Below are 144,179 nucleotides of genomic sequence, written 5' to 3' on the forward strand. Positions count from 1 at the left end.
TCATCGCCCTCTGCCTGGGACGACTCCTGGTGGCCCCCTGCCCTGGGCACCACTCCCAAACCAACGGACCACGCACGCAACCTGGGCTTCATCCTGGACTCCTCCCTCTCGATGACCAGACAAGTCAACACCGTCTCATCATCGTGCTTCAACACCCTGCACATGCTCCGAAAGATCTTCCGGTGGATCCCCACCGAAACCAGGAGGACGGTCACCCAGGCTCTCGTCACCAGCCGTCTGGACTACGGAAACACCCTCTACGCCGGAACCACAGCCAAACTTCAGGAAAGACTCCAACGCATCCAGAACGCCTCCGCACGTCTCATCCTGGACATCCCCCGTCACAGCCAAATCTCCGGCCACCTGAGAGACCTGCACTGGCTCCCCGTCAGCAAGAGGATCACGTTCAGACTCCTCACCCACGCACACAAGGCCCTCCACGAACTGGGCCCCAAGTACCTCAACAACCGCCTGAACTTCTACACTCCCACCCGCCAGCTACGATCAACCAGCCTCGCCCTCGCCGACGTTCCACGCATCCGCAGAGCCACCACCGGAGGAAGATACTTCTCCTACCTGGCAGCCAAGACATGGAACTCCCTCCCCATCCACCTCCGGCTAACCCAGGACCATCTCTCCTTCAGGAAGCAACTCAAGACCTGGCTTTTCGAGCAGTAACGTTCCCCTCTCCCCCAGCGCCTTGAGACCCCTCCGGGTGAGTAGCACGCTATACAAATGTTATGATTGATTGATTGATTGGTGAGCAACCTGCGAGGTGACAACAGGCGAGGTGTTAAACCCGCGCCATACTGTAGCGCCTCCTTATAGAAGGGAATCGACCCCTTCGAGGCTCGGTGTTTAGAAAGTTCCACTGGTACCTGAGGCGGCGGCGGGGCTGTGATATGTGCAGACGGTTTGAGCGCTTGTCTGGGGGAAAGGTTTAAGCTGTAGCCCTATATTTTGCATACTGTGCTGCCTCCTCCCTTCACCGCCCCTGTAAACAGTAGATGAGAGGATCAGGGCAAATGTACAGGCACGCTTAGAAAAATAACCCACGCACCCGTTTGAACCAGGCACGGAGGCATCTGAAAACCGGCACTGGCAAAGGCAATAGGTCTAGTACTGGCCGCCACCTTTGTGTTTGCTAATGCGTGTTTTGTATTGGCATGGTTTTTTTGCAAGACGCTTAACATTGTTGGGGTACCTGCCAGGCACTCGTCAAACAAATTGGCGAAAAGTAAAAATATTTTTGGTCTCTAAAAATCCACATTAGCAACGGAGAGGAAGTAACCTAACATCTAGAGACAGTCAATGCCCCGCGCTGTGTCTGATGGAAGAGACATGTGAATGAGACAGTAATAGACCAATGGATGAAGCGGGCTCGATGAAACCCCCGAGAAGTGAGTATATACTTCGGACCTAAAATAATGCGACCGTGCGCGGTAGTAGTGGCCAGTGGCCCTACAAAAATATATAATAAAGGCGGTATTTGTCAGTACTAGGGAGGCAGAGGTGGTATTCATTTTTAATATAAAATAAATGTATTGACGGCGCTCTGTCGGGATTCGTTCTGAGCGGCGTCGGGAGACGAAAACACGCGTATTTTTGTTCTTAAAGAACTAAGCCTTTTTCGTCTCTGCTTTCCCCTTTTGTCATATTTTTCATCTTTCTCTTCCACCTACTTTCCCTCTATTGTGATCTTCTCTCCTTGTTCGGAGCCCAAAGTCTGATGAGGAAAAATAAGTCCCGGTGCCCAAAAATAATAAGTGCGGCCGGTGGCCCCCACCAGAACCCACCGGCTCAATTTAAGCACTGGGTCTGAAACAGATCTTTCAGGATATAACCCCATTGACAAACATGGCAAAGTTTCTTTTGAATGTAATACCCCTGCCACGGGTTCGTGGGGGGTCCACTTCCCTGGCGAGCACGGCGCACATGCCCGAGCCTTCAGTCTCGCTGAGAGGTGATGCCAAGATTTAACTTCATCAACAGGCAGGTTCGTCAGCAGTTAATTCTGCTCACACATCTGGCACCGGTTCGCTGGGATTCAACCTTAGTAACAAGCCTGCCACAAGTTCGTCAGTTTTCAACTCCACTAACAAGCCTGGAACGGACTTGTAAAGGATGTAACCCTCCCCGCACACACGCACGCGCACAGTTGACTAAGGTATAACGTGCACATTCGGGGCCCGCTGATGGGGTGACTAGGTAACTCCAATAGTGCCAATATCGGCAACAGTTATCACAAAGCACATAAGTACATAAGTACATAAATAAAACACACGACACTGTAATGTAAGTGGAGAAATATTGCTGCAGGTTTATTAGCATAACCAATATGCAAACAAGGTGGGTTATCTTACGGGCGATCCCAGGGCAGGCCAGCCCTATGCCGCCTGCCCGTCTGATAAGCCTAGAGTCACCATGGCAACGCCAACTGGTGTATACCAAATATTGGGAGGGTCCACCCCTCCCATCCGTGGACCGCCAATCCACTTGCTTCACACGCCCCCCCGTGATGGGTGGGCGGAGCATACATGGCAGCCCCCGGTTGCTCAGACCCACAACCGCCTTTCGGTTAACGGGGCGCCGTCGTTCTTCCAGGGGACACGCTAAAACATCCCTGGGTATCCTGGCTTAGCACCCCGCGGTGCTGCTGCATGATGTACCCCTTGGTATGTGCAGACCCTGGATCGCCCTGTAACTCCTCCTGCAACACAAAGTAAAATTGTTGGAAAAACCTGCCCCCCCCCCTTTGTCCCTCCGGACGCCGGGTAAGCGGAGGGGCGGGCAAGGCGAACGAGCGGACAAGAGGACGAGGAGGGGGCGGAGACAGTATATGTACCCCTGTCTCCACCCCGCCGGAAACAGCTATCTGTTGGGGTCTCCCCCGGACTATCCCAGGGACTCGACCTCCCACCCCTGTGCCTTCCTGTGGCACTAAGGCGGCCGCCCTCCAAGGGGCGGGCCGCTGCGCAACCGCCCCCGGGCAGCCTTACAGAGGGAAGACTCGCTGGAAACTGTTTGCTACTAACTGCTCACCTATGTCCTTCACTCAATAATATGCGGAGTGCCGAGGCCTCCCAACCACCAGTGGTACCTGAAGCTGTTGTGGGAGTGGAAATGAAATGGCGTAAACAAAAGACGAAGGTATAAAAATGTTATCTGCAAAACTGCACATTTTTTTTATATACCATCTAAAAGAATACGTCTTTCGGTTCCCTTTGAGGCGGTAATTCCTGCCTGGAGAATACCCTTAAACTTGAGATACACAGTGTGGGAACTGACTGTAATTCCTCCTGCCCCAGGTAATGCGATCATTTCATCAAGGTGTCGTTTTAATATCTGTTATGATCAATTCCAGGGTGGTGATTGGGTGGAAGTTGAAGCCAGCTCTGCAGCCCGCATTGTTGTGATACATGTTCTTCCTGTCTGGTTACCTGTCTACAATGCTTGTCTGCCTGCAGGCAATGCCTACTCACAGACCATGCCTGCCAGGCGTGCCTGCCTTCAACACTCGTCTTCCACAACATCTGCCTGCAGGTAAAAGCCACCAACAGACATACTGACGACTCCAGCCTACAAAGCTGACCAGCGATTGCTTCCTTCCTTCTATGTGTAGAAGCAGGGATTGTGCCCATTCAATGTCTGGCATGGTAGCTGCCTGCCACGTCTGCAGCAAATGTGTGCCACACGCCTCTCATTTCTGGCAACCCAACTGTGTTCTATAGAGCTCCGCTTGCTGTGCCAGCCTGCCTGCCTTCGTGGAATATCTGCCGGTTATGCCTGAGGCACTGGCTGCCTGCGTCGCGTGCATACACGGTTTGTATGCCTGTAAATGCCTGCCTGTCCCGTGTGTATGCCTTTAACCCAACCTGAAAAGGTATGAAGGATAATACACTTGAAATGTAGCTGTAACATCACACATGTGCCAATGAAAAGAAAGGTATCTGCTAACATTAAGGGGGCTTGTGTTAATGTGCGCAATAGTTCACTGTAAAGAGTTTCATAAGATAGTCGTAACTGGAAGGAAATATGTGGGGGCAGAGGGTAGGATATAAAAAGCGCAATACATTAGCTTGATACAATGATCTGATCTAGTGATAGCGAAGGAGCCCGATGGATGACGTGGTCACAGAAACATGTAACAGTAAGAAATGAACAGAGGCAGAGAGAGGGAAACACGGGCAGCATATTGTCAGAGACTCTGAGGTACAGACATGGATGCGCATTTAGACAGATAAATGGTGCACGTGAACAGAATGCGTGCGCGTGTATGTGTGTGAACAGACGGACGGATGGTCTGACAGATTCACAAATACAGCGATAGGAGGCAACAGAGTGAGCCAATAGAAAGAAAAGGGGGCACAATCAGAATAGGTTTGTCAGTTACATTTTGTTAACAAGCGGGCGCGCCTCGCGCTGAAAGGAGGCAGCAGGGGGAGGGGAGAGAGGAGGGGGCCTGCACCAGTTTCCCTTACGGGAGCGAGCGAGTTAATTACAAACATATGGTTTGAAATCTAGCTCCCGCAAGGGAATCGCCAGACGTGCATGCGTTGCCATTGGAAGCATTGCATCGCGTGCACGTTTTTGCTCGCAAAGCTGTGCCGATGGCTAAAGGTCTTTTTCCTATGCAGCGCATGCGAGCTGCGTAAGCGAGACCTAAAAAGCACTGCCCATCTGAAGCACTGCACTTTATTTTCCCAAAGTCATTAGTATTTTAAAAAAAGCCACTGTTGCAAACTTGAACAGCATTTGTGATATTTTTAAAATGAATTTTATATAGTGCAAACTTGCCATGAGAATGCTGTCTATGAGAACCCTATTTCGTTCCTAGTTTTTTTTAGGCATCGGATGATTAAGTAGTTTACCCGGAATCAAAGGATGTTGAGATAAGGCTGGGGGTCAAGCCCGGTTTCCTAGTTCTAAAGTGGGCAACTCTGGTGGTTAAGCCACATCTCTTCTCTTGAGACCCAAAAGAAAGTTGTCATGAGGGCGTATTGACCTCCTACATCTGTGGTCGACATGTTTCAGCCGTATCAAATTCCCTTTAGGTCAGTCGGTTTTCTTCAAAACAAGTGGTTGTTATTATCCCTATATATCACGGTGGTTTATTGCTCCTTCAATTTTCATACAGTGATAAGCAGGGTATCGGGCCACGGGCCAGGGTATCGGGCCACATGTTAGGTGAAGATATGGGGCCATATGTAGATAGCTAAATACCGGTCGGTAACGGCCGAAAATCAGTAATTTTCCCGTTACCGACCGGTATTTAGCCCTTTCTAATGTAGGAGGCAGGTTTTAAGAAATCAGTAAAATACCGATTTGGTAAATTACCGAATCCTTAAATCCTATGTAGGGAGCACTCAAGTGAGTGCATTTTTGGTTTAAGGGTTCGTTATTTACCACCAACTACAAGTTGATGGTAAATACCGAATACCTATTCAAAAGCAATTTTGTGCTTTTTTAAAAGTGCCATGTGGCAGACATACATGCCCTTAGGGCATGTATGTGCGCCACATGTGCACACATGCACGATTCAGGGGTGCAACAGGGTGTCAATGTGACACCCTGCCACCCTTGAATATGCTCCCCCTATTACCGATTCGGTATTTACCGAATCGGTAATAGTGAATGGCTTTCCATTCATTCCTATGGGCCTCCAGGCCCATAGGAATGAATGGGAAGGTATGACTAATTACCGATTCGGTAAATACCGAATCGGTAATAACGAATATTACCGAATCGGTAAAATTTACAGATTTTTTTACCTACATTCTATTTACCGATTCTTAAATACCGAATCGGTATAATTCGGTATTTAGGAATCGGTAAATAGAAATTACCTACATATGGCCCATGGTGAGGACGCGGATGCAGGCCTTTGATTAAAGCATGGCTAAAAGGACGATCCTTCCTGATAATCCTATGTAGCCTTAACAAAACATAGGCCATTAAAGACAATAACAAAGGAAAAAGTCCTAAAACATGCTCTGTTTTAGGGGCGTGCATGTTTTTCTTGCCTTATCACTGTATGAAAATTGAAGGCGCAATCGGCTACCTTGAGATATAGGGATAATAACAACCACTGATCGTGAAGAAAGCAGACTGACCTACAGGGCATTTGATACGGCTGAAACATGTCGACCACAGATGTCGAGAGTCAATATACCCTTATAACATCGCTCTGTTTTTATCCTTGCCAAATGACCAACACATTAAAGAATTTTAATAAGATCCGGCAGGCAATTTTAGACTTCAATCCCTGAACATCTATAGTAAGTGCTCTGCTTACAAATGCGTTGAGCCCGCCCATTCACACTAGGAGTTTGGGACGTGGGTCCGATGATGAAGGAAGCCACAGATGGTACCTGTGGGTGAGGATCCAACCAAATATCCTACAAGAGGTACAGATCCCACCGGTGTACCTGGGTGTAGATCTTATGTGCAGTAGCGCTGTACACTGGGCCATGCAACAATCTGGCGGACATTAACTCAATTCGCAGACCAAGGGGAACCCTCCTTAATGGTGTATGTGAGTATATTTTCAGGAAGCAGAGGGTTCCAACTCGGTTTTATGTTTCTTACTCCTCCAAGTATTGACATGTCCAGTGTGGGGTGCCAGCTTCCAAGAGGTTAGTAGCCTATCAGGGTTTTCAGCTCGTCCTCTTCATCCATTGGTCCATTGTTGTGTCATTGACATAGGTTTTCCACCCACTGCCGCATAACGCATGCAGGCGGGTCGGCCCACTTCAGCCGCTGTCTAACTTCACCATGAGCAATGGCATTCAACTCTGTCGCAAAGAGCTCGTCCACACAGAGTCATCAAAATAGAGCTCTTCACCGCCAGGGACTGCTTTGGCAAAGCGTACTTCGTGAGGAAAATAAATGTTTATGCTTTCGGCCAATGTTAATTATTTGATTTAGCAGGAGTGCACCATCTCCTCAAAAAGAAAGGTTTACAAAACAAAATAAACATGGACAAAACCAAATGGCTGGCTGCCTGTTCAGGGCCTGTTGGCTTTGCCAGTTCTTGTTTATACTTTGGGGTTATTGCAGGGCAATTCTATATAGAGTTGCCACACGTTTTGGACACTTTTTTCATCATTTTAAGTCAGACCTCAAGACAGTTTTTGCTTGTGCCTACCACAGCATAAAATGTGGGTTCGCAGGCCAGACCTTGTAATGCTCCATGTCTCTTGCGCTTACAGCGATGGCACTGCACCTGATGACATGCACACATCAACCTAAACACAAGTGCACTAAAGGGCCATTACTCCTGGGCCAGCACTTTTTCCTTTCCTTTCTTTAGCATGTTTTATTTTTAGTCATCCGTCTATGTTTAAACGATATCTTCATGTTACAGTAATTCAAAGTCAGTGGCACATTTTGTTTGTTACAATATGGATCATATATTCCTGTGATGTACATTTAAATTAAAATGGGTTTCTATGCTTGTTCTAAATATACCTGCCTGCTAGGAATCGCCCATATTATTATATTTAAATAATTATTTTCTAATGCAGCATTTTACTAGCAAGCATGTGGCTGCCTTATTTGGGAGGTATTCCGTCTATCTTTTTTGTAGCATATAGTGGCAAAAAAATAAATACAAATAATGACCCTCACAGCATCTTTCCAAGATCAGACCTACTGGTTTTAGCATTGTTTATTTATGTTTGGAGTGACAAGAGGACAAGATAATATTTTTCCGGCATCATTCTTACTTTTAAAAATGCCTTGCTAATTAACTTTATGGTACAGAGCACACTGCAAAATGCATGCAGGTGCTTCCAGTAAGGGCAGTGCTTAATTTGTAAAATATTAAGTGCCAGGGCTCTGACCAGAAGGCCACTGCAGCTTGCACCACCCCTCGCCCATGCCACCGCTGCCAAAACAACTACTAACCATCTCTCGCGCATGTAAATGCGACAGTTCAGATCATTCCAGGTCCCCAAAGCTAAAGAAATGGCTGGGGAGGCAGGGATTAATAATTTTGTTTATGTACATTGTTTCCCTAAACAACTGTTATACTGCTCATCTCTAAATAACATGAGCAGCGCCACCTTGTGGCAGATTGCCTTAAGTGTGGTGTTGACAATTAGGTGCCGGTGCCGAGCACCGGAAACCAATTAAGTGCCGGTGCTCAGCACCGGAAAGCTCCGGCTCAAATTAAGCACTGAGTAAGGGGAAACTGTTTTGCTCAGGTTCACCCAATTTGCTCAAGTGGGGGAAACAGGGTTTGACCTACAAGGGGATGAAATCTTTACCTTAGCCACAGAGCCTCATTTCGAAACTCGTTCATAAAAACAGCCAATGCGTTTCGTTCCCCTAATGGCGTTTCTGGAAGGAGGCACAGCCGCTTAGCACGGTGGTTGAATTTTCACTCTTTGGAGATCAACTTCTCTGCATGGACTACTTTGTCTGAGCCATTTCCTGAAAGCGTATTTGCATCCTGATATAAAAGGTGGCGACATAAAAATCTCATTTGGAAAACGAGTTCTTCAGAAGGACTATTCCGTTCCATTTGTTGATGTTCTGAACATATTTCGGTATAAAAGGTGTCAATTATTGCCAAAATATTTGGGAGCACCTCTCAATCACAAGAATAATTCTATTTTACCACCATATTGCGAATTCGCATTATGCCGCAGAAGCCCCGATGAAGTTCCAAAAGGCTCTAGCTTTGGGGAAGGAAACACGTTGGCTGTTTTTATGAACTCTTTTGACATAAAAGAAGAGATTAATGCAGCAACAACAGAGGACATGTTTTGTGTTCGGTGCACCTCCTTTTGTTTAATGTACTTTGGGAATCTGTAGCCAGTGGCGCCAAAAGGTGACAGGTGCCGGAGTATTGTGCACGATCGCCCTTATACGGCAGCAGCGATACAGTGATGGTGCTGTCCACTCAGTCTGCCACCTTGCTTTGTTTTAGTTTTGCCTGATTTTGAAACTGTCCAAATGATAAATAAAGTGACCTCTGTGTTTCTGGCTGAGCAGAAGAATGATAGGGTGCCCTAAGAAACACAGATATATTTATATACACTTGCTTCACTTTTAAATAATTAAAAGAAAAAAAAGAAATTATAAAAACAAATACATTAACTTAAAGTATAGCACACTTGAAAGTCTGAGTTTATTAAAAACAACTTAAATCTAGATATATTGCATTCATTATACATATACTTATGGATCTTTATATTTATTACTTTATTCCCGATTCAGCATCTTCAATACACCACCCTATGTCTCACTCTATACCTCTCTCAATATATCCTCTACCTCCACTCTCTGACTCCTCCTGAACCTCATTCTACTACTCTCTCTAATGCACGACCCTATTTCCCACCCTATACCTCTCTCGGCTGCTCCGTGCATCATCTCAAACCTCTTTTGCTATTCAGATCTCTCAAACAAGCCTTTCTAAACCCTCCCCTCATGTATCCCTCCTAGACTCATCCGATACCTCATCTTTCTCCCTAATCCACTTCTAGATACTCTTCCCCACTCCATCTTTCCTTTACTCATCCCAAATCTCCCCCTTCAGTCTTCTATCCCTCCACTATCCTTTTCAATCCAACTAACAGACTCAAATTAATTACATATTTCCCTATATTAATTCACCACTAATCCATTTTTGGGTTCCAGAGTAGCGTGCTATTCACCAAAAAGCGTTTTGACGCCTCGTCAGGAATAGTAAGCGCTATATAAATGCAATTACAAATTAAGCCTTCGCAGTGTGAGTCTGCCATGTGGCCTTTTTGGGTTTGGTTTTAATTTTGTGTATAAGAATCAAGCTGGACTTGTATTATGTTTTGACACTGCACCTTTTTCTTGGATTTTTGCAAAAAGGAGAGAAAGAGAGATGAAAACTAAATGATAGTTTTACAAAATCAGCCTTTTCTTTATTGACACCCCCAATTGTTTGCCTTTTGCTGAACTCTAATTTATTGCTGTTTTTTAGTCTTTGCACACTGGGGCACTGCTGTCCAGTGCTCAGTGTATGTGCTCCGACAACTAAAACATGGTTAAACTGACTTATAACTAAGTGGCACATTTAACTTGCCTACAAGGCCCTATTATATGGCGTAGAAAGTGAACCCAGGTCCTGGATGTTAAAATGCCATTAGTGGACTCCAGCAACCTTTGTAAAGCTTCAGGCCTACCCTTTGCAGCCTGACTGCTACAGTGTGAAGTGCTAGGACAACCCTTTTGACAGATAAAAACCTCCCTTCTAAATGTTAGTAAGTCACCTCTATGTAAGCTGTGTAGCCCACAAGGTAGTATGCATTCCTATGTAGAAAACCAGAGTATACATTAAAATAGTAATACTATATCTCGGGAAAGGCGGCAGCTAGAAAAATAATGTAACCACTATTTTAATAGTTAACAAAAATACAATTCAATGGTGAAGTCCCTGATGTTTAATAAATATTAAGAAAAAGTAACTTTTAGGAAGTTATCCTTTATCTGCCTGAACTGTCAGAAGGCAAATTAGCATAAGCCTTTGCCTGTGCTCAGCCTTTAATAGGTATGAACACAGTGCAAAATTCATCCCAGGAGCAAACAATAGACTGAGCTGAGTTGGCACAGATGCCTCCTCTAAACTCCACAGAATATTCAGAGTGGGGTCTGTGGGCATCCTGTGACACTACATTGTCAACTCCTGCTTGACAGGTCTGTTGAGCCACATGTAACCCTCAGACACAAATGAAAGGGAGAGAACAGGATGCCAAAACAATTTTTGTGTATCCACTGCCTCTCCGGGCGGGCACCTAACCTCATAGATGCGAGTAAAGTACTCTTAATATCTTATTGAAATCTGCACACTTTTAACTAATAGCACCGGGCGACCTTTGACAACTAGGCAATGAATACATTTTCATGTACCCCCGAAGCCCCCCTGCCCCCTTGGCAGACTTCATTGCCTCCCAGTGTTTGGGGGATAACCAAGACGCAGGAGAGTGAGTCACATAGTGTAGAAAATGAAAGAGAAGCCGGGATTTGGATTCACGTGCTCCGATCCCGATTGCGCTGGTTAGTCTGTCAGCACTATTTTTATTAATGAGTTTTGCATTAGTAAAGCACCACGGTGTGCATGTGTGGCGACACTTCACCCATGAGGTACGTGCCAAGCAAGTGTTGATACAATCCACACTTCGCGTCTTTTTCAATATATTTATTACTAAGTGCAGGACCTTTCCAAGGGATTTTGCACATTACATACATTCACTCCAAAAATAAAATGTATAGGTAAAAAACCATTTACAATGTCAATAGCTCTAACTCACAAATGCGAGACCTATTTGCATTGCAAATGCTTGTCAAACTTGTTAACACTGTCTTGTCATAGATTACACCTCATTAGTACCAGTTTAACACCCAAATATTGAAATAAGCAACAGAAAGGTGACCAGTCACCCTTTGCAAAGGGCCTTCCTTACGCAGAAACATGTTGCTTAGTTTTGAGTAACTTTTGAATCATTTGAGCTAAAACCTCCAGAATATGCGGCAGAGGATGGATTATGTGGCAAATGCAGTAAATCTATAATAATGCGAAAATTGCAGCAGCTGGTCAATTCCAGTGGCCTTGGTCTCAAGTAACATTTTCAATACATTGACTAGACACTTATACAAGACATTCTGTCTGTAACCCTGGGCGTAGTGTGCGTAGTGGGGCTACGCGGAGGTACACGGAGTTACAAACAAACTCCGTTCCACTTTGCTACGCACACCCGTCTCCACCCCCCTATTAACAAGTAATTAAACATTAATGAAAAGTAAATTTAATACCACTTACCTGTACCGCGGCACCCCCGAGTTGCTCTCCTCCTCTTCCTCGCCGTATCGGTAATCCTTGAAGAAACTGCGCATTTCTTGCGCGCATTTCTCGCAAGATATGCGCATGTGCACAAGAATTGCACAGTTTTTTCAAGGATTGCCGATAAGGCACCACATGTTCTGGCCCTGAGGACTCACATGGGCCCATTTACGGCTCTTGCATTGCCGGCATCCTGTTGGGGTTGGGTGCGGCTTCCCCCTTTTCTCATGGGCTGTTCTTTTGGCCTGCGGCCATGCCGACCTTCGGCGCCTGCTCTCGTCTGCTCTCTCATGTTGTGGTGCATCAGCCCTGGTTTCTGCCTGGATGGGAGCCGGCGTGCTGCTACCAGTTGATGGGGGCTCATGTTACTTCTGGGTTGTGCTCCTGTGTTGCTGGGTGTTCCGCCGGCGGTGATTTGCGTGTTCTGGGGGCTGCCTGGCTTCCCACGGCCCTCTGCCCCAGCGCTTGCTCGCTTGTCCATTCTGTTGTGGCCTGCTGGTTGCTGTTTCTGCCTCTTCCTCTGCAGGTTCCGTGGTTCGAATTCCTGGCCACTGCGCACTTGCTCTCGTCTGGTCTCCGTGGTTGTGGAGCGTCGGGCCTGGGTGGTGCCTGGCTGGGGGTCTGCTTTGGGGTACCTGGTGCTGTGGTTGTCTGGGTGCTTCCATGGTTGTCGGGCTGTCTTGGCTCCTGCCTGGCCTCCCTGTGTGCCCCTGGTCTTGTCTGCTTTCGCTGATGGGCTGTGTTCCTGACTGGTTTTTTCCTGGTTGGGAGTTCGCTTGCGGCCCTGGCTGGTGGGTCTTACCCTTTGCTTCTGGTTGCTGCCACCCTCTGCGCCTGGTCCCCTGGGATGGTTGGGGTTTGATTCCGGGGCCTCCTTCTTGCGGCTTCTTTGCTGGCTCCTGTTCCTGCGTACGGGCCCTCTGTGCTTGGGTGGTTGCGTTTGGTCCGTTTGCAGCCTCGGTCCGTAGTCCTTGGTGTCTCCGATCCCGGGCTCCTGGCCGTCCTTCGGGTCCTCTGCCGGCTGCACCGTTGGCTCCCCTACCTTCGCTGTCCTCTTTTGGGCCCTGGTTTCCCCTGGGTCGCTGCCCTTTTGTTGGGGGGGTTCTGCCTGGGGGGGTTCCTTCGGGCCTTCCTCCGTGGTATGTGTATCCCCTGGCCTTCTGGCTTCCCGCTTGCTCGGCGCTTGTTGTTGGTTGGCGTCTGGGCTGTGGGTCGGTTCCTGTGGGTCTGCTGTTGGCCTGTACCTTTGGTGCTTGCTTAAATGGAGCTTTCTTCCTTCCGTCTGCTGGCCTGCGGCCTTGGCTTCTGTTGCGCCTGCTGCCCGCCCTGTGGTTTGGACTGATGGGCCGTGGCTCGCTCTGAGCGATCTCTCCTGGGGTTTTTTGGCTTCTTCTTGTGGCCTCTTTTCTCTGTCCTCTGGGCCTCTGGTCATCCTGCCCTGCTGGCTTCTGCTGTCCCTGGTTGGCCCTGCTGGTTCCTGGTTTGGGGTGCGCCTGGGTTTGCTGGTTGCTCTTCCCTGTTCTGGTCGGCCATGGATGCTTGTCCCTGTTGCCTTGCGGTTCTTGGGCTTCCTTTGGCTGCCTGCGCTCTTCAGCCCCTTGGTTCCAACCCTTCTGTGGGTTCGGGCTGGGTGCGTGCGTGTCTGGGTGCCTGCCTGCCTGCGGTTTTCTCTGTCGGGCGCTTCTTGCTTCGTCCGGGTGCTTTTGTTTGCCCGTGCTCGGGGTGTCTGCCTTCCGCTGGGTTCTCCCCCTTGTTTTGCATGGAGGGGCTGTTGGGGCCTTCCTCTGTCCCGGTGGGCCTTGGCCTTGTTGGGCTGTTGGCTCCGGTGGAGTGCTGGTGGTGGCCCTGGTGGGTTCTGCCCGGTGTTGGGTTTGCAAATTCTCGCCTGCTGCCGGGGTTGCTGGGGTTTGGTTTCTGCTTGTGGTTTCCTTCCCCCCTCTTGTGTTTTCCTTGCTGGCTTGTTGAGGTTTGGGCTTGCCTTCTCGCCTGTCACTCCGTTTCCCTCCTCTGGTGGCTGGGGTTCATTGGTCTTCCTGGACCTCTGCCTTGGGTGGCCTCTTGTTCTTCGGGTGCCCGACTCTTGTGCCCTGCCCTGTTTGCTGTGCCCTTTCCCTGCTTGGGGGTGTTGGGTGGCGGCTTCCCCTTTTGTGTGGGCCGCTTTCCTGCTTCCCGCCCCTCTTGCTACCCTTTGGGTTGCGGTTGGCTTTGCCTCAGGTCTGGGGCTCTGGTCTTTTTCCTTTTGGGGGCCTGTCGTTGGTCCTGTGCTCCCGCGTGGGCTGTTTACGGCATGTGGTGTCTGTGACCCTTGCTCTTTTGTTTACTCTGGGGTGTTCCTTCTCCCCTTGTTTGGGTCTGCTCCCGCTCCCCTGTTGGGTGGTGCGCCTTTGGCTTCTTCGGGCTCCTCTCCTTTGCTTTTGGTGCCTGGGTTGTTCCGGTGTGCTCTGGGGGCCTGGACTTTGCCTCTGTTGGTTTTGCCCTTGCGGTCCCTGTGTTTGGTCTCCTGTTCGCTTGTGCGTTTGGGTTGCTCGTGCGCCTCTTGGCTTGGTTGTGTTGGGCTTTGTGCTGTGGGGCCCTGGTTTGCTTGGGGTCCTCTTTCGGTCCCTGCTTGGGTCCTTTCCTGGCTGCTCGTTCTCGTGTGCCTGGTCACGGTCCTGGTATGGTCTTCTGTCGTTTCCGGTGCCGCTCCCTTCGGCTGGCTGTGGCGCTGGGTCCGTTGAGTGGGCTCTGTGCTCCCTTCCTCTGCTTCTCCGCTCTCTGGGTGGCCTGGCTATGGTTGCCTGCTGTGCCTTTCCCTGTGCCCCTTTATAGTTGGGGCTTCTTTTAGTCTCTCCTTCCGGGTCCTGGTGGTGCTGTGTTGTGTGCCTCCTGGCTGGCTTGCCTGCCGGTTCTCCGGCTGGCTTCTTGGGGTGGGGCTGTTGGCCTCCTTGTTGGTCTTTCCTGTTTTGTCCTTCTGCCTTTTGGGGTTCACCTTCAGTGGTTCTTGGTGTCCTCCTTTCTCCTCCTGGCGGTTGTTCGGCTCTTGGTTGGTGTGGTTTCCTCCTTTCCGGTTCTGGGGTTTTGGTTTCCCCGGTTCCGTGTGGGGCCTCTTTGAGCCCTGGTTTTTGCCGGGTCTGTTTTGGGTTGCGCTTCTTTGCACTCCCTGGCTTCTGTTGGGCGGGTTGCTGGACGTCTTGTCGCGTTGTGTCCTGCTTTGGGGGTGTGCCTCGGGCCTGGCCGTTTCTTGTTCCCCGGGTTCTTCTCCCGGTGGGGCGGCCTTTTGGTTGCTGCAGCTCTTCGGTGTCTCGGCTGGGATTGGCCGTTGGTCGGTCTTGGCCTTTGGCCTGGTATTTCTGTGGGCTTCTGGCCTCCGGTTTCCCTGTTGCTGCTGTTGTCTGTGGGGGGGGGGGGGCCTTGCTTGGGTTCCCGGACCCTTCTCTTTCTGGCTGTTCCTCTGGGTGTGTGCCTGTTTGCTTATCCGGTTCTGCCCTCTTTGCGGCTCTGCTGGTGGCTTCCCCCGGTGCATTGGGGTGGTCCAGTGGTTGGTCGTGTTTTGCTTCTGCTTTCTTTCTTCCTGGGCCTTCGGCCCTGCTGCCCTGTGCGGTCTGTTCTTCTCCGCTCTTGGCCGTTGGGCTGGGTTGGCCTGTTTGGTCCCTGGGTGGGTGGCTGCCTGGTGGTGCCTGGGTCCGGGGGCTTCCTCCATGGGGGTTTCTCCCTCCCACCGCCCAGGGAACCCCAACTTGGTGAACACACAATACATTTGACACACCGCTGAGCACACATCCCTCACACTTCAGATGCACTATATAGTTGAGCATCACTAAGCTCAAAAGTGTTCCAACCATAATAGTCAACAATCGTAGTCTACAAAAATAACAATTCACACTCCTCCAGCACAGTTTCAATATTCTATTTAGCCGGCTTATCTTCTTTAAATTGTGTAACACATTGGAGTATTGGGCAAACTTTCTCAAATAGCTGGACAGAATTAAAGATGAAAAAAAAATGAGCAAACATATAAACTCCAGGCAGAATTTGACAGCCAAGTGTTGCAATATCGCGCACTCCCGTTTAATCTCTGAGTATGTTGAATTTTAACAAGTAGTGGCGTGCTGCTAGAGGAGCGACCCCTAAACCAAGGTCGAAGAAATAACAAGAGTTGCACTATCCCATCCAGGGTGGTGTCCCTCTATGCGCACAGCGTTGTGGGGTAACAAAGTTACCAATTTTCGTTCTGGTTAAACCAAAGTTCATTTATTGACAGCCGACATAGGAGGCAGATTTCACAATTCTAACCCCCTACCAAGAATGATAGTGCCAGACTCATCACTCTATTACTGAACATAGACGTGGAGTTCACGGGCAGTAGCACTGCTAGAGAGCGTGAAAAAGAGAAGAAAATGATCATGAGAAAGGAGAGAATGTCCTATTACTTACCGGTAATCTTCATTACTCCTGGTCCCGTCGTCCTCGTCCCATTCCTCACTAATTGGAGATGATCATCTCCACAACAGAAAAAAAGAAAAGGAGCGTGCTGGGATACCCTACCCACGCCCTCCCGCCGGGAGTACGTAAGCGGTACTAGCCCAGCACGCAGCCTGAAAACACCAAGCCAACAACCTGAAGGCCGGCCGGCCGCCAGGGAGGGAGGGAGGGGCGTAAGGAATGGGTCGAGGACTACGGGACCCGGAGTAATGAAGATTACCGGTAAGTAATAGGACCTTACCCCCAGGTCCCTCCTGCCCTCGTCCCATTCCTCACTAATTGGAGAATACCAAAGCAGAGAACCCGGTCTTTCGGAACTCCACCAACGCCAAGGGCACCAGACCGAAAAACGGCACCCCACAGGAGCAAAAGGAGCCCACAAGAAGGAGAGGAACGCAGGAAGGGGCACCCAACCAAGCACGCCCCCATCGAAGCGGGCACACAGAGCCAAGCCCCCAATGGAGCAACCAGAGGGGCCAAAACCAACGGAGAAAAGGAGCCAAAAAGGGCAAACGACCAGGGAGAAATTAATTGCTGTGGCATAGCCCGCTCCCTTCTCTATGCTCAAGTTACCCTTATCTTCTCCCCTTGCTCGACTTAGCCACGCTCGGCCACCCAGCCGGTTTGGGGATGCCTGCCTGGCTGAGTCCACGTACCCCTTTGGGATGACTCCCGTCACAATTGTGTGTTCACCAAGTTGGGGTTCCCTGGGCGGTGGGAGGGTGATGACTCAACCATGTTGGGGGGTTGGAATGTGTGGGGGGGCAGGAGGCTTTTTGCGGAAATGTATGCCACAATCGCACTATTGTTTAATGATATGTTTTATAAATGCATACCTTTCCATGTACGAATGTTTATGGTAATTTGCACATGACAGCCTTGCACCGACCTAATGACTGAGCTAACACTCATGACGTTGAATATCAGAGGTATGAACAACTTTCGAAAAGCCCGTCTCATACATGCTTATCTTACCAGACATAAAAACAATATTTGCTTTCTCCAGGAGACCCACCTAACAGTCCAAAATGCTGCTAGGCTCAAGTCGAGACACTGGGGTGACACCGATCCTTCCTTTTATTCCAACTACCCCAGGGGCGCTGCAAATTTGATCAGGAAGGGTCTACCATGGGGTCCTGTTCACACCATTACATATACTGAAGGTCGCTATGTGATATTACTGGCCCTCTATATGCCCAACCTGTGATCCTTGCAGTTGTCTATGGCCCAAACACAGACAGTCCTTAATTCCAAACCCATGTTTGGAAGCTCATCAGCCCCCATTACTATGAGGTGGAGACTTCAACATTGCCCCACACAACATTCTTCACCAATTTGGCCCACCCACACTCCACCCACAAGCTGCGGCCGGTCTGCGCTCCATAATACAGGACAACTGCCTGACTGACGGCTGAAGACGCCACCACCCTGAGAGGCGCAAAGGTACTTACATTTCCACCACTCACAATTCCTGGTCTCGCATTTATCTGTGGCTCCTCACCCGCGATGTGCTGGGCTGGTTCACTTTCACTTCACACCTTGCGCGAATATTATCAGATCACTCACCCATGCTCCTGACTATCCAAATCCCGGACGCGCCAAAACGAATAATTGCATGGTGCCTTCCCCACACGCGCTTCGCAATACAGCGTTCAGAGAGGAGCTCCGTGGGCCTATAGTTGAATTTTTTTAATTATTGTCAGCTCTGTGGATTCCCCTTCTACCCACTGGGAAACATTTAAAGTCGTGATCAGAGGTTCGTGTATAGCGAGGCAATCGGGGGTCCTCAGATCCCTTAGGGGTACTCTGGAGAAGCTAGAGGCGGAACTCAAACAACTTGATTTAAATTATAGCAGCAACCCCCTCCTCTATTAGCTGACATACGCCTAAAAATGACTGAATACCAGTCGGAAGCCGAACGCGAGGTTACACGCCGTGGCCGCGAAACGCAAGTGCGCAGGTATGGTGAGGGAGACCGCCCAGGAAGGACCCTCGCACATTTGCCCCATGCTTCCTCCTATATCACAGAACTACATGACGACAGCGGGGGCAGAATCCTCAACCCTCAAGGCATACTTGACAAAATCTCTTCCTTTTATTCTAATTTATACACCGCCGGTGCCGAGACTCCTCCTGATGCCCTCACACAATATTTCAACACTATTGAGCTGTTATGGCTCTGTAACGTGCATCGGGAATACCTGGACGAACCCTTCACTACCAAGGAGGATGCACGGGTGATCGCTGGCCTCCCCGGCGACAAGGTGCCTGGTGCATACGGACTGACGGCAGCCTTTTATAAAGAATACGGGTCTATCCTCATCCCACACCGCAATGTATAACGAATACGTTGAGGTGGGACACTTCCCTGACTACTCTCCGCGAGGCATTAATCACCCTCTTGCTTCTGCCTGATAAACCTCCTGAATCTTGCGACTTGTACCGCCCACTCTCATTAATCAATACGGATAATAAGATTCAGGCACAACTGCTCGCCAACGGCCTTCTCCCCCTCATGTCTCTTATTGCTTCCCAGATCAATAACGGTTTTATCCCTGGTCGTGTCACTATGCACAATCTGCGGACCATTTTTTCTATTATACACCTGATTAATCACAGCGTGCCATTAGTTGCCGCCTTGTTAGATGCCACTAAGTCATTCAACTCTTTAGAATGGCCTTTGCTCTGTGCCATGCTTGACCAAATGGGGCTTAGTTTGTCTTTCATTAGAAAAATGCAGCTGTTATACACGTTGCCAGCGGCACAAATCCGTATAAATGGTCAACTCACTGAACCTATATGCATCACCGGGGCACCAGACAAGGTTGTCCTCTGTCTCCTATGCTTTTCGCCATTGCCATGGAACCATGCGCGGCGCGGCTGCGGCAACATCACACGCAGAGGGGTATTGGGTTCTCAACCCGCGGTCTGGTAACATCTATGTATGCGGAGGATGCGGCACTTTTTATGTGTGAACTTCCAGAAAACTTAGCCCCCATGACCAGAGAGGTTATGGGTACAGATCAATTGGGCAAAGTCAATCCTGTTTCCCTTAACGGGCGCAACCCACCCCTTCCCCATGGAATACACGATACAGTGGGCAGCTGGCACGACCAGATATCTGGGCATCGGGCTCACGAGGAATAAAGAGGGCTGTGTTGTGCTAGCTACAGTAAAGCAATAAACTGGCTTGAGTCCAAAATTTCTACCTGGAAAACCCTCCCACTCTCCCTTGCGGGCAGAATTGCAATCGCCAAAATGGTTATCCTACCCAAATTCCTGAACCTGTTTTTAGACATTCCGATGCCGCTCACATCTCACTTTTTTCAGCGACTGCGTTCTAATATGATCGCGCTTTTCTGGGCGGGCCACCAAACACGTAGAGCCTACAATACACTAATATTACCCTTCTCCCGCATACTCGGCTCAGGGCAGCTTTCTCTACTTCTGCGCGCAAACTGGTTACCAGGCTATACACATTGACTCTCGCAGCCTCCCCAGTTGACACTGAATGGGCGCGTCTCGCCTGGACATCCGATCTGGGAGACGGACCCACGCCTGCACAGTGGCGATATTGCTGCAATCCGTCTCAAAAACTCTCTCCCGACTATCGCTTATGCCTTATAGATTCCAAATATCTACACAGACTGTACTGCACGCCTACAGCTCTCTACAGAATGGGACTGACTGCAGACGGTCACTACGCAAGCTTCTCTGCTCCAAATGCATCATTTATACACCTAGCCTGGATGGGTCCCAGAATCGCATCTTTCTTGTGTGATCTATGCCGCATCACAAGCGACATCGCCACAGACACGCTGGCATTAGATCCCATGATGTGTCTCTTGGGGTATGTCCAGGGGATTCCCGATTCTAGCCGACGACTAGTCGCGATGCTGCTGATACTGGCCCGACGCAGGGTCGCGATCCACTGGGGCCGGAAGCCAGCACCATCTTCTAAAGCCTGGCTGGTGGACGCAGCACCCTGTCAGACTCACTTAAGTGAATCCTGGAACCTAATGCCCCCCGCGAGCAGGCCACATGACATATTGACTCCCCTTGTAATATATCTACAGCGGCTGACGAAGATAGCCGAACCCCGGACACCCCTAAAACACACTCATTTGCGACCAATCCCGCTAATGTGGATAACGAAGATACGAGCCTTTATGCCGGTGTGAAACAGTGAATTCTGATCGATCAATCAGCGCTCAGTATTTGTACATATTGACACGCGTGACATCGCTAACATGCGATGCTTTCTCATCCATGACTATGATGCTTTGTAATTATTGAGAACCCAAATGCATGACCTGTATTGCTTATTCACCCTAATAAAGCAAAAATTAACAACAACAAAAACAAGCATTTGCAATGCAATAGGTCTCGCATTTGCAAAATTTTAAGCTATTGGTATTGTAAATGTCAATGCCTTTTATTTAGATGTTTTCAAAACCAGCACATACATAAAAGGTTCGTCATTTACAATGCCTGTAGCTCAAAGTCTCGCAAATGCGAGACCTATTGCATTGCAAATGCTTGTTTTAAGAGTCAGTGGACAAAACACAGCAACGCATGAAGAAGGATAATTGAACTTCCAAGGCCGTTGGAGCCCTACAGTACAAGGGACCATTCAGAGAAGGAATGGCTCAAAGAAAAAGAGCACCCAGAAGGGGAGACTTGCAGCCACACATCACACACGCAGTCTTCAGGCAGCACTGGAGCGAGATAACGACACCGCCACAATGACAGTGCTGCGTACATAACAAACCGCTCCTTTGTGGATGAGGAAGAACCTCCAAAGGAAGAATGCATACATGTAAGTGACTTACACAGGACACCCTTGTACACAGGTTACCAGTTGGCTGCAGATCACCTCCAACAAATGAATACTAAATATTATAAAATATAGGTATTGCATAGAGTTAACAGAGACACCTCTGACTATACCACTGAAAAAGATGTGAGTAAAAGGAGTACAACATTGCCTACGACAAAAAGTAAAGGTAAGAAAACGAGCCATATAAGTTGTACCATGGAGAGAGAGACAAAGGGGTCTACTTGAATTACTTTCTGGTATCAAAAGCGGACAAGATGTTTAGACCAATACTGGATCTAAGAACACTGAACAAGTCGAAAAAAAATGGCATCAATTCAAGATATGCCTCCAAAAAGTAATCTCTCGTGCAGAGGAGAGGGACTACATGGCAACCATAGAGCTGATGGTTGCTGAGGTGATTGGAGAGGCATTGGTTTGTTCATCACTTGTGATAGTGAGTTGAGTTTTGACGGTGACAGGGTCAGTTTGAGTGTTGAATTTGCTGTATATGGAGTAGATTTTCTTACAGAAGAGCACTGAGAGCTTGGTGTAGAGGTCTTGTGAGGTGATGATGGTGCTGGAGGTGACAGGAGGTGAGTTGAAATTTACTTGCTGCTGTTAGTGCTGGTGTTGATGCGATCTGCTAACGCTGTGCGATTGGTGTTCCCGATCTGTTGGTGGTAGTGTCTTAAGGCTGATTTGAAGATATCTTTATCTCTGGTATCTTGAATTTTTCTCCATTTGCACTCCAGTTGCTTGCAGTGGTGTTTTGTTAGATTGAGTTCCTCTGTGTACCAGCTGGCCTGAGGTCAGGCTCTTGCCATTGGGTTGCTCTAGGGAGGAGCCAAAGTGTTGGTGCATGCTGTGATCCAGCTGTTGAGGTTTTTGATGGCTTTCAGCAATTCACTTGTGTGCTCAGGCCAAAGTTTGGAAAGAGTGGAAGCCCACTCCTCTTCTGAGCTGCTTTTCAGTTGTCGAGGGCAGCTCCATGGTGGAAGGTCAGATGGTGTGGGATGAGTATTCTGAAACTGATGAGGGCGTGGTCTGTCCAGGTCATGGTTGCTGGCTTGTCGACTGTGATTCTGCTGATGGATGAGTAAATCGGGTTCAGTAGATGTCTGGTGGTGTGCTGAGTTAGGCCAAGGTTTCTGAGGTTTTCTAGAAGGGCCGTAGAGTTTGGGTTGGTGCCAGCTTCTAGGTAAAGTTTTATTTTTATTTGTATTTTTAAAATAATTTATATACAGACTGAATTGCATTGTTTTGAGTCAATAGCCACAGTGTTACATACCCATGCATAATAGTCTAGTAAGGATCATGGAGAGAAAGAATATGGTACAATGCAGGATGATTACAATTTAGAGCGTCCCATGTAATGCCAACCATTTACCCCCATATCTTTTTGTATTCCCTGGGGCAACCCTGTGAGAGCGAGAAACTCTTAATTCCTGTTTGACACACCAGTCCATTGCTTGTTTCGTGGAAACCAAAGGCGGGGGAGATGCCACCCTCCAGACATTAGTGTCTTGCGAGGCAAGTACGGTAGCAATCCCCACCAGCGTTTTGTCTCCAATTGTCACTAATCCATTCTGTGGCTCCTAAGAGTGCCACTCCAAGGGAAATGACTTTTGGCCTCCGTGTCACTTTAAATAGTATGTTAAAGATGTTCTGCTAGTACTGGCCTTTCTAGCAGCATTCCCTTAGCAGGTGGTAAAAGTGAACCCGTGGTTCTGGACAACACCAGCACATCGGTGTTGTCATTTAGCCTGTATGCATTGGCTTCAGCAGTGTTACGTAAGTCGTATGAACTTACTTGTTCAGCCAAAGTTCCTGAAGGGACCTGTATCCGTGGTTCTAAAGCGCTGCACGCGCTAACACTTCCTGGTGTGCACAAAGCCTGCTGACGTGTATCTAAATACCTCCGTGAGAGTCTAGATGTAAAGGAGACGAGTCTAAACAAACCACGTGTTCCCAAAGGCTCCATGGAATAATTAAACACAGCGCAGCGAGATGCTCCATTGTGATGTTTAAAAACATAATGACGTGTCTGGATGGGCTGACAGGGAGATTCAGGAATGTGTGACCTCTCAATAAAGTTATATCGTATTTAAAACTATACCAAAGAAGTATCTGAGTTTAACACACACAAATGGTTGAAACCAAAATATGTAATGAGCGTATCTGAGCACTCAGAAAAGATATAAATAATAGCCACAATCTCGTGTGTATGCTGTTAATAGGTAAAAATTAACGGAACGGAAAACAGTAGTTCCGATGTCATGGTGTCATAATCAGTTTGCCTGCATTAGTGAAACCGCTACCTTGCAAGAATGTGAGTGAGATTACTAACATTCATGTGAGCAAAATCTTATATAACATACCCTGGTATTGAATAAGGTTATACATGCATTTACACATAAACAACCTCACCGGGTGCATTATGTCTGTCATTGTATATAATGTCATGATGATAACAAGCTTTCGCCACACGGCCGCGGCCGCGAAAGTGAAAGTGATCGCGATTGCGATCGCGTGCAACGGGTGGCGCGCGTGCACGTTCACGTGCACTGTAGCTTTAGGCCACGGCAGCACTTTGAAAAAGCCTGTTTACAAAATGTCTCGGCCAGATCAGCGCAAGCGCTGAATCAGGCGAGACCTAAAAAGTACATCAGAAGTCAGCCAAAAAGTGTGTGTTGGGGGGTCGGGGTGAGGTGGTGAGTAACCATGCAAAAAGGGGCACCTTTCTACAGCATTCAATTTGCACAAAATGGGTTTGTTTCTTAGGCAAGGATAGGTCTTCAGATATTAATCCTTCAAGTGTTCCGTTTCTTGGACACGAACACTTTCAATGAACACAATCAGGCTGGAACTGATACAACTCCGATCAATGTTCATGTTCGAATGGTTGAGATAAACAATGCTCTGTTTCCCTCCTCAGTTTCCTCAGCACTGCTAGCCACATGCTGGTCTGCGGTCGCCTTTAGTGTCTTCGGAAGCCCGGCAGCATTCCCTATGAGGTCACTGGCTGTTCAAGGGGATCACACAAGGCTACAGGCTGGAGTTTGCAGTGATCCTTCACACTTCTGGTGAACTCTGTCCATCGAGCTGCTCCTTGGGACAACCTACAAGAGATTCACACCAAGAAGATGTTCCTCCAAACACCTGAGTCATGACAAGGACAGGGATTCTGTTCTTGTGTCTTTTTTGTAGAAAAGAAGACCGAGGGATTCAGGGTGATCATCGATCTGTCGTCAACCTATGAGTGTCCATAATCCACTCCAAGGTGGACGCGCTGCGATGCATCATACCCCTAGGACTTCTGGGAGAATACATGATTTCATTGGATGTGGAAGGCTTTATTTCCATGCATCTGTCCACCATGACCACTATCAGTAACTTAGATTTATTGTAGGGAATACAAATTTTCAACACCAAGTTCTGGCATTTGGTCTCAAGTCTCCACCAAAATGCCGGCATCCCTTGTGACTCTTCTCCGCAACAAGGTCATATCAGCTTATTCATACTATGGTGACTGGATAATACACTTGCAGGCACGTGCATCAACCATTTTTGATGGTAATTTGCAAAAATGTTGGAAAATGCACTAAAGTGCATTATTCAAAGTTGTAGGTTACACATACACATGCCCTTGGTGCATGTGTGTGCGCAACATTTGTGCACAGTTCAATTTCAGGGGTGCAACAGGGTGTCCTTTTGACACCCTTGCACCCTTGAAATTGCATGCACAATCAGTAGTGCAAGCTTCCTCATATGCAGAACAGGCACATCTGGGCATCAGCAGTGCAAGCTTCCATCAGTGACGGAACGGGTACATCAGGTCATCAGCAGTGCAAGCTTCCTTCACTCACAGAACAGGTACATCAGGGCATCTTTAATGCTAGCTTCCCTCACGGACAGAGCAGGTACATAAGGGCATCAGCAGTGCAAGGGTCCTTCACTCACAGAACAGGTATATCAGGGCATCAGCAGTGTAAGCTTACCTCACACACAGAACAGGTACACCAGGGCATCATCAGTGCAAGCTTCCTTAACTCACAGACCAGTACCTCAGGGCATCAGAAGTGCAAGCGTCCCTCACCCACAGAACAGTTACATTAGGGCATCAGCAGTGCAAACTTCCCTCTCACAGAACAGGTACAACTGGGCATCAATAATGCAGGATTCCCTCACTCATACAATACATACATCAGGGTGTCAGCGGTGCAAGCTTCTCCCATACACAGAACAGGTACATCAGGGCACCAGCAGTGCAAGCTTTCATGACTCACAGAGCAGGTATATCAGAGCATCAGCAGTGCAAGCTTCACTAATCAAAGAACAGGTAAATCACGACATCAGCAATCTAATATTGCCCCTCACAGAGCAGGTACATTAGGGCATCTACAGTGCAGGTTTCTCTCACTTACAGAATAGGTACATCAGGATATTAGCAGTGCAAGGTTCCCTCACACGCAAAACAGGTACATCAGGGCATCAGCCGTGCAAGCTTCCCTCACTCACAGAACAGGTACGTCCGGTCATCAGCAGAGCAAACTTCCCTCACTCACAGAACAGGTACATATCACCATCATCAGGGAAAGCTGTACTCACTCAAAGACCAGGTACATCAGGGCCCCAGCAGTGCAAGCTTCCCTCTCACAGAACAAGCACATAAGGGCATCAGCAATGCAAGCTTCCCTCAAACACAGCATAGGGACATAAGGGCTTCAGCAGTGCAAGCTTCCCTCAAAAAAAGGACAGGGCCTTCAGGGCATCAGCAATGCGAGCTTCCCTCACTCATAGAAGCGGTACATGAGGGCATCAGCAGTGCATGCTTCCCTCTCACAGAACAGGTCCATCATGGTAGCAGCAGTACAAGCTTCTCTCTTTCGGAACAGGTGCAGCAGGGCATCAGAAGTGCACACTTCCCTTACTCACAAAATAGGTACATCAGAGCGTCAGCAGTCTGAGTTTGCTTCTCATAGAGCAAGTACATCAGGGCATCAGAAGTGCACACTTCCTTCATACACAGAACAGGTAAATCAGAGCATCAACAATGCAAGCTTCCCTCACTCATAGAATTGGTACATCAAGGTACCAGCAGTGCAAGCTTCACTCATGCGCAGAATAGGTACATCAGGGCATCAACAGTGCAAGCTGTCCTCACTCACAGAGCAGGTACATCAGGGCTTAAGCAGTGCAGGCTTCCATCACAGACAGAACAGGTACATCAGGGCATCAGCAGTTCAGGCTTTTATGACTCAAAGAGCAGGTACATCAGGGCTTCAGCATTGCAGGCTTCTCTCACACATAGAACAGGTACATCAGGGCATCAGCAGTGCAAGCATCACTCACTCACAGAACATGTACATCAAGACATCAGCAGTCTAAACTTGTCCCTCACACAGCAGTTACATCAGGGCATCAGCAGTGCAAGCCTCTCTCACTCACAGAACAGGTACATCTGGGGATCAGCATCTTAGCTTGTCTTTCAAAAACAGGTAACTTAGGGCATTAACAGTGCAGGCTTCCCTCCCTCATGGAAGAGGTTCATTGGGTTATCAGCAGTGCAGAGTTCCATCACAAGCAGAACAGGTACATCAGGGCATCAGCAGTGCAAGCTTCCCTCACTCACAGAAGAGGTGCATCCAGTCATCAGCAGACCAAGTTTTTCTCACTTATGGAACAGGTACATAATATCATCATCAATGCAAGCTTTCCTCACTCAAAGACCAGGTACATCAGGGCACCAGCAGAGTAAGCTTCCCTCTCAGAGGACAGATAAATCACAGTTGCACCAGTAGAAGCTTCCTTCTCTTAGTACAGGTACATCAGGACGTCAGCAGTGCAAGCTTCCCTCAAACACAGAACAGGGACATCAGGGCATCAGCAGAGCAAGCTTCCCCTCAAACACAGGACAGGGAATTCATGGCATCAGCAGTGCAAACTTCCCTCACTTACAGAACAGGTACATCAGGGGATCAGCAGTGCAAGCTTCCCTCTCACAGAACAAGTCTATCATGGTAGCAGCAGTACATGCTTTCCTCTTTCGGAACAGGTACAGCAGGGCATCAGAAGTGCATGCTTCTCTTACTAACAAAATAGGTACATCAGGGTGTCAGCAGTCTGAATTTGCTTATTATAGAGCAGGTATATCAGGGCATCAGCAGTGCAGGGTTCCCTCATACACAGAACAGGTACATCAGGGCATCAAACACTGCAAGCTCTCCTCATACGCAGAACAGGTGCATTGGGGCATCAGCAGTGCAAGCTTCCCTCACTAAGAATAGGTACAGCAGGGCATCAGCATTGCAGGCTTCCTTCATGTACAGAACAGGTACCCCAAGGCATCAGTAGTGCAAGCTTTCCTCTCTCAGAATAGTTAAATCAGGGCATCAGCAGTACAAGCTTCCCTCATTCACATAACAGGTGGATCAGAGCATCATCAGTGCAAGCGTACCTCATAGAGTAGGTACATCACGACATTAGCAGCGCAATCTTTCCTCACACATAGAACAGGTACATCAGCAGTGCAAGCTTCCCTCACTCACAAAACAGGTGCATCAGGGCATCAGTAGTGCAAGCTTCCCTTTCGGAGAACAGGTACATCATGGTAGATGCTGTATAAGCTTCCCTCGCACAGAGCAGGTACACCAGGACATCAGCAGTGCAGGCTTCCCGCACAAAAAAAATGTATACATCAGGGCATCAGCAGTCTAAGCTTACCTCTCAAAGAACAGGTACCTCACGGCATGAATAGTACAGCTTCCCTCACTCATAGTGTAGGTACATCAGGGTATCAGCAGTGCAAGCTTTCTTCCTGACAGAATAGGGAGGTCAAGTCATCAGCAATGCAAGCTTCCCTCAGTCACAGAACAGGTACATCAGGCATCAGCAGTCTAAGCTTGCCTCTCACAGAACATGTATATCACGTGAGCAGCAGTGAAAGCTTCCCTGTCACAGAACAGGCACATCAGTACATCAGCTATGCAAGCTTCCCTCACTCAATGAACAGGCATATCATGGCATAAACAGTGCAAGCTTCCCTCTCACAGAAGAGTTATATCATGGTAACAGCAGTTCAAGCTTCCCTCTCTCAGAACAATTACATCAGGGAATCAAGGCATCAGCAGTTCAAGCTTCCCTCACTGAGAGAACAGGTACACCAGGTCATCAGCAGTGCAAGCTTCCGTCACTCACTGAACAGGTAGATCAGGGCATCATCAGTGCTAGCTTCTCCCACTCACAGAGCAAGTACATCAGGACATCAGCAAGGCAAGCTTCCCTCACTCACTGAACAGGTACACCAGGGCATAAACAGTGCAGGCTTCCCTCTAACAGAACAGGTATATCATCGTAGCAGTAGTAAAAGCTTCCCTCTCTCAGAACAGTTACATCAGGGCATCAAGCCATCAGCATTGCAAGCTCCCCTCACTCACAGAATAGATACATCAGGCTGTCAGCAGTCTGACCTTGCCTCTCACAGAGCACGCACATTAGGACATCAGCAGTGCAGGCTTCACTCACTCACAAAGTAGGTACATCTGGTGATCATCATCTAAGCTTGTTTCTCATAGAACAGATACATCATGTCATCATCAGCGGAAGCTTACCTCACTTACAGAACAGGTACATCAGGGCATCAGCATTGCAAGCTTCCCTCTCACAGAACAAGTAAATCAAGTTAGCAGCAGTAGAAGCTTCCCTCTCTCAGTACAGGTATAGCATGTCATCAGCAGTGCAAGCTTTCCTCACTCACAGAATAGTTACATCAGGGCATCAGCAGCGCAAGCTTTCCTCAAACAAAGAACAGGGGCATCAAGGTATCAGCAGTGCAAGCTTTCCTCACTCACAGAACAGATACATGCCTCTTACAGAGGAGGTACATTTGGGCATCAACAGGGCAGGCTTCCCTTACTCAGAGAATAGGTACATCAGGGTATCCGCACTGCAACCTTTCTTCATATGCAGAGCAGGTACATCAGGGCATCAACAGTGCGAGCTTCCCTCACTCACAGAATAGGTACATCAGGGCATTAGCAGTCTAAGCTTGCCTCTTACGGAGCAGGTAAATCACAATTGGCAGCAGTAGAAGCTTTCCTCTCTCAGAACAGGTACATAAGGGCGTCAACAGTGCAAGCGTCCCTCAAACACAGAACAGGTACATCAGGGCATCTACTGTACAAGCTTCTCTCTCACAGACAAGTTGCATCATGGTAGCAGTAGTACAAGTTTCCTCTCTCAGAACAGGTACAGCAGGGCATCAGCAGTGCAAGCTTCCTCCACTCACAGAATAGGTACTTCGGGGTGTCAGCAGTGCAAGCTTCCCTAACTCAATGAACAGGTACAGCAGGCAGGAGCAGTGCACGCTTCCTTCTCACAGAACAGGTATATCATGAGAACAGCAGTGCAAGCATCCCTCTAACAGAACAGGTATATCATGGTAACAGCGAACAGGTATATCATGGTAGCAGCAGTGCAAACTTCCCTCACTCACAGAATAGGTACATCAGTGCATCAGCAGTGCAAACTTCCCTCACTCACAGAATAGGTATAGCGGGGCGGGAGCAGTGCAAGCTTTCCTCACTCACAGAATAGGTACAGCAGGGCGGGAGCAGTGCAAGCTTCCTTGTCACAGAGCAGGTATATCATAAAAACAGCAGGTCAAGCATCCCTCTAACAGAACAGGCATATCATGGTAGAAGCGAACAGGCATATCATGGTAGCAGCATTGCAAGCTTCCCTCACTCACAGATTGGGTAGATCAGTGCATTAGCAGTGCAAGCTTCCCTCACTCACAGAATAGGTAGATCAGGGCATCAGCAGGCAAACTTCCCTCACTCACAGAATAGGTACATGAGTACATCAGCAGTGCAAGCTTCCCTCACTAACAGAATAGGTAGATCATGGCATTAGCAGTGCAAGCTTCCCTCACTCACAGAATAGGTAGATCATGGCATCAGCAGTGCAAACTTCCCTCACTCACAGAATAGGTAGATCAGGGCATCAGCAGTGTAAGCATCCTTTACATACAGAACAGACAATAAGAGGCAGCAATATATTCTTCCCTTACACACAAAACTACTATTTTACCGGCCTGACCAGCAATGTTATGGTAAGGCCAGTAAAAACATTGATAAACGAGCAAAAGTTGGTCTTTTTCAGCCTTTCAAACAAAAATTAAAATACAAATACAGGAAGAAATCACTTTAGAAAGTATTTTAGAAATGTTTATGAGATTCCTAAAAGATTTAAAAAAACGAACTTGCAGAATTGGCCTGTAAAAAATAACACAGAGGATTTTACAGAAACCCATCTACAAGCTCCAGTTCTGCACTTACAGATCCTCGAAATAAAACCACATGACGCGTAAATGGTGTCACCCCAGAGTTAATCACTAGCAGCAGAAGAGTCAGTTCTCTGCTCTGTGACTGTAACATGAACCCGGAAGTCCCAGCGCAGCCAGAGAGGGGCAGACGCACAGACACACCCACTTCACACAGAGAGAAATGAAACTTAACTTTACTTCCTGCATTTCTGCATCATGGCGGCAGCAGCTCAGCTCGGGAAGCTCCAGGAAGAGGCCACTTGTTCCATCTGTTTGGAGTATTTTACTGATCCGGTGACTATCGATTGTGGACACAACTTCTGCCGCTCCTGCATCACTCAGAGCTGGGAGGGAAGAGATGGAAACTTCCCCTGTCCACAGTGCAGGGAAATATCTTCTGGGAAAAGCCTCCGACCCAACAGGCAACTGAAGAACATGGTGGAAATTGCAAAACAGCTTCATCTGCCCCCAGTGAAGCCCCCGGAGGAGAATCTGTGTGAGAAGCATAACCAGGCACTGCTGCTGTTCTGTGCAGAGGATCAGAGGATGATATGTTTGGTGTGCCGGGAGTCCAAGGACCATAAAACTCACTCAGCAAGTCCTGTAGAGGAGGCTGCAGAGGAGTACAAGGTACGTCTGTGGATATTCATGGATTGCATAGACTCAGTGTGAGCCCCATTGAGGAACCTGCTAAGGAGCACAAGGTGTGTGTGTGTGTGGGTGTTCTGGAACGACAAGTGAAGGTCACAGGGTATGTCTGGAAATTCAGGGATCACAAAGTCCCTCTGTGAGCCCCATCAGGGAGGCAGCCTGAGAGCAGAGCTATGTGTGCAAGTGTTCAGAGGTGACATGTCATTCAGTGTACCCCATACAGGAAGCTGCAGAAGAGCACAAGGTATGTGTGTGGGTGTTCAGGATTCACAAGTGTATACACTACTGGAGTCTAATAGAAGATGCAGTGTCATTGGGTGTGGAGGGATCAAAGGCACCCTGCGGGTCCCACATAAATGGTTGTCCAAGAGCACAAGGTATGTGAGTGGATGTTCAGAGTTCACTAACGAAGACACACAATAAATGTGTAAATGTAAATGTGTAAGTCTTGTAAAGCACACTGCTGCCCTGAGGCGTCCTGACGCTGTAGACCGCTGGGGAACCCATCCTGGCTATCCCTGTGAGATGGTCCCTCCTGGGTATCTCCAAGGTGAAACCAGGCATCCCCAGCGAATGTGAGGGGCCGTTGTGGAGATGAGGCAAGCTAATGCCCAGAGTTGCCGAGTGTGATCCCTGGTTAGAGTAGGCACCAAGGCGAGAATTATCGAGTCCGCTGGCCCTGGTCCACGACCCTGCCGCGTCGGGAATTGAACCCTGGTCCTGGGCCGTCCTCTGCTTCCGGGTCTGCTGCCTCTAACCAGTGAGCCACACCACTCCACAATGATTCCAACAAAGGAATACACGGCATTTAAATCAGATTTTAGGGCTCACAGGTTAGTTGCGCCTCCTAGACATCTGTGATCATTCAGGGATCACCGTTCACTATGTGGGTCTCCACGGGTCCCTGGAGGAGGGACATCTGCAGTCATTCAGGGATCACAGTTCACTCTGTGGGCCTCCATGGGTCCCTGGAGAAGGGACATCTGTGATCATTCAGGGATCACAGTTCACTCTGTGGGCCTCCATGGGTCCCTGGAGAAGGGAAATCTGTGATCATTCAGGGATCACAGTTCACTCTGTGGGTCTCTGCAGGTCCCTGGAGAAGGGACCTTTGTGATCATTCAGGGATCACAGTTCACTCTGTGGGCCTCCATGGGTCCCTGGAGAAGGGACATCTGTGATCATTCAGGGAGCACAGTTCACTCTGTGGGTCTCCGCGGGTCCCTGGAGAAGGGACATCTGTGGTCATTCAGGGATCACCATTCACCCTGTGGGTCTCCATGGGTCCCTGGAGAAGGGACATCTGTGATCATTCAGGGATCACAGTTCACTCTGTGGGTCTCCATGGGTCCCTGGAGAAGGGATAGCTGTGATCATTCAGGGATCACCGTTCACTCTGCGAGTCTCCGCAGGTCACTAGAGAAGGCTACCCATACCCATTAGGTAAGTTTGTTAGTTGTAAGTGCGTTTCAGTGTGTGACCCATGTAAGAAACTGCAGAAGATCGCACTGGGCGTCTGTCAGAGCCCCGAGGTTTTCACCTCGCACCACATAAGCAGCTGCAGATAATCAGAAGTCATATGCATGTGGGTGTTTTGTGATACCAAGCAGGGCTTTAAGTGGGCCGGGTCTGAGCACCAGCAGTTATTTTTAGGGGGCCTCGAAACTGATCTCTATCGGGCTGTATTTTCGGGCCTCACAAAGGTAGTCTGTTTTCTTTTTTTTTAATTGGACTGCAGTGAGAGCAAGCACATCGCTCATTACTGAGAAGTGGAGACATCATGCCAGGTGAGCCACGTTATAGGGGAAGGGAAATCCTTTAAAGAGAGCCATTTTCTCTCAGGATTTCCCTTCTCTTTTTGCAGTGTGTGAGAAGTTGGCCTGATATATGCTGTCCACTAGTTCTAGTGGGCACCTTGTACCAGTCCAAACAACCCTTATTGATGATAAGTTAAAGACAACCTTTATTGAAAGCTATCCTAGTGGTAGCTATGGAGAGCAGCCTTCAGGCTAAGTCTTGAAGGATTGTAAAGCAGCTTGTTTTACCAGTCTATAATCTCTGAAATGACCAAATGAAAAGAGATCCACACCAGGTGTATATATAAAATATATGTATTTATTCTAAAACACACCCCCCTAGTCTCTTTATGAGTTACAAGGCAAATATCAACAGTGAATAAGCACAATATACAGTTAGCCCTAGGGGCGACCGAACCATATACTAAAATAGTGGTATAAGAACCACGACTGAACTAGACGCAGGCCTAGAGCCTCTAGAATTGCTGCGACCCCAAGGAACCACCCAAGGTAGTGACACAGGGGACCCACGGGGCCGTGTGCAGTGTGAGAACACAGCCGCGACCTCCCGTTAGCTTCTATGGAGAAAGTCGCGGTTAGATTTTTAAAGATAAAGGACACTTAGGAGAGGACTTGGAGCTAACCCTTTTAGACTTAAGGGGTTCTAGGGCCCACACCCACAGAAGCATCGGAGTACTCGTGTTACCTCCCCCAGGGAAGCCGGGTGCATAGGTGTCAAATGGTGTCGGGTCGCGTCGTCGTTTTCAATGGCTAACTGCTGCAAAGTGCTGCTGCCGGGACGAGGAGAAGTGTCCGAAGCGATCCAAGCCTGGATCGAAGATGTAGAAGACCTGAAAGCAGAGGGGACAGAGTCTGGGTCACTTGCCGGTGACCAGGAGCATGGAAGTCGAATGAACACCGATGTCGGGGGTTTCTGTTGAAGAAGGCGAAGTTTGACTCTTCAGCCACGAGGACCAGGAGGTGTCGACGATGACCAGGAGCTGGATTCGAGCTGCCCACGAAGGTTGTCGAGTGCTGCGGTGTCGGTATCCGGATTGGACCCAATAAGCCTTGGCAACAGCAACCCACGCAGAAATAGAAGAAATGCTTCAGTGCGGACCAGTAAGGTCCGAGGGACACCCCCAGCAAGGAGGAGTGAGGGCACATCTGGAGCAACCAGGAAAGCCCAAGGAAAGCCAGAGTTACTTTCTCAGGGACCCACAAGTCGACAGACAATTGATCTCAAGGATGCGTCGAGAAGAATCAATGGTGGGTCACTCGGAGTGGTTAGGCCGACAATCTTCGGTGAGGTTACTGCTCAGTTTATGGGCTACGAGTAACCCAATGCACAGCCTCAAGGAGCATCGAGAAGCTGATGCACTAGCAAATGTGATCAATGTCCAGGGATTCAGGTTCCACGGTACCCACGAGGTCTACGGGTCTCAGCCTTGCTGGGGACTCGGGTCAGCCTCTGGGAAGTCTGGAAATCCACCTCTGGCATTGCAAAGTCTTCGGCGTCTGGTGGGAACTGGGGAGATGCAGACCGGACAGATGCTTCTTTGGTGCCTGCCAATCAGGGGAGTAACTCCTTTACTCCAAGGGAGATTCTTCAGTCATCTGGCGTTGAACAGATCGTCGAAGGTCCAGGATTCAGTTGCAGAGTTTCGTCCAGGAATATCTAAAGTTCTGGTTACAGGGGTTCCTTCTTTATACCCAAGGAAGGGGTTGGACTTACTCTGGGGACCCACCTATGGGGGTGTTTGGAAAGAGGGGTGGCTACACCCATTTCCTTTGTCCAGTTTCGCACCAGAGCAGGGGCTGGTAGCCCCTGCAACCGGTTTGAACTGGGCTATGCACAGGGACACCAAATGTGCCCCGTGTGCAGGACTTCAAAGCACTCTTGGGGTGCTCCCACCCAGCCCCAATACACATCAGCCTGTCTGGGAGGTGGTTACACCTCCCTTTGACAGGAAATCTATTGTCCAGGCCTCCCCTGCTGGAGTTTCGGTCAGCAGTAGGAGGCCAGACTTGTGTCTGTGGCTGCAGCATCCATTTTGTGATGCTAAGGCTGTATTAAGTTTCTACTGGGTATACCAGTACTGCCATGTCTCTCGCTCTAGAAGGGTGGGATCATACTCCCACACCAGTTTCTGGTGTGGAGGTATGATTCCAAGATGTTTGACACCAAATACGACATGTGTCCGTGCAGCCAGTCCAAAGTTAGCATTTACCGTTTGGTTATAATGTACTTAAGAGTATATGGTCAGGCTGCACCACTGACAACCCCGGAGGATAGATTCCGAAGGCTGCAGGGGTGCTCTGATCATGCATGGGCACCCTCTCACATATAACCAAGCACCCTGCCTTCAGGATTGATAAGGCCTGCCATAGGGGTGACTGATAGGTTTCTATGTGCAGTGATAGGTGAGATATAGTGAACCTACATCTCTGTAAGGGGTGCATGCACCACCTTACCCAGGCTGCAGTAGCAGTCCTAGGGTGTCATTTTGGATGGCTTTCCAGGGGTGGCACAATACATGCTTCAGCCCCTGGTAGGCCTCTGGGGTACCTATGCCCTTGGTACATAGTATACCATATACTAGGGACTCATAAGGGTACCCCAGAATCCAATCTGGAGTGTATCTAAAGTATATGAAATAATTTTAGAGAGGAAGCAGCTAGGCTGGGGTCCTGGATTACAGGGCCCCCGCCAGACTAAAGTCGAAAAACAGTGAAACATCAGCAAAAAGTCGGGGTAACCATAGGAAGCAGATCCTACTCTCCTACACAGTGCAGGAGCAACATCATCGTGGGATGATTAGGAGAGAGAAGAGCGTGCAACGCCCATTGCCCCGCGCTGAGACAGCTTCCACACGCACCCAGTACTTCACAGGTCTTTAAAAGACCATTTGCTTGTAAATGAGGCTCTGTTGTTTTTCACCCCTTTTTACAGCCCCTGCATCCCCACTCTGCCTATTGCTGGAAGAATTAGCCTCCCCCGAAATTTGGCTCTAGTTGCGCCTCTGCAGAACACCCCAGGCAGCCAACTCCAGCGCGACCCTGCTCTGACCTTTCACAGTGCCTTGTTTTAGTGCTACGAAAACACACACTTTGCCTGGCTCACTTTGGGGCAGATTTACAAGCCCCTTGCAACACATTTACGCCGCCGTTGCGTCACTTCTGTGACGCAGCACCCATGTAAATCATGCGCCATGTTGCGCCGTATTTACAACGTGACGCATCTAGGGAGATGCGTCACGTTATAAACCCCTGCGCCACATGAAACCTGCGTCAGGTTTCATGTGGGCGTTCCAGCGCAGAGTGGGCGTTCCCTCACAGGTACGCCTCGTAAAAGTGACGCAGTGAAATCTACAAGAATTCACTGAGTCACTTTTACGGCCATGCTGCTTTAAAACCCTGCGCCTGCTTGAAGCAGGCGTAAGGATTGATGCAGCATGTTAGGCAGTGATGCGCCGCATTAACAATGTGGCGCGCCGTGGCGGCGCACGTGTGGTTATGCGGGTCGCAAGTGTTCTGGCGCATCCCTGCCGATTTGCAGAGATGCGCCAGACCTTGTAAATTTGCCCCTTTGTTCTCACACCCCCTCTTTCATATGAAGATAGTAGCGTCACCTTGTAAATATGACCCTTATGGCAGCAGTCCGCTGCAGTAAAGGGAGGGGCTATGGGTGTTGCTGTGTGCGTTTCACCACAAATCCCAGTGCTTTTCTAGGCTGCCCCTTATTTACAAGGGTGGTGTAAATATGGGGCAGCACCAAAAATAAGACCAGGAAAACCTGGTCTTAAACAGGTGCAACGAGGAGAAATGATTAATTTCTCTCTGTTTTTGCTGTTTCTATGTGTGCGCAATTCGCCATAAGCGATTGCTCATGTGCAGAAAGGGGTCCCTTCCGGCACATAAACAATCATTCAAAAAATGACGTTTTCCAACTTCTATATGTGCTGCATTCTTAAGCACACATAGAGATTACAAATCGCCATTAGTGCTTGTTTATGCGCAAATGAACAATCATTCCCTGCAACGCAGGCACCCTTGCGGCGCTAGGCAGCTAAATTTAGTGCCATCACTAGGGAAAATGCAGGAGTGCGCCGCATTCTTGCAAATACGGCACATCCCTGTGTTTTGAAACTGTTGGAGCGTGGCGTTAGACCTAGCTCTGAACATTTCTTGTAAATATGCCCCATGATGTGGCAAGGGTTATATTAGGAGCTCATGTGGTTATGGTACACAGAAGAAGCGGTCCAGTAATGCAGGGTGTCGCACATGGTTATGGAACATGGCAGAAGAGGTGCAGTAACGCAGGATGTGGCACAAACAGTCTCATGGTCATTGTACACAGCAGAACAGGTGCAGACAAAGAGGTGCAGTAATGCAGGGTGTGGCACACGCTGTCACATGGTCATGGTACACAGCAGAACAGGTGCAGACGAAGAGGTGCAGTAATGCAGGGTGTGGTACACGCTATCACATGGTCATGGTACACAGCAGAACAGGCGCAGACGAAGAGGTGCATTAATGCAGGGTGTGGCACACGCTGTCACATGGTCATGGTACACAGCAGAACAGGTGCAGACGAAGAGGTGCAGTAATGCAGGGTGTGGCACACGCTGTCACATGGTCATGGTACACAGCAGAACAGGTGCAGACGAAGAGGTGCAGTAATGCAGGGTGTGGCACGCGCTGTCACATGGTAATGGTACACAGCAGAACAGGTGCAGACGAAGAGGTGCAGTAATGCAGGGTGTGGCACGCGCTGTCACATGGTCATGGTACACAGCAGAACAGGTGCAGACGAAGAGGTGCAGTAATGCAGGGTGTGGCACACGCTGTCACGCGCCGGGGCCTGCGCGGCCGGTGCCAGATCTGGGACCTGGTTGCGGGTGCCCAGGAGATCCTGGAAGCCACGCGGGGCTCGTGGAGGCCCTCGTGTGTGTTGTGTAGCAGCGCCTTGGGCAGTCGTGGCCCCTGGCAGCTGGGGCATAGCCATCGGCCCCCACACAGAAGACTCACCCACATCGGACGGCTCAGGCGCGAGAGGTAGTGCGGCATCCTCAAGGTCGACCCTGTGCAGCTCGAAGGGGTCCGGCAGGCGCCTTGAGCCACGGGTGTGCCCCGCAGGACCGGGTGCCACCCCAGGGATTCCCTTCGACCCAGGAGCACCGGGGCAGACACTGACTGTGCCCGGGTCGATCCTGTTGACCAACCTTCGTGGCTGGATGGGCCTGAGGGCCCAGAGAGGAGACCTGCTTGTGGCCAGGGCTGCGCCCACGGGGGTACTCCGGCCCGCCTGCGCCTCCCATCCTACTAGGGGCACTCGTGGGGCCCAAAAGTACCAAGACACAGCAGTGGAGGCAGGCACTGGGCCCCGCTGGCTGGGGTCCGCGACGGCCGGAAGTCGACGCTGCAGCTGATCGACGACCTTGGGACCCGTGCTGAGGGTGTCACGGCTCGGCTGGGGATACAGCAGAGGTGGCTCTTCACATAAAGGGCCTGTGAGGAGACATGCCACTATTCCCCCGCCCCAGAGTAGATACTGAAGCCGCCCCATCGAGGGCTGGTGGAGTGGACCACCCACACTTGAAGGTTGTGGGTCCAGCTCCAGCCGTTTTGCAACATCCTGGAGGGACTGCAGCCTGGGGCCCCGTGGGACTGAGCTGGTGCGAGAAGACCTGTGGGCTAGGGTTCCGGTGAGTCTGATCCCGGTAGGCGGTCTACTTGGCTGGCTGACCCTGGGCTGCGGAGGCAGCTGAGCTAGGCTTAGTGCGGCTTGTGGCCCAGGGCGGCCAGATTCCGTGAGGCATGGCCCGCTGTAGTATACCCGAGTGTCCCCAACGGGGCACCTAGGTGGCAGGTTGCCTATCGGAGATACGTGCCAGAATCTTTAGCGGAAGGAAATACAATCAGAAGCGGGGTAGACACTGCGCTATGGCTCCCCCTCACCACCTCCCTTTTCCATCATGGCCAAGGATAAACCAGTGGTCCCCACCTCCAAGCAAAGCACCCTGGACCAGTTTGCCTCAGCCCCTGGTGGCACGAGCAACACAGACACCGGGAGCTCTGTCACCAACAATACCACTTTGCTGGCCGCGAGCACTCAGGTCCGCGTTACCCTAGAAACAAAGATTAGTGCTGTGGGTTTGGAGGTCTCCTTTTTGTGTCAAGATCTTAGAAAGGCTGTGGATCGCATCACGTAGGTGGAGACCTTTAGTCGTACAAGCGTTCGCGGCCTACTGTGCCTCCTTATACGAGCAGAAGGAACACATATCGAGCGTGACGATAGGGGTTTTTCTAACAGGCATATCTCCCAAAAAGCTCCCAGACCACCTGCGCGACCAGCTAGATGCCCCCATAACCACAGAGGAACTCGATGCGGCTTTATCCAACATGCACGCCGGCCGCGCGCCTGGCCCCAACGGCTTCCTTAGTGACTTTCTACGACCACACAAGGCGCAGCTCGGCCACAGCTGTTGGGTGCACTCCATGAGGCTCTGGAGCAGCACATCTTACTTCCTGATTGGCGCCGTACTGAGATAGTGGAGTTCCTTAAACCAGGCCACCCCTAAAAGAACCATCTTCTTACCGCCCCATCTTCCTCCTAAATTTTGAACCCAAACTGTTGGGTAAGGTCCTTGCTGACCGCCTCCGCACATATGTCCAAGAACTGATCCACCCAGACCAGGCTTACTTCATGCTGCACCGGTCTGCCCAGCACAATATTAGACGGGTTCACAATGCCCTTGCGAAGCCCCGGAGCTGGGCTGCCCTGCGGGCCATTCTTTTGGCTGACATAGATAAGGCGTTCGAGTCCCTAAGTTGGACTTATTTATTTCAGCTCCTCTGATCTCTCAACTTTGGTCCCCGCTTTTTGTCCCACATATAATAATTACTCACAGAGCTCCCGGCCTCTGTGTGGGTAGCAGGTTTCTGGTCAGCACCCTTCCCAATTCGTCGGGGTACGAGGCAGGGTTGCCCCCTGTATCCATTGCTATTTGCGCTCGCCACAGAGCCCTTAGCTACATGGGTGCGGCGGGACACATTAATTCGTGGGTATGAATGGTCACATGACCGGTCTGACAGAATTGCGCTATATGCAGACGACGTATTATTCTTTTTAAGCGATCCTGGATTTTCCCGCCCCCGGATTCTCCAGATACTTTGGGTGTTTGGGGAGACCTCCGGCCTTGGAGCTAATCCAGCAAAGCCAGTGTTATTTCTAGTATGCGGAGCCCATGGGCGCGGCTCCTGGGTTTCGCAGTTATCCCACGCAACCGAGAGCTTCAAATATCTGTGGGTCTTCATCTTGCCTTGTCCCACGATATCTTGGGCACATAATATCAATCCACGCATGTGATTCGCCCAGGTTAATGCACTCCTTAATAATTGCCTATGGGGAGGGGGTGACGCCTGTGTTGCACTACGAACCTGCATGCAGTCGACGTACTGTGGCTGTCGCCGAGCTTCCAGGCTTCCGAGCATGGGACCTCATTGGAATCGCTACCCTGAGCGACATTCTGCTGGGACCCACCCTCAAATCTTTTCAGCTACTGCAAATAGAATACCACTTGCACCGGACACAGTTTTACAAATATCTGCAGCTGAGACACGCCCTGACTCCCCTAATCTGCTCGCTGGGAGGTCTACCAGTATTTCACCCCACTAGAGAGATGTTTACCAATGGGGGATCTTGGCACGCATAAGATCCGGCAAATCTACCAGACACTGACTACCGATACCCAAACCACACTACACAAACCCCGGGATGCGTGGGAAGCAGACATTCCTGACCTTACAGACGATGACTGGACTGAGGCTCTAGCTAGTCCCGAGGTGCCACTATAGCCACACGATACCGCCTAATTCCATTTAAATACCTCCACCGAGCATACTACACCCGCTCCCGCCTCTGGAGGATAGGCGTTATCCAGTCCCCCACATGTGTGAGATGCAGAGAATCAGCGGGGACGTTTCAACACACGGTCTGGAGCTGTGGGGCACTGCAACCATTTTGGCATTAAATATCTTCTTGTCTGGGTCTGGTCCTGTCCTGGTGTCTTCCATTCGATCCCAAGCTTTTCTTACTTCACAGCACCGAGGGGATAGGGGAAAATCACTATAAACAACATCTTCTATTTTTGGGCCTCACATTTGCCAAGAGGGGCAGTGCCCAAACGTGTAAGGGTACCTCCCCGCCATCAATGGGTGGGTGGAGAAAGGCCATGGACAGATGCATGGAGGCTGAAATCGTGGTGTACCAGGCGCATGGTTGTCCACAAAAACATAGGAAAATATGGTCTTGCTGGGCAACAGACCGCGGCATAGACCTGCCTCCCCTGCTACCATTAGACCCTCCCTAAACCAGGCAATCAAATCACACTTGACCATATTTAGGTAAGATGAGTCGCTCTGTCATCTAAACATGTACACCTGGACATTTTACTTATAGTGAAAGATGCAGTAACCTGTGCCAAGTTTAGTTATTGGGCCTGTATGTTCACAGGCAATGTTGTTGTTTGAATATAATTGGCACCATCTCATATAAGCTGTATCCGAAATATATGCTTCGAGCACCGCCCGCTATGTACCGTCAAAGTCAATAAAATGTGTTAATAATAAAAAAAGACTGCACTCCATATATCTACACTTATTTCTTGCACTCTCATCTCTGCAGGTAAAACTCCAAGAGTGGCTGCGTCTTCTGAAGAAAGAGGAAAAAAATATTCAGGATTCTACATTCAAGGAAGAGGAACAATTCAAAACCATGAGGGTGAGTGGCCGCAGTGAGTGCTGTGTCTCTGTTGTCTGTATGTGTCCATGCCCATGTCTTTTTGTGACCTCTTAGAGTTCAAGAACACAGAAGCTGATGAGTCACCCTACAAACTGGGTCATGGTCCCCACCAAATAAATATACTGACGAGAGTCACTGCACTTGGATATTGCGGCTGAAACCGGCCACGGGCTCATCCTAAAAAAATCATAAAATCAAGAATTACTCTTCTGATCCTAAGGTAGTACTTACATACTCACACGGTGTGTGTTAGAGTATGTGTGCAAAGTTGTGGCATTATCTGGCTGCGAGCACGTAGCAGTGTGTGTGTGTGTGCGTGTGTGTGCGCGTGCATAAGTGTGTGCATGCATGTTCACACTTGGGTGTATATGTCTAAGTATTTGTTCAAATATGGATGGCCCTGGAGTTATCTGTGGGAGTGCATGCATGTGTGAGCATCTCCATATCCGTCTGTGTTTTGAGCTTGAATTAGTGCATATATAGGTTTTAAGATACAGAGTATGCAAATACATGTGCGTGTCTATGTACATGCGTGGTTGAGGGTTGTGTATGCTTTAGTCTGTATTTATTGGCTGTGGGTTTGTACTTACGTATGTGGATGCCTCTCTATGGGTTTGTGTATCGCAAGGTCTGATATATGCATGAGTGGTGAGTTACACAACCGTGAGATTTTATATGCATCTGTGTGTGAGTATATGTATGTATGGATGTGTGAGTCTGTGCATGCATGGCCTGAAGGTATCCATATGTGAGTCTTTACAAGGTTTGTGTGTGAGTGTGCACATTAATGTGTGCATCTGCATGAGTGTGTACCTCTGGGTGTGTGTATGCATGGATCTGGAGTTATACATCCGTGGGACTGTATATGCATCTGTGTGTGAGTATATATATGCATGGGTGTGTACCTCAGGGTGTGTGTATGCATGGATCTGGAGTTATACATCTGTGGGACTACATATACATCTGTGTGTGAGTATATATATGCATGGGTGTGTACCTCAGGGTGTGTGTATGCATGGATCTGGAGTTATACATCTGTGGGACTGTATATGCATCTGTGTGTGAGTATATATATGCATGGATGTGTGCCTCTGTGAGTCTGCATGCATTGGCCAAAGATATCCACCTTTGAGTTTCAAATTAATGTGTGCATCTATATGAGTGTGTACCTCTGTGGGTTGTGTATGCGTGGATCGGTAGTGATCTATACATCCAACAGACAAAGCAAGCCTGGAGTAAGCCCCTTCCTAAACAAAGGTTTTATCAATGTAATCATGCTATGGTATTGTATATACAACGTCAAATCAGAGAACATCCAACAGAGTTCGCCGAAGTAATGGAAGCTCTAACATTGTGTACATGAGTTTTCACCCACGAATAGTTCATCTAAACCAAATGCCTTCTAATCTTAGCACGTTTCGGGACATTTAGATTCCCTTCTTCAGGACATAAGCATTTCTAATTCTAGGAATGAAATGGGCAGAGCTCAGCTTCAGCCTCTGACCTTGGACATTCTCTGTTCTGCTAAATCCCCATTGCAAGATTTTCCTGCAACAGTCTTATTAATCGGCCTTAGTTTGACGCGTCAGTTTTTATGCCTTCATTAGACCTTTCTTACAGGGATAGGCCGCAGCTGACGGGAATGTCCCAGGATAACTGGTGCACCTAGCCCTGCCTCAGGATGGGAGAAGGGGCGGGCCTGTAACGTGGAAGCCCCTTCAGCAGTGGTGCACATTTATCACCACTCTGACACTGCCATTAGTCGTGATATTTAAGTATTCAACAGGGGGTGTCTGTAGAGATGCATTTAACAAGGGCGTCACTGCCATAAACCTTTCATGGTATCTGATAAACTCTCCCACAGTTTTTATGAAGTGTTTCTCCTAAGGTGCATCGGGTCCTACTTTATTGTACTCATTTTGCAGACAGAGGAACCAGATCCACCCTCTAAAGCTTTGAAACTGCTTTAGTTGAGTTTTATGGCGTGACACAGAGGCTAACATCATGCAAATCTCCTTTATTGCCAGCTCACGGCAGCAACAATTGAAGAATATAAAACTTCAATAACATTTTAATAGACTATAAAGTCCCGCCGCATGCAGTGTTCTCCCTTTCGTTGTTGCTTCTGCTCACACGGTAAGTACAGCCTTTATAATACTAATACTGAGGGCTGATTTCGATGTCGCCGGTCCCGACCGCCTCATTAGGATGCGACGGAAGACTGTTCTGTCGCATGCCTATATTCCACTATGGAAGCATGCATTCCAGCTGTAAACCGGCCGTAATGCATGCTCCCATAGTAAAATTGGAGGTACGGTTCATCCCTGCACCCAGTGGCAGGCACCTCAATGTGCCAGCCACAAGGTGCAGGGATCATCAGGGGGGCACCATAGGCACCCCTAGGACTCCAACTCGAGGCTGTGCACCAAAGGGGGCCCTGCTGGGGGCCCCAAACATGTTTTTGACATGGTTTCCATGTCGGGCAGACCGGCCCTTGAGATTACAGGCCGACTGCTGAATGGCAGACGGGCTCTCTGAGCCCGTCGGAAGCAAGCCGGAATGACCGTCCAGTTAACTTTCCGACTGCCTACATCTTATTTAATCTTATTTAGGAAAGTAAACCGAATGGGTTCGCACATGAACACGTGACTTGACACACCCCCAAGCCTACCAATCAAGGCGCGACAATTTGGTTGTGCGCGCGATTGGCCCGTATTTGTTTAGTCCTGTGACGACACCCAGGGTTAGCTGTCAGTTTCCGCGGCGCGGCCCTCGAGGTATGTTGCAGCCCAAGTACTCAGTGGTCCTTTTCCCCAATGCTAATTTACAAGTGAGTCTTGCCACTTTCTCAGTGTATTTGGGATTCCCTACACCTCTGTACGCCCTGCCATAATTTGCAGACGTACCATGAATGCGCTGATACTTAATTTTGTTTCACAAGTTTCCCGCGCAATATATTTAGGGTTAGCAACCTTATATGCGCTTTGTTTTTACAACGGGATTGGAGTGTGGGAGACCATTAACGCCATCTCCCCCCTTTCTTTCCAGCTTCTAACACCATTGGATGAGTGTTTATGCTGATACATTCAGCCCTCCCTTGCCTCATTTTTCGAGCATTGGAATACTACACCTTGGGTGAGTATTTTTGGTTACTTAGGTTTTACTGACACCCGTCTTTTTAGTATGGTTTTAGTATTCCTCGTCTCTTTTCCTTCCTCCTAGGAGCACTGACTGGCCCCTTCCCAATTTTTCCAGCGTGACAATTGCCGCTGCTGCTGGTAAATAATCTTTTACAATTGTTCTCTCTTAACTGTAATGGTCCTCCATAGACACACCTCACGGCTCTTTATTTTTGACCTTCTGCCCCCAGGTGTAAGCCCTTCCCCCGGTCCTGATGAAGACCCCAACCCCAAGCAAACCAATTTGCTGGCTCTAACAGGGGTCGAAACGTCGACTTTTTCATTTCTTCAATCAACACAGGAGATTGTCAGTGAATGCACAACTGCTGTCTTAGTCTGTGTTATTTAATTTAAGTTTTGTGGCCATTTAACTGGCAGGTCAGGTTCTTCAATTGAATTGTGGATGTTCGTAAATCTTTCACAACCTCCCTCCCTCACTACGCCCTGCACTAATCCCAAAAATCCTGCACTTATCACGTACCTTACACCAAGATACTTTTGAATATGTTGATATTGTGATGTTTTTTGGCGCTGTGTTGAATTACTGATCCTTTGTTGGACTTAGAAACTGGATATTAAATAATGTGCATACATGCAAGTAACAGGTGCTGTCGTAAAATTTGTTTGCATTGCTAACAGATGTATGGCTTTTTTACATTTCTAAATGTGTTTCCACTGTGACAGTTTTTTGTGTACCTATATTCCACTATAGGAGCATGCATTCCAGCTGTAAACCGGCCGTAATGCATGCTCCCATAGTAAAATTGGAGATGCGGTTCATCCCTGCACCCAATGGCAGGCACCTCAATGTGCCAGCCACAAGGTGCAGGGATCATCAGGGGGGCACCATAGGCACCCCTTGGACTCCAACTGGAGGCTGTGCACCAAAGGGGGCCCTGCTGGGGGCCCCAAAGATGTTTTTGACATGGTTTCCATGTCGGGCAGACCGGCCCTTGAGATTACAGGCCCGCTGCTGAATGGCAGACGGGCTCTCAGAGCCCGTCGGAAGCAAGCCGGAATGACCGTCCAGTTTACTTTCCGACTGCCTATATCTTATATTTCATCTTAATTAGGAAAGTAAACCGAATGGCCCATTACGATGCGGCCCTTTGGTCGGAGCCTTTACAGGGCATATCATAATCGGTGCCTTATTGAGTTATTTTACCTTGAAATATACCACCCTCCTCTATAGAAAATAAGAATAATATCCATCTCCTACTCTGGCACTAACACGCTCAACCAGGCTATTGTGTAACTTCCCATGTCTCCCAATGTCTTTTCCTAACCCTAGGAAGGAGGGTGGTTGTTTTTTTATATTTAACTTCCCCTCTCTTACAGCGTCGGGTCGGAGGTCCTACTACCTCCGTACCCGACAACTTTTCGACGTTTCCCTCGGCTCCTTAAGGCCAAGAAATATGCCCTTGCTGTGGACTGGTCTTTTCTTTAAAAGTCCGACTCCATGCCACTTGTTGCTGCAGGCCAGCTTTCTTTGAAAAGTGTGAGCCCGCATCCCGCTGCCATAATAGCGGGAGCTTCTTGAAAGAAAAAAAAAAAAGGGGTTGCGAAGGACACCTCCCACTGAGGCCGTCGCACTGCGCACGCGGTGACTCACCCATCAGCAGCAGTCCAGTGGAGTCATCTCACGGACGAGGCCACGGAAGAGAGTCCGTCTACTTAACAAAGATGCCGGCAGCCCTCCTTTCCCCTCAGCGACTTCTGGCCCATGTAAATAAAGGCAGCGGTGCGATGCACAATCATCGCACAGTTTAATAAATAACAACAGAAAAAAAGAGATAGTCTGGGGCACAACAATAAAGAAAGAACCACACAATTAGAGGAAAGACCCTTAAGAGATGGTCAGCCACACTCTGTACACGCCTGTGCCATTTTAGGAGATTGGGACCCCTGAGCAAAGACACTACAGGGGCCATTTCAACTGATTGGGCCAACTGCTTGAATTCTGGCAGTCGCAGTCCAATGAACTGCCAGAGCAGCTGTTTCCTTACACTGAGCCCAGTAATCTTAAATAATATTTACCTTCTGCCATGTCCCTTGAACCTTCGGAGAATACTATGGAGCATAGACTGGAAGAACTTCTGAATAAGGCGCTGGATAAGGTAATGGGACACTGGATGACACAATTAATAAAAAAGTTTAGGTTCTCTCCAAGAGGGGTTGGCCAGTTGCTGTCCCAGGGCACCCTGAAGGGGGAGATGGGGCGATTAAGGTCCAGAGGAAAGGGGCTGCAGGGGAAATCCTGCCAAAGGGTGTAAAAAAGCCCAAACCCTCAAAACAAATGACTTCACACTTTGGCGGTGACAAGGATGGTGCCTCGCGCACTGCAGATGGGCAAGAAAAAGGCCCAGAAGTACCTGTTCCCATCCATTGCGATGAAACATTGGAGGATGAAATTAACCTATCCTGTTCCTTCATTTTTGATATGGATATTGAGGAGATAGAGGTGAGGAATATGGGTACAGCTGACGAGTCATCAAAGGCCTCCTGGTCAAAAATGGGCATTGTTGACCCATTCGGAGAGAGTATGTTTGACCCGCTCAAACAACCCTTGTCTCCAGAGTTGGCTCCATCGCGGCATTTTGCCGAGTACCTCTCCTTTTGGCTTAGGAAGGAAATACCAAAGAGGTCAGGTCCCGTCTTAGATCCGAATGCCCACGCCCCACCCTCACGTATAAAGTTGGGTCTACCTCAGAGTTAGACGCAAAGGTGGTGGCTCTAAGCGTCAAGGGAGGAAAAGGCCCTAGGAAAGGTATCGATAAAGGCCTCAAGTCCTGCCAAGACTGTCTACTTGATATTACTGACCCACTCACAAAGACGTTTGAGATGGCTGAAGTGGCTCATCTTAAAGACACCCTCATTGACCCCAAGGAATTGCGCTAATGGGCACAAAGAGCCATCTGCCTCCTGGGGAACGCAAATACTGCACTCTCAAATGAGAGAAGAAAAAGCATATTGCAAAAAATGGATCTCAAATTGGTCAAACTGGCCACTAGCGGAGGGGTAGCTGCCTCCCAGGATCTACTTTTTGGGGGACAATTTTATTAGGGACGTAGCTAAGTACATCGGAGCATTTAGCTCAAATCAGAAGTCCTAGAAAGCCATCAAGAACGTTTTCCAGGAAAGGGTTTTTGGCAGGGCCGAGAGAACAGGGGGTCGGTTCCTTAGTCGTGGCCAAAGCTCTTCAAGACCCTACCTGGGACATGGCGCAAGATTTACGCACCCACACTTTGCTCCACATTCGTCATTTATACCCCCAGAAACAAATACTTCACGGGAGAGGCTTCAGAAGTGAACTATGAAAGACCTTTCGGATACCCCATAAAGGTGGGAGGCAGACCAGCCCAATTTTGTGGAAACTTGAATTTGGTGAATCAGGACCCTTTGGTCCTAGATTCACTGAAGGGATACATGATCGAATTTACAGATACACCATTACAAAGGAAAATTCCCCCAAAACTGATATTCTCACAAGAAAATTCTATTTTAGTAACACAAGAAATAGAGGATTTATTGACCAAAGAGGTTACGGAGTCAGGTTTTATCCGCAATATCTTTCTAGTGGAGAAGAAGGACAAAGGGATGAGACCAGTGATAAATCTAAAAGAGTTGAACGAATGGGTGGTCTACCACAATTTCAAAATGGGAGGGATGCACCTCCTCAGAGATGTGCTAAGGAAAGGGGATTGGCTAACTCGGTTAATCTAAAGGATACATACCTGACCATACCAATTTGGACTCCACACCAAAGGTTTTTCCAATTCACCTGAATGGGTGGACTATGGCAATTGTGCAGTCTCCCTTTCGGACTTTCTTCATTCCCTTGGTGTTTCACCAAGGCTCTTCGTCCCATAGCGGGATGGCTAAGGGCGAGAGGGGTGAGACTAATAGTTAACTTAGACAATATCCTGATAATGGCACAGTCCACATAAGTGGTCTCACGCCACATAGAACTTACAATGAGCCTACTAGAACACCTGGGTTTTGTCATAAACAGGAAAAAATCTTGCATTGTACCAAACCAGGAAATGCAGTTCTTGGGTTTTGTCATGAACATAATAAGGGCAGAATTGAAATTGCCAGGGAAAAAGTTAAGGAAACTTCACAAGAATTGAGGAATCTCTTAGGGAGGAAGAAACTCCCCTTGTGGGCTCTAGCAAGGATCCTAGGCCTTCTGTCCTCAACAAGATGAGCAATCTACTGTGTGCTCCAAAGACTCAAAGCCAAAGCATCAAGAACATGTCAATCTTATTCTCAAATGCTGTCTCTGTACCTGGATTGAAAGAAGGAACTACGTTGGTGGCTGAGGAATGAAGAAGCTTGGAATGGCAGAGCCATTTTTGGGGAACACCCGGAGATAGTGATAGAATCAGAGGTGAGTTTAGAGGGATGGGGTGCAAGATGTGGCGACTCATCAGCAGGGGGACGCTGGACCGATCAGGAGAGGGAGTTACTCATCAACTGCTTGGAATTACTGGCAGGCTCATTTACAATTCGCTGCTTCACCAAAGACTTAATGAAGTGTTCAGTAATGTTGTGCATGGACAACGTATCTGCGGTCAGATACGTCAACAAAATGGGGGGCCCTCGCTCCAAGGGTCTTGCAGATTTAGCCAAGGTCTTCTGGGGTTACTGTCTGAGCAGGGGCAGGCATGTCAGTAGCAGCGGAGCATATCCCAGGATAGAGAAACAGTGTTGCGGATTGGTTCTCCCAGAATTTCAGAGACTCTATCAATAGGAAGTTGAACATGGAAATTTTCCTCAGTTGCCAGTCGATATGGGGACCCTTCGGGTGGACCTCTTTGCGGACAGATTGAACACTCAACTGTCGACGTTTTTCTGCTGTATACCAGACCCTCGGGGTGGATGCCTTCCTTCCGAATTGGCAGGGCCTAACACCTTATGCTTTCCCTCCTTTTGTCATGTTATCAAGACCTACTACTACTACCTAAGCTATTGTTGCACGTTCGCAGGAGCAAGGAGGTCTCAGTAGTGATAACACCGCTCTGGAGGTCACAGGCATGGTTCTCAATTCTACTAGAAATGAGCATAGGCTTACCAATCTTAATTCAAACTTTCAGGGAAGTAATTAGAGGCCCAGACAGACGGAGAGTCACATCCTCTTCTAGAGCAGGGACATCTGACGCTGATGCCCTGGAGGATTTCAGGAGACAATGGCAGATCCAGGCCTTTTGGCAGAAGCTTGTAGACTCATATCGGAGTCATGGGTGCCTGGCACAAGGAAAGCATATAGACTCACTTGGGAGAAATGGATTTGTTCCTTTGAAGGAACTAAAATCCTGTTTCAACTGATTTAGTACATGTAGTTAATTACTTATCTGATTTATTCACATCATGACTCTCTTATAGAACAGTTAATGTCTGCACATCAGCTTTTTCAGCATGTCACTGCCTTGTAGACGGAGTCTCTGTGGGACAAAACTTACTGACTACAAAATTCCTGCGAAATATGTGGGTACTAAACCCACTTTCTGTATAATATGCTGCATTATGGGACATTAGAGATGTCCTACAGGTCTTAATAAATTGAGGAGAGAATTTTGGGTTATCCCCAAAACTTATCTCTTATAAACTCACTGTCTTGCTATGCCTGGTATCTTTTAGATGAACTTCAGATTTAAAAGCCTTAGACATCACCAGCAGGGCCTACCAATCAGAAGGGTTGGCTTTTATTTAAAAGACGAAGAGAGACCATGTCAACTTCTGTTTTCTACCCCTTCTTTACAGAGAATGAAAGGCTTTGTGTAGTGAAATGCTTGATGCAATATGAGAGAAGGACTGTGAGTATGAGAGGAAGTACAGAACAATTGCCAATATCCTATAAATCGCCTCATAGAGCAGTTTCCTCCCCAACCATAGCAAGATCGGTGTATTAAGTAATGAAAGAAGCAGGTGTAGACATTACTATGCTTGGTGTACACTCCCTTAGGGGTGCATCAGCCTCTAAACCTCTCTTCCCGGGAGATATCCTCGGTGCTGCGGATTGGTCCAATGAAAGTATGTGTAAAAGTTGCTACTTTAGACCTGTTACAAGCGCTATTGACAATGTATTAAATGCACATTAAACTTGCGTAATGATAGCCTCTGTGTCATGTTAACCACAACAAGAGCTGCTCCTAGTGTAGTGACCACTATGAATTTATGGTTGAATTGTGAGTGTAGGCATCTCACAAAATGTGACGGACTGGTCTCACACACCACCAGGTGTCATGCTTCATCATTGACCAGTCCTTGCCCTCTAAAACCTTGGTTTGATAGAGGGCGGGCATACACCTGACGACAGGGATGCACTTCTAAACTAAGTGGGGGCCCGTGAGAACATGAGTGAGGGTAAAAATCATTCTAGTTATCAAATTATGAATTTTAATATGGCTGGTAACTATATGATATTAAAATCAGTGCACGGTATATGGGGAAGTGATTGTCCCCTAACCGTAGTGTAAGCGGTCGACATGTTTCTGCCAAAATCGCCCAAGTGTGTCCAGGGCATTCATCAGGACCTTAGTACAGAAATCGGGCTCCGTTCTTACCAACTTATGATAGGAAGATACCACTATGTGGGTTGGACCTGTGTCACTCTCCACTAAAGGAAATGGCTTCTAAATTCAAGCCCTAAACAACAAAACTACTTGCCCCATGGGAGGAGGGCAGAGGAAAACCCCTGTAGTCAAACCCAGGTATCATCCGTTGTTGATTAACGGCCCATTTGCGGCCATGGGATCTCATCGTTGAGCTCGTTCTCCCAGGATCGCAGGCGATAGACCCATCTTTACTCCCTGATGTGTAGGGCTTTTATCAGGTCAGATTTGCGTTTCTTCATGACCTCCAGGACAACCCACTTGAGGTCTGTGTCTCTGTGATTTGTCTCAACAAAGTGACGTGTCAGCTTGGTATTGGTCTTTTTGCACCTAATGGTGCGCCGGTGTTCATCGATGCGGACCTTTATTTTCCTGGTTGTCATGCCTACATACTTAAGGCCACACGGGTACGTTAAGAGGTACACGCCATTCTCCGTGTTGCAGTTACTGAAATCGCGTAATTGCCAGGGATTGTTGGTGCCTATGTCTACCTCCTTTGTATTGGTTGTGAGGTTGCAAGACGTGCATCCCCCACAGGAGTAGTGGCCCACTGGTCGTGGTTGGTTCCATAGTGTCTGTTGTTCTTCTCCCTCCGGGGCCGTCGCCTTGGCCTGTACCAATTCGTCGCGTAAGCTTTTGTTTCGTTTGAAGGCAAACAGAGGTGCTTCCCGTTGTTTCCCTACGCTGTTTAGGACGTGCCAGTTCTTTCTGATGATCTTCTGGACTGTGTTGGAGACAGGGGTGTATGTGGTAACACATACCAGTCTTTTTGTGTCCTCTTTTGTGACATCCTCTAGTAATGACTCCCCATTGTTGTTTCTTGCTCTTTTTCTTGCTTTTCTCACCATCCTCTTTGGATAATGGCGTTCCATGAACTTTTCCTCCAGTCGTTCTGCTTGTGCCTGAAACGTTTCAGTATTCGTCCAATTCCTTCGAACTCGAAGAAACTGACCCACCGGGAGATTTTGCCTCAAGGCCTTCAGGTGGTAGCTCTCATAGAGGAGTAAACGGTTTGTATCAGTGACTTTGTTATGTACCTTAGGTGTGATACCGTCACTGGTGAGGGAGATATCCAGATCTAGAAATACTGCGTGATCCTTGCTAATGGCGTGTGTGAACCTGAGGTGCTCGTCCTTGGTGTTTACCCATTTGCAAAACCTTGTTGCCTCTTCCTCTGTCCCGTTCCACACAATGAGCACGTTGTCTATGTAGCGCTTCCATACTTTCAGACGTTTGAAGAATGGGTTGGTCTGGTTGAGGATGTGGTCGTCCTCAAATTGTTGGACATAGAGGCATGCCATGCTGGGGGCAAAATTGCTGCCCATGGATGTTCCTGCAATTTGATGATAGATCACATCTTCAAATTCAAAAAAGTTCTCCGTGAGGGCTAGTTTGGCACATTCCATCATAAATTGTTGGGGAGTGATGAATTCCCAGTCCATGTTCAGGATGATGTGTTCCACGACCTCCAGTGTCCGTCTTTGTGGTATGCTCGTGTATAGTGCCTCTATGTCCATTGTTATGAACAAATACCTAGTTGTGTCCACATCCAGGTCTCGTAGCAGGCAGAGGACGTCCTTTGTATCCCTGAGGTATGAGTTTGATTTCTGTACAATTGATCTAAGGAACGAGTCGCAAAACTGCGAAAGAGGTTCCTGGGCTGATGCAATGCCCGACACAATGGGTCTTCCAGGGGGAGGCATCAGATTTTTGTGGATTTATGTGTGTGTGTAGAACCTGGGCATCCTGGGATTTTCCCTCACTAGGAATTCCGCCTCCTGTTCAGTGATCCGTTTGTTATTTGTGGCCTCTTCCGCCATGTTCTTGATTTTGTTCCTGGACCTGTATGATCGTTCCGATGTATAGCATAGCTGACCGTATCTGAGAGCAGTCTTTTGCATTCCTCTTGGTACATGTCCTGGTCCATAAGGACAACGGCTCCCCCTGTGTCTGGAGGCTTGATGACAAGATCAGGGTTATTTTTCAAGCCCTGGAGTGCTGTTCGTTCCTTCTTGGTGAGATTCTGGAACCCTTTGGTGGTTTGAAAGTTGATTCCCTCAACCTCCTTAAGTACAGCTTTCTCAAAGGCTTGTATATGACGGGGAATGCAAAAGATTAATGTCAGATACGGTCAGCTATGCTATACATCGGAACGATCACTTATGAACAAAATCAAGAACATGGTGGAAGAGGCCATTATCAGGTCAAGTCCCCTCCCCCGCCATCTTGTTATGGCGTACCTGCCGTCTCTATCCGTGTCCAGGAGAGTCAAAATATATGCTGAATTAGGGTCATGTAATCACCCCCCTGGCGTGCGTGGTGAAGCCGGAAGCGTGTATGTTGCCTCTCAGACCTCTACTCCGTAGAAGGGGGCTGCTCGTTGGGAGATGCGTCTCCTGTAGTAAGGCTACGTCAATGGCATGATTGTGCAGATAGTGTAAGACCTTGCGTAATTTCCTATAATCAATCGGACCCCTGACATTCCACGTAAGTGCCCTAAGTGTTGCTCCTGGCTGGGGAGTAGTATTGTCATTGCTATGTGACCCCATCATACTCCTGTGGTCTCAAATCACCTTTCAATCCGTGCTTTCTGTCGTGCTCGTCTGCAGTTTGGATGTGCACGCGAATAGGCTCTCTCTCTCGAGAAGAACGTACACTTGCTTCGAAATCCCCCCCTCGCCCCCCTCCCACAGCAGACCTCCCCCAGCATGGCCGCTATCATTCCCCATTACCCCCCACAACCCTCCTCTCTCCCGTCCCAACCTTCAATAACAAAGAACAGTCCCAGGTGTGTTGCACGCGTGGGCAGGGGTTGCTCATCTAATATAGCGTGCTATCCGGCCCCCACGGAGCCTCTCTCCAGATACCGTCATCAACAGCTCTTGCAAAAACCCATCATACCTTGTTCCCCCCTCCCGCTCCCCAGCAATAGCGCAAAATTCAAGTCCTATGCACCTTATATTTACTCTGCGATGTAAATTGTCCGCCGGGCAGTCCATTCCCAACTTAGAGTTCTGTGGCCCATGGTATCACCACCCTGCCACACAGTTAGCATCCACAGTATTGCATTACAATCTGCGTTTCCCCTAGTAGCCAGCATTCTTGCGCAAAGTTGTTTAAACAGCCCGAGGCACCTAGCTTGTTTAGAACCCCTCTCCCCGCTCTGATATTCTCCCATCACATCCGCCATCACCCCAGGGCATTTGTCGTACTTATCGCTCTCAGTCCCGAGACTTATTTCAGTCCTGTTCATGCAGCTGTCCACCGGCCGCCTCGTCGAGCAGTAGCCGCTCCGGGCTTGGACATTTATCTCTCGACCAGTCCTTCAGCGCCTTCTGCAGTGCCTTCGAATCAGTGAATATGTGAGATCGGCCTTGTCTGTTAACACGCAACTTGGCTGGATACAGCATAGCATCATCCACTCCCAGTTCTCGTAGCTGCTTTTTCATCGGGATGAACTGTCGGCACGCCTCCTGTACTCTTGCCGTGAAGTCCGGAAACAGCGATATCACGGACCCCTCATATCCCAAGGGCTGCTTTTCCCTGGCCAACTTCAATGCGACGTCCCGGTCTCGGTAGTTGAGTAACTTTGCTATGATTAGGCGAGGCGGCGCCCCGGGGAAGGTCGGGGCCCCAGAGAGCGGTGCGCTCTCTCATCCAGATCATATTGGAGAATGCATCCTCCCCCAGCAGGGCTTTCAGAAGGTTTTCAATGAATTGTTCCATATTGCCCATGGGTGTGGCCTCCGGAAGTCCCGTAATTCGCAAGCGAGCTTCTAAATCCTCGGTCTTATCCTGTAAGACCCTCCGCACCCTGCCCAGTTTCTTGTGCTCAGTTTCAAGCGTGGTATGCGCTTCCTCCACCTCAGTCAGTCTGCGCTGCGACATGTCCAGCCGCTCGGCATGTTTGTCTAATCTTTCCACCATCCAGTCCATGCGGTAAGATAATGCATCCATTTTCGTGCCGAGAGATGAAATGCCGCTCTGCAAACTTTTTTCCATGGCAACTAGCATGCCTCGGATATCCGGACTTTGTTCCTCTATGGGCTGGCCATGCTCTCTGGAGGCCGTTTCAGCATAAACGTCGCTGGATTTGGACCGCTTCTGCTAAAATGACAGCTTTGGCTGCGCTCTATCCACTCGACCCATCTTTGTCCCTCGCAGTTAATACAACCTGCTGGAGGATTGTTCCACGCTAACTGGTGCGCCAGCTTCCTATTACCACTGTACCCGGTGCAACCCCTGCAGTGAGTGTTCTTCGTGCGCGGTACTCAGGCTTCAGAGCCGCCGCCTGCCTCTATGCCCAGGGCCTCAGTGCACCGCTGAGTATTCGGAGTATCAAGCGCCGAGGTCCGCCACAGTCTTCCTACTCCAATGTCATATGCAGCCGCACTATGACCTCATCAGGCTTGCCTGGGAACCACTCGTCCACTGCAACTCGGGCCTGGCTGCGCGATCTCCGTGGGGGTCTGGGAGATGAACCCCTCCGATGGTCTGCCGTCGCGACTCAGCACCCAACTGCCCGCAATAAATCGCGTCACCTTCCCTGGCGCCTCCAAAATTTGTACTGCAGCCACCGGTCTCTCGTGTTCCACCTGGCTCCAAATGAGTAGGGCAGCCTCCTCAAAGAGCCCCCCTGGGGCCTTTACTTGGTTTTGCTCCCTGTGGGTCTCAGCAGTAGTGTCCTAGCTCCACTCAACCCTGTCACAAAATGGTGGCGCTGCAGCATGTAGTATGCCGTATAACTTCGCAGTGGGCTCAACCACAGGGTGTGTCTGCTTCCCCAGCAAGCGTGGGGAAGGTCTGCTGTCCCGCCGTATTTCCTTACTTTATGCCTGCATCTTTCGTCACGGGTCTCAGTGCTGCCGTCTGTATTACGCGGCAGCCACGCAGCGATATTGAATTCGCTGTGTCCTCCTCACACGCACAGGGATCGAGGTGCGTCTCAGAGGCAGCCCCAGGCCTCACACAGGGGTCGCCTCGCGCCGAGCGCTCACCTCTCAGGTCCGCCTCTCCGGTATCTCCGCCGCTCCCGATCGCGGCTGATCTCCACTCGCGTCACCCGTCTGTGGCTCGTAGGGGAGGTCCGGATGCTCTCTGCGTTTCGCACTCAGGCAAGCTCGGGGATTGAGGCCCAGCTCAGCACACCACTGCCGTCGCTCTATCTTCGGCGCAGTTGGTCACTCAGCTGCCAGGAGTGTCATTTACCGCTCCCGCGTTGTTCCAGAGCTCAGGGGGAACTAATATTTATTTGCTACACGTGCCAACTGCAGGATAATTTGAGGATTTTAGGACGGTATTCACGGAGCTCTCGGCTCAAGCGGCCATCTTGGTCGCGAGCAAGCTCTGCCCCCAATTCAACCATAAATTCATAGTGGTCTCTACACTAGGAGCAGCTATTGTTGTGGTTAACATTTGTTGTTGGAGGCTGCTAGCTCCTAGAACCCTGCGCCTCTAGTTCTCCTCACCATGCATCACGTGGGGCTCTCTTGTGTTTATGGGCCTCTGTGTCATGCCATAAAATTTAGATTTTTCACAGCCTGGTGGGCAGAAAATCTGGATTTTATTAGAGACACGGAGGCTAAGATTATTCCTCCACATTGGAACCCTCCCTAATGGAGAAAAGTCCTTAATTTTGTATTGTTGTTTTTTTTCAGAGTAGCCAGTTTTCACTGATGAAGTTTTTCATTAGGAAGTTATGGATCTTAGAAACTATCTAACTTTATAGCCTATTAGAATGTTATTGAAGTTCTATATTCTTCGATTGTTGCTGCTGTGAGCTGGCAATTGAGGAGATTTGCATAATCTTAGACCTCGGGTCTTTAATAAAATACAGATTTTCGGCCCACCAGGCTGTGAAAAATCTAAATTCTCTTTCAAATGTCATTTTTTGGATGTCACTCAGACAAACCCTTTGTGCAAGGTGATGACAATCACAATAGGCCGCCCCTCCAGCCTCCTCCTGGACCCCCCACTCTCAGGACGGCCTATAGGAAGCTTTATAAGATCTAACCAGCATTTCTTTGCTTCTGACAGAACAAGCTAAGAACTGAGAAGAAGAAACTTGAATCTGAGATTAAAAAACTGCAGCAACTCCTGAAAGAAAATGAGCAAACACTGCACGGGAGACTGGAGGAGATGGAGAAGAAAATTACCATGGTAGAAAATGCAAATATCACCAAACTGTCCAATCAAATCACCTCTCTCAACGCCCTGATAACAGAGATAGAAAAGAAGTGTGAGGTGCCCGCATGGGAACTCCTAAAGGTGAGATACTGTTTGGCAAATACAACAAAAGAAGGAAGTGAAATATTCATATTTTGTGTGCATTAATAAATGTATGAGTGGAACACACATGATCTCCTGGCAGGGTCAATGCACAGTGACCCCACGCACTCTGACAGCCGCACACAATATACAGTCATGGATTATTTACAGTGTCCTACTTGAGGCTGAGAGCCAGATTCAATATACAAGCAGTGTAATGTACAGTGACCTCTTACATTATCATATACAAGTTAATACAACGCACCGAGTAATTCTAATGACAGTAATTAACAGGGATATGAAGGAGCAAAATGTGAAAAAAGCTGGATAAAAATGTAAAGCATAATGTGAGAAAACATCTTAGAAATTTGGAAAGAAACCGAATTCTCCTTTTCTAAGACGTTTGAAAACATTTCTGTTTTAAATTGATTTCTTTTCTCCTGATGCAAGTGGTCACCTACTTTCACGTGCACTGACCTCTTGTTAGGGTGACCAGCTATGTAACTAGGCATTTGGATTGGGTGATGGCGTGTTGCCCCAGATAAAGGTAGAGATTTCCACAGGAAACTCTTTAGTTTGTAGAATAATGACAATTTTATATTACGAGTAACCCTTGATCATATTACAGAGTGTGCAAAATTAATCTCTGCAAATTGCTGCCCGGCAGCATAGAAATTTAATTTAAAACTAGATTTTCTTGACACCATATACAGCAACCAAATTCCTCTCTAATATGGCTTAGGGTGGGGCTAGAGGTGTAAACCTCCTTATCGTGGTCGTACCCTGTCACTTTAACAGTGATGCTCGGCTCAAGTATGTTGATTAGTTTACAGCCAAGAAATTTCCAGAGAAGTAGCTCCATGTAAAGCACATTGGATGAGGGCAACAGCAGACGGCTCCTCTATTCTATAGGCAGTCAACAGCTCCTCTATTCTATAGGCAGCCTACAGCTCCTCTATTCGATAGGCAGCCGACAGCTCCTCTGTTCTATTGGCAGCCACAGCTCCTCTATTCTATAGGCAGTCGACAGCTCCTCTATTCTATAGCCAGCCACAGCTCCTCTATTCTATAGGCAGCCGACAGCTCTTCTATTCTATTGACAGCCACAGCTCCTCTATTCTATAGGCAGCCTACAGCTCCTCTATTCTATAGGCAGCCTACAGCTCCTCTATTCTATAGGCAGTCGACAGCTCCTCTATTCTATAGGCAGCCGACAGCTCCTCTATTATATAGGCAGTCAACAGCTCCTCTATTCTATAGGAAGCCTACAGATCCTCTATTCTATTGGCAGTCACAGCTCCTCTATTCTATAGGCAGCCTACAGCTCCTCTGTTCTATAGGCAGCCGACAGCTCCTCTATTCTATAGGCAGCCTACAGCTCCTCTATTCTATAGCCAGCCGACAGCTCCTCTATTCTATAGGCAGTCAACAGCTCCTCTATTCTATAGGCAGCCGACAGCTCCTCTATTCAATAGGCAGCTGACAGCTCCTCTATTCTATTGGCAGCCACAGCTCCTCTATTCTATAGGCAGCCGACAGCTCCTCTATTATGTAGGCAGCTGACAGCTCCTCTATTCTATTGGCAGCCACAGCTCCTCTATTCTATAGGCAGCCTACAGCTCCTCTATTCTATAGGCAGTCGACAGCTCCTCTATTCTATAGGCAGTCGACAGCTCCTCTATTCTATAGGCAGCCTACGGCTCCTCTATTCTATGGCCAGCCGACAGGTCCTCTATTCTATAGGCAGCTGACAGCTCCTCTATTCTATAGGCAGCCTACAGCTCCTCTATTCCAAAGCCAGCCACAGCTCCTCTATTCTATAGGCAGCCACAGCTCCTCTATTCTATAGGCAGCCGACAGCTCCTCTATTCTATAGGCAGCCGACAGCTCCTCTATTCTATAGGCAGCCGACAGTTTCTCTATTCTATAGGCAGCCACAGCTCTCCTTGCAGGGGTCCTTTCCAGGTTCCCCTCACCTGTAAGGAAGCGGCAATCAAGGATCCTGGCTCTGAAACTGATATATTTATCTCCATCAGCGCGTTGTGGGTCTTGACACTGGTGAAAGAGACTCCTGGCACAGTTACCTGGGTTTATCACTAATATTTGTCCTAGTTTTTTTAGATGTAGATGAAAATTCGAGAGCTCCATCTCTGGAGCTGGTTTCAGGCAGTTCTAACATTTTATTTTTCAGCACAGACTGGTCAGGCTAAAGTCTTTGTCACTGTATTGGCAGGAAGAGAGAGCGGAGCTGGGTGTGCCGTGACAGAGGAATCTGAAACACAGGCTCAGAAGAGAGGCCTTCCCTCCCGGCTGCTGCACAGAACTGCATTAACTCTTCTGGGGATGAAGGATGCAGGAAGTGGGCACTGAATGTCCTTCAGAGCATCGTTTGTCTCCCTCATTCCTTTCCTTTCACAGATGTCTGGTCCACTTCAAAGACCTGCAGAAGGTTTCCACAATCTACCTCCCTATCTGGCAGGTCCCTCCATCCTCCATCATATGTACTATTCACACATAGGGGAATCCAAAATGGACTCCTGTCCCCATACATTAAATCACAATAGACACATTCTGTCCTCACCCAACTCCCATATGTAGCACAAATGTAACATCCACTCTCTCCGTTGATGTCTAGGCGCTATAGATTACAGCCTGTAGCTAAACTGTAACAAAGATTATAGTGTGTGAGACCCCATTAGGACGACACACATCACTGCAGAGGTCCAAATACCTGTATTCAGAGCGTGGCATACAGAGTGTTCATGAGAAGGAACCAGTCTCCATTGGCCGCTCTAGCTGTGCTCTCAGTGTGTGTGATATCACCTGTAGGTCTTGTAAAATGGTTCCTCGACGGGTGGAAATCATTCATGATTTATAATATTATTTGAAGTTCTCCATGTGCTGGGTCATGTGACACAGATTAGAATATACCAGACAATGCAGTGTCATGTGACCCCATTCAAAATATCATAGAGTATGTCATGTGGCCTCATTCAGTAAATCCTACACTGCACTGCTTCATGTGATAACATTCAGAATTTCACAGATTGTGTCATGTGACTTGTTTTGGACCAGCAGACTGTGTCATGTAAACTCATTCATATCACCCACTGCTATGTCATGTGACCAGGGAAGTTGATTCTAGGAGTGGGCAGCAAACTCTGCTTCTTTGGCACAGTTTTGCCACATTCTGTGCTCTGCTTGGAGCACGGAGTTTGGCAAAAACTCTGCCTGCCACGAGCTGAGCAGAGTTTGGCGCCCACCCTACCAACACTGCTCAGACATCAATCTGCTCCCAAATATGCGAGTGGGAAAACTAGCTGCTTACATGGGCATTGTGGGCTTTGTGCTTCTCTGAAACGCCCGAAAGCTGTAAGATACCTGCACACATCCGTGTCCACACTTTCCAGTTAGAGTCCGAAAACTATGCCCTTCAACGGCCTTTAACGTCCTTCAACGTCCCCTTTCATTCTGGCGACAAAGCTGAATTCACAATATAAAACATCTGCTTCCACCAGTAACACTGAAGACGGTGCGGAAGTACGGCAGGATTTGCTGTTGTTACAGAGTTACAGAGTTGTTACAGAGAGCCATAGCTGTTGGCCCGAGACAGGTTCACCTTCTCCTAATAAATAGGTAAGTGGTCCCCGCTTCCTCCTGATGCAATGCACCTATAGGCCGCTACTTGCTCACATTGGATACGTCGTATTTGTTGTTATTATCTGCTGGTAAATAATATGCGCAGTTTACACAGCATGTCGTAAGTTGGACAATAACATCAGAGCATTGGAATTCTCTATACGAGGGTGACACAGGCAGCAGACGTGTGCGGAATAGGTGCACGACTGTCCCTCTTGCAAATCCTGCTCGTTCTACAGTGGTTACTTTTTACTGCATGAAACCATTGGTGCTACCAGTAATCCGTGTACACCAGGGGTCTCCAACCTTTTCTGTAGAGAGAGCTACTTCTGATGAGTAAAATCATTGGGAGCTACTACAGGCCGAGCAACTGGTGATTGTTCCCGGAGTCCCCCCTAGTACCCACTAATAAAGTACCGCAAACCGGAGCCAGGAACCTATTTTACATTTCTCTCATTATTTTATTACAATTTATAATGCTTTCAATGAGAGTCTTTAGGCGCTGCCCATAGACCGTAGTCGATAGGAGATTAAGTCATTTGCCCAGAATCGGAGGATGTCGAGCCTACGCCGAGACGCAAACCTGGATCCCCAGGTTCGACGTCAGCAGCTCTGGCCTTTACGCCATACCCTCTCAGTCATTTAAATTCACTGAAAATAAATGTAAAATAATGTTCCTGGCTCCGGTTTGTGGCCAGGAATGGCTCTGAATATACTTGTATGTATTTAAAAATAAAAGATCCCTGTGAAACGCTGATTTAATTTACATGATCAGGCCTCGAAAATTTGTAAAAATGCAAGTCTAGTTTCTTGAATACTCTACTGAGAATCTAGAGTGCAGCTAATAATTCAACAACACACACACGCCGCAGCTGGCGCGTGGGGGTTTCCGAGATGGGATCTTGCGAGAGGGGTGGGAAACGAACCCCCGAAACAACACTGTATGCTCACGTTTCCAGTTATCTCTGGACACGGAGTTGTGAACATGCACCACCGCTTCCCACCAGTCAGCCCGCACTGCTAAAAGAGCAAGTATTTAAGTGACCTTTACTGAGATAACAGTATAATTTTTCTTTTAGTTTTATATAGAGCAAACTCAACCCGAAGGTATCAGAGCTCTTTACATGAGCACAAGGTGCGTTACAGACGGACACATTCATTTTGTTAGGCACGGAGAGATTAACTAGCTTGCCCAGATTCACAGTATGTTGAGCATCCCTGTTGAGACACAAACCTGGTTCCCCAGCTTCGAGGTTGACCACTCTAGCTGTTAGGCCACATCCCGTCCCCTAATGATATCACATTCCGGAATTGTGAACCTGCCACTATTGTTTAAGGTGTGGGATCTGGAGCGGATTCCAGGGTCGTGCAAGTGCCATCTCATATAAAAGCTATTAGCTAACGGGGGCTGTTGTTGGTTATTCATTTTGGACGGCACCCAGAAGGTCATGCTGCAGGGTGCTGAAAAGAAACCCCCACATCATGTCACTTGACTCTGAAGAGAACGGCACACTGCACTGACGGAAACTCACCAGCACAAACATGCAGACAAAAGGGCTTTTTTAAGTGTATTAATGTTTACTTTATACTTTTAGTTACCTGAATTTAACGATGAGCAACACGCGGTGGGGCAGCATGCATGTCAAGCTATACCATTTCCAGAGAATGGCTTGGTGGAGCGGGGGCTCAGCCAGCTTCTGAAGCAGCTGATGCACTTCTGTTTCTAGAGAAAGCTTCACATCCACAGGCGCCGCACTAGCAAAGCAGCTGATGCACTTCTGTTTCTAGAGAAAGCTTCACATCCGCAGGCGCCGCACTAGCAAAGCAGCTGATGCACTTCTGTTTCTAGAGAAAGCTTCACATCCGCAGGCGCCGCACTAGCAAAGCAGCTGATGCACTTCTGTTTCTAGAGAAAGCTTCACATCCGCAGGCGCCGCACTAGCAAAGCAGCTGGTGCACTTCTGTTTCTAGAGAAAGCTTCACATCCACAGGCGCCGCACTAGCAAAGCAGCTGATGCACTTCTGTTTCCAGAGAAAGCTTCACACCCACAGGCGCCGCACTAGCAAAGCAGCTGATGCACTTCTGTTTCCAGAGAAAGCTTCACACCCACAGGCGCCGCACTAGCAAAGCAGCTGATGCACTTCTGTTTCCAGAGAAAGCTTCACACCCACAGGCGCCGCACTAGCAAAGCAGCTGATGCACTTCTGTTTCTAGAGAAAGCTTCACATCCGCAGGCGCCGCACTAGCAAAGCAGCTGATGCACTTCTGTTTCTAGAGAAAGCTTCACATCCGCAGGCGCCGCACTAGCAAAGCAGCTGGTGCACTTCTGTTTCTAGAGAAAGCTTCACATCCACAGGCGCCGCACTAGCAATGCAGCGGATGCAATTCTGTTTCTAGAGAAAGCTTCACATCCACAGGCGCCGCCCTAGCAAAGCAGCTGATGCACTTCTGTTTCTAGAGAAAGCTTCACATCCACTGGCGCCGCACTAGCAAAGCAGCTGATGCACTTCTGTTTCTAGAGAAAGCTTCACATCCACAGGCACCGCACTAGCAAAGCAGCTGATGCACTTCTGTTTCTAGAGAAAGCTTCACAGGCACCGCACTAGCAAAACAGCTGATGCACTTCTGTTTCCAGAGAAAGCTTCACATCCGCAGGCGCCGCACTAGCAAAGCAGCCGATGCACTTCAGTTTCTAGAGAAAGCTTCACATCTACAGGTGCCGCACTAGCAAAGCAGCTGATGCATTTCTGTTTCTAGAGAAAGCTTCACATTCACAGGCGCCGCACTAGCAAAGCAACTGATGCACTTCTGTTTCTAGAGAAAGCTTCACATCCACAGGCGCCGCACTAGCAAAGCAGCTGATACACTTCTGTTTCTAGAGAAAGCTCCACATCCACAGGCGCCGCACTAGCAAAGCAGCTGATGCACTTCTGTTTCTAGAGAAAGCTTCACATCCACAGGCACCGCACTAGCAAAGCAGCTGATGCACTTCTGTTTCTAGAGAAAGCTTCACAGGCACCGCACTAGCAAAACAGCTGATGCACTTCTGTTTCTAGAGAAAGCTTCACATCCACAGGCACCGCACTAGCAAAGCAACAGATGCACTTCTGTTTCTAGAGAAAGCTTCACATCCACAGGCACCGCACTAGCAAAGCAACAGATGCACTTCTGTTTCTAGAGAAAGCTTCTCATCCACAGGCACCGCACTAGCAAAGCAGCTGGTGCACTTCTGTTTCCAGAGAAAGCTTCACATCCACAGGCGCCGCACTAGCAGAGCGGATGATGCACTTCTGTTTCTAGAGAAAGCTTCACATCCACAGGCACCGCACTAGCAAAGCAGCTGGTGCACTTCTGTTTCCAGAGAAAGCTTCACATCCACAGGCGCCACACTAGCAAAGCAGCTGATGCACTTCTGTTTCCAGATAAAGCTTCACATCCACAGGCGCCGCACTAGCAAAGCAGCTGATGCACTTCTGTTTCCAGAGAAAGCTTCACATCCACAGGCACCGCACTAGCAAAGCAGCTGATGCACTTCTGTTTCTAGAGAAAGCTTCACATTCACAGGCGCTGCACTAGCAAAGCAGCTGATGCACTTCTGTTTCTAGAGAAAGCTTCTCATCCACAGGCGCCGCACTAACAAAGCGGCTGATGCACTTCTGTTTCTAGAGAAAGCTTCTCATCCACAGGTGCCGCACTAACAAAGCAGCTGATGCACTTCAGTTTCCAGAGAAGGCTTCACATCCACAGGCGCCGCACTAGCAAAGCAGCTGATGCACTTTTGTTTCTAGAGAAAGCTTCACATCCACAGGCGCCGCACTAGCAAATCAGCTGTTGCACTTCTGTTTCTAGAGAAAGCTTCTCATCCACAGGCGCTGCACTATCAAAGCGGCTGATGCACTTCTGTTTCTAGAGAAAGCTTCACATCCACAGGCGCCGCACTAACAAAGCAGCTGATGCACTTCTGTTTCTAGAGAAAGCTTCACATCCACAGGCGCCGCACTAGCAAAGCAGCTGTTGCACTTCTGTTTCTAGAGAAAGCTTCACATCCACAGGCGCCGCACTAGCAAAGCAGCTGATGCACTTCTGTTTCTAGAGAAAGCTTCACACCCACAGGCGCCGCACTAGCAAAGCAGCTGATGCACTTCTGTTTCTAGAGAAAGCTTCACATCCACAGGCGCCACACTAGCAAAGCAGCTGATGTACATCTGTTTCTAGAGAAAGCTTCACATCCACAGGCGTCGCACTAGCAAAGCAACTGATGCACTTCTGTTTCTAGAGAAAGCTTCACATCCACAGGCGCCGCACTAGCAAAGCAGCTGATGCACTTCTGTTTCTAGAGAAAGCTTCACATCCACAGGCGTCGCACTAGCAAAGCAACTGATGCACTTCTGTTTCTAGAGAAAGCTTCTCATCCACAGGCGCTGCACTAGCAAAGCAGCTGATGCACTTCTGTTTCTAGAGAAAGCTTCTCATCCACAGGCGCTGCACTAGCAAAGCAGCTGATGCACTTCTGTTTCCAGAGAAAGCTTCACATCCACTGGCGCTGCACTAGCAAAGCAGCTGATGCGCTTCTGTTTCCAGAGAAAGCTTCACATCCACAGGCGCCGCACTAGCAAAGCAGCTCATGCACTTCTGTTTCTAGAGAAAGCTTCACATCCACTGGCGCCGGACTAGCAAAGCAGCTGATGCACTTCTGTTTCTAGAGAAAGCTTCTTATCCACAGGCGCCGCACTAGCAAAGCAGCTGATGCACTTCTGGTTCCAGAGAAAGCTTCACATTCACAGGCGCCGCACTATCAAAGCAGCTGTTGCACTTCTGTTTCTAGAGAAAGCTTCTCATCCACAGGCGCCGCACTAGCAAAGCAGCTGATGCACTTCTGTTTCTAGAGAAAGCTTCACATCCACAGGCGCCGCACTAGAAAAGCAGCTGATGCACTTCTGTTTCAAGAGAAAGCTTCACATCCACAGGTGCCGCACTAGCAAAGCAGCTGATGCACTTCTGTTTCTAGAGAAAGCTTCACATCCACAGGCACCGCACTAGCAAAGCAGCTGATGCACTTCTGTTTCTAGAGAAAGCTTCACAGGCACCGCACTAGCAAAACAGCTGATGCACTTCTGTTTCTAGAGAAAGCTTCACATCCACAGGCACCGCACTAGCAAAGCAACAGATGCACTTCTGTTTCTAGAGAAAGCTTCACATCCACAGGCACCGCACTAGCAAAGCAACAGATGCACTTCTGTTTCTAGAGAAAGCTTCTCATCCACAGGCACCGCACTAGCAAAGCAGCTGGTGCACTTCTGTTTCCAGTGTGGTAAATAAAATATCACGCTCTCATAATTTCATAATATCAATAAGATCATGCATAAAGCAAGAGGCTGAGTCTGTGGTATCAGGTTCTAAAAGGGCTTTATTCCAATAACTCGAGTCAAAGGGAGAATATTTCCATCACCAAAAAAGGATCTGGAAGGGACTGAAAAGTATTCTCAATATTCTCAAAACATTATTCACAGAGTACAGTATATATACATTTCTCAATTGTACGTAAGCAAAAGAGCAAGAGAGAATGAGATAAGAGCATGTGGGCGTGTAAGTAGGCGTGAAGGTGGGCGTCCATGTGGGCGTCCACTTGATGATAATGGGTAATTTGTCATGTGTGGGTGGATACCTGGAGAATCCTGCAATGTCAGCAGAAATATTTGGCAGAGATGCGTGCGCAGTCGCATGACGTGTGATAGACGTGCAACTAGAGGGAGAAAGGGACTTGACATTTAGCTCTACATGTGGAGACAAAAGTCTGGGGTTATGTCAACCTAATCCCAAATCATATCTAATATCCTATGTTTAAAGAACTGTGTTATCCAAAAAGAAAGGTCTCTCGAACAAAATCTATTCTATACTGACTGTGAGTGCGTGTACAAGCGTCTAAGTGTCTACACTAAATGCGAGGGGGTAGGAATATTCCATGGTAACAGGGCTATGAATTACTTGCATGAGGACAGAGAAGCCGGGCCTTTTGCTCGGTAGCTGGAAGAATGTTTACTTAAACTACTAGACAGGAATGCATTGGGCAGGGAGCGGAGCAGATAATTTCCGAAGGTGAAATACAGTTCTTGGCAGGCAGCAAGCTGATGTCGGGCATCGTGAGCCGCGCAGAGGATGAGACAAAGTTCATGGTCACAGATGCAGGCTCGGACTGGAGCTTCAGAGACAGAAAGCAAGAAAAGCTTGATGACAGAATCAGGGCCTACTTGCCTGGACTGTAAAATGGCATAAGTGAACCATATAAAGGCGGTGGCCTTTCGTACTTAGGAATGGAATATCCGGCCCATTCATGGCGGATCAACAGAGGACATGTTAACGGTGGACGCACATGTATTTGCGTCTTCATAACTGGAACTGGAGGGAACATACATGTACTTGTAACATGCACATAGAACCGTTGGGGTCCAAGATAGGGGACATAACTGACCAGAAAAATCCATATTTCCACATTCCCTCCTTGTCCCCTACTTGCCCGTCAAGAGATATCAATCTTCATTAATCCATTGATCTGTTCATATAGCATCATTTGTTCTTCTTTCTTCTTCCGGGATCTTGAATGAAAATCTTGATGTGGAATGCACGATGTGGCACACAGACCACAGATCGCTGGTCCACATTGTAGACATAAGCAGCAACTGAATAGTATGAGAAGGCCAATACCTAGGAAGGATAGGACCCTCCATCCAAAGGTAGATAATACACTCCAAAACCAACCGGACCAAGTCCAGGTGCCTGGATTCTGGTGTATCTGGCTTACAATCTTATGAAGGCGAGTTATGGCTTTATATACAGATGGCGAATTTTCTGGTATGAAAAATGCAATAGCTTGATCCGATGACCCTACAAGCTCCGCCCCTATCGGCCAGGATAACGTCAAGGACAAGACTATTTTGAAGCACAACAATCCGCATAGCAGACTGCTCTTCTGTTAAATTGCCTAAGGCGGAAATAGTTTCGTTCACTACTGCTTCAAGGGTTCTGGTTAATCTACGTATCAGCTTACTATTGGTAACTGTACCTATATAGGGAAAGAGACCTTTATTGAAATCTGTGTATTTTTCCCATGCTGTTTCAGTGTAATCGACAATTGGGAGATCTCTCTGCTGTCTATTGTGTACTAAATGAGTATTTCTATGATAATCAGGAGGAGCTAGGAAAACAGGTGGTAGGAGGAATGCTATGTAACAGGTACCATCCCAATCTAGAGGTAGGCGTATATATGCGGTCTGGCCACATATAAAGTAGGAATGACGAGAAGCTCTAAATGTAGACTTGCCTTGATCACTGAATTTTATTACAGTGGTGCATTTACTATGGCCCATGTGTATGGAGCCATTCTTTCTTATACATAATTCCCCTTTTACTGGGAATACGGACATGGCGGGCAAGATTGGTGTAGCTTCAGATTCAACGTTCAGGATCATGAGGTTAAGTGTAAAATTACCTAATCCATATACTTCATTTCTTAGATCAGTTCCTGTTCTTTTGGGAAGTCCCTCCTTGTTAGGGTAGCAGACTTTAAGCAAAAACTAAGTTCAGGTTTCCCCATACCCAGTTGTCTTGATAAACTGCGGAATTCGAATCTAGGGAATTAATCAAACTAAACCATGCTCCACAGGAGCCATTGTGTGTGAACGGATAGAGAAAGAGGGGCAAAACTCCCTTATAGTTCTGATAGGGGGGGAGTCGGCCACAGACCCAGCAGTCTGTAGCATTGCTAGTCTGATGTGAATGGTGCAGCATCTGAATAAAGGTATTGTTGCGTAAGGCAAGTCGATATGATAGCTCATAGGATGGCAGATCACTAAATGTGTGCTTTATGGTATCATTAGTGGAGGAGTATAAGAGTGAGGCAATAGGAGGAAAAATAGCATGTAGTATTAAGCTGATACATATTATCGTGATGCACATCTTGCTTTTTCTTATCAATATTATTGTCCAAGATCTTATGCAAGCCAGAATACATGTTCAACCGCTTCACCACCTAGTGGACTTAATTGATCAAACGGGTTCTGACTTCTTAGATCACAGTTTAGCTTTGTGGAGACTTCTGGGGAGTCTCCTCTAGAAAATGGTGTTCAAAATCCAAAATCCAAGTTTAAAGTCTTTTTCCTTTGTAAAAGAGTGGTGAAGGTGCACTTTGACTTTAACGGCCGTCCCCGTGGTCCAGAGCACTGACTTTGGCGCCTTCCATCCAGGAGCGATGGAGTATTCTTTGACCTGGGTGTTGTCAGGGAAGGCGGCAGCAACCTGCGAACAACAAGAGAGTAGTGCAGACATCAAGGAAGCCAGGTAATCTGTCAGCATGTTATTATCTTTTAGGCATTGGAGTGCCCCACATATTTGGTGGTCTACCAAAGACCACTTCATAGGGAGATAAGCCTGTTCTAGAATGAGCTACCATTCGCATGAAAAAGAGGGCAACCGGCAGGGCTACCATCCAATCTACACCTTTGTCTGCGCAAATTTTTAATGTCTGTTTATGTCTTTCTACAAGGCCTGCTGCTTCAGGATGTTGCACACAATGGAATTTCCAGGTATACCCTAACAGAAGGGACACCTGCTTCATTAGTACCAGGACATATTTGTAACCTCTACATCTGTTCATTTGGATATAATCCATTTGGAGCACTTCAAAAGGGTGGTCAGGTGGATGGAATCCACCTTGTTCCATCGGAATGCCTTTACCTGGATTGAATTGGCAACAGATCATACATGTTCTGACCTTTTGTTTCGCTGCTGCACGCAGGTGCTTGTTGAACCATATATTCTGTAAGCTATCTATCATTGCTTTCTCTCCTAAGTGTGCAGGACTATGTGCGGTATTTATAATCACTTGTACCATCGAATCAGGAAGAAACCATGTGGATTTGCCCTTATTCATCCAACCCTGATCAGTCAGTACCCCTCCTTGTTCCGACCATTTCTTTAATTCGTCTATAGTAGCATGTGTCTGTATGTCTTGTACATCCTTGGAAGGATCCCTAACTGTCATGGCTTTGGACACTTATTGAACCTGTAACTTTGTCATGTCTAGTGGGGTCTGAGCTGTCCGTTTAGCTGTTCGGTCTGCCAGATCATTGCCTTGGGAAATGGTATCTGTGGCTCTAGTATGTGCTTTACATTTTAGGATAGCTATGGCTGTTGGTAAATGTATTGCTTCCAGTAGGGCTTGAATATGGGGCCATGCTGTATCTTGACCCCATGAGAGGTCAAGAAACCTCTTTCTCGCCAGAGAATCGGTGTAAATGTTTACTCTCAGGTGCTTAGCTCTTATGCACGCTTGTGTCAGGGCGATGAGCTCTGCTGCTTGTGCTGACAATATGTCTATTCTTTTAGTCTCTATTATTACAGTATCAGTAGTCACTGCATATGCTGCCACTAATTCTCCCGCCCCTGTCCTCATGCATGAGCCGTCAACTTATAGTGTTAGGTCGGGGTCTGGGAGTGCAACGTCTGTCAAGTCTTGTCTTGGTTTAGTCACGGTATGTATTACTTCAACACAGTCGTGTGGTGAAACGCTTTCTGTACTGGAGGGCAAAAGGGTAGCAGGATTCAGTATGTTGCATCGTCTGATCTCTATGTGTGGTTGAAATAACGTTGGCTCATAGCCTGTCAGTCTAGCTACAGTCAGGTGTTGTGTTTGTGTCCGGTTCAAGAGAACCTCTACTGCGTGTGGTACTTGTACTGTCAGAGGGTGGCCCAGCACTATCAAGTCACTTTGTCTTATGGCTAAGGCCGTTGCTGCAACTGATTTTTGGCACGCAGGCAAAGCCTGTGCTACTGGGTCTAATGTACTAGAAAAATAAGCACAGGGCTCGTGTTTTCCTGCATGATCTTGTGTTAGGACAGATAGTGCTGTTCCATCCCGCTCTGTCACAAAAACATAAACGATTTGTTGTAATCAGGGTTTGCTAAAACTGGTGCTTGACATAAAGCTCTCTTTAATTCTTCAAATGCCACAGTGTGTTCTTGAGGACTTTAGTCTTTTTGTGTCTTGGGCTGGGAAAAAACCAGAAATCAATTGAATACGTTCCGGTGCCCACAACTAATTCCCCTGAAAGATCACAATAAAACATGAGAAAAAGGGGAAAGCACCATACCTATTTCCTCGGCTTAATTTCTAAGGGGGCTAATTTCTAAGGGGCTTAATTTCTTAAGGGGCTAGCGGGAAGCGAACCTCCTCAGGGGCCAGCAGAAAGCCAATATTCTCCTCCTTCCCCCCCTTTTTGACAGGAGGAAATCTGAAACAGATTTCACTGCTGTCAAACACTATCAAACCCTGTGTCTTGTCAACACTATTAATCCCTGTGTGTAGCTACTGGGCGTAAGCAAAATTATAGGAGATACACAGCGTATTTGAAACGGCGAGAAATCCTTCAAATTAATGTACAAACCTCATTGTGTTAGCTCATAAGCTAGCCAAATGACATCTCATATGCAAATGTCCCTATTACATGAACCTACACCAACCTGAAGTCAATATTAATGCTAGTAGGCCCTAATAGGAATGCTAAATTACCTAAATATTCGGAAAACCAAGTTTAAGAACAGTTGTTAATGTTGATAATTAATAATTTATCTGCTAAAGAAATCAGTCATTTTGCAATAATTTCCACCTATACAATAAATAGCCTAATTTAAAAACAAGTCAACTTTTGGGGCCACCACTTACAAGAATGAGCTTACTAAAGCAAACTTTAAAAAGGAAATCCTGTCAGATATTTTCTCATTACCCTAAATACCGAGCCTTATTTGTCACTCTGTGGTGGCAGTCCTTATTTAAAACAGGCCTTTCAAGAGTTAAGATGCGAGTGCACAGATCATAATTGTTCCTTAATGTCCAATCTGGAAACATATGACCGAGGCTGCCTGTCTATAAGAGAAAGGCAGTCATGTGAAAAATATTTTAGTCTTGCATAATTTTTCCTTTTATTTCATTCATCTCCAACACCAATTAGACATACACTGATAACGTGTTGTCTGCTATTTTGACAGCATGATAAAGGTAATATCACGTCTGTGAAATTTAGTAATTGTGAACAAGTTCCAGCCAAGCGCTGTGCAAAGATCGCCGTCGTCACGACTATCTCTGTACTTGCACAGGAGAACTTGGTATTAAACGCTAAACAGACTGGTCAATACAACACAAAAACAAAACATATATAAAATACATATGCCAAGCCATCAGTATACCAAGCACAGAAAGCATAGACAATTGCACTAACATATATAAATGAGCAGCGATGCGCAATTACAGTACCTACAGCTCAGAGGCGAACATTCTGGCCTGCTTAATTTGTCAGGCTTATAATCAATAATTCATTTACCTGCCCTATACACCCCCATCTGAAATCACCGTGTCAAGTCTGACACACAGAATCAGCAATAATAATCAAAAACGAAGAACACACGAACCTGTTTGTTTTCTTTTATAAAAACAGAATCAGCAATAATAATCAAAAACGAAGAACACACGAACCTGTTTGTTTTCTTTTATAAAAATGAGCTATGCATCTTCGTCAACACAATGTACCCTAATGTCCCAGACGAAGACGCACCTCTCATCTCTCCTCACAGACTTTTAACCACTGGATCATTTATCCAATGCAACTGGTGGCAGCTTGTGGCCACAATTCAAAAATGTCTGAATTTGAAAATCGTTTTTATATAGGCACATAGCCCTTAAAATTCCAAGCAAGAGCAACATTTTACTTTCTGGCCAGAAGCAATATAACAATTGCTAAAAAATAAAACAAATCTTCTCCATAGACATTTCCTCGGGGCACTGGTTTAGCACAGAATAGACCAAGGGAATCTTTCTCGACTTACATTTCTCAGCTGCCCTGTCTTATCAGAGAAGCTAAAAATAGCCCCTCAGCGCGGCCTGAGCCTGGGCTGCCAGCCAACTTTTTTTTTGTTGTTCCGGCTGCAGGCATTACACAGATGCGATGTCAGAGAAGCTTTCTAAGCAGTGCCTCTGTTCTGCTCCTCTCACCGGCCCCCACCTACGCTGGCTACAAGGTCAGAATCTGTCTCCGATTTCTGTATCACATACTGCTCTACACAGCCCCCACCTTCTCCTCACTCTGAAGCTGTCAAAGACAAAAAGACTACTCAATTCCATAAAAACTGCAATAATTCGCCCAATTGAAAAATTATTTTTACATACAATTTGCACTCAGGGGGTCATAATCTCACCGACTTGACCCAGCACATTGGCTCACTGGACCACCAAGAACACAAACCTGTATTCTTGAACAATTTGCAAATTCGAAATACCCACAATTCTTTTTTTTTTTTTTTTTTTTTTTTCAAGCTAACCTTTTCAACAATTACTTTTTCGTTAGCACTTTGTACATTAGGGGTGTCATCAAATCACAGGTGTTGCTCCTTCTCTAGCTACACCCCTCTCAATTTCCTATTGACAACGTAGTCAAATGTTGGACCATGTAAACACCAGCCATGCGCTGTTCATTTGGTGGGTGGCTCAAGAACCTTCGGGCTACTATATCATTATTATATGTATCGCGGTACTTGCGGTGGCACTCTAACTGGTCTTTCTACTGGGGCCACTCTTGCTAGGTCCTCTGAAAGGACGGGATAAATACCAGCAACGTCAGTATTTCTTTCTCTGTCAGCCTGCGCTCATTTTACCTACTCCAATTACTCCTGTAACATCTGTTCCTTGGCTTTTCCAGACTCCAGTCTACTCCTCTCTGCTTCGTGAAACACTTACTCTGACCTACTATGTGACTCCTTGCGCCAAAACTCAATGGCATCCTTCCAAGCTGGTCTACATTTTCTCTTTCATAAGAGTGTTTCGTTGTCCATCTACTTGTTCTGCTTTTACTCGTATACCTTCCTCAACTAACACGTTTTCTCGGGCTTTATTTGAATTCTCCTTACTCTTCTCTTCCTGTCTACGTGCTTTTTCCGTACGTCTATACGATTCTTTTCGCCATAATTCAATGGCGTCTTTCTGTTAATTGTCTAGCTTTCCTTTTCCAAAATTCTTCCTCTACTTTCACGATGCAATCTGCATCCCAGGTCCCAGCTGCGGGCCACCTCTGACTTTCTGGTAATTCCTTAGTGTAGTCTACCCCTAGATCAAGAAATAATATGGCGTCTAGGCCATGTTTATGATACATGAAGTACCCTGGAGTGTCCCTAGGAGGAATGGGAACAGCTTCTTCGAGTACCCCTTTTCTAGTTGTGATCTGTCTTAGTTTCGAAAAGAGCGGCATATTGAGAACTGATCTGATACTTGGTTTTGAACAAACTTAATACAATAAAACACAATAATGAACAGTCATTCATACCACAATATGCAGGACGTATTAACACATTTAACATTTAACGTTTTTAAATGAGCAACAATGATAATGACGATCTAAGAAAACTTAATCACAAGACATAATCCTCGACATTAACGGAATTATTCTGAATTTATATACTTGATATACTAGATATACTGCTAAACAGTACAGATACACTGCTGAAACAGTGCAGACCGGATTTGTGTACCCAAACCCGTCTGGATCGGCACAACTTATGTGCACGCCAGAACGCCTCCCCAGTAATGGTACTCACCGGGTAGCTCGGAACGGAAGGCCTCGGAACGGAACTGAACTGAACTGGACTGGACTCGACTCGAAAACTTCGGAAACTTCGGAATCTGGTGGGCCTCTGTATACCTCGGACACAGCTCTCTCGCAGGTGGGCTCTGGGTAGGACAATCTGCGTTCCTCACCGCCTCGTATGGATGCCTGGTCGCAGTCTGTCCCCTTCGTTGGCCTGAGGGAGTTGGCGGGAAGACCCGCGACGTGCGCGCTTGAAGTCCATCACGGCTGTGGAAGGGGGCAAAACTGGACCTTCATCTCCGGCGTGTGGGGAAAGAGATTAAACTGTTCGGGCGCCATTCTGTGGTAAATAAAATATCACGCTCTCATAATTTCATAATATCAATAAGATCATGCATAAAGCAAGAGGCTGAGTCTGTGGTATCAGGTTCTAAAAGGGCTTTATTCCAATAACTCGAGTCAAAGGGAGAATATTTCCATCACCAAAAAAGGATCTGGAAGGGACTGAAAAGTATTCTCAATATTCTCAAAACATTATTCACAGAGTACAGTAGATATACATTTCTCAATTGTACGTAAGCAAAAGAGCAAGAGAGAATGAGATAAGAGCATGTGGGCGTGTAAGTAGGCGTGAAGGTGGGCGTCCATGTGGGCGTCCACTTGATGATAATGGGTAATTTGTCATGTGTGGGTGGATACCTGGAGAATCCTGCAATGTCAGCAGAAATATTTGGCAGAGATGCGTGCGCAGTCGCATGACGTGTGATAGACGTGCAACTAGAGGGAGAAAGGGACTTGACATTTAGCTCTACATGTGGAGACAAAAGTCTGGGGTTATGTCAACCTAATCCCAAATCATATCTAATATCCTATGTTTAAAGAACTGTGTTATCCAAAAAGAAAGGTCTCTCGAACAAAATCTATTCTATACTGACTGTGAGTGCGTGTACAAGCGTCTAAGTGTCTACACTAAATGCGAGGGGGTAGGAATATTCCATGGTAACAGGGCTATGAATTACTTGCATGAGGACAGAGAAGCCGGGCCTTTTGCTCGGTAGCTGGAAGAATGTTTACTTAAACTACTAGACAGGAATGCATTGGGCAGGGAGCGGAGCAGATAATTTCCGAAGGTGAAATACAGTTCTTGGCAGGCAGCAAGCTGATGTCGGGCATCGTGAGCCGCGCAGAGGATGAGACAAAGTTCATGGTCACAGATGCAGGCTCGGACTGGAGCTTCAGAGACAGAAAGCAAGAAAAGCTTGATGACAGAATCAGGGCCTACTTGCCTGGACTGTAAAATGGCATAAGTGAACCATATAAAGGCGGTGGCCTTTCGTACTTAGGAATGGAATATCCGGCCCATTCATGGCGGATCAACAGAGGACATGTTAACGGTGGACGCACATGTATTTGCGTCTTCATAACTGGAACTGGAGGGAACATACATGTACTTGTAACATGCACATAGAACCGTTGGGGTCCAAGATAGGGGACATAACTGACCAGAAAAATCCATATTTCCACACCAGAGAAAGCTTCACATCCACAGGCGCCGCACTAGCAGAGCGGATGATGCACTTCTGTTTCTAGAGAAAGCTTCACATCCACAGGCACCGCACTAGCAAAGCAGCTGGTGCACTTCTGTTTCCAGAGAAAGCTTCACATCCACAGGCGCCACACTAGCAAAGCAGCTGATGCACTTCTGTTTCCAGAGAAGCTTCACATCCACAGGCGCCGCACTAGCAAAGCAGCTGCTGCACTTCTGTTTCCAGAGAAAGCTTCACATCCACAGGCACCGCACTAGCAAAGCAGCTGATGCACTTCTGTTTCTAGAGAAAGCTTCACATTCACAGGCGCTGCACTAGCAAAGCAGCTGATGCACTTCTGTTTCTAGAGAAAGCTTCTCATCCACAGGCGCCGCACTAGCAGAGCGGATGATGCACTTCTGTTTCTAGAGAAAGCTTCACAGGCACCGCACTAGCAAAACAGCTGATGCACTTCTGTTTCCACAGAAAGCTTCACCTCCACAGGCGCCGCACTAGCAAAGCAGCTGTTGCACTTCTGTTTCCAGAGAAAGCTTCACATTCACAGGCGCTGCACTAGCAAAGCAGCTGATGCACTTCTGTTTCTAGAGAAAGCTTCACATCCACAGGCGTTGCACTAGCAAAGCAGCTGATGCACTTCTGTTTCTAGAGAAAGCTTCACATCCACAGGCGTCGCACTAGCAAAGCAACTGATGCACTTCTGTTTCTAGAGAAAGCTTCACAGGCACCGCACTAGCAAAACAGCTGATGCACTTCTGTTTCCACAGAAAGCTTCACCTCCACAGGCGCCGCACTAGCAAAGCAGCTGTTGCACTTCTGTTTCCAGAGAAAGCTTCACATTCACAGGCGCTGCACTAGCAAAGCAGCTGATGCACTTCTGTTTCTAGAGAAAGCTTCACATCCACAGGCGTTGCACTAGCAAAGCAGCTGATGCACTTCTGTTTCTAGAGAAAGCTACACCTCCACAGGTGCCGCACTAGCAAAGCAGCTGATGCACTTCTGTTTCTAGAGAAAGCTTCACATCCACAGGTGCCACACTAGTAAAGCAGCTGGTGCACTTCTGTTTCTAGAGAAAGCTTCTCATCCACAGGCGCTGCACTAGCAAAGCAGCTGATGCACTTCTGTTTCCAGAGAAAGCTTCACATCCACAGGCGCCGCACTAGCAAAGCAGCTGATGCACTTTTGTTTCTAGAGAAAGCTTCACATCCACAGGCGCCGCACTAGCAAATCAGCTGTTGCACTTCTGTTTCTAGAGAAAGCTTCTCATCCACAGGCGCCGCACTAACAAAGCAGCTGATGCACTTCAGTTTCCAGAGAAAGCTTCACATTCACAGGCGCTGCACTAGCAAAGCAGCTGATGCACTTCTGTTTCTAGAGAAAGCTTCACATCCACTTGCGCTGCACTATCAAAGCGGCTGATGCACTTCTGTTTCTAGAGAAAGCTTCTCATCCACAGGCGCCGCACTAACAAAGCAGCTGATGCACTTCAGTTTCCAGAGAAGGCTTCACATCCACAGGCGCCGCACTAGCAAAGCAGCTGATGCACTTTTGTTTCTAGAGAAAGCTTCACATCCACAGGCGCCGCACTAGCAAATCAGCTGTTGCACTTCTGTTTCTAGAGAAAGCTTCTCATCCACAGGCGCTGCACTATCAAAGCGGCTGATGCACTTCTGTTTCTAGAGAAAGCTTCACATCCACAGGCGCCGCACTAACAAAGCAGCTGATGCACTTCTGTTTCTAGAGAAAGCTTCACATCCACAGGCGCCGCACTAGCAAATCAGCTGTTGCACTTCTGTTTCTAGAGAAAGCTTCACATCCACAGGCGCCGCACTAGCAAAGCAGCTGTTGCACTTCTGTTTCTAGAGAAAGCTTCACATCCACAGGCGCCGCACTAGCAAAGCAGCTGATGCACTTCTGTTTCTAGAGAAAGCTTCACACCCACAGGCGCCGCACTAGCAAAGCAGCTGATGCACTTCTGTTTCTAGAGAAAGCTTCACATCCACAGGCGCCACACTAGCAAAGCAGCTGATGTACATCTGTTTCTAGAGAAAGCTTCACATCCACAGGCGTCGCACTAGCAAAGCAACTGATGCACTTCTGTTTCTAGAGAAAGCTTCACATCCACAGGCGCCGCACTAGCAAAGCAGCTGATGCACTTCTGTTTCTAGAGAAAGCTTCACATCCACAGGCGTCGCACTAGCAAAGCAACTGATGCACTTCTGTTTCTAGAGAAAGCTTCTCATCCACAGGCGCTGCACTAGCAAAGCAGCTGATGCACTTCTGTTTCTAGAGAAAGCTTCTCATCCACAGGCGCTGCACTAGCAAAGCAGCTGATGCACTTCTGTTTCCAGAGAAAGCTTCACATCCACTGGCGCTGCACTAGCAAAGCAGCTGATGCGCTTCTGTTTCCAGAGAAAGCTTCACATCCACAGGCGCCGCACTAGCAAAGCAGCTCATGCACTTCTGTTTCTAGAGAAAGCTTCACATCCACTGGCGCCGGACTAGCAAAGCAGCTGATGCACTTCTGTTTCTAGAGAAAGCTTCTTATCCACAGGCGCCGCACTAGCAAAGCAGCTGATGCACTTCTGGTTCCAGAGAAAGCTTCACATTCACAGGCGCCGCACTATCAAAGCAGCTGTTGCACTTCTGTTTCTAGAGAAAGCTTCTCATCCACAGGCGCCGCACTAGCAAAGCAGCTGATGCACTTCTGTTTCTAGAGAAAGCTTCACATCCACAGGCGCCGCACTAGAAAAGCAGCTGATGCACTTCTGTTTCAAGAGAAAGCTTCACATCCACAGGTGCCGCACTAGCAAAGCAGCTGATGCACTTCTGTTTCAAGAGAAAGCTTCACATCCACAGGTGCTGCACTAGCAAAGCAGCTGATGCACTTCTGTTTCTAGAGAAAGCTTCTCATCCACAGGCGTCGCACTAGCAAAGCGGCTGATGCACTTCTGTTTCTAGAGAAAGCTTCTCATCCACAGGCACTGCACTAGCAAAGCAGCTGATGCGCTTCTGTTTCCAGAGAAAGCTTCACATCCACAGGTGCCGCACTAGCAATGCAGCTGATGCACTTCTGTTTCTAGAGAAAGCTTCTTATCCACAGACGCTGCACTAGCAAAGCAGCTGATGCACTTCTGGTTCCAGAGAAAGCTTCACATTCACAGGCGCCGCACTATCAAAGCAGCTGTTGCACTTCTGTTTCTAGAGAAAGCTTCTCATCCACAGGCGCCGCACTAGCAAAGCAGCTGATGCACTTCTGTTTCTAGAGAAAGCTTCACATCCACAGGCGCCGCACTAGAAAAGCAGCTGATGCACTTCTGTTTCAAGAGAAAGCTTCACATCCACAGGTGCTGCACTAGCAAAGCAGCTGATGCACTTCTGATTCTAGAGAAAGCTTCACATCCACAGGCGCCGCACTAGCAAAGCAGCTGATGCGCTTCTGTTTCTAGAGAAAGCTTCACATCCACAGGCGCCGCACTAGCAAAGCAGCTGATGCGCTTCTGTTTCTAGAGAAAGCTTCACCTCCACAGGCGCCGCACTAGCAAAGCAGCTGATGCGCTTCTGTTTCTAGAGAAAGCTTCACATCCACAGGCGCCGCACTAGCAAAACAGCTGATGCACTTCTGTTTCCAGAGAAAGCTTCACATCCACAGGCGCCGCACTAGCAATGCAGCTGATGCACTTCTGTTTCTAGAGAAAGCTTCACATTCACAGGCGCCGCACTAGCAAAGCAGCTGATGCACTTCTGTTTCTAGAGAAAGCTTCCCATCCACAGGCACCGCACTAGCAATGCAGCTGATGCACTTCTGTTTCTAGAGAAAGCTTCACATCCACAGGCGCCGCACTAGCAAAGCAGCTGATGCACTTCTGTTTCCAGAGAAAGCTTCACATCCACAGGCACCGCATTAGCAAAGCAGCTGATGCACTTCTGTTTCTAGAGAAAGCTTCACATCCACTGGCGCCGCACTAGCAAAGCAGCTGATGCACTTCTGTTTCTAGAGAAAGCTTCACATCCACAGGCGCCGCACTAGCAAAGCAGCTGATGCACTTCTGTTTCTAGAGAAAGCTTCACATCCACAGGCGTCGCACTAGCAATGCAGCTGATGCACTTCTGTTTCTAGAGAAAGCTTCACATCCACAGGTGCCGCACTAGCAAAGCAGATGATGCACTTCTGTTTCTAGAGAAAGCTTCACAGCCACAGGCGCCGCACTAGCAGAGCAGATGATGCACCTCTGTTTCCAGAGAAAGCTTCACATTCACAGGCGCCGCACTAGCAAAGCAGCTGATGCACTTCTGTTTCTAGAGAAAGCTTCACATCCACAGGTGCCGCACTAGCAAAACAGCTGATGCACTTCTGTTTCTAGAGAAAGCTTCACATCCACAAGCACCGCGCTAGCAGAGCAGCTGAAGCACTTCTGTTTCTAGAGAAAGCTTCACATCCACAGGCGTCGCACTAGCAAAACAGCTGATGCACTTCTGCTTCTAGAGAAAGCTTCACATCCACAAGCACCGCGCTAGCAAAGCAGCTGAAGCACTTCTGTTTCTAGAGAAAGCTTCACATCCACTAGCGCCGCACTAGCAAAGCAACTGATGCACTTCTGTTTCTAGAGAAAGCTTCACACCCACAGGCGCCGCATTAGCAAAGCAGCTGAAGCACTTCTGTTTCTAGAGAAAGCTTCACATCCACAGGCGTCGCACTAGCAAAGCAACTGATGCACTTCTGTTTCTAGAGAAAGCTTCACATCCACAGGCGCCGCACTAGTAAAGCAGCCGATGCACTTCTGTTTCAAGAGAAAGCTTCACATCCACAGGTGCTGCACTAGCAAAGCAGCTGATGCACTTCTGTTTCTAGAGAAAGCTTCACACCCACAGGCACCGCATTAGCAAAGCAGCCTAAGCACTTCTGTTTCTAGAGAAAGCTTTACATCCACAGGTGCCGCACTAGCAAAGCAGCTGATGCACTTCTGTTTCAAGAGAAAGCTTCACATCCACAGGCGCCGCACTAGCAATGCAGCTGATGCACTTCTGTTTCAAGAGAAAGCTTCACATCCACAGGCGCCGCACTAGCAAAGCAGCTGATGCACTTCTGTTTCTAGAGAAAGCTTTACATCCACAGGCACCGCACTAGCAAAGCAGCTGATGCACTTCTGTTTCTAGAGAAAGCTTCACATCCACACGCGCCGCACTAGCAAAGCAGCTGATGCACTTCTGTTTCTAGAGAAAGCTTCACATCCACTGGCGCTGCACTAGCAAAGCAGCTGATGCACTTCTGTTTCTAGAGAAAGCTTCACACCCACAGGCACCGCATTAGCAAAGCAGCCTAAGCACTTCTGTTTCTAGAGAAAGCTTCACATCCACAGGCGCCGCACTAGCAAAGCAGCCGATGCACTTCTGGTTCAAGAGAAAGCTTCACATCCTCAGGCGCCGCACTAGCAATGCAGCTCATGCACCTCTGTTTCTAGTGAAAGCTTCTCATCCACAGGCACCGCACTAGCAAAGCAGCTGATGCACTTCTGTTTCTAGAGAAAGCTTCACATCCACAGGCGCCGCACTAGCAAAGCAGCTGATGCACTTCTGTTTCTAGAGAAAGCTTCACATCCACAGGCGCCGCACTAGCAAAGCAGCTGATGCACTTCTGTTTCCAGAGAAAGCTTCACATCCACAGGCGCCGCACTAGCAAAGCAGCTGATGCACTTCTGTTTCCAGAGAAAGCTTCACATCCACAGGCGCCGCACTAGCAAAGCAGCTGATGCACTTCTGTTTCCAGAGAAAGCTTCAAATCCACAGGCGCCGCACTAGCAAAGCAGCTGATGCACTTCTGTTTCAAGAGAAAGCTTCACATCCACAGGCGCCGCACTAGCAATGCAGCTGATGCACTTCTGTTTCAAGAGAAAACTTCACATCCACAGGCGCCGCACTAGCAAAGCAGCTGATGCACTTCTGTTTCTAGAGAAAGCTTTACATCCACAGGCACCGCACTAGCAAAGCAGCTGATGCACTTCTGTTTCTAGAGAAAGCTTCACATCCACACGCGCCGCACTAGCAAAGCAGCTGATGCACTTCTGTTTCTAGAGAAAGCTTCACATCCACTGGCGCTGCACTAGCAAAGCAGCTGATGCACTTCTGTTTCTAGAGAAAGCTTCACACCCACAGGCACCGCATTAGCAAAGCAGCCTAAGCACTTCTGTTTCAAGAGAAAGCTTCACATCCACAGGCACCGCACTAGCAAAGCAACTGATGCACTTCTGTTTCTAGAGAAAGCTTCACATCCACAGGCGCCGCAATAGCAAAGCAGCTGATGTACATCTGTTTCTAGAGAAAGCTTCACATCCACAGGCGCCGCACTAGTAAAGCAGCTGATGCACTTCTGTTCCTAGAGAAAGCTTCACATCCACAGGCGCCGCATTAGCAAAGCAGCTGATGCACTTCTGTTTCTAGAGAAAGCTTCTCATCCACAGGCGCCGCATTAGCAGAGCAGATGATGCACTTCTGTTTCTAGAGAAAGCTTCCCACCCACAGGAGCTGCACTAGCAAAGTAGCTGATGCACTTCTGTTTCTAGAGAAAGCTTCACATCCACTGGCGCTGCACTAGCAAAGCAGCTGATGCACTTCTGTTTCTTGAGAAAGCTTCACACCCACAGGCACCGCATTAGCAAAGCAGCCTAAGCACTTCTGTTTCAAGAGAAAGCTTCACATCCACAGGCACCGCACTAGCAAAGCAACTGATGCACTTCTGTTTCTAGAGAAAGCTTCACATCCACAGGCGCCGCAATAGCAAAGCAGCTGATGTACATCTGTTTCTAGAGAAAGCTTCACATCCACAGGCGCCGCACTAGTAAAGCAGCTGATGCACTTCTGTTTCTAGAGAAAGCTTCACATCCACAGGCGCCGCATTAGCAAAGCAGCTGATGCACTTCTGTTTCTAGAGAAAGCTTCTCATCCACAGGCGCCGCATTAGCAGAGCAGATGATGCACTTCTGTTTCTAGAGAAAGCTTCACACCCACAGGAGCTGCACTAGCAAAGTAGCTGATGCACTTCTGTTTCTAGAGAAAGCTTCACATCCACAGGTGCCGCGCTAGCAAAGCAGCTGATGCACTTCTGCTTCTAGAGAAAGCTTCACATCCACAGGCACCTCACTACGAAACCAACAATATTCAAGTGCTGAAGACAGAGTCGCTGCACGCATGGGCTGGCAGAGGCAGTGTACGCATATCCCGCCTTGTATATCAGCCAATGGATAGCGGACAACATCAATCAATCAATCTATCAATGGAATTTGTATAGCGCACTACTGACCAGTGAGGGTCTCAAGGCGCTGAAGGGAGGGGGGAACCGCTACTGCTCGAAGAGCCTGGTCTTGAGATGTCTTCTGAAGGTGAGCAGGTCCTGGGTCTGCCGTAGGTGGGTGGGGAGGGTGTTCCATGTCTTGGCGGCGAGGTAGGAGAATGATCTGCTGCCGGTGGTCTTTCGTTGGATGCGGTGACAGCAGCGAGGGCGAGGTTTGCTGAGAGGAGCTGGCGGGTGGAGGTGTAGAAGTTGAGTCTGTCGTTCAGGTAGGCTGGTCCGGTGTTGTGGAGTGCTTTGTGTGCATGGGTGAGGAGTTCGAAGGTGATCCTCTTGTCGACGGGGAGCCAGTGCAGGTCTTTCAGGTGGGGGGTGATGTGGCTGCGTCGGGGTACGTCGAGGATCAGATGTGCAGAGGCGTTTCGGATGCGTTGTAGTCGATGCAGGAGTTTGGCTGGGATTCCTGCGTAGAGTGCGTTGCCGTAGTCCAGCCTGCTGCTGACGAGGGCCTGTGTAACAGTTCTCCTTGTTTCGGACGGGATCCACTTGTAGATCCTGCGGAGCATGTGGAGGGTGTTGTAGCAGGAGGAGGAGACGGCGTTGATCTGCTTCGACATGGAGATGGAGGAGTCGAGGATGAATCCGAGGTTGCGTGCGTGGTCGCTAGGTGTGGGTGCCGTTCCCAGCGTTGTAGGCCACCACGAGTCGTCCCCGGCCGAGGGGGTGGAACCGAGGATGAGGACCTCCGTCTTGTCCGAGTTCAGTTTCAGGTGGCTGCTCTGCATCCATTTGGCGACGGCCTTCATTCCCTCGTGGAGGTTCGTTTTGGCGGTGTGCGGGTCCTTGGTGAGGGAGGGGATGAGCTGGGTGGGTTGTGCTGGCGGGTTACTTGTGCAAGGGGGGCCATGTAGATGTTGAACAGCGTCAGGCTGAGTGATGATCCCTGGGGTACACTGCAGATGATGTTGGTGGCTTCGGATAGGAAGGGTGGGAGTCGGACTCTCTGGGTTCTGTCGGAGAGGAAGGATGTGGTCTAGTTGAGGGCTTTCTCATGGATCCCGGCTTCTTGAAGGTGTGTTTTTAGGGTGTGATGGCAGACCGTGTCGAAGGCGGCCGAAAGGTCCAGGAGGATGAGGGCTGAAGTTTCGCCGTTGTCGAGTTGTCGCCTGATGTCATCTGTGGCGGCGATGAGAGCTGTTTCCATGCTGTGGTTTTGTCTGAACCCGGACTGGGACGGGTCCAGGATGTTGTTGTCTTCGAGGTGGCGGGTTAGTTGTACGTTGATGATTTTCTCGATGACCTTCATCGGGAACGGGAGGAGGGAGATGGGTCGGAAGTTCTTGAGGTCTTTGGGTCCGCCTTGGGATTCTTGAGGAGGGCGTTGATTTCGGCGTGCTTCCAGCTACCCGGGAATGTGGCTGTCTCGAAGGAGGCGTTGATGACCTTCCGTAGTTGGGGTGCAATGGTTGCGTCGGCTTTGTTGAACACGTGGTGAGGGCAAGGGTCTGACGGAGATCCAGAGTGGATGGAGTTCATGACCTTGTGTGTTTCTTCGTCGTTGACGTTGGTCCAGGAGGTCAGGTGGTTGGTCCAGGTGGTGTTCGCGGGGGAGGAGTCTGGCACGGTCGGGTTGATCGGGATGTTGATGTCTGCTATCTTCTGGTGGAAGAAGGTTGCCAGAGCGTTGCACAGTTCTTGTGAGGGCGGGACATCGTTGGCGCTGGCGCTGGCGTTGGGGTTGGAGAGTTCCTTCACGATGCTGAAGAGCTCTTTGCTGTCGTGTGCGTTGTTGTCCAGTCTGGACTGGAAGCGCACCAGTTACTGACGGTGGGCAGTCTAACACTGCTCATGCAGGACTGACGTCACTCGCTTTGCCCCACCACTCCCCAGCGAAGCTTAGTAGCCAATGGGAGCAGTTGGTGTGTGCGAAAGCGGGCCGGAATGGATAAGAGACCAAAAGGCCAGAAAATAAACAAAACTGCTATGACAGGCTACAAAAGTGGGTTCAGGCTACGAGCTACTGATAGGTTGTCAGTGAGCTACCTTGTTGCAGACCCCTGCTTCAAATGTTTCTGGATTTTCTCCCCATAATTTTAGACAGTAATTTCATTGAAAATTAGCCAATGTACGACCACAGGACGCTTGCTTATTATTAAATATTTATCATCCTGAAGTCCTACTGTAATGAACCAACATACGCCCACGGGACGCTTGCTTATTATTCTGAAATGTTATCATCCTGAAGTGTTACTGTAACGAACCAACATACGGCTATGGGACGCTTGCTTATTATCCTGAAATTTTATCATCCTGAAGTCGTACTGTATTACCGTTTTAGTTCCGCTTGGCCTTCTTCGATCGTCTCCGGGGTTGCATGGTTCACTTAAGTGATGTAGTCTACATTTTACCAATCAGAAAATGTATATTTTTGTGCCTCACTCGTCTGACTTCCCGTTGTGATTTTATTTTTCACTCATCTGTTGTTTAGCTCTCGACACCCTTCAATTCCACGCCCCCGCCCACTCATAAATTGAAAGTCTGCTGCTTGCAATGTGCAGCCTGCCCACCCCTGTAATTTAAGCACCGGGAATATAAACTGTCTAAATGCATACTAGGGTCCAGGAGGGCAGCAAATACAGGGGGGCAATGCCCCCATGGTGAAATCGCACCTGGGTGGAATTACATCTAGTACATCAGGACTAGAATTTTGTGATTGTTGCCCCCGTATTTCATGGTTTTCCTCCCTTATGCCAAGAAGCATCTCCAATGAGCTAGTGCCAGTATCTTGCCACAGTTACCCCTATGCCAAACATTGCCTCCAGTCTGCCAGTAGCAGTGGTTTTCACAGTTGCCTGTTCATGCCTCCAGTTGCCTCCAGTGTGGCAGTAGCAGTAGTTTTCACAGGTGCCGGTCCATGCCAACAATTGCCTCCAGTGTGCCAGTGGCAGTAGTTTTCACAGGTGCCTGCCCATGCCGACAATTGCCTCCAGTGTGCCAGTAGCAGTGGTTTTGACAGGTGCCTGTCCATGCCTACAATTGCCTCCAGTGTGCCAGTAGCAGTGGTTTTCACAGGTCCCTGTCCATGCCAACAACTGCCTCCAGTGTGCCAGTAGCAGTGGTTTTCACAGTTGCCTGTTCATGCCTCCAGTTGCCTCCAGTGTGCCAGTAGCAGTAGTTTTCACTGGTGCCTGTTCATGCCTCCAGTTGCCTCCAGTATTCCAGCAGTAGAAGTTTTCTATGGGTCCCTCTATAAGCCACAAATGACCTTCAGTATGTAAGGGCCAATGGCAGACTAGCAAGCATTACATCATATTCTCACTCACATTTACTCAACCACACTCATTCATTCATTCTCACTCAGTCTACCTCACTCTCACTCATTCTTACTCTGACTCCAACATACTTACTCATACTCACTTGCTCTTACTCGTGTCATTCTCACACACTCTGTATCACTCATTCTCTCTCCTTCATTCACACTCACACTCACTCCAACTCTTACTCACTCATACATTTTCACTAGTGCACTCTTATTGTTGCACATTCTGACTCACTCATACTCACTGACACTCATCCTCACTTATTCTCACTCAGTCCCTTTTAGTGGCTCTCACACACTACCTGTCACTGACACTCACTGTTACTTACACACACACATGCTCACACGTACAAACACACTCACAGACAACCACACTCCGATCCCCAAGCACGTACCCTACATACATTTAAAAGCATTTTTTTTATTTAAGACATCTGCTACAGAAGTTCTCATTCTAGATCCTCGTGCCCCATTTTTTATTACACTAACAGTGAATAGTGATCTATTGTTCACTATTAGTGTAATATAAAATTGGCTGAAAACAAAGGCGGAGCACGACTCCCTTCAGGATAACCTGCCTGTGTGTTCTTGGTACTCATTTGGTACCTCTGAAGCCAGAGGTCACGCAAGCAGTGCCAGGGGTCACAAGGGGCAAGCCTGGAGTCACAGCTGCGACCCCTGGTAATCCCTAAATGATGCCCATGCTTGTGACCCTGTTGAGAACCTCATACAATGTGCCAAGTGACCTCATTCAGAATATCAGAATGTGCTGTGTTTTGTGACTCCATTCAGAATGACTCTGTGCTATGTCATTACCATTCAGAATATCAGTTTCTGTTATATCTTGTGACCTCATTCAGAATCCCTCATTCTGTGCTTAGTCATGCGATACCCCAGAAGGTGCTGTGTCATGTGACCCCAGTCACTGTTTTCTAACCATAGATAGTTCAGTGTTTCACTCCTAAAAATACTGCCATAACTTTAACATCTCCTCTGGAAGCTGATTTCACTGTGTTTGTTTCTCTCTTTTGCAGGATGTCAGAAGCACCCTAAGCAGGTAAGGTTGGTTTATTATCCTCCTGTCAGTGTGTAAGGAGCAGGTCTCAATGCTGCTGTGTGTAAATGCACTAATGAGCTCACACAAAGTGTTAGGAAACTTTCGGATCCTCATAAAATCACTTTACATTCTCAAAAAACATCTGAAGTCCTCAGAAACCTCCCCTGCGTCATCAGGAAACTCTCATAAATTTTCATAAATCCCTGCAAGTTTTCAGCAAACTCTTTTGAGTCCTGAAATAATTGCTACAGAAATGAGCTGCTGTCCTCACAAAACATATTTGTATCTTTAAAGCTTAACTGAAGTCGTACGAAAAGTACCCTGAACATACAGAAAAAGCAAGCCCATTCTGGAAAAGTCCCCCCAGGCTTTCCTCAATTCAGAGTTGTGCATAAACTAAGACATAATTGTTAGGGATGTTAGATCATACACATATATCTTCATGTGGGGTAGAGGTGCTACCATGGGACGGCAGACACCCTGCCACCTAGGGTGTTCCCCTGCTTAGGACAATGTCCTTGGCAACAATTATACAAAATAAAAAGTACTAGAGCACACGTAGAAAGTCCATTTAATAAATAAAGTAGTCGTAATATGAAGTCCATCAAATTTTTTGTTCTTTTTTGTGAAGTTATTTTATTCCATTTGTGGTTTCCACAATGTTCGATTTATATATAAGCAGGAACGGCCAATATCTGGTCTATACGAGCACAAGCAGCTGACACGTGTTTCGTCCATTGGGCTTTGTCAAGGCTGCAGAAAAAATACATACATTGGAATGGAACATCATCTCTCATGAAATCTTTTACGTAAAATTCTTACGTGTCAAAACTTCAAATAGCAGTGATGAGGCAAAGGAAAATAGTGACATGAGATTATATATGCGGGTCACAACGCAATGAGGATATTGTGTAAAAATGCATTGTAGCGTCGGCTCACCCAAAGCCATAAAAAGTGTTACCCATGATCGGCGATGTTGAATGAAAGATGAGAACCCAAGGAAGGGGGCCATTGAGAATCCCAGTAAATATTATAATACAAGCGACAAACTAGATTTTGCATGCATTGTTCTCTATAAGATACGAAGAAATATGCATGTTTAGTGTTCCATTTTGCATGCAAGGATAGAAGAAACTTTAGTAGTGAGATTTAATAAGAAAATAGAATACCTGAGCGCCCTGTAGTAAGGACAATGTCCAAAAGTAGTCCGAGAGATGCAGAGCAGATCTTGTCAGAATCTATTTAAAATATATATAAAATTGTATGTATATTCGACCATGCTGAGGGAAAAATAGTAGTGTGCGGAAAAGTAAACATTAGTACACCGCAAGGAGAGCGGAGTCTCCTGAGTAGTAGAAAGGGAAGTGCAAATAACAACATATAAAAGTAGACCAGTTCAGAATGGAAACTGATCACCCAGGTGAAACGAGGGAAGTGATTACATGTGTAGTGCAATACAATTAAAAGGGCCAATGTATGAATATTTGTCTTGTGAATTTCCTAGTGGAGTGGAAAATAAGCAAGAAGCATTTTATGACTGACTGGTGGTGATCGGTCAGTATAATACCAAAAGAGGCCATCTAGGGTAACCTACCAAACCCACACATTTCTGAAAAATAGAGACCCGGGAGAGTCCAGGGAGGTATGGCTTGCGTGGATCCCCCAATGTTTCCCTAGCCAGAATCCCCTGCAAACCTCAAATTTTGCTGAAAAAATCAAAATGTTCTCAAATGTCTGTGTGAGAAAGTTCTAGGATCACAGGACTGACACAAGTTTCCTGACACTCTGCGCTCGCCCAGGTCTCCCAATAAAAATTATACCTCACTCGTGTGGGTGGGTCAAGTACCCATGGGCCAAAAACATATTGTGGAGACTTCAAAATTACCCATCATAAAAAGACCTGGTTTTGCAGGGAGGGGGCACCGGGGATTTTTTGCCCCTGGGATCGAGGCCATCTAGGGGAACCTACCAAACCCACACATTTCTGAAAACTAGACAACTCGGGGAGTCCAATGAGATATGGCATGCGTAGATCCCTCAATGTTTTCTTACCCAGAATCCCCTGCAAACCTCAAATGTAAGTAAAAATGATCACTTTCTCTGTAATTTTTTGCGTGGGATCACCATGCCGGCACAAATGTCCTACCACCCAACATTCTCCTTGTTCTCCCGAGCAAATAATGATACCTCACCTAGGTTTGCAAGGGATTCTGGGAAGAGAACCTGGTGGAAGCCACACAAGTCACCCCATCCTGGATTCCCCTGGATGTCTAATTTTCAAAATGTTATAGGTTTGCTAGGTTTACATGGGTGCCAGTAGAGCTAGGAGTTCAAAGTCTACAGCTAGGCACTTTGCAAAAAAAGGGTAGGTTTTCACTGTAAAAATGTGGTGTTTTGCGCCGTTTCCTGTCACGGGCACCAGGCCTACCCATACAAGTGAGGTATCTTTTTTATCTGAAGACTTTGGGGAATGCAGGGTGTGTGGAATTTTGTGGATCCACGCAAATTCCAGAACTTTCCATCACAGAAACGTGAAGAAAATGTGTTTGTTTTATAAAGTTTGAGGTTGGCAAGGAATTCTGGGTAAGAGAACCTTGTAAAAGCGACACTAGTCACCCCATCCTGGATTCCACTGGGTGTCTAGTTTTCAAAAATGTATAGGTTGGCTAGGTTTCCCTAGGTGCCGGCAGAGCTTGGGTTCAGAATCTACAGCTATGCACTTCACAAAGAAAGGGTCAGTTTTCACTGTAAAAATATGGTGTGTCCATGTTGTGTTTCGGGACGTTTCCTGTCGCTGGCACTAGGCCTACCCACACAAGTGAGGCACCATTTTTGCTGGGAGACTTCGGGAAACATAGAATAGTAAAAGAAGTGTTTTTGCCAATTGACTTTCTATGCATTTATCCCTTCCAAATGTAGGACAGTGTGTAAAAAAGTATAATTTTCAGCCCTCTAATTCACTTGCTGGTATAGGTACCCAGATATATGGACTTGTGCAAATAACCACTGCTTCAAAATACCCTTTTGTTGTTCCCATTTCGGAAATACATAGTTTTCCTCGATACCTATTTTTCACTCTTTATATTTGCTGTACACCCGGTGCACAATGAAAAACCATCTTAAGGCGCAGCTCAGTTACTGGCTCTGGGTTCTTGGTGATCCTACAAGTCCTATATATCCCCACAACCAGAAGGGTCCTGTGGATGTAACTGTATATTGCTTTACAAAATCTGTCATACTTAAAAGAAGTTACCGGTGACAACGTTGGCACAAATGGCTGAATTTTCAATTCATTTTCAGTTTTCCCTATTTTTAACTGTTAGGTTCTATAAGAAAACCTTGAGGAATCTACACAAATGACCCCTTACTGAACTCAGAGTTTTGTCTACTTTTCAGAAATGTATAGCTCTCCAGGATCATTATTGCTTTCATACCCATTTGTACCAATAACTGAAAGGAGGTTGAAAGCACAAAAAATAGCAAAAATGGGCTATGTCCCAGTAAAATGCCAAAACTTTGTAAATAAATTTGGTTTTCTGACAAAAGTCTGTCAGTCCCTGAAAGCTGGGAAGATGGTGATATCAGCACCATACACCATTTGTTGATACCATTTGCAGGGAAAAAACTGACGCTTTCATCTTCCAGTACGTTTTTCCTATTTTTCCCTCAAAATTTAACTGTATTTTGGCTAATTTCTGCGTCCCCTCCAGGGGAATACACAAACCTTGGGTACCTTTAGAATCCTCAGGATGTTGTAAGAAAAGGACACAAATTTGATATGGATACTTTATATGGAGAAAAAGTTACTCATATCACCTTCCAGCTAAGTAAGCTGTGAGCAAGACGCCTCTACCTGGAGTGTCTAACGTATGTGTTTGCTGAATATTTCTTATAGTTTTGCCCTTTTGTAGGAAGGAGAACTGCCCATTTATTAGCAAAATAGAGGTGTAGTAATAGGATGTTATAATTTTCTTTGCCATATCACAAAGGGACGCCATCTTTGATCTACTGATATAAAGCTGCTGACCCTGCCTTGCTTCAGTCTCCTCCGGAACTTCTTTCATGAGATCCTGGCTCCCCTGGACGCCCATATAAAGCTGCCGACCCCCCCTTGCTTCAGTCTCCTCTGGAGCTTCTTTCATAATCTCCTGGCTCCCCTGGATGCCCATATAAAGCTGCCGACCCTCCCTTGCTTCAGTCTCCTCCGGAGCTTCTTTCATAATCTCCTGGCTCCCCTGGATGCCCATATAAAGCTGCCGACCCTCCCTTGCTTCAGTCTCCTCCGGCGCTTCTTTCATGAGATCCTGGTTCCCCTGGATGCCCATATAAAGCTGCCGACCCTCCCTTGCTTCAGTCTCCTCCTGAGCTTCTTTTGTAAGATCCTGGCTCCCCTGGACGCCCATATAAAGCTGCCGACCCTCCCTTGCTTCAGTCTCCTCCGGGGCTTCTTTCGTGCGCTCCTGGCTCCCCTCGATGCCCATATAAAGCTGCCAACCCTCCCTTGCTTCGGTCTCCTCCGAAGCTTCTTTTGTAAGATCCTGGCTCCCCTGGACGCCCATATAAAGCTGCCGACCCTCCCTTGCTTCAGTCTCCTCCTGAGCTTCTTTTGTAAGATCCTGGCTCCCCTGGATGCCCATATGAAGCTGCCGACCCTCCCTTGCTTCAGTCTCCTCCGGAGCTTCTTTCATGAGATCCTGGCTCCCCTGGATGCCCATATAAATCTGCCGACCCTCCCTTGCTTCAGTCTCCTCCTGAGCTTCTTTTGTAAGATCCTGGCTCCCCTGGACGCCCATATAAAGCTGCTTGACCCTCCCTTGCTTCAGTCTCCTCCGGAGCTTCTTTTGTAAGATCCTGGCTCCCCTGGACGCCCATATAAAGCTGCCGACCCTCCCTTGCTTCAGTCTCCTCCTGAGCTTCTTTTGTAAGATCCTGGCTCCCCTGGATGCCCATATGAAGCTGCCGACCCTCCCTTGCTTCAGTCACCTCCGGAGCTTCTTTTGTAAGATCCTGGCTCCCCTGGACGCCCATATAAAGCTGCCGACCCTCCCTTGCTTCAGTCTCCTCCGGGGCTTCTTTCGTGCGCTCCTGGCTCCCCTCGATGCCCATATAAAGCTGCGAACCCTCCCTTGCTTCGGTCTCCTCCGAAGCTTCTTTTGTAAGATCCTGGCTCCCCTGGACGCCCATATAAAGCTGCCGACCCTCCCTTGCTTCAGTCTCCTCCTGAGCTTCTTTTGTAAGATCCTGGCTCCCCTGGATGCCCATATGAAGCTGCCGACCCTCCCTTGCTTCAGTCTCCTCCGGAGCTTCTTTCATGAGATCCTGGCTCCCCTGGATGCCCATATAAATCTGCCGACCCTCCCTTGCTTCAGTCTCCTCCTGAGCTTCTTTTGTAAGATCCTGGCTCCCCTGGACGCCCATATAAAGCTGCTTGACCCTCCCTTGCTTCAGTCTCCTCCGGAGCTTCTTTTGTAAGATCCTGGCTCCCCTGGACGCCCATATAAAGCTGCCGACCCTCCCTTGCTTCAGTCTCCTCCTGAGCTTCTTTTGTAAGATCCTGGCTCCCCTGAATGCCCATATGAAGCTGCCGACCCTCCCTTGCTTCAGTCACCTCCGGAGCTTCTTTCATAATCTCCTGGCTCCCCTGGATGCCCGTATAAAGCTGCCGACCCTCCCTTGCTTCAGTCTCCTCCTCCTTTCATGAGATCCTGGCTCCCCTGGACGCCCATATAAAGCTGCCGACCCTCCCTTGCTTCAGTCTCCTCCGGAACTTCTTTCATGAGATCCTGGTTCCCCTGGAAGCCCAAATAAAGCTGCCGACCCTTCCTTGCTTCAGTCTCCTCTGGAGCTTCTTTCATAATCTCCTGGCTCCCCTGGACGCCCGTAAAAAGCTGCCGACCCTCCCTGGCTTCTGTCTCCTCCTTCTTTCATGAGATCCTGGCTCCCCTGGACGCCCATATAAAGCTGCCGACCCTCCCTTGCTTCAGTCTCCTCCTTAGCTTCTTTCATGAGATCCTGGCTCCCCTGGACGCCCATATAAAGCTGCCGACCCTCCCTTGCTTCAGTCTCCTCCTTAGCTTCTTTCATGAGATCCTGGCTCCCCTGGATGCCCATATAAAGCTGCCGACCCTCCCTTGCTTCAGTCTCCTCCGGAGCTCCTTTCATGATATCCTGTCTCCCCTGGATGCCCATATGAAGCTGCCGACCCTCCCTTGCTTCAGTCTCCTCCGGAGCTTCTTTCATGAGATCCTGGCTCTCCTGGACGCCCATATAAAGCTGCTGACCCTCCCTTGCTTCAGTCTCCTCCTTCTCTCATGAGATCCTGGCTCCCCTCGATGCCCATATGAAGCTGCCGACCCTCCCTTGCTTCAGTCACCTCCGGAGCTTCTTTCATAATCTCCTGGCTCCCCTGGATGCCCATATAAAGCTGCCGACCCTCCCTTGCTTCAGTCTCCTCCGGGGCTTCTTTCATGAGATCCTGGCTCCTGTGGATGCCCATATAAAGCTGCCGACCCTCCGTTGCTTCAGTCTCCTCCTCCTTTCATGAGATCCTGGCTCCCCTGGACACCCATATAAGCTGCCGACCCTCCCTTGCTTCAGTCTCCTCCGGGGCTTCTTTCATGAGATCCTGGCTCCCCTGGATGCCCATATAAGCTGCCGACCCTCCGTTGCTTCAGTCTCCTCCGGGGCTTCTTTCATGAGATCCTGGCTCCCCTGGATGCCCATATAAAGCTGCCGACCCTCCCTTGCTTCAGTCTCCTCCGGTACTTCTTTCATGAGATCCTGGCTCCCCTCGCTGCCCATATAAAGCTGCCGACCCTCCCTTGCTTCAGTCTCCTCCGGAGCTTCTTTCATGAGATCCTGGCTCCCCTCGATGCCCATATAGAGCTGCCGACCCTCCCTTGCTTCAGTCTCCTCCAGAGCTTCTCTCATGAGATCCTGGCTCCCCTGGACGCCCATATAAAGCTGCTGACCCTCCCTTACTTCGGCCTCCTCCGGAGCTTCTTTCATAAGATCCTGGCTCCCCTGGATGCCCATATAAAGCTGCCGACCCTCCCTTGCTTCAGTCTCTTTCAGAGCTTCTTTCATGATATCCTGGCTCCCCTGGATGCCCATATAAAGCTGCCGACCATCCCTTGCTTCAGTCTCCTCCTTCTCTCATGAGATCCTGGCTCCAGTGGATGCCCATATAAAGCTGCTTGACCCTCCCTTGCTTCAGTCTCCTCCTTTCATGATATCCTGTCTCCCCTGGATGCCCATATGAAGCTGCCGACCCTCCCTTGCTTCAGTCTCCTCCGGAGCTCCTTTCATGATATCCTGTCTCCCCTGGATGCCCATATAAAGCTGCCGACCCTCCCTTGCTTCAGTCTCCTCCGGAGCTCCTTTCATGATATCCTGTCTCCCCTGGATGCCCATATGAAGCTGCCGACCCTCCCTTGCTTCAGTCTCCTCCGGAGCTTCTCTCATGAGATCCTGGCTCCCCTCGATGCCCATATAAAGCTGCCGACCCTTCCTTGCTTCAGTCTCCTCTGGAGCTTCTTTCATAATCTCCTGGCTCCCCTGGGTGCCCATATAAAGCTGCCGACCCTCCCTTGCTTCAGTCTCCTCCGGCGCTTCTTTCATGAGATCCTGGTTCCCCTGGATGCCCATATGAAGCTGCCGACCCTCCGTTGCTTCAGTCTCCTCCGGGGCTTCTTTCATGAGATCCTGGCTCCCCTGGATGCCTATATAAAGCTGCCGACCCTTCCTTGCTTCAGTCTCCTCTGGAGCTTCTTTCATAATCTCCTGGCTCCCCTGGGTGCCCATATAAAGCTGCCGACCCTCCCTTGCTTCAGTCTCCTCCGGCGCTTCTTTCATGAGATCCTGGTTCCCCTGGATACCCATATGAAGCTGCCGACCCTCCGTTGCTTCAGTCTCCTCCGGAGCTTCTTTCATGAGATCCTGGTTCCCCTGGATGCCCATATAAACCTGCTGACCCTCCCTTGCAATTTCTGCAAAAGTTTTTTGGTAAAAGGAAGTGGTTTAGTGTTAAACAAGACGATCACCTTCGGAAGAACCAGCTTCTTAATGGTGTTCACCCTCCATAGATACCGAGGGGCAGATCTTCCCTCCATCTTATAAGGAGAGCATCTATATCACGGTGTTGCTTGAACATGAAATACCTTTGAAAAACCTTTGGCAAAACAGGAACAGTTTGTTTAATTAAACATAGCGGCCGGGAGAACAGTTACAGGCACAGGGTCTGAGTACTGTCTCAATTTACAATCGATCTGTATCATTCTTATTTACAATTCATTATAGGCTATAAAATGTTTCTGGTGATCCTTGTAGGGAGAGGAATATAAGTTGCTGCCTCTAGAGTCATAAATACATTTTCATGGATAATCCAGTTGGGCCTCGACCTTCCATGGACAAAATGCGGCCAGTGGTTAAAGTGTCCAGATGTCTGGCACGGGGAGCACGTGATCACTGCGTGTGCTGCGATCTGATTGGCTCTATGTTCCTAATTCATGTGGCAATTGACTTTATGCTGTTTTTGGAGCACGCGTTCCCCCTCCAGCCATGCGTGCTTTATTGGGGCCAATCTCCCTTAACCATTGTAGTGTTGGTTCACTAATCCGTAAGATTGATCTCGGGTTTCCCGTCCATGCATTTGTCTGCCGGCTACGTGCCACCCCACCTGTGGCCTGTCAATCAGTAACCTTGGGCCTCGGTCTCAGTGCTTGCCGGACTACGTATTTGCGTGTCGGGGTTGATGTGGCGTTCACAACGGGTGAATCTGTTAATAAGGACAAGATCTTGGTCACATAAATGAATGTATCATTTGTCATATCAGCATCGATTTTTTTTCCTAATTAACAGTGGGATACGTTTTTCTTCTTGCCATTGTCAACAGGAGATTAGAGGCCTCGGCCATTTCATACGCATCGACAAGTCAATGCATTAATTCATACAGCTTCCTTCCAGGCACAAACCACTTTTGATCGAAATGGATCAACTTTTGAAGGACATCTGACAATCTCTTAGCCAAAATTCCTGGAATCATTTTGTAATCACAGTTCAATTAAGATATAGGTCTGTAGGAATCTGCTAACCTAGCGTCTTTACCCTGCTTAAGGATCATAACTACAGATGCCTCATATTAGGAAGGTGGAATTTAACAGCCTTCCGGAGAGATCTCATTAAAATAAGATACCCAGAAACAGAAAGAGGATTGAGATGGGATCCCCTCTGGGCCTGCTGCTTTCCCTTTACTGAGCCTCCTAATCTGTTCCCTTATCTCTCCCTCTGTGATCCCCTCTGGGCCTGCTGCTTTCCCTTTACTGAGCCTCCGAACCTGTTCCCTTATCTCTCCCTCTGTGATCCACTCTGGGCCTGCTGCTTTCCCTTTACTGAGCCCCCGAACCTGTTCCCTTACTCTCCCTCTGTGATCCTTCCCCTACGGCCTATAATCTGCTGTTCCGTAAGACATGGGAGTTTTTGTTTTGCAGCCAGTTTTTCATTACTAACATCTGGGTTCAAATCTTTCTTGTATATCCCACTTAAGCTACCCTACATCTTGGTTGTAGAGGGATGGTAACACAGTTTACACTGGCAGGGATTGGATGTGATAATGTTGTGTTGTGGGCGCTGTCAGGAATTCACGTGGACCTCAGGGAGGAAGGTATTTATTAAGTATGTACACGAGACCCCACCAGGAGCAGATGTAACCTGTCTCTGCCCCCCCTCACTCAGCCAACGGCCGCTCCTAGAAGACCCATGCTGAGGCACTCCATAGCATCATATAAAGCACACTGGTCTCACTGAGCCATCTGCCATAGAACACCCACATCCTGTCGTAAGATGTTAAAGGTACTTTTGGATATCGTTAGAGCTTTGACTGTAGTTTATGAACAGTAACTCGCACTGAGCTCTAGTCCGTAGGCGCTGCTCCAAATACTGAATCTTATTTCAAATACAGGTCCTATGTGATGTTCATCAGCTGTTCCTGTAGCTGTCATTGCTCTTTAATACAAAGATGATGTGTGTGTTATTACAGGTGTAATAATGTGAAGATTCAGAGGCCAGAGGAGGTGGTGAAGAGTTATAAAGGTAAATACCATTGCGATGATTAGCTCTGAATATTACTGGTCATGAAAATGATATGGTGTGCTATGGTGTGGTGTGCTATGGTATGGTGTGGTGTGGTATGGTGGGCTATGGTATGGTGTGGTGTGGTATGCTATGGTATGGTGTGGTGTGATACGGAATAGTATGGTATGTATAGAATATTCTGGGATGGTATGGTATGGAATGTTATGATCGTGTGGTGTACTATAGGGTGAGATCATGATATCATATGGTATAATGGTATGGGATGGTTTGGTATGGTGGTAATGGATGGAATGGGATGGCGGAATGGTATGGTGTGGTGTGGTGTGCTATGGTATGGTGTGGTATGGTATGGTATGGTTTGGTGTGGTATGGTATGGTATTGTGTGGCATTTATTGGTAACATTCACTCACGTCAGGGTACAGTTACTTGATTTGTGTCTCTAAACTTGGTCTTTTCCAGATTTTTCTAGATTTCTACTCATCTCCATTCTGTATACGTGCTGCCACATTTCCTTTGTTTAAATCATTCTTCCCCTTGGACATTCATACTAAGTTTATCGGAAATTCAGATGCAGTTATTTCACACCTCACATTAATGATACTGCTGGGCTTGACTACTGCGAGAAACTCAGTTCCTGCAGTATTCTGGGACTTTTGAAAGGGGAATTACCTCAGAATTTGGTATTTATCACATAACACATTCTATTTTCCAGAGTTTTAGCACCAACAGGGACCTAGTGCATGCATCTACACAGACCCAGCTCATGCACCTACACTGACCTAGCGCATGCACCTACACTGACCTAGTGCATAAACCTACAGTGACCTAGCGCATGCACCTACAGTGACCTAGAGCATGCACCTACACTGACCTAGCGCATGCACCTACACTGACCTAGCGCATGCACCTACACTGACCTGGTGCATAAACCTACACTGACCTAGAGCATGCACCTACACTGACCTAGAGCATGCACCTACACTGACCTAGAGCATGCACCTACAGTGACCTAGAGCATGCATCTACAGTGACCTAGAGCATGCACCTACACTGACCTAGCGCATGCACCTACACTGACCTAGCGCATGCACCTACACTGACCTAGAGCATGCACCTACACTGACCTAGCACATGCACCTACACTGACCTAGAGCATGCACCTACACTGACCTAGCACATGCGCCTACACTGACCTAGCGCATGCATCTACAGTGACCTAGAGCATGCACCTACACTGACCTAGCGCATGCACCTACACTGACCTAGAGAATGCACCTACACTGACCTAGAGCATGCATCTACACTGACCTAGTGCATGCACCTACACTGACCTAGAGAATGCACCTACACTGACCTAGAGCATGCATCTACACTGACCTAGTGCATGCAGCTACACTGACCTAGAGAATGCACCTACACTGACCTAGCGCATGCACCTACACTGACCTAGTGCATGCAGCTACACTGACCTAGAGAATGCACCTACACTGACCTAGAGCATGCATCTACACTGACCTAGTGCATGCACCTACACTGACCTAACACATGTATCTACACTGACCCAGCTCATGCACCTACACTGACCTAGTGCATGCACCTACAATGACTCGCTAGTACAGTATAACTTGGAGTAGCTCTGTCGCTGTACCTTATAATGCAGTGTAATGAGTAGTACAGTAGACCTTCTAATAGCTCTGTCACTCAGTACCTTCTAATACTCATGAGTACAGTATACCTTCTAGTAGCTCTGTCACGCTGTACCATCCACTGCAGTGTACCGACTAGCACTGTATACCTTGGAGTAGATGTGTCACTCTGCACCATCTAATGCAGTGCGCTGATTAGTACAGTATACCTTCTAATAGCTCTGTCACTCTGTGCCATCTGATTCAGTGTACTGACTAGTACATTACACCTTTGGGTAGGCCTGTCAGTCTGTACCATCTAATAAAATGTACTGAGTAGCACTGTATACCTTGGAAGAGCTCTGTTACTCCGTATCATCTACTGCAGTGTATCTCCATCAGGCCTCTGGAGACCAATCACTGGGTAAGTTAATATTATAGCCCCCGCACAGAATAAGTGGAAGAGGCCAATGAGCGAGTTCACTGGAGATAGTATCAAGTACACTAGGATCGTCGCTATTACATCCATATACTGTACACAGTGTCAGTTTCGTACCCATACTATATTGACATTCAGTAATCGCCCCCCGGCCAAACTTATCAGAGCATGATTGTGTGCATTGGATCCCGCCTCCTTGAGCCAGTATAGCAACGCCCTGAACCCTGGCCCCCGCGTTGTTGCACTAACCACCCTATACCCCAGTGTTTTTAATACATGCAATTGTGATCCTTCGATATGTGTCTCTTGGAGGCAAATAATATTTGCCACAAACGCTTGTAACCCAACCGCTACCCTCGGCCTTTTCTTGATGTCATTGAGACCACAGATGTTGATAGTTGCGATTCTAAGTCTGCCCATGTCGGCTTATAACATTAACCAGATTCTGGCACCACATCGCTGTACAGCAATCGCACCACACCGATCCCGCACTCTTTGCATCTAATGTGACAAATGTGATAAATGTGACAAAAACACTATTGAACCAGCCCCCTTTTATCACCCCTCTGAGGATCCCATTCCCCCTCCTTTCCCCGCCCCCCACCCACCGCCACAACCTAGGCAATCAGGCTCAACCGTGAGCCTGCGCGAGGACGTCTGGACCACTCCTCTTCTCCCTCCACCTCTCTTCCCCACCAGTGATCAAATATACAATAATAGAAATACAGCGCTCCCATAAAGAGGAATCTCCAGCCTCTATGCAGCGCTTTCCCTCGCATGTTACAGTTATTTTTTACCACCGATGGCCCCTGCTAAGATATCGTCCAGTAGCTTCTGGGCTTGGATTTCAGAATTTAAGCTTAAATTCTGACCCTGAAAGACAACTTTCAGCCTAGCTGGATTTTGCAAAAATACTGCAGCCCCTGCTGTCTGGAGAGGGGTTATAAGCTGTCTAAGCCGCCATCAGTAGCGTGAGCGAAATCTGGTTTGGCAAAAAAGGAGAAACCTTCAAAACTTCTTTCAGCATTAGGTCTGGCGAGGTCATACACAGCCTGGCGTAACAAAACCTTTCCAGAATAGACCAATAAAGCACGGGGCAGCGCCCGCTCACTGGACGAGTGCCTTGCAGGTGATAAGGGAAATCGATGGACGCATTGTACTTCCTTGTCCCAATCCCAGTGAGAAAGATCGGGGAGGGAACCTTTCAGCCGGGTTCAGAGCGAAGATGTCCACAATAGATCACGTTTTTAGGTTACAACTATTACATTGGAAGACAGTGTGTATAGAGGGTGGCAGCCTCTAACTCATTTTTGTGGACCTATCTGCATCTGACTTGGTGCCGAGGGACAAACTGTGGGCTGCTTTATTGGACTTGTGGCTCCACCTTAACGTTGCCACCAACTGAAATGACTGCATGAAGGCAATTTTGCCCAAATTAGGTACGGCAAAAATGGTGAACTTACAGCCCCCATACCTGTAGACGGAGGTGTACGCAAAGGCTGCGTCTTGGCCCGACCTTTTTTTTGCCTTTTTATTAATGGCCTAGTTGAGGCTTTGTTTGCTGGGAAGGATATTGATGCCCCCTAAGCTGGCGAACCGTGAAGAACCTGCCATGATGTTCGCCGACGACACCCTTCTGCTCTCAAAGTCACCTATGGAAGTCAGAGGGCCTTAGACAGCTTTATGTTTTTTGCAAAAATAGGGGCTTGGAGTTCAATTCGCAGAAAACCAAATGCATGGTATTTAATGCAGGTAATAGTGTTCGGTCAAATCCTTGCCTAGATGGGAAACCCCTCGAGAGGGTGACTGTCTTTGAATAACCTTGGAATCACGCTCACCGAAAAAATGGACTGGGGTGCCCAAATCAAAAAAGCAAGCTTAAAGCTGGCCCAGACAATGGGGGAACTGACAAAGGTATGCAGAAGGTGTATCCATAAATCTGTTGGGCCGGTGGTGGAAACCTACAAAGCACAAGCTAGGGGTCCTGCCCTGTATGGGACTGCTATATGGGGTCACCGTCCATCTGGCTCTATAGGGAAAATTGAGAATTCCTTTGCCATGCAATTGTTGGGTCTTCCCCCAAGCTCCCCGCTTACACCGCTTCGTATGGACCTTGGGATTAGTCCAATTGCAGACGATGCCACTCTTAGACCACTTGTATTCTGGCGATGTCTGTGGAGTACCCCAGAACTGGCTGTATACAGGGAAGAGCTGAGCGAAGTGTTGAGCTTACAGGGTGCAAGCAAACTACCACGGCAGGCCTTCATCAAGAATACTTTTGCGGCCATAGGAAGGGGTAATTTGTGGAACAATGCAGAAATCTGCCTGTCTGCCTGATAATATCTAGGAAGGACCTGTTAGAGAGCTACAGGGAGCACAAACTTACCCGGATACAGGGGAGTTCTGCGACTGGCTCATTAATTGCAGTGTTTTTAGAGATAAAAAAACAGTACAGATTAGATCCTGCCTGGACGATATCCAGCTGGCTCTTGCCAAGAAGTTATACCTGCAGTTTAGGCATGGGGTGCTCCCGTTGCGTGTTTTCACAAATAAATGAACGGGTTCATCCAATTTGGGATGTTCGGCATGTAGCAATGCAGCGGAGACGGAATATCATGTAATATTTTTCTGTCAAGGGTATAAGAAGGCGAGACACCGATGGCTATTACAGCTATTCAGAAATCTGTGACCTAAGCACTGTGCTGAGGTTTTTAGGATTTTGAAATATGACACGCACATGCCCATTGTGCATTCAATATGACGTTTTTTATTCTCCATGTGGTGTGCACGTCGAGCTATCCTAAAGATGAGCCCATAGGTTCTGCCTGATTATTTTATCATATCAACTGGGTTTGGTACTTTTAATATCATTTTTTTAAGCTTAAAATGTGCAAAATGTGCATCTTGTACCTTTTTTATCTGTATATTCTTTTAAATTTGTGATCATGTGACGGCTGTGATGTTAGCAACACAAACTTTGGTTTCTTGGAAAATTTGTTATGGCCTAATATTGCTCTTGTATTGCACACCCATTTTTATTGGTATTTTATGAAATACCAATGTAATACACATGCAATTTATGAGTAACTCTAACCCTTATTTAGAGCAATGAGAGTTGAATGAAATGTATTGTATTTTTATCTGTGCTTTTATGGTCATACTGACCGAAAATAAATAAAGACTTTTCTCTCTCTCTCTCATATTAATTATAAATTTCCTTATGTCATTGCCCTCGTACTTTTAGGGGATTCCTAGCATCCTTAGATTGTTGTGGCGCTGGCGATTCTCATTATCCTCAAGTTTCCACATAACATCTTTCAGGGTGCTCTCCTGCGATGTACCCTGAACCTTCAGCGTGTCAACTGTATTTTCTAATGCCTCAGTACGTGTCTCTACCATATTTAATCTCTCAGAGATATCAGTACAGATTTTCCCAGTCTTGCGAACGGACCCTTGGAGTTTTTTAGAGGCCAGCCGTGCTTGATGGTTATTAGACTTGACATCATCCTGGAATAGTCGCAGGGAAGGTAAGATTAAAGCTTGGGAGAGTTCCTCCACCTTTCTATTGTTCGATTGCTCCATTTCACCCCCTGGATTCCCAATTGATAGTTTCTCTTTTCCACTTACATCTTCAGGGGGTAGCAGTTGTGCAGCTGAATAATCCCAACCCAATTCCTCCTCAACCTCATTATCACCTGGGTTTTCTTGAACTTTCTTCCCAGATGTCCGTTTGGGTTTCTTAGAGATGGCGCCGTTCTCTTGTCGGCTACTATTACTTGAGGAAGAGCCTCCGCCATCGCTAATAGCAAATAGGCTGGTGTCCGATCCCTCTGATTCCTCAGTAGAGTAAAAACCTTTTCCAAAGAATCCGAGGATAAACAACCAGTCTCGATAGTTTTTCTTTGGGATTCGCTCCCTCTAATGCACCATGCTTACTTTTGCTTGTCATATCTGGTGTACTAGCACCCTTCTCATCATTTGATTTATCGGTAGGTATATCGGGGGGCAGTTATCATTACTTCCAGTCTCATCTGCCAGGCAGGTATGTCAAGATGCTTCCAGAATAGTATTATCACAGTTTGCCAGCCAAGGGGTCGCCCTTTTAGCTAGGAGATTCTCATTTTCCTCCTCTTGTATACCGGGTATTGCAGTATGTGTAGGGCGGTTCACAAAGTTACACACTTCCCCATTACCATCACCATTTCCTTGATTTTGCTGTCTTTCCTGCCCAGCCTTTTCCTTTTCGCTCATGTCTAGGGGTGGAAACATGCTCGAGATGGAAGGTTGCAACCTCTCCGGATGCCTGTAAGCACCGGGGAATTGTCGTTATGTGAGGCTCTATTTTTTCCTTTTCCTGCTTTTCCTGTTCGTCCCCTTTACCAGTACAAGGGTCTCCCTTCCTGCCCCCCAATTTGGCATCCGTCCCTTTACTGGGTGATTGTATGGAGGTGGAAGCAGGGGCCGCCATCCGTGGTTTCCCGTTTCCGCGAGCAGCCATCACCACTGACTCTGCGGTCTGCGTTCCAGCCTGTGGAGAGTCGCTGTATCCAGCCTGTCAGCAGCATCCGTGTTAGAACCTCCCAGCGGCCGAAGCAGGAGCCCGGTCTTCCCCAGCACAAGCGTGTCCAGCACCCGCCTCGTTGTTCTGCTGAAGTGGGCCCATAGAGATCTCCTGTCAGACTATCGCCCCAGCACATACTCCGGTTTCACAGCACAGAGAAATATCCAGCGAGAGAGGAGAGAGGAGAGTGGTGACCTCACTCAGACGTCATCTTGCCTCCTTCGTTCCAAAAAACGTCGGCGGTCCGATGCCGCGTTGCGTCATCTTCGCAGGAAGCAGCCCTTACTTTATACCTTCTAGTATAAACCAAGAAGACCGTCAATGCACAACTAATGAGATTCATCGGAGAATACTTCATCTTTGACCCCTCCCAATCCGGATTCCACAGCAACCACAGACCCGAGAACGCTCTACTCACCGCCACAGACGACATCCACACCCTCCTCTGTAGTATCTAATATAGAGTACTGACCAGCAAAGCCAGCCAGCCCACCATCTCCTCCTGGACCCCAGTCACCACTGAAGACACCACTTCGATCATGAAAGGCATCCACTCAGGGGCCCCCCCGGACCCTGCCCGCCACACATCTACCACGGAGCCACCACCACCATCGCTCCAGAACTACGACGCACCATCAACGCCACCTTTAAGACCGGTATCTTCCCCGATGACTGGAAATGCACAGAAGTCAGACCGCAGCTCAGAGAAGACTCCATCCTCGACCCCTCCCAATCCGGATTCCGCAGCAACCACAGCACCGAGACAGCTTGACTTGCCACCACAGATGACATCTGCACCCTCCTCGACCAAGGACACACCGCAGCCCTGATCCTACTCGACCTCTCGGCAGCATTCCACACCGTCTCCCACCGCGCACTCACCGCCAGACTCCACGACGCTGGTATACAAGGAACCGCCCTCGACTGGATCCGCTCGTTCCTCACCAGCAGAACCCAAAGAATCAGACTACCACCCTTCCTCTCCGAACCCACGGAAATCAACTGCGGAGTACCCCAAGGATCATCGCTTAGCCCCACGCTCTTCAACATCTACATGGCCCCCTCGCCGCCATCGTCCGACAGCATGGACTCAGCAGAGTATCCTACCCCAACGACACCCAGCTCATCCTCTCCCTCACCAAGGACCCCTTCACCACCAGACTCAACTTCCAGGAAGGAATGAACGATGTCGCATCCTGGATGAGCAGCAGCTGCCTGAAGCTCAACTCAGACACTGTTTTAAGGTAGCGTTTACCTGGAGCTTTTTTAACCAGTTTTAACAATTATTGTCATTTTAACTTGTATTTTATTCACTTGTGGCACTTTAATACCTCATTCCCCAAACTCTTTGAAGTATTCAACTTTGCACGCCCGCCCGCCATCTTGGAAGTAGCACGGGGAGCAGTCTAGTGTCTGCTTCCCACACGCTACAAAGAGGATCATGGTACAAGCGCGCAGCGGCGAAATCTCCTGAGGCTTGAGCCGGGAGACAGTTGCTGTAGCGTTGTGTATCGGGGGCTGGAGCGATCCTAGCACTGTTTTAAGGTAGCGTTTACCTGGAGCTTTTTTAACCAGTTTTAACAATTATTGTCATTTTAACTTGTATTTTATTCACTTGTGGCACTTTAATACCTCATTCCCCAAACTCTTTGAAGTATTCAACTTTGCACGCCCGCCCGCCATCTTGGAAGTAGCGCAGGGAGCAGTCTAGTGTCTGCTTCCCACACGCTACAAAGAGGCTCATGGTACAAGTGCGCAGCGGGCGCGCGCAGCGGGCGTGCTGGCGTCGCGCTGTAGGCGCGCCAAAGGCAAGCCCGTCTGCGCCCGTCCGCGGCCGACCGGGGCAGGGGCCACGACCCCTGCTCCTTTTTCCCCCACCATACGGAGTTACAGTTCCCAGGCTCTCATTCAACTTAGAAGGAAGTACTCTCCTCTTTGCGTCCCTTCCTGCAATCCAATAGACCGCGGATTAGTCTGTCCACATTGTGGCTTTCAAATCCTCCATGACCTTACGGATAAAAGTACTCTAGTTCGCATGTATCTATTGAACTGTAGGTCACTCCCCAAACATAGCACAGAGGTCTCGCTGTTTTTAGAGGACACTAAACCAGATGCCTTATTTTTAACAGAAACCTGGCTCCACCCCGCATCAGACCCTGACGTTATCAAAGCATTACCTAAGGGCTTTCTGATCCTACGGGCAGACCGCCCCACCAGAGGAGGTGGACTTGCCATTATCTTTAAGGACTGCTATAACTGTCGGAGTCTGCCCAATTCTCTACCCAATTGTGAAAGTTTAACCTTCTCTCTTGAGCTCTCTGCTACCAATACCTTTTCAGGGACGCTTATTTATCGCCCACCGGGGCCTATGGGGCAATTTCTTCATGCCATATCCCCCTCATTGGCTGACTCGGTATGTAGCTTAGCAAACTATACTCTTTTAGGAGATTTTAACATCCACCTTGATAACACTACCGACCATAATTCCTTAGATCTGTCCGAGAACCTCGCTGCACTACAACTCCAGCAGTTAGTAACAAAACCCACCCATTGTAGGGGTCATTTGTTGGATTCCATCTTCAGTAACTGTACTGACCTTCTGGTGGAAAACCCCGCCCCGCTACCCTGGACAGATCACTTTCTGATCCCTTTTGGTCTGTCTATTATACATAGTCCTCCTCCCACATTTAAAGTCACTCGGAAAGAACGGAATTGGTCTAAACTTTCACGAGCGGACTGGGCCTTGGCCCTCGAGTCATCAAGACCTTCTCTCGATCCTGACCCCCCCCTAGCCAATCGGAATTTTAATAACTGGATTTTGAATTCCTTGGATGCTACTCTCCCCTTAGAATGCATTAAACCCAAGCGTGGCACCAAAACTGCCCCCTGGTATTCCCAAGACCTGCGAGAAAGCAAGCGCCTTTGTAAAAAACTAGAGAGGAAATGGCGTCTGGACTTTTCACCCTCCAGAAAAATTGCTTACAGAGCAGCGATAAAATCTTATAAGAACAAAATCACAAACGCACGAGCTGCTTTTTTCGAACCTAAGATCACTGCAGCGGCCTCTAAGCCTAAAGAAATTTACAACATCGCAAAAACTCTCCTTAAACTTCCAGAAAAAATCCCCAACCCTGATGATGCTCAACTTCGTTGCGACGATCTGGCAGAATTTTTCCATGGAAAAATCCAGGCTATATACACCACCTTCCCTATCACCCAGATCCTCCCAATGACTGTCGAAGATGTTAAGACAGAGGTGTCGCTCCTTGTAACACTTGATACACTCCCCCCTCTGAATCACCCCATCTTACAGTCCTTGATGTCCCAGATTAAATCCGGTTCCCCCAATGACCCCGCGCCCCCGCGATCTCTGATGTCAGTCAGTCCACTCATCCTCCCCACTATCATGGAGCTACTTAATGCCTCCTTAGCCACCAGCATAGTTCCGCTCCCTTGGAAACAGGCTATGGTAAAAGCCTTGCTTAAAAACCTAACCTAGATAGCAACAACCCGGCGAACTATCGCCCAATCTCTCTCTTACCTTGGCTCAGCAAGATTCTGGAGGAGCATGTCAATAAGTCATTGACGGAGTTTCTCGAGACCCACCGCCTGTTCGATCCTTCCCAGACTGGGTTTCGGCCCTTGCATGGGACCGAGACTGCTCTGGTTGCAGTGACGGAAGAGGCGAGGAGGACCATCGATCAAGGAGGCACCGCTGCCATTCTCCTCCTTGATCTCAGCGCTGCGTTTGACACTGTGACCCACAGCATCCTTCTCCAGAGACTCTCCAATCTAGGAGTCTCTACGCAGGTCCTCAAATGGTTTAATTCCTTCTTGTCCGACCGCTCCTTGCAGGTCTTCGAGAGTAATGCCACCTCCCCTTGTAAACCTCTAGAATGTGGAGTGCCGCAGGGCTCTTCATGGAGCCCAACGCTCTTCAACATTTATATGACCCCTCTAGCTGCAATCGTCCACCCTTTTGGGATAAAAATTGTAATGTAGTGTATTGACTAGTACTTTATACCTTCTAGTAGCTCTGGTACTGTGTACCATCTAATGTAGGGTACTGACCTGTACAGTATGCCTTAGACTGACTTTGTTACTGTGTACTATTTATTGCAGAGTACTGAGTAGTGCAGTATACCTTGGAGTCGCTCTGTTACTTTGTTCCATCTACTGCAGTGTACTAACTCGTGTAGTATGCCTTGGAGTTGCTCTGTTTCTTTGTAACATACAATTCAGTGTACTGACCAGTACAGTACACCTTCTGGTAGCTCTGTCGCACTGTTCCATCTAATACAGTGTGGGGACTACTACAGTGTACCTCCTAGTAGCTCTCTTACTCTGCACCATCTAATGTAGCGTACTGACTAGTAATGTATACCTTCAGTAGCTCTCCTACTCTACACCGTCCAATGCAGTGTACTGACTGGTACTGGATACCTTGGAGTAGCTCTGTCACTCTGTGCCATCTAATGCAGTATACTGACTACTACAGTATACCTTCTAGTAGCTCTCTTACTCTGTACTATATAATATAGCGTACTTACCGGTAATCTTCATTGCTCCGAGTATAGTCTTCCTCGCCACATGATTAACGAAGTGAGCTTCAGCTCCACATCAGAACCCTCCAAAGCAAAAGTTAGCCTCCCATGCCTCCCATCCCTTCCCAACATGGCCGACCCCTATCACCCCTGACTTCTATAAGAGGAGGGTCGGCCCAACCCTCAGCCTGAGAACTACCAAGCAGAAACATGAAGCCGATAGCAACACATGGAGGGAGGGATGGGAACTCATGTGGCGAGGAAGACTATACTCGGAGTAATGAAGATTACTGGTAAGTAACCGGGGCATTATCTCCTCGTAAGTCTTCCTCGCCACTTGATTAACGAAGTGAGCACAAACTAAAGCCAAGCGGCTTCATGGAGACTCACAAGAAACTAATGGACCAGAAGGGGATGCCAAAGAAGCAGGGCAAATCCAAAAACACAGACGAGTGGAAGAAAACACCCAAGAGACAGGCAACCATGAGCAGGGAGAGCCAGCCCGGGACAGAGAGACACCGGGAGGGGAGGGCCGAAAACCCAGAACCCCTAAGACCCGAAGGGCTGCCAGAAAATCCGCCCGAACCAATGACTGAAGGAGGACAGAGAAGGAGCTGAACCAGACTATACGGAGCCAAAAGCAACAAACAAACCGGCACCACAACAGCAAGAGGACGGCTGGCCCAAACCACCAAGACTGCCCGACAGACAGTCAAAAGAGAGAGGGAAGCAAAAGCCCCAGGCTCTGGAATCGAAGGAAAGAGGGCAACGCCACCACAGAGACAACAAGATGCCACAGCAGCCAAAAGACACAGTCTGACGCAAACACAGCAAAACAGCACGTTGGACCACCACACCGAGAGAACAGAAACCACCCCAAGTCCAGTGACCGAAGGGAAAGAAGGAAACAAAACCCACCAGGCCGGCGGTCAACTGAGGAGACCGAAGGCAGAAGCCGAGGAACCAGACGCAACCAAGCAGACCGGCAGGAGCCGCAAGAACAAAGGAGAGCGCAAAAAGGAACCCAGCACCCCCTCCGACCCGCAAAACGGAATGCCAACAAAACACCATCAACACAGTGAAAAACAGGCAGGCCATGGACCCATTGGCTCAAAGGACGCCCCGTAAGGGAGCGCAACATCAGCAAAGGCACAGGGCAAAACAGCCCCCGGTAGCCACAGGAAACAACCTCGAAGCAACCCGGCCACCAAAGCAGCCAACAGCGGAAAGCCCGCAAGGCCGCCCAAGGAGCCCGAAAATCAGAAGGGACCAGGTCCGTGGCTAAGCCACCAGAAAGGAAAGCGAAGGCCCATCACAGGGCCACTATGCACAAGGAAGCATACAGCACCAGCAGCATGGGGAACGCTGGATGAACGAGCGTGACATCCCAGCGCAGGGGCCAAGCAACCTGTCCCTGTAATGGTTCACGTGTAGTGAACGAGCCGCCGAAGCGAGGACTCAGGAGGCCACCAAGCCAGCCACTGACCAGGCCCGACCCAGCTGAACAACTGAGAGCCACCAAGAAAAGGAGCGTACAGGGAGGTAAGGCCATAGGCAGAAACACACCAATGGCTAGAAGGAAAAAGAGCCGGGCGAAACGACCCCGAAGCAATGCCAACACTTCCAGGGTGACTTACGAGGAGGTTATGACTAATACAATATACCTTGAAGTACCCATCTTACAATGTACTATCTAATGCAGTCTACTGACTAGTAGCTCTGTTACTCTGTCCTATCTAATGAAGTGTACTAACTAGTGCATATACCTTGGTGTAGTTCTGTCACTCTGTGCAATCTAATGCCGTGTACTGACTAGTATAGTTGATGTTTTAGTAGCTCTGTTACTCTGTACTATCTAATGCAGTGTACTGACTAGTACAGTACACCTAGGAGTTCTATCGCCCTCTACCATCTAATGCAGTGTACTGACTAGTACTGTTTACCTTCTAGTATCTCTCTTGCTCTGTTATTCTGTACTATTCAATGCAGTGTACGGACTAGTGCAGTATGCCTTGAAGTTGCTCTGTCACTCTGTAACATACAATAAAGTCCAGTGACAAATACAGTATACCTTCTGGTATTTCTGTCACTCTACCATCTAATGCAATGTACTGAGTAGTACTGTATACCTTGGAGTAGCGTTTTCACTCTCTGACATCTAACGCAGTTTGCTGACTGCTACTGTATACCTTCTAGTAGCTCTCATACTGTGTACCATCTAATATAGAGTACTGACTAGTACAATATATCTTGTAAAAACTCTGTCACTCTGTGCCATCTAATGCAGTGTACTGACTAGTACTGTATACCTTCTAGTAGCTCTGTTACTCTGTACTATCTATTAGAGAGTACTGATTAGTACAGTAAACCTTGGAGTAGCTATCACTCCGTACCATCTAATCAAGTTACTGTTACTCTCTGCTATTGTAGTGTGCGTCATGTGTGGTAAAGCAATGTAGTATGCTGCGTGTAGTGTGTAGTAGAATGTCCTATGTAGTGCAGTGTGCTGTTCGGTGTAGTGTGTGCTCTGGATGAATACGCGCTCGAGTGTAGTGAGTAGTCTAGTGCCGCACGCTTTAGTGTAGTGAGCAGTTTAGTGTTGCGCGCTTTAGTGTAGTGAGCAGTCTAGTGCTGCACGCTTTAGTGTAGTGAGCAGTCTAGTGCTGCACGCTTTAGTGCAGTGAGCAGTCTACTGTTGCGTGCTTTAGTGTGTGAGCGGTCTAGTGCCGCTCGCTTTAGTGTAGTGATCAGTCTAGTGTCGCATGCTTTAGTGTAGTGAGCAGTCTAGTGCCGTACGCTTTAGTGTAGTGAGCAGTCTAGTGCAGCACGCTTTAGTGTAGTGAGCAGTCTAGTGCAGCGCGCTTTAGTGTAGTGAGCAGTCTAGTGCCGCACGCTTTAGTGTAGTGAGCAGTCTAGTGCTGCGCGCTTTAGTGTAGTGAGCAGTCTAGTGCTGCACGCTTTAGTGTAGTGAGCAGTCTAGTGCTGCGCGCTTTAGTGCAGTGAGCAGTCTACTGTTGCGTGCTTTAGTGTAGTGAGCAGTCTAGTGCCGCTCGCTTTAGTGTAGTGATCAGTCTAGTGTCGCATGCTTTAGTGTAGTGAGCAGTCTAGTGCCATACGCTTTAGTGTAGTGAGCAGTCTAGTGCAGCACGCTTAAGTGTAGTGAGCAGTCTAGTGCAGCGCGCTTTAGTGTAGTGAGCAGTCTAGTGGCGCACGCTTTAGTGTAGTGAGCAGTCTAGTGCCGCACGCTTTAGTGTATTCAGCAGCCTAGTGCCGCTCGCTTTAGTGTAGTGAGCAGTCTAGTGCAGCGCGCTTTAGTGTAGTGAGCAGTCTAGTGCCGCACGCTTTAGTGTAGTGAGCAGTATAGTGCAGCGCGCTTTAGTGTAGTGAGCAGTCTAGTGCTGCACGCTTTAGTGTAGTCAGCAGTCTAGTGCCGCTCGCTTTAGTGAGCAGTCTAGTGCAGCGCGCTTTAGTGTAGTGAGCAGTCTAGTGCTGCAGGCTTTAGTGTAGTCAGCAGTCTAGTGCCGCTCGCTTTAGTGTAGTGAGCAGTCTAGTGCCGCTCACTTTAGTGTAGTGAGCAGTATAGTGCTGTGTGCTTTAGTGTAGTGAGTAATCTAGTGCCGCACGCTTTAGTGTAGTCAGCAGTCTAGTGCTGCTCGCTTTAGTGAGCAGTCTAGTGCAGCCCGCTTTAGTGTAGTGAGCAGTCTAGTGCTGCACACTTTAGTGTAGTCAGCAGTCTAGTGCCGCACGCTTTAGTGTATTCAGCAGCCTAGTGCCGCTCGCTTTAGTGTAGTGAGCAGTCTAGTGCAGCGCGCTTTAGTGTAGTGAGCAGTCTAGTGCCGCACGCTTTAGTGTAGTGAGCAGTATAGTGCAGCGCGCTTTAGTGTAGTGAGAAGTCTAGTGCTGCACGCTTTAGTGTAGTCAGCAGTCTAGTGCCGCTCGCTTTAGTGAGCAGTCTAGTGCAGCGCGCTTTAGTGTAGTGAGCAGTCTAGTGCTGCAGGCTTTAGTGTAGTCAGCAGTCTAGTGCCGCTCGCTTTAGTGTAGTGAGCAGTCTAGTGCCGCTCGCTTTAGTGTAGTGAGCAGTATAGTGCTGTGTGCTTTAGTGTAGTGAGTAATCTAGTGCCGCACGCTTTAGTGTAGTCAGCAGTCTAGTGCTGCTCGCTTTAGTGAGCAGTCTAGTGCAGCCCGCTTTAGTGTAGTGAGCAGTCTAGTGCTGCACACTTTAGTGTAGTCAGCAGTCTAGTGCCGCTCGCTTTAGTGTAGTGAGCAGCCTAGTGCCGCTCGCTTTAGTGTAGTGAGCAGTCTAGTGCCACACGCTTTAGTGTAGTGAGCAGTCTAGTGCTGCACGCTTTAGTGTAGTCAGCAGTCTAGTGCCGCTCGCTTTAGTGTAGTGAGCAGTCTAGTGGCGCTCGCTTTAGTGTAGTGAGCAGTATAGTGCTGTGTGCTTTAGTGTAGTGAGTAATCTAGTGCCGCACGCTTTAGTGTAGTCAGCAGTCTAGTGCTGCTCGCTTTAGTGAGCAGTCTAGTGCAGCCCGCTTTAGTGTAGTGAGCAGTCTAGTGCTGCACACTTTAGTGTAGTCAGCAGTCTAGTGCCGCTCGCTTTAGTGTAGTGAGCAGCCTAGTGCCGCTCGCTTTAGTGTAGTGAGCAGTCTAGTGCCACACGCTTTAGTGTAGTGAGCAGTCTAGTGCTGCACGCTTTAGTGTAGTGAGCGGTGTAGTGCCACACGCTTTAGTGTAGTGAGCAGTCTAGTGTCCCTCGCTTTAGTGTAGTGAGCAGTCTAGTGCCGCGCTCTCTAGTGCCGCGTGATCCTTCCAGGTGTGGTGTACATTAATCATATGTAAAACAGAAGCAGTAATTACACCCTTTCTTTGTGTCATTAAATCTCTAATTGTGAATCTCTTCTCTGCAGTGATGGTGACTCTGGATCCTGACACGGCTCATCGTCGGCTCCTCCTGTCTGAGGGGGGGCGACGTGTGAGATGGATGTGCACAGCTCAGACCCTGCCGGACACCCCCAAGAGATTCACCTCCTGGCCCTGTGTGCTGGGGAGCGAGGGGTTCACCTCCGGCAGACATTACTGGGAGGTGCAGCTGCTGCAGGAGGGGGGAGGGTGGCGTGTGGGGGTCGCAGCAGAGTCTGTGAACAGGAAGGGAGGGTTCACATGGTCACCTGAGGGGGGAGTCTGGGCTGTGCAGGGGTGTGAGGGTCAGTACTGGGCTCTCACCTCCCCTCCGACCCCTCTGACCCCTCGTGAGAAGCCCCTGAAGCTGGGGGTGTATCTGGACTACGAGGGGGGGCGGCTGTCCCTGTACAATGCGGACTCCATGGAGCTTCTCTTCTCCTTCCCGCGGGCGCCCTTCACGCAGAGGCTCTTCCCGATCTTCCATCTCTGGGGAGGAGCGGAGCTGAGGCTGGTGTGAGCCCCCCCCCCCCTCCTGCCCCCAACTGCCATCCACGGTTCAAACACCAACATTCCAAAGGACCTTCTTCACAAGGACCCTCTCACCTGTTTCCATGATAACCAGAAGCCTCACGTGAAACTATGTATCTCTTTTCCTTGTACATTTTTAAAACAAGGGCAGACAATGTTTGCCGTGTGAGTCATGCACCAAACCGCATGTAACATATGATAAAGTCTCTGCAGAATTAAACAAGCATTGGCTATGGTCTCGCCTGTATGTTGTAGTCTGGCTACTGTGCTCCGTACTGCAAACTTGGTGTCTAGTGCAGTGACATGGGGCAGTGGCATGGTGTGGTGTGCTGTTATAAGGTGTGTGTTGGTGGGATGCATGTGGGTGACATATGCATCTTTACAACAAAAATCACCAATTAGAATTAGATTAATAATGCTTGTCTACAAACTATTGAAGGGCAATAAGGGTAAATGTAATATGCATGGCCCCATGGACCAATCTAACATGTTTATAATAGTAAAATATCGATTGAAAACAACGAAACTACCGGTCTGTCGTTAACTCTTACGTTTACGGTTTGTGTTTCCAAATTCTTAAATCCCTAACCACATCGATTGGCGGCAATTTCCCAGAACACACAGTCACTCATTGCAATGATCTAGCAACATTTTTCTTTAAATCTCCGAAATTTACTGTTCCCTATAAAGTACAATAAATGCACCAAATTCTACCCCCCCCCAAAAAAATCTGGACTCACCAACCATCTGCATCACAAACGCCCCCTCCCCATTACCAGATAAACTCTTCCAACACTTTTTAGTAAAGTGAAATCTAGTTCCGCTGTAGACCCCACACATCCCCACATACTCCTTCAAGGATGAAGCCACTACTTCCTTCTCACTCCCGCAGGAACCTTAATCTCCAAAGTTACATTTACATTTTTATTGTCGCCTGAAAACCTCTGAACTCACAAGGAAATGGTCTTTGCAACAGGCATCTTAATCCTCAGCGAAACTTTAGCATAAGTGGAAACAGCCACTGAATAAAACTCTTATCTGTCTCCTGCAGGAACATTAATCGCCAAAGTTACCTTGACATTTTTATTGTTGCCTAAAAACTTACAGATACACAAGGACATGTTCTTTGCTGCAGGCACCGTAATCCTCTGCACTACTTTAACAAGACTGGAAACAGCCACTAGATAAAACTCCCATCTCTCTCCAGCAGGAACATTAATCGCCGAAGATATCTTTACATTTTTATTGTCGCCTGAAAACCTCTGAACACACTAAGAAATGTTCTTTGCAGCAGACATCTTAATTCTCTGCGCTACTTTAACATGAGTGGAAACAGCCAATAGATAAAACTCCCATCTGTCTCCTGCAGGAACATTAATTTACAAAGTTACCTTTACATTTTTATTTTTGCCTGAAAACCTAGAGACACACAAGGACATGTTCTTCGCAGCAGGCATCTTAATCCTCTGCGCTGCTTCAGCATGAGTGGAAACAACCACTAGATAAAACTTCTATCTCTCTCCAACAGGAACTTTAATCGCCAAAGTTACCTTTACATTTTTATTGTTGCCTGAAAAACTCTGAACACACAAATTCATGTTCTATGCAGCAGGCATCTTAATCCTCTGCGCTGCTTCAGCAGGAGTGGAAACAGCCACTAGATAAAACTTCTATCTCTCTCTAACAGGAACATTAATCCCCAAAGTTCCTCTTACATTTTTATTGTCACCTCTAAACGTATGAACACAGAAGGACATGTTCTTTGCAGCAGTCATCTTAATCCTCTGCACTACTTTAGCATGAGTAGAAACAGCCACTAGATAAAACTTCCATCTCTCTGCAGCAGGAACATTAATCGCCAAAGTTACCTTTACATTTTTATTGTTGCCTAAAAACTTGCAGACACACAAGCTTCTTTGCAGCAGGCACCTTAATCCTCTGCGCTACTTCAGCATGAGTGGAAACAGCCAATAGATAAAACTCCCATCTTTCTCCAGCAGGAACATTAATCGCAAAAGTTACCTTTACATTTTTATTGTTGCCTGAAAACCTCTGAACACACAAGACTATCTTCTTTGCAGCAGGCATCTTAATCCTCTACGCTACTTTATCATGAGTGGAAACAGCCACTAGATAAAACTTTCGATCTCTCTCCCACAGAAACATTAATAGCCGAGGTTACCTTAACATTTTCTTTGTCGCCTGAAAACCTCTCTATACACAAGGACATGTTCTTTGCAGCAGGCATCTTAATCCTCTGTGATCCTTTAGCATCAGTGGAAACAGCCACAAGATAAAACCTTCATTTTCGTCCTGCAGGAACCTTAATCGCCATAGTTACCTTTACATTTTTACTGTTGCCTGAAAACCTCTGAACACACAAGAGCATGTTTTTTTGCAGCAGGCATCTTAATCCTCTGCGCTACTTCAGCATGAGTGGAAACAGCCACTAGATAACATTTCCATCTCTCTCCAGCATGGAACATAAATCGCCAAAGCTACCTTTGCATTTTTATTGTTGCCTAAAAACTTACAGACACACAAGGTTCTTTGCAGCAGGCACCTTAATCCTCTGCGCTACTTTAGCATGAGTGGAAGCAGCCACTAGATAGAACTCCCATCTGTCTCCAACAGGAACTTTAATCGCCAAAGTTACCTTTACATTTTTATTGTTGCCTGAAAACCTCTGAACACACAAGGACATGTTCTTTGCAGCAGGCATCTTAATCCTCTGCGCTACATCAGCATGAGTGGAAACAGCCACTAGATAAAACTTCCATCTCTCTCCAACAGGAACTTTAATCGCCAAAGTTACCTTTATATTTTTATTGTTGCCTGAAAACCTCTGAACACACAAGACTATCTTCTTTGCAGCAGGCATCTTAATCCTCTGCGCTACTTTAGCATGAGTGGAAACAGCCACTAGATAAAACTTCCGATCTCTCCCCCACAGAAACATTAATAGCCGAGGTTACCTTTACATTTTCTTTGTCGCCTGAAAACCTCTCTATTCACAAGGACATGTTCTTTGCAGCAGGCATCTTAATCCTCTGCGCTACTTCAGCATGAGTGGAAACAGCCACTAGACAAAACTTCCATCTCTTTCCCCCAGGAACTTTAATCGCCAAAGTTACCTTTACATTTTTACTGTTGCCTGAAAACCTCTGAACACACAAGAGCATGTTCTTTGCAGCAGGCATCTTGATCCTCTGCACTACTTCAGCATGAGTGGAAACAGCCACTAGATTAAACTTCCATCTCTTTCCCGCAGGAACTTTATTTGCCAAAGTTACCTTTACATTTTTACTGTTGCCTGAAAACCTCTGAACACACAAGAGCATGTTCTTTGAAGCAGGCATCTTAATCCTCTGTGCTACCTCAGCATGAGTGGAAACAGAGACTAGATAAAACTTCCATCTCTCTCCAACAGGAACTTTAATCGCCAAAGTTACCTTTACATTTTTATTATTACCTGAAAACCTCTGAACACACAAGAGCATGTTCTTTGCAGCAGGCATCTTAATCCTCTGCGCTACATCAGCATGAGTGGAAACAGCCACTAGATAAAACTTCCATCTCTCTCCAACAGGAACTTTAATCGCCAAAGTTACCTTTATATTTTTATTGTTGCCTGAAAACCTCTGAACACACAAGGACATGTTCTTTGCAGCAGGCATCTCAATCCTCTGTGCTACATCAGCATGAGTAGAAACAGCCACTACATAAAACTTCTATCTCTCTCCAACAGGAACTTTAATCGCCAAAGCTAACTTTATATTTTTATTGTTGCCTGAAAACCTCTGAACACACAAGAGCATGTTCTTTGCAGCAGGCACCTTAATCCTCTGCGCTACTTTAACGTGAGTGGAAACAGCCACTAGTTAAACTCCCATCTCTCTCCAGCAGGAACATTAATCGCCAAAGTTACCTTTACATTTTTACTGTTGCCTGAAAACCTCTGAACACACAAGGACATGTTCTTTGCAGCAGGCATCTTAATCGTCTGCGCTACTTTAGCATGAGTGGAAACAGCCACTAGATAAAACTTCTGATCTCTCTCCCACAAAAACATTAATTGCCGAGGTTACCTTTACATTTTTATTGTCGCCTGAAAACCTCTGAACACACAGAGCATGTTCTTTGCAGCAGGCATGTTAATCCTTCGTGATCCTTTAGCATCAGTGGAAACAGTCAAGAGATAACACTTCAATTTCCGTCCTGCAGGAACCTTAATCGCCAATATTATCTTTACATTTTTACTGTTGCCTGAAAACCTCTGAACACAAAAGAGCATGTTCTTTGCAGGAGGCATTTTAATCCTCTGCGCTACTTTAACGTGAGAGGAAACTGCCAATAGATAAAACTCCCATTACTCTCCAGCAGGAACATTAATCGCCAAAGTTACCTTGACATTTTTATTGTTGCCTAAAAACTTACAGACACACAAGGTTCTTTGCAGCAGGCACCTTAATCCTCTGCGCTACTTTAGCATGAGTGGAAACAGCCACTAGATAAAACTTCCGATCTCTCCCCCCAGAAACATTAATAGCCGAGGTTCCTTTACATTTTCTTTGTGGCCTGAAAACCTCTCTATACACAAGAGCATGTTCTTTGCAGCAGGCATCTTAATCCTCTGCGCTACTTCAGCATGAGTGGAAACAGCCACTAGACAAAACTTCCATCTCTTTCCCCCAGGAACTTTAATCGCCAAAGTTACCTTTACATTTTTATTTTTGCCTGAAAACCTCTGAACACACAAGGACATGTTCTTTGCAGCAGGCATCTTAATCCTCTGCACTACTTCAGCATGAGTGGAAACAAGCTCTAGATAAAACTCCCATCTCTCTCCAACAGGAACTTTAATCGCCAAAGTTACCTATACATTTTTATTGTTGCTTGAAAACCTCTGAACACAAAAGGACATGTTCTTTGTAGCAGGCATCTTAATCCTCTGCACTACTTCAGCATGAGTGGAAACAGCCACTATATAAAACTTCCATCTCTTTCCCGCAGGAACTTTATTCGCCAAAGTTACCTTTACAGTTTTTACTGTTGCCTGAAAACCTCTGAACACACAAGAGCATGTTCTTTGAAGCAGGCATCTTAATCCTCTGTGCTACCTCAGCATGAGTGGAAACAGCCACTAGATAAAACTTCCATCTCTCTCCGACAGGAACTTTAATTGCCAAAGTTACCTTTACATTTTTATTTTTGCCTGAAAACGTATGAACACAGAAGGACATGTTCTTTGCAGCAGGCATCTTAATCCTCTGCACTACTTTAGCATGAGTGGTAAAAGCCACTAGATAAAACTGCCATCTCTCTCCAGCAGGAACATTAATCGCCAAAGTTACCTTTACATTTTTATTGTTGCCTAAAAACTTGAAGACACACAAGCTTCTTTGCAGCAGGCACCTTAATCCTCTGCGCTACTTTAACGTGAGTGGAAACAGCCACTAGATAAAACTCCCATCTTTCTCCAGCAGGAACATTAATCGCAAACGTTACCTTTATATTTTTATTGTTGCCTGAAAACCTCTGAACACACAAGGACATGTTCTTTGCAGCAGGCATCTTAATCCTCTGCGCTACTTCAGCATGAGTGGAAACAGCCACTAGATAAAACTCCCATCTTTCTCCAGCTGGAACTGTAATCGCCAAAGTTACCTTTACATTTTTATTATTACCTGAAAACCTCTGAACACACAAGAGCATGTTCATTGCAGCAGGCATTTTAATCCTCTGCTCTACATCAGCATGAGTGGAATTAGTCACTAGATAAAACTTCCATCTCTCTCCAACAGGAACTTTTATCGCCAAAGTTACCTTTACATTTTTATTGTTGCCTGAAAACCTCTGAACACACAAGAGCATGTTCTTTGCAGCAGGCATTTTAATCCTCTGTGCTACTTTAACGTGAGTGGAAACAGCCACTAGATAAAACTCCCATCTCTCTCCAGCAGGAACATTAATCGCCTAAGATATCTTTACATTTTTTTTGTCGCCTGAAAACCTCTGAACACACTAAGAAATGTTCTTTGCAGCACGCATCTTAATCCTCTGCGCTACATCAGCATGAGTGGAAACAGCCACTTGATAAAACTTCCATCTCTTTCGCGCAGGAACTTTAATCGCCAAAGTTACCTCTACATTTTTATTGTTGCCTGAAAACCTCTGAACACACAAGCGCATGTTCTTTGCAGCAGGTATCTTAATCCTCTGCGCTACTTCAGCATGAGTGGAAACAGGCTCTAGATAAAACTCCCATCTCTCTCCGACAGGAACTTTAATTGCCAAAGTTACCTTTACATTTTTATTTTTGCCTGAAAACCTAGAGACACACAAGGACATGTTCTTCACAGCAGGCTTCTTAATCCTCTGCGCTACTTCAGCATGAGTGGAAACAGCCACTAGATAAAACTTCTATCTCTCTCCAACAGGAACGTTAATCGCCACAGTTACCTTTACATTTTTATTGTTGCCTGAAACACTCTGAACACACAAATTCATGTTCTATGCAGCAGGCACCTTAATCCTCTGCGCTACTTCAGCATGAGTGGAAACAGCCACTAGATAAAACTTCTATCTCTCTCCAACAGGAACATTAATCGCCAAAGTTCCTCTTACATTTTTATTGTCACCTGAAAACGTATGAACACAGAAGGACATGTTCTTTGCAGCAGGCATCTTAATCCTCTGCACTACTTTAGCATGAGTGGTAAAAGCCACTAGATAAAACTGCCATCTCTCTCCAGCAGGAACATTAATCGCCAAAGTTACCTTTACATTTTTATTGTTGCCTAAAAACTTGAAGACACACAAGCTTCTTTGCAGCAGGCACCTTAATCCTCTGCGCTACTTTAACGTGAGTGGAAACAGCCACTAGATAAAACTCCCATCTTTCTCCAGCAGGAACATTAATCGCAAACGTTACCTTTACATTTTTATTGTTGCCTGAAAACCTCTGAACACACAAGGACATGTTCTTTGCAGCAGGCATCTTAATCCTCTGCGCTACTTCAGCATGAGTGGAAACAGCCACTAGATAAAACTCCCATCTTTCTCCAGCTGGAACATTAATCGCAAACGTTACCTTTACATTTTTATTGTTGCCTGAAAACCTCTGAACACACAAGGACATGTTCTTTGCAGCAGGCATCTTAATCCTCTGCGCTACTTTAGCATGAGTGGAAACAGCCACTAGATAAAACTTACGATCTCTCTCCCACAAAAACATTAATTGCAGAGGATACCTTTACATTTTCTTTGTCGTCTGAAAACCTCTCTATACACAAGGACATGTTTTTTGCCGCAGGCATCTTAATCCTCTGTGATCCTTTAGCATCAGTGGAAACAGCCACAAGATAAAACCTCCATTTCCGTCCTGCCGGAACCTTAATCGCCAAAGTTACCTTTACATTTTTACTGTTGCCTGAAAACCTCTGAACACACAAGAGCATGTTCTTTGCAGCAGGCATCTTAATCCTCTGCGCTACTTCAGCATGAGTGGAAACAGCCACTAGATAAAATTTCCATCTCTCTCCAACAGGAACATAAATCGCCAAAGTTACCTTTACATCTTTATTGTTGCCTAAAAACTTACAGACACACAAGGTTCTTTGCAGCAGGCACCGTAATCCTCTGCGCTACTTTAACGTGAGTGGAAACAGCCACTAGATAAAACTCCCATCTCTCTCCAACAGGAACTTTAATCACCAAAGTTACCTTTACAGTTTTTACTGTTGCCTGAAAACCTCTGAACACACAAGAGCATGTTCTTTGAAGCAGGCATCTTAATCCTCTGTGCTACCTCAGCATGAGTGGAAACAGCCACTAGATAAAACTTCCATCTCTCTCCAACAGGAACTTTAATCGTCAAAGTTACCTTTACATTTTTATTATTACCTGAAAACCTCTGAACACACAAGAGCATGTTCTTTGCAGCACGCATCTTAATCCTCTGCGCTACATCAGCATGAGTGGAAACAGGCTTTAGATAAAACTCCCATCTCTCCAACAGGAACTTTAATCGCCAAAGTTACCTTTACATTTTTATTGTTGCCTGAAAACCTCTGAACACACAAGGACATGTTCTTTGCAGCAGGCATTTAAATCCCCTGCGCTACTTCAGCATGAGTGGAAACAGGCTCCAGATAAAACTCCCATCTCTCTCCAACAGGAACTTTAATCGCCAAAGTTACCTTTACATTTTTACTGTTGCCTGAAAAGCTCTGAACACACAAGGTCATGTTCTTTGCAGCAGGCACCTTAATCCTCTGCGCTACTTTAACATGAGTGGAAACAGCCACTAGATAAACCTGCAATCACTCAAGAGCAGGACCATTAATCGCCAAAACTACCTTGACATTCTTATTGTCGCCTGAAAACCTCTTGATACACAAGGACATGTTCTTTGCAGCAGGCATCTTAATCCTCTGCACTACTTCAGTATGAGTGGAAACAGCCACTAGATAAAACTTCCATCTCTTTCCCGCAGGAACTTTATTCGCCAAAGTTACCTTTATATTTTTATTGTTGCCTGAAAACCTCTGAAAACACAAGAGCATGTTCTTTGCAGCAGGCACCTTAATCCTCTGCGCTACTTTAACGTGAGTGGAAACAGCCACTGGATAAAACTCCCATCTCTCTCCAGCAGGAACATTAATCGCCAAAGTTACCTTTACATTTTTATTGTTGCCTAAAAACTTGCAGACACACAAGCTTCTTTGCAGCAGGCACCTTAATCCTCTGCGCTACTTTAACGTGAGTGGAAACAGCCACTAGATAAAACTCCCATCTTTCTCCAGCAGGAACATTAATCGAAAACGTTACCTTTACATTTTTATTGTTGCGTGAAAACCTCTGAACACACAAGGACATGTCCTTTGCAGCAGGCATTTTAATCGTCTGCGCTACTTTAGCATGAGTGGAAACAGCCACTAGATAAAACTTCTGATCTCTCTCCCACAAAAACATTAATTGCCGAGGTTACCTTTACATTTTTATTGTCGCCTGCAAACCTCTTGATACACAAGGACATGTTCTTTGCAGCAGGCGTCTTAATCCTCTGTGATCCCTTAGCATCAGTGGATACAGCCACGAGATAAATCTTCCTTTTCCGTCCTGCAGGCACCTTAATCGCTAAAGATACCTTTACATTTTTATTGTTGCCTGTTAACCTCGGAACACACAAGAGCATGTTCTTTGCAGCAGGCATCTTAATCCTCTGCACTACTTCAGTATGAGTGGAAACAGCCACTAGATAAAACTTCCATCTCTTTCCCGCAGGAACTTTATTCGCCAAAGTTACCTTTACAGTTTTTACTGTTGCCTGAAAACCTCTGAACACACAAGAGCATGTTCTTTGAAGCAGGCATCTTAATCCTCTGTGCTACCTCAGCATGAGTGGAAACAGCCACTAGATAAAACTTCCATCTCTCTCCAACAGGAACTTTAATCGTCAAAGTTACCTTTATATTTTTATTGTTGCCTGAAAACCTCTGAAAACACAAGAGCATGTTCTTTGCAGCAGGCACCTTAATCCTCTGCGCTACTTTAACGTGAGTGGAAACCACCACTGGATAAAACTCCCATCTCTCTCCAGCAGGAACATTAATCGCCAAAGTTACCTTTACATTTTTATTGTTGCCTAAAAACTTGCAGACACACAAGCTTCTTTGCAGCAGGCACCTTAATCCTCTGCGCTACTTTAACGTGAGTGGAAACAGCCACTAGATAAAACTCCCATCTTTCTCCAGCAGGAACATTAATCGAAAACGTTACCTTTACATTTTTATTGTTGTGTGAAAACCTCTGAACACACAAGGACATGTCCTTTGCAGCAGGCATTTTAATCGTCTGCGCTACTTTAGCATGAGTGGAAACAGCCACTAGATAAAACTTCTGATCTCTCTCCCACAAAAACATTAATTGCCGAGGTTACCTTTACATTTTTATTGTCGCCTGCAAACCTCTGAACACACAAGAGCATGTTCTTTGCAGCAGGCATGTTAATCCTCCGTTATCCTTTAGCATCAGTGCAAACAGCCACGAGATAAAACTTTAATTTCCGTCCTGCAGGAACCTTAATCGCCAATGTTATCATTACATTTTTACTGTTGCCTGAAAACCTCTGAACACACAAGGACATGTTCTTTGCAGCAGGCATCTTAATCCTCTGCACTACTTCAGCATGAGTGGAAACAGCCACTAGATAAAACTTCCATCTCTTTCCTGCAGGAACTTTATTCGCCAAAGTTACCTTTACAGTTTTTACTGTTGCCTGAAAACCTCTGAACACACAAGAGCATGTTCTTTGCAGCAGGCATCTTAATCCTCTGCGCTACATCAGCATGAGTGGAAAATGCCACTAGATAAAATTTCCATTTTCGTCCTGCAGGAACCTTAATTGCCAAAGTTACCTTTACATTTTTATTGTTGCCTGAAAACCTCTGAACAGACAAGGACATGTTCTTTGCAGCAGACATGCATCTTAATCCTCTGCGCTACTTTAGCATCACTGGAAACAGACACTAAATTAAACTCCCATCTCTCTCCAGCAGCAACATTAATCGCCAAAGTTCCCTTTACATTTTTATTGTCACCTGAAAATGTATGAGCACACAGGAGCATGTTCTTTGCAGCAGGTGTCTTAATCCTCTGCGCTACTTCAGCATGAGTAGAAACAGGCTTTAGATAAAAGTCCCATCTCTCTCCAACAGGAACTTTAATCGCCAAAGTTACCTTTACATTTTTATTGTTGCCTGAAAACCTCTGAACACACAAGGACATGTTCTTTGCAGCAGGCATTTAAATCCCCTGCGCTACTTCAGCATGAGTGGAAACAGGCTCCAGATAAAACTCCCATCTCTCTCCAACAGGAACTTTCATCGCCAAAGTTACCTTTACATTTTTACTGTTGCCTGAAAACCTCTGAACACATAAGGACATGTTCTTTGCAGCAGGCATCTTAATCCTCTGTGTTACTTTAGCATGAGTGGAACAGCCACTAGATAAAACTTCCGATCACTCTCCCACAGAATCATCAATTGCCGAAGTTACCTTTACATTTTTATTGTCGCCTGAAAACCTCTGAGCACACAAGAGCATGTTCTTTGCAGTAGGTATCTTAATCCTCCGTGATCCTTTAGCATCAGTGGAAACAGCCACGAGATAAAACTTCAATTTTTCCGTCCTTGTAGGAACCTTAATCGCCAATGTTATCTTTACATTTTTACTATTGCCTGAAAACCTCTGAACACACAAGAGCATGTTGTTTGCAGCAGGCATTTTAATCCTCTGCGCTACTTCAGCATGAGTGGAAACAGCCACTAGATAAAACTTCCATCTCTCTACAGCAGGAACATTAATCGCCCAAGTTACCTTTGCATTTTTATTGTCGCCTGAAAACGTATGAACACTCAAGGACATGTGCTTTGCAGCAAGCATCTTATTCCTCTAAACTACTTCAGCATGAGTGGAAACAGCCACTAGATAAAACTTCCATCTCTTTCCCACAGGAACTTTATTCGCCAAAGTTACCTTTACATTTTTATTATTGCCTGAAAACTTATGAACACACAAGAGCATGTTCTTTGCAGCAGGCACCTTAATCCTCTGCGGTACTTTAACATGAGTGGAAACAGCCACTAGATAAACCTGCCATCACTCAAGAGCAGGACCATTAATCGCCAAAACTACCATTACATTTTTATTGTCGCCTGAAAACTTCTTGATACACAAGGACATGTTCTTTGCAGCAGGCATCTTAATCCTCTGTGATCCTTTAGCATCAGTGGAAACAGCCACTAGATAAAACTCCCATCTCGTTCCCGCAGGAACTTTATTCGCCAAAGTTACCTTTACATTTTTATTATTGCCTGAAAACCTCTGAACACACAAGGACATGTTCTTTGCAGCAGGCATCTTAATCCTCTGCGCTACTTTAGCATGAGTGGAATCAGCCACTAGATAAACTTCCGATCTATCTCCCACAGAAACATTAATTGCCGAGGTTACCTTTACATTTTTATTGGCGCCTGAAAACCTTTTGATACACAAGGACATGTTCTTTGCAGCAGGCGTCTTAATCCTCTGTGATCCTTTAGCATCAGTGGATACAGCCACGAGATAAATCTTCCTTTTCCGTCCTGCAGGCACCTTAATCGCTAAAGATACCTTTACATTTTTATTGTTGCCTGTTAACCTCGGAACACACAAGAGCATGTTTTTTGCAGCAGGTATCTTAATCCTCTGCGCTACTTCAGAATGAGTGGAAACAGCCACTAGATAAAACTTCCATCTCTTTCGCGCAGGAACTTTAATCGCCAAAGTTACCTTTACATTTTTATTGTTGCTTGAAAACCTCTGAACACACAAGAGCATGTTCTTTGCAGCAGGAAGAAACAGGCTCTAGATAAAACTCCCATCTCTCTCCAACAGCAACTTTAATCGCCAAAGTTACCTTTACATTTTTATTGTCGCCTGAAAACTTATGAACACTCAAGGACATGTTCTTTGCAGCAAGCATCTTAATCCTCTGCACTACTTCAGCATGAGTGGAAACAGCCGCTAGATAAAATTTCCATCTCTTTCCCGCAGGAACATTAATCGCCATAACTACCTTTACATTTTTACTTTTGCCTGAAAACCTCTGAACACACAAGGACATGTTCTTTGCAGCAGGCATCTTAATCCTCTGCGCTACTTTAGCATGAGTGGAAACAGCCACTAGATAAAACTTCTGATCTCTCTCCCACTAAAACATTAATTGCCGAGGCTACCTTTACATTTTTATTGTTGCCTAAAAACCTCTGAACACACAAGGACATAAACCCGCACTGATGCCAGTGTGGGATTTAATGTACAAAGCACTACCGAGGGCATCTTAGAGATGCCTCCTGAAACCTAACCTACAATCCACGTCCTGCCTGAGGGGCTGCCTAGGCTGCCACACAGCAGATTTTTTGCTGGACCCCTGGGTGGAGAGCCCCTGCTCTCCTGGGCCTGCAACAATGCACATCCTGGGCGAGGTGCTAGGTCTCCTCCCCCAGGATGGGCAGGGGGAAGCTTCAAAGGCATGCCGCCTTTGTGAGCTTCTCCAGGCCATTTGCTGTACCCAGCAACTGGCCCCCACCGGTTCTGACACCCCACTCTGGCGGGAAGACTGGCCGGAAACCCCAAGTAAGAACAGGGTATGTGCCAGCCTCTGCCAACCCCACCCCTCAGGTGGGGGAGGCGAGGTGAAGCACATCTCCACTATCGCCATCTTGTAGATGGGAAGCCCTGCCCAAACAGGACTAGGCTACTGCCCCCCTCCCACAGGAGAGTGGCAGGATAGGGGGTGTACCCACCCCAGTCCCTGCCCTTTACCTACCTGTAAAGCCCCTAAATGTAGTATTTAGGGGCACCCTGATCCTTCCCTCTCCAGATTCCAAAAAAGCAAAGAAGAACAAGAAGAAGGAAGACCTGCCGTGCAGCTGCTAAGAAGAGGAAGACACCAACCGCCCTGTCGACCCTCGAACCTGCTCCTGCTAAATCCCGGCACCTCCTGTGGCCAGCAACCTCACAAACCCCGGAGGACCTGGCTACCTTGTGACTCTGAGCATCTGGGACTCCCATGAGCAGTGGCTCTGCTCAAAGCAAGTAACTGACCCCTGGCATCAGCCCGGAACCGCGAACCCTGCACACTCTGCACCTGCCAAGCCTGGCCTGTGCCGGAGTGGACAACGACCCCGAGGACGTCCCCCCGGCGACTGTGACCCCGAATCCGGCACCCAAGGACCCACCGCGACGCTCCTGATGACGCCTGCAGCCGCCGAACCAGGGACCCCCCACCGCGATCACAGAGGGTAAGATCTCCGGACATCAAAAGGCACCCCTGTACCCGGCGCCCTGCAGCCCCCTGTGCCAGACTCCTGGGTACCTACCTATCCTCCAACTACCCAACTTACCTCTCGAAGTGGTGGTGGCACCCGAAGAATCTTCGTCCCCGAGTTTGCAGCCTTTGTTCGTCCTTGAGCTTTCCCATTGAAATCCATTGAGCGCCCGAAGGCTCAAAAGCACCCTGCACCCAGCCGCCCGAGTGGCCCTGGCAGTGCAACTTCTACTCCTACCTACTTCCCCATTTGCCCTGAGCAAGTGACCAGGAGCCCAGCTCCCACAGCCGCGTGGCCTGCTAGTCAGCAGCCACCAACCAAGGCCCCGCTGCCTCCATAGGATAACATTGGGCCTAACTCACTCTGCACCCGGACGCCCCAATGCCGCTGAGGGTGTAACAACTGTACCAACCTGACCCTGGGAGACCCCTGAGTCTATGCCCAGAACCTTAACTCTGCCAGTCGAGTACTTAAACAAAAGCCGATAACTCTTTTTTCTTCCATAGGGTAACATTGACTGGTTTCTTCTGAAATTTCTTCTATGTGTGGAGTTTATAAAACTTACAATATTCACCTAAAATCAACCGAGTAACGAAAATGGAAATACTCACATGCTATTAGGAGAGATTGCAGTGCTGGATCTTGGTGCCCAGCACTGACCCTGAAAAGTACTCACAACAGTACTTACCACTAACCCAATTTTCTTCCATAGGAAATCATTGACTGTTTTTCTGTGAAATTTCTTCCGTGTCGATTTTTGCAAACTACAAATATTCTTTAAAAATTGTACCAACTGTGAAAACGTAATTACTTACCTGTTTTAGATAGAGGTCCCAGTACTGAGCATAGGAGCCCAGCCCTGGATTACAAAAGTAACAAGAGCATACTTTACCCGTAACTTGAATTTTCTTCCATAGGGAACCATTGACTGTTTTTCTATGTCGTGTCGATTTTACAAACTTATAAATATTCCTTAAAAGTTGCCTGTATAACTTAAAACGCAGTTTCTCAACTGCTTACAGGTGGTACCCTAGTGCTGGATCCAGGATCCCACACTGACCTAGAAACCATAACCTCACTTACCTGCTAAGTGAATTTCCTTCCGTAGGATAACATTGGTAATTTGATCAGAAAAAGTTTCTGTCATCTTTTAAAATAGCAAAATGTTGTTTAAAAATCACAACAGTAACTAAAACGAATTTACTCACTTGTTTCCAAGAACTGTCCCAAGACTGAATCTAGGATCCAGTCCTGGAGTTAGAAAAGAAATCCTGAAAGTAATCAATTGCATATAACTTAAAGTTCCCATTGAGCTCAATGTATTATTGTGGTTGAAATTGTGTTGCCTATTGCAACAACCTGTAACTATTACCTACAAAAGTCAATTGCATATTGCAAAAGTATTTAACTAAAGCATCTCATTCTGAGAAAGTATGTTTTGATACCTATTGCTGGTTCTAAAATAAAACAGCCATATATTTTTTATATAAACCATTGGCCTAGAGTTCAGTTATTGAGTGTGTGAGACCATTTGCTGACTGAGTGTGTGCAACAAATGCTTTACACTGTCCTCTGCTCGACCAAGCTACCACTTTAGAGAGTAAGGTTATATCTAACTTTAGCCTCTGCCAAGCCTCAGGGGACTGTGGACTCTGTGCACACTGTACCTATTTGGGAACAGTATATACAGAGCCACTTTCTCACAACACCTTCCTACACATAAACAAACCTACCCTGCACACAGACACCCTTGCACTATGCTGCAAGGGTGCCTGCGTTGGCGCTAAGTTGCTAACCTTAGCGCCATCGCAGGGGGAAACACAAGGCGGCACCACACTCTTTTAAATATGGTGCTGCCTTGAGTTTCAGAAGTGGCGGAGCGCGGCGTTTAGCCAAGGAGACCACTTTCTTGTACATATCCCCCTTTGTTTTTCTCTTGCTAAAAACATCTCAAAGCAGATACCCAGGTACTAAGCAAATATATATCTTCTCATTCCTTTGTTTTATCTCCAAACGTCTTCCCGCAGCACAGAAGCTGCCTGTTGGCTGTTTCAGAAGATCTTCCATCTATCTGGGATCAGGGTACCAGAGCTGTTTTTATTCTAGAGCACTTGAGTGCAGCCTTTGATGCTGATTCAAATCATTGGCTGAGTCGACGCCTGCGCATACTGGGCTGTAGAGACCTTGTGCTTCCTCGGTGCAAATCATTTCTAGATGATCCTGAGCCGGCAGTATCTTTGTTCCTCTGTCAGCTTTCAAGCCTTCCAGATGTAGGGTTCTGCAAGCCTTTTCCTTAAGCCCCGCACTCCTCTGCCTCCCACCTTTGATCTCCTTATCCAGATGCTTTGGATTTTCAATGAAGGAGTCTAACGATGGCCATCAACTCAATGTCTCGGCTACTGTACAATGTGTCAGATGTTGCTAAGTTCGGCTTCTGCCTGGTGGCCTCCTGAGCTGGGGGTCCTTTACTGTTCCAGCTTTGATGGTTTGAAATCTGAGGTACCCTCTATCGCCTCCCTATCGCTCTCGACTACGCCCTGAGGTGCTGTATTAATGTACACTTCTGATGAGGGATCGGAATCAAGATTGTGGTCTGAACCTGGATCGTTGAATGAAAAGGAAGGCCGCTTCAAAGGCTTTGCTATTGGGAGCTCACGCGCAATGCTGCTAAAAGAGTAGCCCCCAAGCTGCACATGCTGCACATTGGAGGGTCACATTCGGATTGATGGTTGGTGTCTTACTTAGAAATGGAAGGAACTTTGATGTTAATTAAACTTGGGGATCGCAGAATACTTGGTTATGGCTTCTTCTTTCATAGGATGTGTTTGGGAAACAGGCGGCGGTTTGCCTTTTCCTCAATGTTTAAAGCCTGTGATGAGGAAAAGGGAGGAGGTGGTAACATGCGGTGTATTTACCGCTAATCATAATTCCACAATTCCACATTTTCCTCACCTCCCTTCTTGCCTTTCATCCATTCTGTTGTACAGCTGGGATCATTGCACCGTTAAACATTAAAATCCAGAGGGGGTTTATAATGACCAACAAACATGAAAAAAATCTCCAAGGAAATGAATTCCATTCAATTGTACTTTATACATATTCATTGTGATCTGCTAAAGCCCTCACTGGATCTTGCTATTCGGCTGCTGTACCCTAGTGTCATCCTATTGGAATATTCAAAGGATGCTGTTTGAGGGAAGGGCCTGCCCAATTTGCTTAGAATGTAGAGTAAATGAAGGAAGCTTATCCACAGGTTTGGGCTAGAGGACACAAGTTGTTGCCTACCTCACAGGTACAGACTCAAGGTGTTTGGACTATGATGAGGAAGAAGCTTACTGATCAGGTGTCAGCACTTTACTTGCACCGCAGGGATTATTTGCTGACACACCTCCCACTTTATAGGAAACAGAACAGTAGATGAAATACTTCAAGTATTCTTCAAGACCACATCTGCCCGAAAATAATGCACCATAATATTATGAAATTATTTTTCTAAATTTCACTGTCATGACTGCCATCACAGCCCAATTTGGCGACAGCACTTTCATGGCCTCCTCCAAATGATGTGAATGCCAATAAAGTTTGTCACTATAAGAGAAATCTGTCTTTGTGTTTTGTGGGGTTTGCTGATGGTGGTAGAGATAGGATTGGAGTCAATTGCTGCAGGTATGAAACATCCCTCTTGAGCACCAAGAGGCACAACGTGGATGGGTGAAGCTCTCCCTAAAGGGATGCTGGAAGCCCTGATCTGTGACTTGCTTATTTACCAATTGTCTGATCCCTTGCTAATGCGGCAATCTTACATTCATATAGGATCCTGAGAATCACGAACCTGTCCAGATACACTAAGCAAAGTACTGATCAATAACCAAACCCTGAGGCTTTATCTGCCTGAGGTCCAGTCCACTCCCTCCATCCCAGACTGGCCTTAGCTAGGGAGACAGGGAGGCCTCACTATATGTCTGCCTGAGGTCCAGTCCACTCCCTCCATCCCAGACTGGCCTTAGCTAGGGAGGCAGGGATACCTCACTATATGTCTACCAGGTCCAGTCCACTCCCTCCATCCCAGACTAGCCTTAGCTAGGGAGGAAGGGATACCTCACTATATGTCTACCAGGTCCAGTCCACTCCCTCCATCCCAGACTAGCCTTAGCTAGGGAGGCAGGGATACCTCACTATATGTCTACCAGGTCCAGCCCACTCCCTCCATCCCAGACTAGCCTTAGCTAGGGAGGCAGGGATACCTCACTATATGTCTACCAGGTCCAGTCAACTCCCTCCATCCCAGACTAGCCTTAGCTAGGGAGGCAGGGATACCTCACTATATGTCTACCAGGTCCAGTCCACTCTCTCCATCCCAGACTGGCCTCAGCTAGGGAGGCAGGGATACCTCACTATATGTCTACCAGGTCCAGTCCACTCCCTCCATCCCAGACTAGCCTTAGCTAGGGAGGCAGGGATACCTCACTATATGTCTACCAGGTCCAGTCCACTCCCTCCATCCCAGACTAGCCTTAGCTGGGGAGGCAGGGATACCTCACTATATGTCTGCCTGAGGTCCAGTCCACTCCCTCCATCCCAGACTAGCCTTAGCTAGGGAGGCAGGGATACCTCACTATATGTCTACCAGGTCCAGTCCACTCCCTCCATCCCAGACTAGCCTTAGCTAGGGAGGCAGGGATACCTCACTATATGTCTACCAGGTCCAGTCCACTCCCTCCATCCCAGACTAGCCTTAGCTAGGGACGCAGGGATACCTCACTATATGTCTACCAGGTCCAGCCCACTCCCTCCATCCCAGACTAGCCTTAGCTAGGGAGGCAGGGATACCTCACTATATGTCTACCAGGTCCAGTCCACTCCCTCCATCCCAGACTAGCCTTAGCTAGGGAGGCAGGGATACCTCACTATATGTAACACGGGCCCCTGCTTTTAATCACTTTAACCCGGCATTATCTCGTGTCTGTTTCAACCCCCACCCCAAGTAAAATGGATTAAGAAATGATTAGTGAATTAAGTCATGTGAATTCCAGGTAGCACATAATCCTGTGCTAATGGGCTGAAGCTGACAACAGCACATCTGTGTTACATGTCATCTGTACTAAAGCCACCTGACGGGTTGTTTTCAAAAGCCAGTTTTATTAACACCACCACCACCAATACCACCAATACCACCACCACCAATACCACCACCTCCACCAATACCACCACCACCAATACCACCACCACCAATACCACCACCAATACCACCACCACCACCAATACCACCACCACCACCAATACCGCCACCACCAATACCACCACCACCACCAATACCACCACCACCACCAATACCACCACCACCAATACCACCACCACCACCAATACCACCACCACCACCAATACTACCACCAATACCACTGCCAATACCACCACTACCAATACCACCACCACCAATACCACCACCACTACCAATACCACCACCGCCAATACCACCACCAATACCACCACCACTACCAATACCACCACTGCCAATACCACCACTACCAATACCACCACCACCAATACCACTACCACTGCCAATACCACCACCACCAATACCACCACCACCAACAACACCTTGAATTACTTTGAAAGCAGCTTTCTGGTGTGTTTTAGAGAGGACTTGGTGAAGGCGATAGTGCGTTGCTTGGAAGGGTGGGTGGGTGAGTATGACGGTGCCGCAGAGGAATATGTTGCTCTTCTGTGAAGACTGTACAACATAAGATATACCTGTCCTTCAACTGCAAACCTACTTTACTGCCGCGCATGCGGGAGGCGTTCAGTGTCTCAGGAAGACTGCTGCACTTTGGGCGTTGTATCCCTCCTAAAAGCATTATGACCCCATTCTGTACCTCAGGCACTCCATGGCTGCCACTGTCGCCTCTCCGACGAACATTCATCCCACTGGCACTGACAAGAACTCTATTTTCTCAGTCATAAGATTACCCCATAACCACTGCTGACCCTTCACACCCAACCCAGGATGGCCCACAATTGCCATAGAAAGAGGCGTTGCTTCAGCAGGGCTACATCTGAATGGAATAAAGCCGGGACAGTGGGCATCTTGTTCTATCATCAGTTTCAGAGCATTTAATGAAAATCTTTACTCTAGAATCAATTTAGTAACTCTTCGTTTGACAAATAATCGTAATAGAAAAATGTATTTCAATTTATAGGTGTATTTATTTAAATATTGTCATACAAATTAGATTAAAATACATCAGTAATTTAAGACAAGAAGTAACAAAAAGCGGCAGAAGGAGGGCGAGGTAAAAAATATCATAGGGAGTGAGGCTAACATTACAGGGAGGAGAGGGGAGTATTGAGATCATGCACAGAGGGAGGCGGGCAGAGGTAAAGAGGCTGAAAAGTTTTTTGTTTTTTTAAAAGTGTGAAGGAGCCTGCAGTGGAGGGACACTGACATCGAACATAGTACTTGGTCCATGCTCCGCAGCAGGATGAAGACTCAAAGCCCAGTAGGAAGATGAAGACAAGGAGGAGGCCCTAACCAATAGGAAGCAAGGAAACGTGAGTGACATGAGAACTGGCCACTGGTAACTAATTTTAAATACATGAGATTTCACAAGCACTCCGCAAGCGATGTGCAGAAGAAACCTAATAAGCACAGCGCAATCGCTATGCAAGTGAAACCTAAAAATCAGAATAAATGAATAAAGGACTTCCAACTTGAAAGCAACACTCTGGAAAGGTACACATCTCCACTCAGCTGATGATCACAATTGTAGCTGTCCACAACTCAAGCTCACATATCCAATCCAGAGCCATGAAGCGTATGTTGCAGCCAAATGCTCAATTGATATTGGTAGAAAATAAGGTGTCCAAATGCCTGCCTACTTTGAAACTGTATTTCAGGTCATATGGACTCCGTTGCATCACGGGGGGGGTGCAAGCTTCTCTGCTGAGTCGGCGAGAGAGCAGAGTAGTTCAATGTTCATGAACCAGACCACACAAGACATCACCAATCTTCCAAACTGGCACCGGAGTGCAGCAAACGAACACAGATGTGAAGGAATGAACTGTTTGTACACATTAAAGGTTAGATGAAAAAATCTTTTTTTCAATACCTGGAAGGGTAGAGAGGTTACAGAGTTAGAGTTACTCTAACTCTGTAACCTCTCTACCCTTCCAGGTATTGAAAAAATATATAGTCAATTAATCACTTAAATTACTCTAACAAATCAACCATGGTTGATATGGGTGCACTTCAGTGGGGAGAGATGTGAAGGATTTAGATAAGGTAAATACTTATATCTTCACCGAAAGGTGAGCAAGGAAAGTCTTCCTTTTTGTTTATTTACCCTCACACACCCTAGTGGTGTCATGCTTCATCATCGGGTCACCCCGACGCCTAGAAGTCGGGGTGGGCTCAACCACAGTGTTGGGAGCTCTTGTTAGAAGTTTTTGACCTGGGGGGCTGAATAAGTTAAAATATCTCAGATAGATCCCCGGTATCCCTTTATTCTTGGGTCTATCTGGGTAACTAAAAAACAAATATTGGGTCTTATTGGGAGTCTTATGGTCCTAAGACTCTAGTGCCAACATGTTTCAGTCCTCTAGTGGCCGTAAAGGTCCTGGACTTTCTTCAGGGCAAGGTTGGGCCTCCCTAGGAGACAGGAAAGATGGAAGTTTCCTATCCTGTACCTGGTGCAAGGGCAGAGTAGCTGCTCCTTGTTTAAGTCATTGATTATTTATCAGTAATGTGTTAAACTCCATCCGATTCTTGAATGGTTTCTGTATCTCAGGGGACCGTAAAGCATCTAGGGGTAGCTCTATAGTCAAACCTTCGTCAAGAGTCCTGCCCCGTGTGCACACCTACTTGGCTTCGGTTCCCGGGGATCTATCTGAGATATTTTAACTTATTCAGCCCCCCAGGTCAAAAACTTCTAACAAGAGCTCCCAACACGGTGGTTGAGCCCACCCCGACTTCTAGGCGTCGGGGTGACCCGATGATGAAGCATGACACCACTAGGGTGTGTGAGGGTAAATAAACAAAAAGGAAGACTTTCCTTGCTCACCTTTCGGTGAAGATATAAGTATTTACCTTATCTAAATCCTTCACATCTCTCCCCACTGAAGTGCACACATATCAACCATGGTTGATTTGTTAGAGTAATTTAAGTGATTAAAAGGAATGAACTGTACCACCATGCCGATGGCCATTCCACACCGTGGTCCATAATTGGGTCTGAGGTTAGGCACAAGTGATAGGCTGAACGTCATAGCTTAATTTACATATTGGGAGTCTCGCGCTATTATCAGTTCTGATGGTGAAACCCGGCAATTTTAGAATTGATAGAGTGAGTTTGTCACATAGTATGTGGCACATTGATGCTGAATTGTAAAGATAATTATATAATCCACCCTCAGTTGCTAAGTACCTGAATTCGAGACACAAATAAAGATACAGGGGTTGATATTTTGTACAGTGGAGGAAGCTTATCACAGAGTGCGTCTGTCTTGGGGTTCGGGCAGGTAAGCACGAGCAAATACAAGCACTGGCAGGTCAACATGTTGCGGTTTAGGGCACTGATGGCTTGAAAATTAAATGGAAAGCAATGCAGAAGACACAGATGAGAAAAGCAACAAGCATTTGCAATGCAATAGGTCTCGCATTTATAGGAGTTTGAGCTATTGGCATTGTAAATAACAATGCTTTTTATTTAAGTTTGGTTTTTTTAAAACATAAATAAAAGGCACTGTCATTTTTAATGCCAATAGCTCAAACTCGTATAACTGCGAGACCTATTGCATTGCAAATGCTTGTTCGAAGCGCTGCGAGATTTAAATGATATAGCGCTACATACCCCCGAACAGCGCCGAGAAGTGTGTGTTTATGACTCCCTCTGCCCCAATTATACAACTTGCCAACAGCGGAGGATTTAGAATGTAAAATTAGTAAGTATGCAATGTACGTAAAAAGACAAAAAAAAGAGCTTGTCCCGAGGAGAAGCGCCTAAAAGCGATTCCAGGTGCTTACAAGTGTCGAATGTATTCTCTATGGACTGCTGGGGTAGTACTGTGCCCTTCAGAAGAGTGCCATAGCAGGCGCAGGGGAACGGCTATATTGAAATAAGGCTGGGCAAAAAAATGTGTATTAAGGACCTGCGTTGGTAATTAACATCCTGCACACAAATGCCATTTCGGAGTCCATCTAACTCATAATGACTATAATAACAAGAATTGCGCAACCTCGTGGAAGAGGTGCTATACAGGCGATTTGCGTAAAGACGGCACAGAAGTGCGGTGCAAGCCTCGTTTTGGAGAATATTACGGGCGTTGCTCCAAGTTTCCTTCTTTAAATGGAACATTTGCTTAATAACTGGCAGCCAGTTTTTAATGTGCGGGCTTTGCTCGATGATTGAAAAAAGATGGAATATAGAAGGGAAAGAACCTAGTTTTTGCAGAATTCTAAATGTAATAGTTATTATTATTTTGTTTTTCATTTTGCACAGAAATGTTTGCTGTTGCAAACCTATAGACCTACAGCACTAAAACATCCATGCATTTTGAAACAGTTGGCTAGAAACTAAGACTCGAAGCTACTCTTTATTAATATATGTTTTTATAAATTTGTCGTTGCCTGCACCCACCTTTACTTTTGTGGTCCGTGAAATATTGCAAGATGGCCGTAGGCTGTGGTTGCTGTGTCTTCCGTTCCTGTAGGCATACAACCTGCACCAGAGTGATGACTATTTCAGGGTGTTTTAGCTAGTGTGGTGGTGATGTAAATTTACTGCGGAATAGAGTGGAGGCAAGGGTTATGTGGTTAATGCAGTTATTGGTTGCAAGGGGATAGGATGTGGCATAATGTCCAGAGCTGCCGACTTTAACTTTGGGGAACCGAGTTCAAGTCTCATCATAAGCTCAACAACCTGTGAAAATCACGTACTCTTCCAGTGCCTCCCAAAAATGAATCTGTTCTTGTGTAATGTAACTGGTGCCAATGTAAAGCATTCCAGTACCTTCAGGTCACGTTTACGCTACATAAAACTGCAATAACAAGTGCGCGTTGAAGTGAATGCGCCCCCAAAGCGCAAGGCTGTGTTTGTGCCTGCAGCGAGGTTTACTCTGACGGCAGTGCACGTTAAAGAGCCAGCAACAGTAAGCATGTTAGAGGCCACTCGGAAAATAGCCTGTACAATTTCACCTCAGCCTTTGAATTCACCGCAAATTTAAGGAGGTAAGAACATGATTTAAAGGCCTGTGTACAGAAACGGACCTCGGAGCACTGAAAACAAGCGCTCTGGTCAAATGCTCTTAGAGAAAGGGAAAAGTCGTCCCTAAACAGAAGTTACACTGGGGCAAGCGGAAGCCACAAGTCCTGGGGCCATACTCCCGGAGAGTGTACACCTTGGAAAAAGGAGGGACCAGGAAGCAAAATTACCCACTAGCAGCCAAGGATTTTTACAAGACAACCGACTAGACAAATCAAACGTGGTGGGAGGAGTCAAAGCCCACAAAATACATACAACAGTTCATCCTGACAGCGCGAGTGCTGTCTAGCCCTGACCTGAAAAGGACAGAGAAACATGTAAGCACAGAGTTGACAGTGGGAATGAGAGAGACTGCAGAAGAGGAAGAAAGTCAGGAAAGAGCCAGAGAGGAGATCGACAAAAGGTAAGAATATCACCGATATTCTTTGATAAAAGTCAGTTTATAATCAGACACATTTTCATATATACTTTTACATAATGGAATGGAATTAGTCGCCTTTGGCAAAATAAGGGCAAGAATTCGCAAAATATTACATTTATTAGATCACAAATAAACGGCACATGTCCTAGACATATGATATGTATAACACTTACATACACATTTCTTCCTCATCTAAGCAATGTAAAGAGTCAATGTTAAACTACTCAGATTTGATGGGACTCAATTTATCAACCTTTGATCTTGAGCTCATTACATGCTTTCAACTTAAGTCCGCACCTAGCCCCACCCAAACTCCAAGGCTCATTTGGGTGAGGACCTGCACTTATTTTTCCTAGTTAAAGCACTGCAGCAAATGAAACAAGCATTTGCAATGCAATAGGTCTCGCATTTACGCGAGTTTAATCTGTTGGCATTGTAAATGACAATACTTTTTATTATGTTTCAAAATCCAAAACATAAATAAAAGGCATTTTCTTTTACAATGCCAATAGCTCAAACTCACGTAAATGCGAGACCTGTTGCATTGCAAAGGCTTGTGATAAAAGGACATAGCTAGTCTATTAAAGTGATTGTTCATTGTCATTATAGCCTATGATAATTATACATACTGCTTTGTTATGTTACCTGTGGGACTCCCACTTTAACGACGGGGAATGATTCAAGCATGTGAATCTATGAAAGATTCCATACTGGAGAATCTTCCTTCTTTGGAAGCTTCCCTAGTGTAAACCTAGCCACACACACCAATACAGAGGCCGATGGAGAACATGGGCAGCCTGTCTTGGAGTCGCTCTGCTTCACGCCAGCAAGTTTCAGAAATCTGCAAATTGGCCAGAGGCGGTGAGGTAGGTAGGAATATTTGAAAAATAAAAAGTGCACCCCCTGCCTTCCCCAAATGCGTACATTTTGGAAGTCTGACACAGTTTATTAACACATAAGGGGGAGTTAATGTGGCCTAGTGGCTAGAGCTGCCACATTGGAAATTGGGGCATCACGTTAAACCCTGACCTGGGCTCAACGTCCAGTGATTCTAAACAAATCACTTAAACCACTGTTCCAAAAGAGTGTCATATTGAAGTACTGGGTATTTTAAGCCCAGCGGTGCAGGGGCACACACCCTATGACTTTGGGGTTCTTCCTGTTTCAGACCTACAGAAACACAGAGTCTTCTGGGTGAAGTCAAAGATCAGTTTATTGGCTGCAGACCAATTACAGGCGTCCTAGAAGTACAACTTCGTGTATGTTCTCAGGAGACTGCTGAAAATCACAGAAACTGGCTTCTCCTTAAATACAGAATTTCCTGCTTCAGGCACACATTCCTAGTTTTACGATATGGTCATTCATATGTATACATTACAAACGAAAAGGCAGAGTCATGATGACCATCCCACATTCCAGTTAAGTCAGCCCGCAATTATTTACCCAGCAGGGCTCAGATCTCACATCAGATATCGATAGGCCCCAATAAACACGAGCATCTCCTGTTTTGGGAAACAAGCCATAAAGCAGGAACATTCAGGTGAGAAAGAGATTAGCTGGAGGCTTGTGTAGGATGAAAAGACTTTATGGTGTGTCAAGCCCTGATGCTAATCACAGGTGGCCAGAGGACGGGGAACTCGTGAGACCAGTTTGACCTGGGGCGGCGGAGCCAAGCTGCCCAGGTCACAGAAAAGTCAAAGAAAGGCACATGTGCTCTAAAAGGCCCGTTTTCGCTTCATGCTATATAGCCTATGTGAGGGCAACCATAAGATGGCCACCGATACAAAATGGAACCCACGTAGTGATGTGAAATAGCGTATACACAGTGCATTCATAGCTAAAACGTTACACAAAGCACTTGTACATACCGCATTAACCATGCGCGGTTCACTATTACCGAGATAGACAGGGGTAGGGCCCTGCCTCCTACGCGGTCCCAAATTCTAAAGTACGACAATATAATCTGGTTCTCTTGTAAAGCACTCTAAATTCTTCTGGCCAAGTTTGCTCTTTACAAATCCATAGTCTGATTTAAGAGAATTAACTAAATGAAATGAGACTGAATCAAAAATAAACTAGAAAAGGAAAAGGCAAGTCATCACCAATTCAAATTGGCAGGCTTGACCTAAGAAAAAACACTGGCGTAGCTGGGGGGGGCGGTCCACCCCAGGCGGCACTAGTTTGATGGCGGCGGCCGCGCGACACTGGTGGCCCGTGGCGGTGGCCTTTATCATTTATTTGGGGACACTCACTGACTGTCACTGCTGTCCCCAAATAAATGATAAAGCCGGCCGCCGCCACCAGTGCTGTGTGGACGCCGCCAGTGCGGTGCGGCCGCCACCCCTACAGTGAGTGATGTCATGTACACAGTACACCCCCCACACCCACACCCACACGAGCCCGGTGCAAATGCACACGGGACGTGCAGTTACGTGTGAACTGAAATACGCGACGTACCGCGTTTGTTGTGGGTCCTGTAGAGGTGCAGGCCAGGGGGGGTCGCAGTTACTTAGGGGTGATAGTAAAGGACACACACACGTATATGTTACTGGGCTACACCGTAGAGACCTCATGCGGTCTCGCCCACCTTTATTTATCCCCTCGGGGCGAGCCCGCCCCCAGGGGTGCGTGGATGCGTGAGTTAGCGCAACAATGTAGTGGAGAGCCCGAGTGGCTCTCTACATCCCTCCTTTGTTTTAGCTGTACAGTCCACGCACAATCCACACTTTGGGACAAGTCTATACATAGTCTCTCAGTCTCTGACTAGGTGCCGGGTTGGGGCGCAACCCGTACCGTGGGCATCTGGCGTATGATTCACGTGCACAGTCCCGCACCAGAGTCCCAGCATCATTCTCCCCACTCTCTTGACCCCCAGACCCCCGGCAGGTCTCCTCACCTGACTCAGACGCTTGGCCCTCGGCCAGAGGGGGGGCTGTCCGGATGGGGGACATTGGGGCCCCGGCCACGGCCTCGCCACTGGCCAGATCTGGATCTTCAGCTTCCAGGCCCACTTCTGGCACCACCTTAAAACTGGACACATTCCTCGTGATGGCCTGCTGGCCTCGACGGGCCGTGATCATGGTCCCCTGCACCCCGGTCACTGTCCATTTTTCGGGTTCGTAGGGGGTCCGAAACTTCCAGCCGGGGTGTCGGTCTTTGATGACCACACTGTCTCCAACCTTGAGCTCAGAGTCCTGGGCACGCCGTGCTTCACTCGCCTTCCTGTTTGTCACCCTTCTCCGGGCCTGAATGGCTGCTCCATCTCGCTCCGCGGGGGTCCAACCAGGGTCCGTTGGGATGCTATCCCTCGGTGCTCGTTTGAACAGGAGGTGCGCGGGCGCGCATTTCGTGGTGCTATGGGGGGTCTGGCGATATACTCCCAAGAACTGACTTAGGGCTGCCTCTGGGTCCTCCCCGGCCTCCACGGCGATCCGCAGAGCACGATTAAGTGTCCTCATCATTCGTTCCACCTCGCCATTTGCTTGCGGCCACAGAGGTGTGATTTTCCGGTGCCGGATGGCCTTGCTCGTCAGGTATTCCTGAAATTCCCGCCCCTGGAACGGGGGCCCGTTGTCTGACTTAACCTCTTCGGGCAGTCCCAGTGTTGCAAACACCCGATCCAGGGCTTTCTTGACGTGAGGGAATGCGGTGGATGCAATGACTTCCACTATCGGGAACTTTGAGAACGAGTCAATGAGGACCATCATTTGCCTTCCATCCGGAAAACGGCCGAAGTCTATGCTGAGATGCGTCCATGGCGTGGTGCTCGCTTCTTCGGTGATCACCCGGGCGGGTGCGGGATCTCCCCCGGTGATGGTGCAGGCATGGCACTGTTTGACCAACTCGTCGACCTTAGTATCCATCGCGGGGAACCACACTTTGTCTCGGAGTTGTGCTTTGGTCTTAGCTGAGCCCTGGTGACCCACGTGCGCAAGGGCCAGAACCTTTTGCTGGAGGCTCTCTGGGATCACGATCAGCCGCCCTCTCAGGATGACGTCTTTGTCCCCTACGCTGAGCTCACTTCGGATGTGCCACAGTTGCTGCCGGGCATGACTGATCTCCGGCCGGAGAGCTCTCGCCCCATCCAGGAAGTGTGTCCATCCCTCGCGGTCCAGCGCCTTTCGGACTCGGGTGAGAGTGGGGTCTTCCCTTGTCGCTATGCCAATTTCATCCAGAGTCATCGCTTTCGGACAAGCCCCTTGGGACACCATTCTCACAAACGCCTCTGTACTGCATGTGTCTTCTGGCACTCCTGCATTGAGGATGGGCTTAGGATGTCTGGACAGGTAATCTGCCGGGTTGTGGGCTCCTGGCCGGTACACCACTTTGAACTGGTACCCTTGCAGTTGGACAGCCCACCGTTCGATTCTGGGTGGGGCTTGCCTTGCCGACCCCGCGAACAGGGAGAGTAGCGGTTTGTGGTCGGTGACCACGGTGAAGTCTTGTCCACAGAGGTACAGATGGAAGTGCTGGCACGCCCATTTGATCGCCAGCGCCTCCCTCTCGATTTGGGCGTACCTCGTTTCCGTGTCCGTTAGTGCCTTACTGGCATATGCCACCAGTTTCCACACCTCGGGACTGTGTTCCTGCAGAAGGACGGCTCCCAGGCCTACCGGGCTGGCGTCCACTACCAGTTCTGTCTTCCTTCTCGGGTGAAAGTAGGCCATGATGGTCTTATCGAGGAGCCCTTCCTTGATGTCCTGGAACGCTTTGTGAGCCTCCGG

General features: G+C 47.6%; 1 protein-coding gene across 1 annotated transcript; it reads left to right on the forward strand.

Annotated features, from left to right (window-relative positions):
- The first annotated feature begins 30,593 nt into the window (after window positions 1-30,593).
- Window positions 30,594-115,124, forward strand: LOC146869184 (E3 ubiquitin-protein ligase TRIM39-like). The gene is made up of 6 exons (XM_085643015.1): window positions 30,594-31,056; window positions 41,563-41,658; window positions 57,509-57,739; window positions 88,187-88,209; window positions 98,246-98,298; window positions 114,379-115,124. Exons 1-6 carry the CDS (start codon window positions 30,643-30,645, stop codon window positions 114,888-114,890), a joined length of 1,329 nt encoding a protein of 442 aa, XP_085499141.1. The 5' UTR covers window positions 30,594-30,642; the 3' UTR covers window positions 114,891-115,124.
- Window positions 115,125-144,179: the final 29,055 nt, after the last annotated feature.

The sequence above is a fragment of the Triturus cristatus genome, chromosome 1_1 (genome assembly GCF_964204655.1).
Source record: "Triturus cristatus chromosome 1_1, aTriCri1.1, whole genome shotgun sequence".
NCBI classification, from domain to species: Eukaryota; Metazoa; Chordata; class Amphibia; order Caudata; family Salamandridae; genus Triturus; species Triturus cristatus.

Bases quoted from the DNA above. Each gene is read 5' to 3' on its own strand.
- LOC146869184 (XM_085643015.1), top strand. From the start codon at position 30,643: ATGGCGGCAGCAGCTCAGCTCGGGAAGCTCCAGGAAGAGGCCACTTGT. The intron at 57,740-88,186 runs GTGAGATACTGT...TCTCTTTTGCAG, and splicing joins CCGCATGGGAACTCCTAAAG to GATGTCAGAAGCACCCTAAG. The intron at 88,210-98,245 runs GTAAGGTTGGTT...GTGTTATTACAG, and splicing joins GTCAGAAGCACCCTAAGCAG to GTGTAATAATGTGAAGATTC.